We start from the raw sequence: 123463 nt of genomic DNA, 5'->3' as shown, positions 1-123463 counted from the left end.
AAAACCCTAAAATTCCAAGACAGCCAGTCTCTTAGTTGTGATTATTTTAATACTTTTTAGAGCGGCATAACATTTAACTGCCTTGGAAAAGTGTTTGTTCAGTTTTATGGCACTGTGTATCATTCTGAACAATGACAAATACATAAACTAGATAATTTATTTATTTTAGAGCAATAAGATTTTCAGAGCCTTCTCACAGGATTAAGTACTTGGAACAGAATTAATTGCATGTCATGGATGGGTACCTGTTTTGTTTTGTTTAGTTTAGAGGCTTTTTTTTTCTTTCCAAACCTCCATAAATTCTTTCTGTTTCCAAACCTTTTACTTACAGCTTTTTTTAGAGAAATGGCAGAGCAGAAGCCAAGGTTGTTTGGATCCTCTAGTAATCCCATTTATCTCAACATGGAGAGTTGCCATTTCTATTCTGGCATTCAAAAAATCTTAGTAATGCAGTAGTAGAGTAACTAAATGAGATACAAGGTTTTGAATAAATCTGAGTCTTTTTAGTGGAGTTGATTAGATGTAACATTACAATCAAAACATCCTACAAAAATCATCCAGGGTTGCATTGAGTTCAACACTATATATATATGCTTGTATTTGTGTATATTAACCTAAAATCTGTAATGAGAAAAAGGTTTTTTGTTACTCCTTGGTCATTTATGTAAATGCCTCTCAAATATACTCAGAGGGAATTTCAAGCTGGATAAATGTTGAGCTCAAATTGCTTTTCTCAGTTTATTTGTTACACAACTATTTTGCATCCTTAGAAGATGGGATCTTGTGATCTGTGTGCTGGCACTCCCTTGAGTCCCAGCAGGGAGCAAAGCAATGTGTCTAATATTTAAACATGGTGAAGTGAGGCTTCTGAGAAGCTTATTGTCTCACTCCTGTGAGACTTGACAATTACTCTGTTGAGTCAGTCTAATGCAACAATTCCAAATGTCATTTAATAATGATCAAAGGAGTAAAGTGGAAGTCAGCTTCATCCAACATGAATGTCAAACATTTACACAGTACAACCACAGCTCTTTCAGTAAAACAAACTTCATTTGTTACAGAGTAATACTTCCCTCTCTATGGTGTCTATATTAAACCATGTGTAGGCACATTCTTGTATGGCTTGGAGTTTGGCCAGTGGTCTCAGGTTTTCCTAACAGGCCATTTTATGTAGTCCTTGTGCCTTGCTACAAAGGGAGAAAACATACAAGTTAGGGTTTATTCTTATATTGATATATTTTGAAAAATATCATTATAGATGATTTTCCAAGGAAACCTACGGAACTGAATTAAGAATTTCTTCCTTCCAGTCTTATTCAAGAAGGTTTTGTGACAGAGTTTGTGCCTGTAAGTGCATTTTATGTGAAAGGGCTCATAAGGACAGCTTCAGTGTGATGTTAGGTTCATCTGCTTTATGGGGAATATACATTTGCCAGAAGATCAGAAGAACAGCTTCTGCAGAGTTTTACATGTCCTTTTTAAAGTGTATACAGACAGAAAGATTTGCAACCAATCCATGGCTAGGATCTGCATGAAACACATAAAATAATTAACTTCCTTTTCCTGCTTACCGCTGTCTCCTCAAAATTTGTACATTTTAAGATACATTTAGCTTTAGACAGTGAAAGGAACTTAGGGGTGAAAATAGTTTTCTCTCCTGTCCTCTCTGTTTTTTGAAGTGACATGCTTCCAATTCAGGAATTTCCTGTTGCTTTCCTCTCCTTCTTGCCTGCAGATCCTCTGTGTGCATTGTCTGCCCTCTCCCTCTCTGTGTGGGAAAAGCACTTTTCCTTGTGCCTGGCTGAGGTCACCTAAAAGTTGACAAAAGCAGGTTCTCTATGCTGCCAGCCCTAATTTCTCCTCCTCCTGCCTGAAAGTGCCTCTGCTTTTCCACAGATGCTAGCCGAGATAAAATTATCTGTTTGGAAAAGGCAACATGGGTATCTACGTGACTCCTCAGCATCTGACTTTATACAGCAGTTCAGCAAATTTAATTTGCAGAGGAAAGAGCAGTTAGACCAATGTTTAATGTTTAAATTTATACAGGGTGATTTTTTTCACAGTGTGTTTAGAGGTTGAGTTCTGGGTCTTGCTGATGTACTGGCCTGCCTAGTCTGGCTTCCTGAAGTTTGGGTCTATGCTTGCATGCTGAGTGGGTGCATGATCACCATCCCACCCCCTGGTAAGTGCTCTCATCATGGCCTAGTGTGGGACTGGGCATGTTCTTGTGTGTAAGTCATAGAACATGCTGAGTTGGAAAGGACCCAGCATGATCACTGGGTCTACCTCCTGGCCCTGTGCAGGACATCCCAAGAGTCACACCATGGGCCCAATAGCATTGTTCAAGTGCTGTTTGAACTCAGACAGGCTTTGTGCTGTGACCACTTGCGTGGGGAACCTGTTCCAGTGCTCAAACAACTTCTGTGTGAAAAACTTTTTCCTGATATTTAACCTAATGATTGGAGAGGGTGAGTGGGGAAGCCAGTGAAGCGACCTGAGAAAAGACTTATCCTTGTACTTAACTGATAATGTAGATGTTACTGAGCTGGCTGGCTTGAGAGCTTTTGGCTTTGTTCCCAACTGAGCAGTAGGATTTGTCCTCCATCTCTGAATCAGCCAAACTGGCTTTAAAACATGTGATCTTTTATGCTCTTTTCTCCCTGCATGAATCCAGTGAAATGCAGCTGCTCTGGTTTAAGTCCCTGTCAGCCACAGAGAAGTGTCAAATCTGACAAGTGTGTAGCAATGCTGGTGCAAATTTAAACACTATCAGGAAGTGAGAACAAACATATTTTTGGATGCTGCTATTAAGTGTGACATTGAGGCATCCAATCAGTTCATTTTCATGCATGCTCTATGATTTCTGTGAAGTGTTTTCCACGTAACTGTCTTCTTGACCTTTTAGAGAAAAGGTGAAATGGCAAATAACCTGGAGAACTGTCTGGTCAGCTATTTAGAGACTTGCATTTGGTGTTGCATCATGGTCACAACCTATGCTCTTTAAACAGCAGTGACTCACCCCACCACAAACCAGCACACTAAGGTGTCAGTCAGGAGGTTCCCTGAAACACTGAACAGGGTGCATAATCCAGACATGCATCCTCTTTTGTCCCAAAGCTGGTTAAAGGGATCTGATGGGGCAGCTCAGGAGCTGAGAGAGAGACTTGCTATGGGCCTTCTTGTCTCTTTTGTTTCTAAAAGACAGAAATTTACACACAGGCAACCTTGGTCCTTAATAGAGCTGCACAGGTGTGGCGCCTTGAGACAGCAAGCTTTAAGGAAACATGTCACCTGCAGTACCTGCTCTGCAGCTCTTACCATCCCTTGATACTATTTAAAGCCTGGGTGACCATTACCTGTATAGCAGGAGCTGAATATAGAGTGTTCAGGAAGACTTTGAAGTTTGAATCTGAGTCTCTTGCCCACAATCTACTTTTTTGGGGGAGGAAAAAATACAGGAACCTCCATTTGAAAATCTCATTTGACACAAAATCCCTGCAAGAGCATGGTTAGGATTATATCTTGAGAGATGAATTTATTTAACCTAAGGGCAGCAAGAGAGGATTAGGTATTTTAATACCCTCCTTTCCCCTAATGACTGTACAGAGTGCTGACACTTCTTTGGCTTGGGGAAGATGACCTGTATACAGAAGTGATGAGACTGTGAGGTGAATTTTTTTTCAACATCTTCTACTGAAAACATAGTGTTATTTCACTAAACAAAGAATATTTTTCGGAGGTATAATGGCATTCCTATGAAATCAGGAATGAAATTCCTACTCAAGTAGGACATGCAGGCTTATGAAGTGGTTTCACAGATAGGTCGCAAATTTTGCAATCTTGTCAAGGCAGCGGGGTGATGATTTTCAATGCTCTCACAAGTGAGATGACCTAACTACATGGAAAACACATATCAGTAAGAATTGCTGTGGTTTAACATTTCAGAGTAGCTAGGTACTGTGAGGGGACAGTATGTAAGAAAATATAGTGCAGGAGGTAGTCTCACCCCTGAGGAGTTGCAGCTGTACTAATCACCAAAGATTAGGAACAGGCCTGCCCTTAACAGGCCACAGCTGTGTCCAATAAGAAGACAAATGCTACAAAACAGTGGGTTAGGTGGTTGAAGAGAGTTGGAGTTTGTTGGTTTTGCTGTGAAGAAGGAGTCAGTGCTGTGAGAATCTGCACATGAGAAATCACTGAGAAGGTATGGGAGCTGTGCAATAAGGTGACAACAAGATATTTTGTTACTGCTCTTGAGATGCTAACTAGTTATCTAATTTTTAAAATATCCTTGTCAGTTGAGTTTTCCCTGGGAAATCTTGCATGACAGACAAATAAATGCACAGATAATGAGGCAAAAAAATGCTGTAATTTAATAAGTGCTTATTTCTGAGAGGCCAATACATTTTGGTATATTTCCAAATTAAATGTGCAATTTTATTTTTCTTATTTTTTTCATTGTCATAATCCTTTCATTTTTGTGCAAAAGGTTAATTTTCATTAAAAACATAAGGCCTGAACAGGAATACCCTCTTGGGCTCAGTCCTGTTCTCTCAACAAGCATATTTCCTATACAGAAAATTGCTATTGAAAATTTGCTTTTCTATCTGTCATCATTTGCTTGAGTTGTGAGTCAGTAAGAAAATAAATTTTGATTCATTTATTTGGTATTTAATCCTGAATTATTCACTTGGCAGTTAGATTATACAGATGACCCCTAATTTTTTTAAACCACAGCCTTACTTATTTTCCATGGATAAGAGAAAATGTTGAAAAAAACCATTAGTGATTACTAATGTCCCTTTTAGTTATCCCAGTATAATTTAATCTTTACTCTCTTTATGACTGTAGTCATGTGAATGTGAAAAATTACCAATTTCTTTAAAGCTAGCTGTACTTTGACTTTGGTATTAGACTATGTTTTGTTATTTTCATTACACCAACAGAACGGGAATGTGCCACAGCATGGCTGCAGCCACGGCTTCCATATATTATTGTAAGGAGAGAGCTGTTGTGGGACTGGAGTCAGAGTCTTGAGATGCTCTTCCACAGCTCCTCTCATTCTCCTCACCACAGTGTCAAACAAGGGCTCAGTGTCAGCTGAAAGAGGATTTGCCTCAGACGGATCTTGTGAGAGATTGAACAGCAGTGGAGGGTCATGATGGATTACCCCATCCCCGAAACATGGACAAATTCCTCTTCTAAAACAGGCCCCAGAGGCTTCTGGCTGAAATACTGGAGTGGCATAATGAGCTTTCCATACGGTGCCACCTGTCACAGGAGAAGCACATTTGAACAACTTAATGTCATTAGGAGCTGGGGGGTGGTCCCTGAAAGGCTGGTTCATGTTTAAGTGATCTGTTGTTCCAAGGGGAGTTTTATGTCATGGTTATTGCATACAGGGAAAAGGTGTTTGGAAGCTGGCAGGGATTCAAGTGGTTTTTTTGGTTCTCAGTTACACCTTGGCTCTGGGTACTGTGTGCAGTATACCGGTGGTTAGCCCAACAGCTTCAGTAGAGATGAAGTCTGCCACTTTCTTGTTCCCCTTTAAAACTTTTCATGCCTCTTGGAGGTGGGAAAATGGAGAATGTAGGCCCCAGTTTCTGGGTGTATCTATTGATAGATTGTTCTTCTTCTGGCTCTGTACATCTGAGTGAAGAAGTACATTTAGGCAGAAACTAACCACAGTTTATTTCTCTCCTCATGTACCAGCACACTTCCAAAAACGGTAGTAAGTGCAGGTCTTTAAAACAGAAAAATCTGGTGTCTAGTTTTTAAGTTAACATGAAGAAGTCAAATAGCTTGCAGCTTTAGAGCTTGTACTTCATCAAGCTCTTGTACTGACCATGGGATAAGCACAGGTTTGCAACTTGTGGTGAAAAAGTGGTAAATTACTAGGACTACAGCTGAATGTAGTCCTAGTACATTACTAGGACTTACTTTACATCAGGATATTTTACTTCTCCCTCCCTTCTCCTTTTTCTCCTATTCCTTACCTCACATTTAGAAAGCACTACACTGAACTCAGAGGTAAGGATGTGCCCAGCTAGAAGACAGCAATTAGACACTATGTCTGAAAAAGGAGATGAGAAGAAAGGGGACATTCACCACTTGGAGTCACTTCTGTGCTCAAAGCATTAAAGAGCTGACAACTACATTGTCCCTGCATGGAATTTTCTTTTTGATTCAATGGACTCAACTGAACTTTTCTTGCTTTTTTCTCTTGTGTCCAAAGCTGTTCTTTATCTCTGGAGCCTGCAGCTTTATTCTTCAGTCTCTCTCTTGTCACTACCCTAGAACAATTATCTTGTGAATAAATAGAATTTTAAAACTTCTTAAAAAGTGAAAGGGAACAAATAAGACATATTAAGGTTTAGGTAATATCTTAGATTAAAATATCCAGTTGCTGGCTAGCTGGCAGGTACTGTATTTCTTTATATTCACCACACAGTTTCCACATCCTGCTTCTGCACTTTTATGGAGGGATGCTGTCTCAATGGTTCTGAAATGTTTACTTGTAAGAAAATGAAAATAAATTTTAGGTATCCCCATTTCTGAAATTGTGAAAGGAAAAAAAAAATGTTTTCTGAAACAAAAAGGGTTAGAATGTCGTGGTGATATTGCTAAGGTTGTGGGTTCAGTCCCCAGATGGGTCATTTCCTTAAGGGTTGGACTTGATGATCCTTATGGGCCCTTTCTAGCTCAGACTATTATAGATCTGGAAATAAGGATGACAGCTTATGAGGGCAGACAGATACCCCTTATGTCTGTTTGAGTATTTGCTTTGTTGCTGGCTGGATGTCTGCTGCATCCTCAAGCGTATCCCTGTCTTGTTACCAAAATAATGTTTGTTTTGTGACGGAAGTGCAAGCATCCTCTGTGATATCAAGGTGCCTAGGGCATGGGATTTGCTGCTTCTGTCTGTTGGTCAGGGAGCATAGATATTTCTTCCAAGGAGTTAGACAAGCACTCCCTGGGACATGCTTTTTTTTCTGAGTATCTAGCTCTAGTTAGAATGCTGTTGTGATATTACTAAAATAACCCTTTATTACATGAGATGGACACATGGACTTCCCTAGATGTACATAGAATTAATGATCAGTGCTCAGAAAAACTGAACTAAGTATTCATTCTTTTCCATAAATAATTAAGCTGAATTCTTTATAATCTATACACTATATGGCAATTTGGAATAGTGAGTGTAGGGTGTCTGGAGAGAACTGTTCTGATTCTGCTAAATTTTAACATTCAATTTTCACAGCTGCAAATTACTGGAGTTGCAGAGTGGGAGACAGACAAGTACTTGTTAGTTCACTTAGAAGGATAGAGAGAGGCTGATTCTAATTAACCTGTTTTGGTGAGCTGAGTAGACAGCTGGGTTACGGAAGGATAAAAGAAAAGAAAAAAGATAGTAGAAATCAGTGCTGATAAAAGCAGTGGGGGTTTCACACATCTCCAAGAGGGATATAAAATTTTCCACTGACAGAATCTGAAGGGTGCATGTGCATGTTGGGGCAGTGTGTTAATTTAATATATCCAAGGGAAAGGAAACCTGCTGCTTCAATCCAAACGTATCTCAAACCCATCTCGTAACAATCAATCAGTTTAATGAGCAGAAAGAAATGGACTGTCACTAATAAGACTTATGGTGCAGAAGTAAAAGAAAGGACTCTTTTTAACATAGACACAAAGGATTCTTCTGGCTTCAGGGAAGGCCTTAAATGGTGGGTCCTGCCTGGGTGACATCAAGACACAATGGCTTGATATCTAGGTATCTAGGCTGCTCAAGAGACAGATGTTAATAAATAAGTGATGATAATAAAAGATGGTAATAAATAAGTAATGTGAGTGTGACATACTTGTAAAATGAACTGAAACAGCCTGGTCTGTCAGCCCAATCAGAAGAAACTGCAGTTGCAGCAAAAAACCAAAATTTTTGGCCTGGCTGAAAGCTGAGCTACATATTTGATTAGCTGGTGTTTTATATGCAGAACATGGTACTGTTTTTAGGCCCCTTGCCATAAACTGTTCAATGAGAAAAAATGTAGAAAGGCATACATAAGAAATCTAAATGTGCACATGGTTTCATTGGAATATGAAATGCCACAAAATTCACCTTGCATCTGCATGTTGTATGCATAGCTACTTAAGTAGAACTCATATAGTTTAGAAGAACAAGAAATGTAATTTAGGCAAGGAAAACATCAGGAGAACCTGAAAAGCAATTCTTCAAACGCCCCATCTGATTTGAGTATGAATTTAGCCTCTCCCTAAGGAAGTGTGGCATGACTCTTCCAGCAGGAATATTATCCAGGAATTAGGGCAGTCAGACAGATTTCTCTGCCGAGAAACATTCTGTGTTTTAAAAAAATGGTGTGCAATACAGAGAAATAAAGAGAGATCTCTAAGAGTAATAAGAGATTCTTGAAGCTCTATATAGGAAGCAAATCCCTTCATCTCAGGTGAGGCAAGACAACAAACAATGAGGCCTTGCAGAAGAACTGAGAGTTTGAGACAATTAGTGAATTCTATACATATATATGTGTATATGCATATTTTTACATTATATTCTATGGGAAGCTAGAGGATGTTGCATCATTTCTGGCCTGCAGGAGGGGGATGTTGTCACAGACATATTTAATGAAAAATCCTTTTGCCAGGATTTTTCTCCTGAGAAGCTGAGAGGCCTCAGAAACAAAATGTAAACAATGATTATTTACTGCCGTGGAATGCAACAGGTGCATCTTTGATTGGTCTCATGTGGTTATTTTTAATTAATGGCCAATCACAGTCCAGCTCTCTCGGACTCTCTGGTCAGTCTCAAGATTTTATTATTCATTCTATTCCTTTCCTTGCTAGCCTTCTGAAATATTTTCTTCTATTCTTTAGTGTAGTTTTAGTATATAATTTTCTTTTAATATAATATAGATAATAAGATAATAAACCAGCCTTCTGAGACATGGAGTCAAGATTTTCATCTCTTCCCTGGTCCTGGGCCCCCTGCGAGCACCACCACGGGACGTTTGTACTCACTGTGCTTCTGGTGCCAGCGCGCTGCGTGCAGGAACACCCCGCAGTAGTGGAACAGGAACTCGTGCCTGGAGTGCTGCTCTGTCCCCTGCAGCAGGGGCAGCAAGGTGTGCCCGTCCATGGCCCTGATGGAGAGCACCAGAGTCACCAGACAGATTCAGAATTTTAACTCTGCAGCTGAAGCATGAGCTGTGCTCCCTCTCTGTGTGCAGCATTAGGATTTCAAATGTCATCACTAAACCAAGGTGCTGTTCAGCTAATGAGCCCTGAGATTTTTAATTGGATGAATGTGTGGAGCCCAGTAATTAGCAGCTACTAGAAGTTTTTGCATTTACAGCTGGTTCACATATCCTGCCTGGGGAGATCAGACACCATTACTGTAATTTTCCTGGAAGTGATAACAATAGTGAGGGCATGGTTCACAGGTTTTAATTTTGCCACCTGAAATAGAAAGCGCTGACAGCTCTGTGAGCTCCAGGCTTTGTAAAAGTAATTTTAAAAAAAGAAGCCACTTACTGAACTACGTAGCAATTCAGTTACAATCTGGGTTGTCACTGGGTTTAGTTGCAGTTTACCAGTACTTCTGTGCTTTTTGCTGAATTGGCTTAGCCACCCACACTTTCACGTGTCCTTTAGAGAAGCCTGTTTTTTTCAGTCATCCTTGTGTCCCAAACCAACCAAGTTGCTTTTCAGTGATAGGAGAACTGAGTTATCTAAATGACCCTTGATCAAAAATATGTTGTTTTTTTCTTTGCCTTTTTCACATAAGCAGACAAGATGGGGAAAGCTGTGCAGAAAAAAAAAAACTAGATAATTGCCTGGTTTAGAAACAAAGAAAATTTAAGGTGTGGCTGTTAGATACATGACACAGTCAGCTTCTGTCTGAATAAAGAAAGAGAAGCAATATGATTTATGAAGCCCCCTCTGTACCTGTCCTCAGGCACTGTCCCTCCAGCCAGTTGAACTACTGTAGGATAAATGTCCATAAGGCTCGTGGGTTCATCGGTGACTGTCCCCGCAGGCAACACTCCTGGCCACCTAACTATGCCTGGAACACGGATTCCTCCTTCCCAGCCTCCCATTCCTTTTCCGCCTGTTACAGAAGAGGGAGAGGTATCAAAAAGATAAAAGTATAGAAGATAACAGATGTTTATTGTGCATGTATAGGAAAATGTTTTAAAACTTTTAGGGTATTTCATGCACCTTTAATGAAAACACACTAAATCCTGGAAACCAGTAGGCTGTCGTTCCGCAGTGCCTCTTCTCATTATTTGTATCTGTGTCTTATTTATCTGCTTGTTTTTAATATGCAGTTACCAATAGCAAGAGTGAGTTTTACAGATATTTATTAGTTAAGCTGTATTTTTAAATTTTGTCAGTTTGTCTCTCTGGGATATCCCCTGTTCTGCTGTATGTGGACATAAATAGTAATGTCTTTCTATTGTTGATATCTAAATTGATATTGTATCCCCTCTCACCTTCTCTCTAAGCAGGCATGATTTCAGCGTTGTCCTCTCATCCTGAACTCCCCAGTCACATTTCTCTTTCCCTCTGGACTCTCTTGTTACTAATACACTTATGTTCAGCTAGTGGAAGTGAATTCCTTAGATTAGTTTGTAAGCTATTCAAGTGAGCCTCTTTTGCATCTTTTACTGGCATGGAATCTTCAAATCAAGAACTGAAGGCTAATTTTACATTTAGGACTGTGTGTGGGAGGATCCCAGCTGTATCAAACATTGCTTGTGTGGCTCATCAAGTAACTTAGTACTAGACAATGTTCATTGTGATGCTGAGCAAGGTCAACAAGCATATGACCCTTCTTCTGTAGGGAAACTTGTGATGGATGCAGCTTTCAGTCTTCATTATACAGTAAGTGCCAAGCTGCCCAAAATGTCACAGTGGCTTTTCAAGGTTTAGTAAATCTGGAGGAAGCACATACAAGAGATTCCAGAGAGCTTTTGTCACTGTGTTGCAAGCCAGTCATAGAGAGTGTAGAAGAAACTTATATAGGATGGATGGGAAACTGGAGAACTACAGTAAGAAAAATAGGCATCATGATATCTGCCAGTGTTGACACAGATAATCAGTAGAGAGGAGCCTTTTGAAATTCAACACAGGTAAATGCAGGGACCTCCATCTTGGGAAGGACAACCCCATGCCCCATTACAGGCTGGGGCTGACCTGCTGGAAAGCAGCTCTGCAGAGAAGGATCTGGGTGTGCTGGTGTAGAGCAAGTGCTCCCTGAGCCAGCAGTGTGCCCTTGGGGCCAAAAAGAGCAAAGGGTGTCCTGGTGTGCATGAGGAAGAGCATTGCCAGCAGATTGAGGGAAGTGGTCCTGCCCCTCTACTCAGCCCCAGCCCTATGAATAGCAGATGTTATTCTTTTTTTCAGCTCTACAATCCTAGATTATAATCCCATCATGTAGTTTATTAAATGTAGTCTGTTTGGGTATATTTTTTCTTTAAGAGGAAGTCTTATGCATGTACAAACTACTACAATTTTACCTTTATATATTCCATTCCATCCACCCAACTGAGAATTTCCTCTGTGAGCCTCTAAGAATCCTCCATGATCAGATGCAAAATAAATGAAGGTGGTATTCTTCAAGTTCTCTTTGTCAATAACATCCAGAAGCCTGCCTATAAACAAAGCAAAACATCAGCAGATGCAGTCAGATTTTTTAGGTCTTGACTCTACATTCAGTGAAGACTGCATCTTTCCATTTGCCAAGACAAAGCTGATGAATGTTTATAACATTTGTGTCTGGTGTCTATAAAAACAGGAAAATAAAAAAAAATTGGAAAATAAATGAGTGATACTTTTATTCCAGCTACTCAAAATACTCTGTCAGCTTTGTTCTGTAGATTCTGCACCAATAATTGTCTTCACTATGTAGCCTCAAACATCTTGAAAATCTTAAATAATAGTGCTGCTCTGATTACTAACCATAGAAAACTGCTGCGTCTCACCAGGAACTGAACAAGGACTCTGAGACCAGGCTGCATACTGTCAACCAAAATAATTTCCTGATGTCAACAATAAAAACTTTATAGACTGCAATTCAAACCTAACTTCATAAGGAATGTTTTCTGCGCTGATCCCATCAAATGTTTATACAGAATGTGATTTATCTTCAATTAATTGTTTTCATCATCTTTTTCATCAAATATATTTGCCAAGGACAGCTTCCATACCTACAGGAGCAGCAGCAAAAGCTGAACTGCACAAGAAAAAAGCACAAGCCAGTGATCACCAATTTTGCTCAATCTCTTTTCCTTTCCTGTCTGTCCTTGGTGAAACTAGTTGTTGACCTTAACAAACACAAAAAAATGTTTCGATTGAGTCTAGGCATATTGGTTCTGAATTAGATCCTAAATCAAGAGCTATCCAGCTCTGGAAAGTTTTGTCGTCATTAGCTGCTGTCCTGTTTCAATTATATGTTATTTATATCTTGACTTCTGCTATCCATCTCTGCTTACAGAGCCTATGTTTGAAGGTGGCTGGTGCCAAAAGATGAAAGAGGAGCATGGCTGAGTCCTCTGGTTCAACTGGATCTTGTAGGAGTTTTCAGCCTGTCCATTGAAAGCAATCAGGTTCCTCTCAAATTACGATTTTGTAGACATGGTTTTGGGGGAAAAAGGTTCAGGAATTGAATTGTGGCCTTGGCAGGAGGCAATTACTTTGCTAATAGAGCCTTCATTTTTGACAAAATAGAAATAGCAGCTATCTCTCTCTCTCATTGAAAAGAAAAAAAACTAAGTAAAGGTTAGGTTTTTAAACCAAATTACACAGATAAAAATTTAACCTGATTGGTACTTAAGAGCCCAGATTATGAGCTGAGTTAATACAATTTATTAAGTGAAACTGCATATCTTTCTAACTTTTGGCTAGGAGAGGGTTCATACATTTTGATTAACAACATGATCAGGGACACATTTGGTTATTTGACTGCATTTAACACTTCAATGTAAAAGAATGTCATTAAAAAAAAGATACTGAACAAATCCTTACAAGAAAAGTTTAAACTTTCATCTTAATAAAATAAGAAAGATGTATTGTATGGTTGTGGTATGGCAATCTCTGAAATCAACTAAGTAACCAAGCTGAGTTCACTGATTTTTACATATGCCAAAAGGGAATTTGGTGATGACCCCTTTAATGCCTTTTCCACATCCAAGTGAATGAAGAATTTTCTTCAAGACCAGCACTTACCCACCATCCAGTCCATCTCCTCTACATTATCTCCATACAGGCCATGCCTGCTTCTTCCCTGAAACTTCTCTGTGGTAACGAGAGGGGTGTGAACATGTAAAAGGGAAATAAAGAGAAGAAATGGTCTATGCTTGTTTCTGAAATAAAAGAAAACAACAGTCATTTCTCTTCAAACTGTCGCTCAACCCAAAATATAACAGTGGTATTGCAGTTACTCTCTCAATTTATATTACATTGTTGAGATCTAAACAATTTTGACATCTTTTTGACTTTGAAATTTTGAGAAGCAGAGGGGATTAAAACATACTCCTCAAAGATGTTTTTTCTATATTAAGACCAAAACAGTAATGGGTCATTTCTTTTTTCCAGTTCCAAATTAGACATGCAGAATATTAAATAAAAAGCTGGAAGAGGTCATAGCCAAAAGACTAACACATTCCTGGATGTAAGGAGAACAGGACTCACTTGCCTAAACTTAAACATGGATGAGCATTGTGAGCACCTGAGGTGCCCTCATGGAAGAGGCAGATATCACCCACAGTGAAACTGTATTGCTTCAACATCAAGCCAGGTAGGATATCCTAGGAACCTGAGATTACCTATGCTCAAAGTTTTAGAGAAGGAATTTTTATTATCTCACATTTCCTTTAAAAAACAAACACACAACCCCTAAATCCTGAAAGAAATATGGATATGCTCAGATTTAACACACAAATACTTTTAAAGACTTAGCATTTCTTTTCCATTCCAGTTGAGGTTACTGACAATAAATGAAGGACACCTTTGAGGTTATAAACCACCCAACCGAAACCACAAAACTCACTATCACTCTCCTGTTTGTAAAACATTAACTTCCTATGACGCTTTGTATGACAGCCCATTCATCACCCTAGGATAATTTTTCTGTTCCTCCTGGCAGAAGGAACAGTATTTGGCCAGGACCCCTTTGTATTGCTTGTTCCCCCCATGTCTGCTCCTCACCTCTGCTGATTACCTTTCAACGAATGCAATTGCCTCCTTCAGCATATTAGAAGTAGTTTTTTGTAGGTTCATTGGTTGTTCAGTGATATCATGGTTTCTCATCAGGATACAGTTCCAGTGCTTGGTGAAACCATAGCTGGAGAACCAGGAGATGAAATGAAGGAGACCACAGATGGCCAAACAGATGATTATTTTCCATTTAACTGGGAATAAATTGGCGAGTTTTCCAATCACAAGAGTAAATACTGCAAGGATGATCATCTGAGTGTAAAACCAATATGTATCTTGCAAAGACTTGGCCAATTCAGGGTCATCTGAGCCTTGACACTCATTGAGAAGGGTAAAAGGCATGCCATAAAAATAATCAAAACCATGATTTAAAGGATGGTGGCAGTGATCATGGCGGGTTTTGCAGTTCACACCCATATGCCACTTCCCTGGAAATAAAAAGCAAAGATCTTAAATCCAGTATTAGGGTGTGTCTGCCTGTATTTCTCTGTTAAGGCGCAGCTAAGGAGGAGCTGGTGTGGAATGGGACAGACTCAGGGAGCAGCAGTGCAGTGACAGACATTGATGAGGTCCCCTCTCAGCCATCTCTTCTCAAGGCTGAACAGGCCCATCTCCCTCAGCCTTTCGTCATAAGAGAGATACTCCAGTCCCCTAATTATCTTCATTATTGATGAATAAGTTAAACAATACTGGGCTCAGTGCTTAGGGACACCGCTGGTGACAACTTTTCCCTGTGCCACTGATTGCAACACTCTGGGATCAGCTGTTCAGCCAGCTCTCAACCCACTTCCCCGTCCACTCATCCAGCCCACACTTCCAGAGTTTGCCTATTAGGATGTTGTGAGAGACAGTTTTAAAAACCTTGCTGAAGTTAGTATCATTAAGACCACTGTGCTGAAATTGATAAAATTAAGACCACTGCGGTGTCTGGGTGCCAACTGGCAGATGACATTTTTCTGCTCTTATACATCAGTAAATATCTCTGCTGGTTCATCCTAAAGCAATCTGTACTGGGCAAACAAGATTCTTTCCTTTGAATTTACTTCCCTTTGCAGTGTGTATTTATGTATTACACACACCTCATTTTGGATTTACCAGATATGCTGTATTCACATTTGACTTGTGGAAATGTTCTAAAAACCCTGCTGATTTTGAAAGTTGTGCATACAATAAAAATGTATTTACAGAAGCAACCTAATTAGAATAGCAAAAAATGAAAAGGCAACAACTTTGTTTCATACCTACAAGTGCTGTAGAATAACCTTGCTGGTGGAGTATTCTGGCAAAAGTGGTTTCATTCGGTGGGAGCCCCCCTGAACCACCGTTCCAGAAGAGAACCTGACGCTCAGTGCTGGATGCCATGCCTAGAGAGGAATAATGGCCTTTGAATGAAACAAGACAGACTTCAGATCTCCAGTCTTCTGAGATTGTGCTTTCTAATGAATGGGACTCAGTTGCCTAAGCCTAGTGCTTTTTTATAAGCTATTTCCTCTGCCCCAGGATATCTTGCTTGACCTCCAAAATTATGTCTTCTCCAAGTTCCATGTCATCACATGCTAGTCCAATACAGATGCCTCAGCCATGCTGGAGTGTCTACAAAGGACAGGAAGACACCTACATCTGGACATTATTTCTTACAATCAAAATTCTGTCAAAATATGATGTTGACAACAACAACAAAAAAAAGGCAGATCAGTTTTATTCAGAACAAAGCTTTACAGGGTTAGGGGAACACACTTCTGAAATGTACAGTTCATAATTAAATTTCCTTTTCAGCGAATCAGAGTCACATCAGAAACTCAGAAACTACACTGATTATTACTGCCATATGCAGTGGCTGAAGTCTTCTGTCATAAATTAACATGGCTGAAGTAAATCTGTTTTAAGACAAAATTGCTGAAAACTATTCTGCAGCCTGACACATTTCACTGGGAAAACGTTTGCCAGGATATCAAAAATACTACATTTAATATTATCCTAGTGCCACTGAACATAACATCATACAATTTTCTTCCTTCTTTTTCTGCCTCTGGGTGCTATACAGTGTTTGGATTTTTGCCTATTTCTGTGTTGTCATTTAGCCACACATAATGTGTTTTATATGGGGATTTTGCCATAGAAATCAATCATTCGTCATCTCTAACTTTTGCCCATTTTACTGAGACTCCAAATCCCAAGATTAATGGTTCTTTAACATGGTTTGTTTAAGGGGGATTTTTAATATCAACACTGACTAGACTAACTGCAGCAAACCATTGGAGAGAGGCCCAACCTGATCTGATGGGGTATCTGCCAGTCAGGAAGGCAGCTCTGCTGGGAGTACAGACAGCTGCTGCAGCAATGTGCTGAGTGAGTCTCACTCCATCCTTTGCCAGGCCATCAATGTTAGGGGTCCTAAAGAGAAAAGTCCCATCTTTTTATTACACAGAAATTCATGGCATGCTGCTCGTCCTAATTTTGTTGAGCATATCATCATCAAATTTACAAAAATGTCAGCTAGAAAGGTTCTGTGTTTTATGTATATTTTTGAGATGTCTTGACTCCTTAGAAATGAGACTTGCATGGGCATATGTGGTTTTATTAATAACTAAAAAAATATATATAGAGGAGAAACAAGGTATCTCAGGTATGTCCCACACCAAAATCCCATGCAGCAGAGGGAACAAGAGTTTGTTCACAACACAACATCCAAGAAAATAATAGGCCAGAACAAGGACACATCATTCTCTCAATAAATCTATATACAGATTGAAAACTGCACTAGGGATAAATAAATTGCATAGACTGACGTGTCATTTCATAAAAAGTCTACTAGAGTTGTTAACTGATAATAAACTCTAATCTCATTCCTCCATATTTCAACCCTGGAATTATGGGAATTTATGTATTATACTCATGCCTGACAAGTACAGTACACAGACACATTTGCAAAGTTCTAAGTCCCAGAAAGTTTCTCAAGCATGCCTGGATAATTATGACTCCAGTAGGAATTACTGTAGAACATGCATTTTGAACATAGTTTGAAAAGAAGTGTATCTAGATAAATGAATAACTTAATCATGAATTTAAATGCTAAGTATCATCAGTAGGTTTTTTTACATAAAGTTCACCAGGAAGGGAGAATTTAGTTCATACCTTATTGTATCATTGCCATAGCAACCCACATCTCCAATACCAAGGTCATCAGCCAGTATCAGCAAAAAGTTAGGTTTGGAAGGATTTGATACACAGGTTCTTGGAAACAGGCACAAAATTAGCCAAATGTTTAAGCATCTCCTAAAAGCAAAAGTAAAGAGGTAACATTACAAAAAAAAGCAGTTGTAAGTTTTACAATAGACTTTAAACTACTATTCTTAAAGTTTTACGGAGACTCAGTATAGACGCAAACAGGAACCAAAGAATGCCAGCAGATGGAGCTCCTGAATATGCACAGAAGTCCCTGAGTTTTATAATATTAGTATAATTTTCTGGGGTTATTATCATTATTACTATTATTGTTTCACACAAAAATTTTGTGTCTGACTTCTTTTTATTGACATTTGCACTGATCTCTGCAGATGATCCCAGCAGAATGAGTGGTTGGATAATTACAAGTCTCCCGAGGCACTCCTGTATGGAGCTGTAGGATGCTCCTGTTAAGGCTCCTGGAATGAGTTGGGACAGGAACACAAAGGTGATTGGACTGCTCATTATGGCAATGGCTTGATTGTGGCATTTACTGCATCCCCTGCTACACACAGTGTCTGGAAAGTGCTCCTTAAGCCTTGGGGCCACCTGCAAAATCAAGGTGCAGCAACAGGCTTTAACTTGATTATCTTCGTGAGAGACCCTGAGAACATCTCTGCACATTTTAGTTTCCAAAGTGTTTGCCATTGGAAGCTTACAGATCCTCACCTGAGGTAAAACACATGTGCCAGAACACATCTTCTGACTGCTACTTCATCAGCAGATACTACATTAGTTCATTAGCAGATATTACAATATGATCAATTATAGTGAGTGTACTGTACCATACACTATATACTCCTAAACCTCCATGTCTTATAAAAAGTAGGCTAATGGGCTTTGGAACACCAATAGAGCCAAACCTGTATTAGCTGCTATTGGGGTGGTGGTAGCAGGGAAAGTGTAAGATTATCTGCTTATATTTTCTTGAGCACAATACCTAAAATCCAGAGAAGGGCCTCAGTGAATGTATTTCTTACCGTTGTTTTTCCCAGTAATCTTTGTTTTCCGTTTTATGAAACAGGTACATAGTCAGTCATATAAATTCTGGTGAAAAAGGAAAAGAAAGAAATCCAAACTCAGAAGTTCTGTTGATTTCGCATGCAAAGTCTCGTCTGTTTACAGCAGCTTCTAACTCCAGGGGAACTTGTGAGAATTTGGAAAGCAGGCAAAATGTTAATGGCTTTTAAAAAGTGCTAGACATGCCTATTACTCTATACATGCACAGAACTGTTGGTGTTCACTGAAAGGAAGGTTTTCACCATTTTACAAATGAGGCAAACCTATTATCTTACTTTTTACTTAAGCTCAGATCAACTTTAAGAAAAAGAATCTAACCTTTACTGTGAGCTTATGAACTTCAAAAAATATGTCAAATTAAAGTAATCCTGGAAACTAATGTTGTCACTGTCATTCTTAGGAAAGGGGCTGTATTGGTCTTTGGTTTAGATCTAGTACACTCAAGAAGGGGTTTATATCTGAATTGTTACTAAAAACTTCTAGAAACTAGAAGTTACTAGAAACATAAATACCTTTATGATTATTTCCTTAAAGGACTCCAAACCTTAATGTAAATTTAACAGGCCAGTTTTTCTACCTGCCAATTCTATGAAGTCACCCTGGACTTTAAAAATCTAGAAATAATCTTTTTGTTTGTTAAATATTTATTTTTGTCTGGTGAAGCAAATCTTATGAGTGGAAGTGATTTTCTCTGCTTGCTGAAAAAAAGTCACTTTGGAAAAAAGAATGACTTGGGAAAATACTTCTTTTCCTTGTGAATGACCTAAATGATCTACAGATAATGTTGCACTGGAATTGTGCAAGCAGTCCTGCAGAAGTACATGGTAAACTGGCTCCAGTGGGGACTGGCACATGCTCAGCTTTGGGGCGCACACTGAGCTAAATTAGAGATGCCATTCATTCCATCACTGAGAAGAGAAAAAAGAATTGGAGCTATCTCACCCATGCAATATCCTTACTTTTCCAGACTTCTTGCTATTTGAAAAAAGCACAAGAACAAAGATGTTGTTGGCTGTACCAAGGAACAGATTGAAAGTAATAGGAACATTTCCTTTCTATAACAACTCATGACATTTGTAAACACAGTGAATTCTAAACACAGAGAACTGAAAAGTTCTATCTTGCCTAATGAAAGACTTGGGTTATTTCCTCCAAAAATAAAATACAGCATTTTCTGAGAGCTTTTTTCCTGCTTTTTGGTACAAAAGAGTTCACCTGGAATGTCTGAGAAATACTCAACTGCTCAGAGCAGAGTAAATCCTGCCTTATGCATTTCAGATGATGAGCCATATGACAAAAAAATGCATATATTGTTATTCTGATCAGGAAAACAGTATTTAAAGAGTCAGAACTTGAGGTCCCTTGATGATTTTTCCAAGCAATATCTATATTCTTTGTCTGTGGCTGAGACAATAAGGGAAATAAAAACCTGCAAAAATCCCAAAACCCACCACCACCAAAACAAATAAGCAAATCCCCCAGCAAAACAAAAATAAGCCCCTCAATCAAACAACAAACCCCCCAAGAACAACAACAAAGCAACAACAAACCCAACAAACTTGATCACTGCTAGGTATGGAATTTTCTACAGTGTTGATTTTTCCCTTTGCTCTTGGCAGGATCCCACAAGGCAGGACTGGAAGCTCATCCTCCCTGCCCAGTGCATGGGTCAGAGATTAATGGGAAGGCAGCAAAGCCTCTCTGACTCAGTGCAGGGGCTGTTGGAAGCAAGACCTTACTGTGAATGCAGATGCCAGGACCCCACTATCCAAAAAGGCAGGCTGTACTAATATGAAGCAAAGGAGTTGCTGCTGGGATCTCAAATCTTTTTGAGGTGGCAGTGTAGTGGTGCTTCACTGCCACAGCCTGCATGCAGCTCCCCTGGGGCCCCAGTGGGCTGGGGCAAGGATGAGGCAAGTGCTGAAGCCACTAATCTGTGACAGCAAAGGACGACTGATGGCTCTGGTCATCCCCTGTAATGGCAATATCTTCATGGTGCACCAACAACAGGCAGAGCTCTGCCCTCCCAGACACTGTTAGGTAGCATTACATTTAAGGAGCTTGTGGTTCAGGATTAAGCCAAAACTGTTACAGTGAAAATCTTCAGTCTACACCAAACAGCTGAGGATCAGCCCCTGTGAGCTCCTTTTAGTGGAGAAAAAGAACCAGAAAGATCTGAACATCTAAGAAACCCCTTGACTTCACTAAGGGTGTCGTTCAGCTTTCCCTTACAACAAGCTCTTACAACAGCTCTGCTATCTTCCACTTTCTCCCCAGAGGTTCTTGCACCACAGCCAGCTGGTCACAGCAGGCACATCGGTGTTTGGACAGAAACTTATGAAGAGTCCCTCAGAAAAACCATAAACTTGAACTGAGTACTGCTAGTATTATAAAGATCTAAGTACCATTGGATGTGGCACCATCTGATTTATTGCAAAGCCATTTTAGGAGCACTTCTCTTACTGAAGGACTACAAGAATGACCACACTTACTAAAAAAACACCACAATTTAAATATGCATATTCACATTTCTTTTAGGGTTTGATTTCTTCTGAAAGCAGAACTCTCTCTGTGATGAACCCACTACTGGACCCTAGGGCTTGTCCAGTTTCCTTAGCTATTAAATGAGAAAACCCAACCTAACAGCAGCCTCTAAAAATCAGCAATCTCTTACAGAAATCCAAGAATACATCAGACAGCAATTCCCTCTGTAAGCCAGTAAGCCACAATAAAATGATCATCAGGACTAATAAAAAAGGCCAGCCCCTTTTAATAACATGGAAAACAAACCCTCTTCTGAGTTATTCTTGTTCCGAAATCCCTCTTGCTCCTGGATGTGCTGAGCAGTCCTGATTCTCTAAAAGGTGTGGGGGTGAAAGTGGGCAGGAATTGGCTCCTGATCTTCCTGCTCTCCCTTCCCCTCTCTCCAGCATGGAGACACTGGGATCCCTGCCAGCCACAGCCAGTAACCCAGAACAGCCATCAGATGGGAACAGCTATGCAGGTTTTCATGAATTCCAGGCAAAGTACAAAGTCCTTACTGTTCAAATATTAGCACAGCATGGCTACTGCCTCTTCTCCATTTCCTATCTGGTTAATTCTGAGAAATTCTGTATGAAGTCTGTTGCTGCTCTATTTCAGTGCTTCAGAACAGATGATATAGTAACAAAATACACTACAAATGACTTTGTTTCTCCCACACAGCTTTTCCAGCATTCCAGATGAGATAAAAGGACTAGCTTGTCCTCCTTTTCTTCTGGGATGTTGTTTTTTTCTGTTTTCATTGAGTTTTCTAGAAAGGTAGGCATACCTGTGCTGAAGATGTGTTTATTTCTAGTGTTTACTATCCATCCCCTTCTTTCAGATCTTAGCTCTGCTGTAATACATTTTACAATTCAGAAGGTCTTGAGCAAATACTTGGAGTAGCCTTATATATTTGCTGACATTTTGGTTCTCTGTGCTACTTGAATACAGCAATTGCTAAATTTAAGACTGTGTTCTAGAGAAATCAGTAGGAATTGGTGAGATGGAAAGATGAAGCAGTTAAAACTATCAGATTCATATAATCTACTGGCAGGGATAACCAGGGATGGAGACAGTTTTTTATTTTTTTACCTACTTGCACTTATGACTATGCACAGTTATTTTTATGTTGTGACATTGGGCTACTGTTATTCACATCTATTTGACTGTAATACTTATTTTGTATGACTGCTTAACAGCTTGTGATGCTTCTGGGGCAGACTTGAAAAAGTAGTATTTCTCAAAAATTACATCATGCCTTAGGAATGGCAGATCTTTGAAAACTGCCAATAGTACAAGTATTAACTTTCACTGGCTTTCATCCAAATTATGACTAAACTTTTCTTTGACTATTTACATCTTTCACACCATGTGTTCACTACTGAAGATGGGCCCATACTGCTGCTGACATGACTTAAAAAGTCAAACTGAAACAAACTGCACTGCCCCTGCTACCTCCACCCCCCCCCCCCAAAAAAAAAAAACTGTATATATATATATATCACACACTTTCACATTTTTCCCTACTAGCAAAACTCTATCTGGAAGCAAAGACCTCACTTTCTGTTTCTTACCACTAGGTTACTGACCTAACACAGAGTTACCAGCCCTGATTACTTATTGTATTCCACAGAATTAAATGTTAATCAAACACTTTTTCTAACAAAAGAAAGTAAAGTAAATAAGTAACACCAAAGGAGAAAGGGGGGTGATTTTCATCTCTGCAGCTTGAGCCAAGCAGTATTTCCTTCGCTTCAGCTAACCAATTTTTCACTGCACCTGAGCACAGAATGCTGCTATTTACTCCCTGCTGTAAACAGGCAACAAATTATCTGCCAGGAAAAACTTTTTTTTTGAGTCACTGTGTGTTTTACATTGCTGCTTCTTTTCTGGCTTTTTACACATGTCTGAGCATTAAAATCAAACACTAGCATTCATTCAGCTCCTTCTCCCTTTGACAAGCTTTCTGAGTGAATGTAGAGTGGTGAACATAAATACTGATACGACACACACAAAATTTCATAAGATCATTTCTATCCCAGATGCTGGGGAAAAAATATCTGTTTGCCAGTCTTGTATCTCTTCAGAGTAGCAGGGAATTACAGTGGCACAATGAATCCTTTCAGAGCACTAATACATATAGGTAGAGTTGCAGGGGGAAGGTCTCTAAAAGGACCTTGGAAATAAGCAGTCCCTGAAAGCCCCTTTGAGTCACTCGGGCATTCTTCCCTCCAAGATGGGGACAAGAGGAATGCTCTCCAGCCCTGCCTGTCTCATATTTAAAAGAAAAAAGGTGCCAATTATGAAATCTTTTTTACATCTGTCTTCAGCCCCATCCCAGCCCCACTTTATTTTCTCATGGTATTAAATGCTGTGTATTTGCTGATCCCTGGGGTGATCCTGCTTGAGGATTAAGATAGGGTCAAGGACAAATTCCACCTGAGGTAACATACTGCTTACTGTTCCAAGTCCTTATTCTAAGCTGTTATGTAGCAGTATTGTGCACTATAAAATGGCCAGGCTTAGAGCTCCAACTGATTATTTTTCAGCAATGGAGAAAGACTATGTTGTTTTACTAAACATCAATAAACTTTGAAAGCAACAGGGAAAGAAAGAGTATAAAACATACATATGATACATACACATGTAAACATTTTCAAAATTCCCTAGAATTATATTTCTGGAAATTATGATAGAGGCATAGCCAGAGACTTCCACTCAAGAAACAGATGTCATTGCTTAAAAACAGGAAAACATTTAAAGAAAAAAAAAACCTGGCAGATAGTATTACTGAGGGATTGTACAACATCTGCTTAATGAATCAGATAAGTGCAAAACATCAGAAAAATACAGGCAACTATTATGTAACTTCGGTTTACAAGACTCAATATGGACTTACACAGTAACTGAGCTCACAGAGCCTTATTAACAATGATCTGGAGCTCAGATCAGAAGCCATTGGCACAGGCAATCAGACATTGAAGAAACCCTACTAAACTATAAAAATTGATGCTTATGCTTTCCTTATAAATACATTCTAAGTTGACACTGCTGTGTTTAATGTGCATCTAGAGAGTGACAGCATTATAAATTATAGCGTCTTTCTAGTCAAGAAATCTGTTCCTTCAAGATTTCACAGGGAAGCTGTACCTGTGCAAGAGCCTTACACCTCAGACTACCTCTGTGAGGGCTTGTACAAAGGAAAAGACAATTTTAGTTCTGTGGTGCTCACAGTCAGGGTATGATCAAAAAAAAGGAAGTGGGGGGGAATAATGACATAATTTTTAATACAGTTTAATTTCCTAAATGATGATAAAGAAAGGAGCAACAAAAACTTAAAGCAAATGAAGCATCCGGAAAACTGATTCATTTGAGTCCAGAGTTCTTGGGAAAGAAACCCCAGGTGGGCCAATTCAAACAACACAATTTTAATTTGTCTAAGTACAAACAAATGCATTCAGGAAGGAGCCAGAAACTTGCCAACGTGAAGAGAATGGCAGCAATGGCTTTGCAATGTAGCAATGCAATCCTGAAAATAAATTAAACTTATAGAAAGCAACAGATTGGGCACAGTCACCATCATGATGTCAGAGGTAAAAAAGAAATTTAATCAATCCTTCTAACTTTTTACAAGGGAGACCTTATTGCTTTCTACAGCTACACGAAAGGAGGTTGGAGTGAAGGAGTAGTCAGTCTCTTTTCCCAAATAAAAAGTGACAGAACAAGGGGAAATGACTTCAAGTTGTGCCAGTGGAGGTTTAGACAGGATATTAGGAAAAATTTCTTCAGAGAAAGGGTTCTGCAGCACTGAAACAGGCTGTCCACGAAAGTATTTTAAAGGTACAGCCAGAAGTGCAGAGCATCAGTTATTAAATCTGGCACCTCCATATAAGAGATCAGAGGACTCTAACAATCCAGCCTAAACATTTCTGCAAAATGAGACCAAATCCCACAGAGGCCCAAACAGCAGAAATTGGCCGGCAAATTTTGCATGGACACACTGGCTTTAAATAATTTTGATTATCTGCAAACCTTATCCAAAACTCATCCTTTTCAGCAGCTGTTACTACTTATGACTGCTCTACCATTTCTTTCTCCAAACTTATGAACCATGAATGAATCAACTTCCAACAACATTCATTCTGCTTGCCAGTAATGCCACAAAGTCTGCAGCTGCCCCAACAGCCACTTGAAGAGATTTAGCCAAAAAAGTTTTGCTTAGTTTATTAGAGGGCTGAAGCAAGGGGACCTAACTCAACATGGATTGGTGACAACTTTCTCCAGCCAGCAGCCTCATCTAGGCTCTGGTTTGGGCTTCTTTTTCAGCTTTGCTTTACAGAAAGCAAGCTTCAAGCCTGAAACTGCTAGAAAAATAGTCCCTTCTTCCTCAAAAGTAGCTTAGTGTTTCCCCCATCCTCTATTTCACTTCTTGAATGTATTCCTTGATTATAATTAATCATTCTTGATGTGTTGAATTGAAGAAAAAAATAGAGATAAACTTACAGAGAATAAAAAACCCCAAACCTCTACTTTAAAAATATCTCCTCATTAGCAAAGTAGTTATTGAAACCAGGCACATCCCATGTTTCACCATCATCCCCAAAAGCCTGGCAATGCCACCACTCACTGAGAATCCACCAGAGTGAAAGGAACTTCTCATTCTTAAAAATGCTGAGAGAAATCCAACTCCGGCAGAAAAATTAGGAATAAATCCTTGTTGATTAAGCGAAAAGACTGCATTTACACACAGCAAAATGATTTGCCTTCTAGTTTTCTTTGTCTAACTTCAGATGGTGGAAGAAATAATTAGCACACTGCTGCAAAACCAGAGCAAACTCCAAATTGTTTAACACTTAGTTAAATATTTAAAAAGTGAATTAAAATTATTACATATATAGAAATCTTTACTGGTGATGCACAAAAGTCTCTCTCTGCTTAGCTGTTGGCTGAAAATAGATGCTTGCTTTGCACCTTGTACAAAAGCATGCTACAGAACAGCTTCAGCTCAGTAAACAGTATATTAAAATGTAACTACAACTGTTAATTTCATATTACATTATGGCTCTGTAGGAAGCACATTCAGCCTACCATGTGCCACATACTGTTCTATCCTGGTGACCCCTTTATTTCCATAGCTTCTAAGTATACAGATGTTCAGAAGAGGAGAGGCAACAAGTGGGGAAAGACAGAGAGAAGAAATTAAGAGCTCCCAGCTGGTGTGAGCACAGCCGGTTTCTCAGCAATTGCAGCTGGTGAGCCAGAAACAGGTGCTGCTCATCAACCAAAATACAAGGGATGCCCTTGCAAGGATGCCAAAAGCAGGAAATCATCAGTAGCCTCTCTTTTTTTTTTTTCCACTTTCTATTTTGCACTCTCAGGGAACCTGCTTCAATAATGCTGACTAGGAGGATACCGTTTTTAGTGGCCTGGAAAATATTAATCCTTGCTCTCTTGTATTGATTTTATTACCACTTAGCTTTGTACATTTTCAGTTAGCAATACTCTTGCGGTAAGTTACCCAATTTTTTTAATTTATTATGGCAGCACCCTGCCTTCAGAGCAACAGCAGTAAGGGATGGTCTGGCCTTAGGCTGCAAATTACCTCAAGAATTTTCACATTATGATTAGCAGTCCCTGGTCTAAATTATTTAATTGGGCCTATTGGCTTCAAGCTACTCACCCAGGAACGCAGAACTTTCCTCCCATCCAGGACAAGAGCAGGGCACAGCTGGAAAATCAGAGAAGGAAAGAGGGCAGAGGAATGAGATTGAAAGAGCAGCAACTAGGAGCAGGGCTGCTAGAGGAAGAGCGAAGAACAACAGGGAAGCAAACCAGAGGTAAATCATGCTTTGTGTCTATCCCTATGATATAATAATAATAATAATAATAATAGCCTCCAAAAACTGGAGTTTGGTTTGAAACACTTAGAAGGGAAAGAAAGCACAGCTTGTTAATTATTATACGAGGCTGATTCTCCCTATCACTCACTGCTGCAACCCTGGTCGCACATTTTTTTCACATTTTTCGACCTTCTGGACCACTTCCACCGGCAGGTGGAGGCTGAGAGCTTTGCAGAGGAGGGTGGCACTAAGAGGCTGAGGCCATCCCCCAAAAGAGCACAGCTCTGCAGGGCAGAGTTCGCTGTTCCAGCTCAGTTTCCCAGCACTGTCCCATGGGAAGTGCAATGGAATTTGCCTCGGGAAGCTTTGGTGGCCACTCCCACCCTGAGCCCCAGGGGCCCAGGGCTCGGCAGCGACTGATGGCAAATTCCCCTTTTGCCAAAGATGGCTCAGCTCTGTTGAAAGAAGGAAAAAAAGAAGTTGTCTCCAAAAACATAGGCGAGGGTGGGGTTTTTTGGGGGAGGGTGTATTTTTTGGTTTGGGATTTTTTTAACGCAACAAAACAACACAACCAAAAAGAGAAAAAAAAATCAAAAATAAAAAAAGAAACACAAACATCCCAAAATTCAAAGAACCCTCCAATCTTTTACTTACTCCCTGCTCACTCACTGCAGGAGCTTTGTTCTCACTTCTCTCCTCACCTCAGGCTTTCTGATCTTTGCTTCCAAGGAGGGATTATCAAAACCACGATATCGTTGTATCAGAATAACTGGCAGATGTCAGTCTCGTTTAAAAAAGTGGGCAAAGGCATTTGCTTCATCCTGCCTGCTGCAGGGGGGGCTTCCCTGCCTTCCCCTGGTGACACGTGTTGAGTAGGGAAGAATTGTTCTGAAGCAGATGCTGGACATCCAGCTGCTGTTACTGCCAAGGCAAACAAGAGCTGGAGCAGCAGCTGAGGGAAAGCTCTTGTATCTCAGGCAGGGAGACTGTCAGCCACAGCACACCGTGGGGAGAACCACCCTGGGGATGGAAGAGCCCAGCCCGATGCAGAATGAGCCAACCAGCTCCCTTAGGATCAAGGAAAATCCATCACTGTATTGTCACGTTGGTGTGCACCCACCAGTCCTAGCAGCCGGGCCAATTCCCTCTGATGTTATCGCAGCTCCTCTCTTTGTGAGCTCTCTCCTGCGCCAGCACTAACGCACATGTGGCTGCACAGGCTGCCTTGCCATGCATCTTCTCAGTCCCATGGGGGTGCTGGACCCCTCTTTTTCCTGGCTGTGTGTGCTTATACTGGTTTAAGAAGAGGGTATAAAGGTGTTATGCTGTAATACACTGAATAAGGGCTTTATTCAAAGAAAGGCAGAAAACAGGAGAAAGATTCTTGGTGCAGACATATTCTTGCTCAAAGGCCAAAATTACTATTAATAAAAACTACTATGGCAGGAAGGCGAAAACAGACTTTACTAACTAGCCCTTGATATTTACAATGATGTTCACAGCATCATTGGTGGGTGTGGTGTACAGAAATCAAGGGGAGCATTAGGGTCCTAAATAGTATCAGCATATAGCAGTAGTTACTGCAATTTTTTCACTAAAAACTTCTGCCCAAAAATGTAATTGGTAGCTGGGAAAAGGGGCAAAAAAATGAGAATGCAAGGAATGAGGTTCAAGCTCCACTGTTGAGAGTAGGATGCTTGCATGCATTAAGGAGAAGATATTAAAGGAAAGCTTCAGATATATGAAGACAATTTTTGGTTTTTTTGAGGGACTTGGAAAAACTAGGTAGAAATGGTACAATTCAGGAGGCAGCAGAAAATTCCTGGATTACAAACCAAGACTCAAAGGAAGGATCCACTGTGCAATGACTTGGTGAAGAAAGTAGGGGTTTGGGTTTGCCCTCTTACTACAGGGCAGATCTGATCACACCATTTCCAACTCTCACATCTGTGGAAATTCACCTTGTCCTGCTAGAAAGGCTCCAGAAGCATAGTAAGGTGATGTGATGCTTATAAAGCACTCTTTGTTATCTGCATCTTTAGTTTGGCCTCCAGAGAAAGAATGAAAAAGGGTGAAATAAATCACTTCATGTATCATCTCCTGATTATTAACAGTTTTTCTTGATTTCTGAACTTCTTTCATATAGATTGAACATCTATTTTAAAAACTACTTGCAAATTTGTGTTACAAATAATTCACTAATTGTAGCAGTAAGAAATAAATGAACTGCCTAATAGTAGAAAGTCAACTCTATAACTGGCTCATGTTTGAATTTTGCAAGTACCCCAGTCTTCTGCTGAGATTAGTAAATTCCCTTATAACAAAAATTATCAACAAACTCTGAAGGATGCTAAAGTGTGCAAGAACAAACTAGTAAAGCTCCAGTGACAAGACAATGCAAACTGAAGTGAAATCCTGAAAAACAGGACAAGTAAGAGCTTGTTCTTTATAAATTACTAGTAATTTACAATCATAACTTTAATTGCTTCTTTGTAAAACACATGTGATGTTATGACACGCTGTGGAAATTATGAGGCAACGTTTTGTCCCTTCAGTTTTATGGTACTGACAGATGCTGTGTGAGTTTTGAAATTTATAATCCTGATTTTGACATTTCCAGGTACTGCCATTGATTACTGATATTTTGGTTTGCCCTTGCAATGCTATTTAACAGCACAGACAGTCTTGTTTGAGACAGTGTTCAAGTGTAGACATCACTGATATCAACCTGCATGTCCAGGGACAAAACTATTAATTAAGCCTGACAAATTATCAGAATATTCTATCATGGTGTCCACAGAGGCTTAGCTTGAAATACTGAAAACTGTGATCTTTTTGATGATTAAGTGCTGAAGTCAAGCTGAAGCACTTGACCAGTGTGGCTCCAGGAAAGTTCAAAACCAGCTTAAAAATATTGTTCTTATGAAAAAACAAACAAACCATAAAAGATCAAATACGACAATACTACTTACAGAATGAATTCTTTTTTTTTCTTTTTCTTCAGAGATCTCCTTTCAGTAAAACAGACAAATATTTCATGTCCAATTTTCAAATGAAAGGAGATAATTATGTTTTTAACAGCTTGATTTTCATGCTCAAATATTGCTTTCTACTGTGTTTGAAAACATTTTCAGTATCCAAATTTAGATCTTACATGTTTTGTAAGATGGTCTTGAAGTCCTGTCTTGAACACTATCTACGTCATGTTAGGCTATTATCAGCATAAATCAATGAGATGAAAACCCTGATGTGACTAAGCAGAAAAAGTCAGTCTTACCGAATTATTTGCACTGAAATAGTAGCCCATGAGTCTTGTAGGAAAAAGAAAAAGAAATGTGAGCAAATATATGAGCAAGCTGATTAGTATTTGCCAGAGTGTTTCCAAGTATGTTGTTGTCAAGGGAGCCTTTATCATTGCCTGACATCATTCCAAGTGTAATGTCCTTTCTCCCCTGAATGGTTGTATCATGTTGGTCCCGTGGCACTCTGGAGACAGCAGGGGATGATCACTGTGCTTTCAAGTGCTGGCACCTGTGTCCGGGACAAATCCTAGCTCAGACATTTTCCAGTACTCCCTGATCCTAATGGATATACGTATCCTACAGTACTGTGAATTATTTCAGCAGAAAAAAACCTAGTTTGCTCATAGTCACAGATATTACACCTGTACATTCCTAAAGATGTTGAAGAATTGAGAGGATATAAAATCTCACACACTGAACTGGTTTGAGAATGGAAGTGATATCCTGGAAAATGACTGAGAAAATTGAAAAATTCCAGTCTGATTGCAGTAATTTCAGCTAAAGAAAACAATTCATTTTGAATATGAAAAGACCATTAAATCTCTCCAAGAAAGAACCAGTTAAACAGAGTACACTCAAATGAGGAAAAAACCCAGACATTTCTAACAATGGAGGAAATAGCAGCAATCAGAACATGTGAAAGTGATGGATTTAGCAAATGTCTTGAATTTTTCACAGTAAGACTAAGCAAGTTTCTCATCAATAGCACTGATGGAGCATCTGATTGAATTATAACATGTGAAATGCATGAAGTCACAGCATAAAATAAAATTTTGCTTTTAAGCTGCAGGGCTTTGTTTACCTTCAGATTTCCTGGTGACTGAATTGTGGGAAGCATGAGAGGAAATCAAAACAAAATAAACCAAATGTTTGCCAAGTAAGAAGAATAAGATAAATTGGTCCTAGCACAGAAGTTAAAGAATAATTTAAAACTGTGAAGTAAAACAAATGGGCAAATTATGTTCTCAGATGTGTAACTATTCTGATATAGCAGTGTAAACATGTCTATGTGAGCAGATGTATTTACAGCCCTACAAAAAAAAGCATTACCTGTGAGGCCGCTTAATTAGAAACAACTATTTTAGCATAAAGAAGAAAAGAACTGCAGCAAAAAAAAAGCACAAAAGCAAAGAGATTGACCCAAGTAATTCTAGCTCTTTGGAGTGAAAATGTAACTTGTGAGGCAAAAAAATACCTTAATTCTCCATTTTTTTTTCCATAGCAAATTATTGCTCGTTTTCATAATTACTGTTTGCCATCTTTCAAAGGATCTTTTCTAAACATATTACTTGTCAGCAGGTAACACTTATGACTGAGATCAAAGGTATCTTGTGCAATCCTGTCACTGAACTGGTGGTTATCAGTGTGGCACTGCTGTGGCCATTAATGTCAAAAGGCCCTTGCCACTACTGTTTAGGGAGCTGGAGACAAAGGGAAAAGGACAATCCTTTCCTTTGTTTCCTCTCCATGAAAAGAGGCTGACTCCAACCAGAAGAGTCCCACCCTTCTCACAGAGCTCAGACAGCCATTGCCCACATTGTCACATTGCCAAGCTCTACGCCTTGCCCAGGACAATCAGCTGTCACCATCACTGCTGCTGGAGTCACTAGCTACCAGAGAAGAAGAAAGCCTCTCCTAAGAAAGATTTTCTGAGGAACTGCAGGCAAGACTATTTTCTACTGATTTTGGAAGCAGTAATCTGCAAAAAATTATTATAGGGTCACCTTATGCATTGCCAGGTATAACAAAAGGGAGATAAGGATAACAAAATTAAGGGAGACCTCAGTCCAGGAATCACTTAGAAATTCATTGCAAACACCCAAAGGAAAGCTTCTGAATATACATTCAGAATCATTACTTGTACAGCTCTAATCCTGGCCTGCTTCAGTGCATTTGAACTATTCATTCACTTGTCAGCAGATGCTCATAAAAACATGGTCTTTGGATCATCTGTCTTGAGCCCTCCCTGAGAGTGTCCAGCTTAAAGCTACCTCCTCTAAATACTGTGCCATTGACTGGAACAACTATTTTATAAAGGCTCAATTTAGGGAAGAAAATGACCCATGGGCTCAACACCCCCAAAGGAAACACTCTTAATCTAAATACATTTTTGAGAAAGTATCAGGTTCTCTCCTTTATAGGTCAGCAAGTTTATTGTCACCTTCCTTATCACACCAACAGAACGGGAACGTCCCACAGCATGGCTGCAGCCACGGTTTCCACACCACGTTGGACACAGAGAGCTGCTCTGGCACTGGAGTCAGGGTCCTGCGATGCTCCTCTACGGCTCTGCCAATCTTCCTTATGACAGTGTCAAAGAGGGGCTCCGTGTCAGCCGAGAGAGGTTTGGCTTCAGAAGGGTCTTGTGAGAGCTCGAACAGCAGTGGAGGCTCATGATGGGCCACTCTTTCCCCAAAGCATTGGCAAAATCCTCTGTCATAACAAGCCCCAGCTCCAGGAGGACTGAAAATGGGAGTCATGTAATGAGCCTTCCAAACAGCTCCAGCTGGCAGGAAAGAAAGGATCACAGAAGGCTGGTTATAACAATGTCAGTTACAACAAGGAAGAGTGAATGCTTTTCTAGAGTTCATTTCTGGATGCACTTCAGCTCTACACTTACTAGCTAATGCAGTAATTTCTCCTGTTGCTGCACAATACTGGCAATGCCAGTAAGTTCTTTGCCAAGTTACACCCAAAGTACTTGGGAAGACAGAATCCCGGAACAATAATGTGTTAGAAGAATGTGCCCTCCTGGAGAGTGAACATCATTCTTTGAGAGAAGCTGTGTGGTGGTGTTTGCAGGGGTCCCAGGACGAGGGAAGAGAGGAGAATCTTGACTCCATGTTTCAGAAGGCTGATTTATTGTTTTATGATATATATTATATTAAAAGAAAATTATATATTAAACCTATTCTAAAAGAATAGAAGAAAAGATTTCATCAGAAGGCTAGCAAGGAAAGGAATGGAATGATAATAAAATCTTGTGACTGACCAGCGAGTCTGAGCCAGTTGGACTGTGGTTGGCCATTAATTAAAAACAATCACATGAGACCAATCAAAGATGCACCTGTTGCATTGCACAGCAGCAGATAATCATTGTTTACATTTTGTTTCTGAGGTCTCTCAGCTTTTCAGGAGAAAAAGACCCTATCGAAAGGATTTTTCATAAAAGATGTCTGTGACGAAGCAGTGTACTCACTGTCCTTCTGGTGCCAGCGCACGGCGTGCAAGTGCACGCCGCAGTAATGGAACAGGAACTCGTGCTCCGAGTGCGCCGCCGCTCCGCGCAGCAAGGGCAGCAGGTCCCGGCCGTCCATCACCCTGGCACGAGAAACACACCACAGGGCTCAGGTGAGCTGCACAGGGCTCTGCTCCCTCTGCACACCTCTCCCTGCAGCTGGCAGCTCCAGACAGGAAAGGGGGTTGCAGGTGATGGCAGGTAGGGGCTGAATCTCTGAGGTAGAGAAGAGGTGACTGAACTCGTAGATATTGATCTGTCTGAAAAATGAACAGGACTGAAAAAGAAAGCATCAAGCAAGCTCTTAGAATGTGTTCCCAAGCTAGATTTTCCATAGTTTTGGGAAAGCAGGAGGAATAAAGACACATTTGTTTGTACCTGTCCTGAGGAACTTCCCCTCCAGCCAAATGAACTACTGTAGGATAAATATCCATAAGGCTTGTAGGTTCATCAATAACTGTGCCTGCAGGTAACACTCCTGGCCATCTAAATATCCCTGGGACACGGATTCCTCCTTCCCAGCCTCCCATAGCTTTTCCACCTTTCATTAAATAAAAAGAAAAATCAAAAGGTAAGTTTGATGTAAAATAATTTTTGCACAAATTTTATTGTATTATCATGTTACCTTGATGAGCCTTCTTTACTCTCTTGTTTTTGCTGCTAAGCTCCTACTGAGCAGTGGTGAAAATATGTTCAGTAGACTAGAACCCAGCAAGCAATCTGAGAATTCATACCTACAGAGGACATCTGCCCAGGTTAGAATTTACTCCATTCTTACATGCCTGATTAGAATGACACATATTTGCTTCTTGGTAATAAACCAGTGTTACCCCTTGAGTGTATAATCTTACTTAAGCCTTAGGGGTGCCTTAGTTTCTTTACTAGTTGTTGCTGGGTTGTCACTGTCCCTAACAGCTCTTACCTTTGTATATTCCATTCCAGCCACCCAGCTGCCTTCCACCTTCTTGTCTTTCCAGCCATCCACCATGATCAGAGGCAAAATAAACTAGTGTAGTTTCTCTCAAGCCCTCCTTGTCAATAGCATTGAGAACTTGGCCTGTAAATACAAGAATATATGTATATTAAAAAGCAAAAATATCCCTCATACTACTTAAATTTTAACCTCTGACTTGCAAACATTTACCAGTGTAATTTCTTGCCTACATAAGGTTGCTTATTGTTAAAGATTTTTAAGATTGATATTTTTTGTTATGATTTCATTGTCACTAAAACCACAGAAAATTTGTGCTGCATTGTCACCACTACTTTATTATTGGTGTTTTAACAAGGAGTGCAAGAACCACAGTCACAGACAAAAAGCCTGTATTGTCAAGGGCAAAAAAAATACCATGTACTGTAAAAATATGGAAAGAAATGATGATCTAAAAGTTAGTGTCTGCATCAGTGGTGTCCATCATGAAAAATATGGAAAAACATAATGTTACCCTTATTTTATGTTTCTAGACCACAGTTAAGATTTGCATTACATTACTGCATGGATATAATATGCATTAATAATGAGGTGCCTTTAAATTTAAAATTCTTGAGCTATTTTTGACATCCTTAATTATATTTGCAGTATCTAAATGTTTGACAGGTTTGAAACCACATTCTTCCTGAATGTGCACCTGACTTCTCTCTCTTTTGCAAATGTGGGAACCTTTTGTCTATCATGACTGAATGATAAATAATTCTCCTACCCCTCCAGAAAAACAGCCTGAAAAATAACATTAATCCTATTGTGGGGAGCATACTGGAGAACACTTATGAACATTTCTAGATTTATGACTATGGCTGAAAAATATTCAGTATTCTGCTTAATGCAGCAGTCACAAATAAATAACCTGCTGTTTTCAATCTGAAATTAATTTGCTGATCAATTTTATCACCTTCTCATGTGTCCTGCTTAGAAATGATTACAAGAGGTTGAAATGACCTGGTCTTTACTAATCATAGAAAATGAAATAATTATCACATATTTAGTCAGAAGAGCAGGAGAGCTCCTTGACAGGAGCTAAGGGAACATGGTTGAAACTGGTAAACACTTGACCAAAAAAAAAAAGAGAGTGAACATTTTGCCCAAGACTAAAGAAAGTAAAAAACCAACTCTATAAGTCAACAGCACTCACACAAGATTGCCAGATGTTCATTAAATGCTTATGATTTTTTTGTACATGCTTTTAATAATCTTCCTCGCTTTTTCAATAAAAACTTTTTGTTTAGACCTATGTATTTGATAGTTGGAGACATTGTTATATGTCTTGTTGACTTACCCACCATCCAGTCCATCTCCTCTACATTGTCTCCATATAAACCGTGTCTGCTCCTCCCAAGAAACTTCTCTGTGGTGAGGAGAGGGGTGTGGGAATGCAAAAAGGAAAGAAAGAGGAGGAATGGCTTGTGCTTATTTCTACAAAACAGAAATCAACACTGTGTTATTAGGGAGGAAGGCCCTTAATGCAGATCAGTTGTAGTGAAAATTGTATTATTTTTTCTATAGATATTTCAACAGTCCCTTCAGAAACACCTTACTTTGTAAGATACTCTAACCCAGTGATTAGGATCCCTTAGAATAATTTTGGGTCTGTATAAAATATCCTTTTTCTACCCTGAATCATAGATAGAAAATGTCCAGATTGAAGATCCACTTCCTGCTATTGCAAAGCACCACTGTGCTACTGAAATGAAGACAGCAGGTTCATCTCCTGACACTTATCAGTCCAAATGATAAGGCTACATCACAGCTCTACTTCTCCTTCCCTGGCCCACACACACATTTCTGACATCACCTGCTAATCCTTAAAGCTGCAATGCTGCTCTCATTGATAGGTATACATATTTCTTAGATGTAGCCTAGAAATATTCAATACAACCCATGGAAATTGGGAAGTATTAATCAGCTTTAGTGAAGTTAGGAATAAGGGGCATCCTTAAGCAGCAGCTTTTTTTTTTTTTTTAATTACATGATATAACTATTGATATTATTTAAAATGAATAAAAATAACAGTACTTAAAATACTATATAATACTGTAAAAATTATATAAACTTATAAAGACATGAAAGAGGAAAGTGCTGTTTACAGGTTGCAAAATGTGCAAGAACCAGAAAATTTGTGGGCAAAGGAAGTCTTCACCTTTCAATAAATGAAATGGACTCTCTCAAGATAAGGGATGTAGTTCTGTCTGTCACCATTGGCTGCTCAGTAATTCCATGGTTTCTCATCATAATGCAGTTCCAGTAGCGCACAAATCCATAGCATGAGAACCAGGATATGAAGAACAGGAGACTGAACGCAGCAAGGCAGGTCAGTGTTCTCCAGGGGACTGAAATCAGGCCAGTCAGTCTCCCAAGGACAGCAGTGAGTGTAATGAGCCCAATCATCTGAGTGGAAAGCCAGAGTTTCATCCTGAAGCCTCTGTCCATCTCTGGTGTTTCTGTTGGCTGACAGTCACTTATTAGTGTAAAAGGCATCCCATAGAAGTAGTCAAATCCATGTTTTAGAGGGTGATGGCAGTGGTCATTGCGGGATTCACAGTTAACACCTTGATGCCACTTCCCTGAAAACAGAGGTTATTAAAATATAAAAAGATGGTATTTTAATAGAATGGACTTTTCCTTACACAAAACATTTCGCAAAATGTGGTTGGTTGCTTTCTGCTTGTGATAACTGCTTTATCCTACACAGAAATATACCAAGTATGCAGTTATATAATGGGATTGACTAAAGTAAACCTCTACAATTTATAAATTTTCAACATATTTTTTTATGCTCTGTATATATATTCATGCCCTGTAGCTTCAATCAAGCATTAAAAAAAAACCCCAAGCATATAAAGACAACTAGGAATTGAGAAAAATTTCAAACTGAGCAAAAATGTATGGCCTTCCTGGAGACCTGTCAAGTATCAAACAGAAGGAAACTGTCCTTTTGTAAGCATAGGGGGAAAAAACCTTCTTTTATTGTCCCTTTACCTTCCAGGTGCTATGAAGACTTGTTCCTGGGAGGTTTTGAAGTGCTTGGTGTCAGGACTATGGCAAGACTCTGTGTTGGTGCCAGATTGATAAGGGGAGATATGCATAGAGTAGTTAACTAGCAGCTCATCTAACTGCTTGCCAGACAAACCACTGGATCCAGAAAAACTTGAGCTCAGGAGATCAGGACTTCTCATGAAGCTGTATATTTGTAAGTAACTTTGATGATCATTGTATCTCCACATAATGACTGAGAATAACAGACTTTGTTTTATAAATATTTTGCCATTTATTTGGATTTAATCAAAATTTAAAGAGTGAAAGCCTACTTCTTTTAAATACTGAACTCCTCATTCATTAGAAGGAACATCTCTTGTCCTTTCACAACACATTTTGTTCTTCATTATGAACATACCAACTACTTTCATGAATGGCACATCAAAACCTTGCTTTTGCTTCCCCTCCAGCTTATTCAAACAGCCTGGTTAGGCACTTACGTTGTGACATAGTAAATTGGCTCTTTTTGTGCAAACACTGAGGTTTGAGAATGCCTGAATTGAATGAACAAAATCTACCACTCATCAGAGGCTTAATGGCATTTTTTGCAGATCTTGGATGTCAGAGCATAATGGACATTAAGAACTTTACTCAAGAACTATTTCTTATTGTAGAGAGAGGAACTGTGCACTTCCAGGATGAAGTTATCCTCAATAAAAGGTTCAGTATGTTATCAGTACATGCAATAGCAGCCAGTTCTGAGTGAGTTTCAATAGAATTGCAATGTATTACAATAGGAGCAGAAAAACTGCCCCTGGGGAGAAAAATTACTGTTTCTTGGCTGTAAATATAAAGAAAGAATGAAAGTTCTAGAGTAGGTGGATGAATTGCTGTGAGCTAAAATCTCTACTCAGTTTACCTCCTGACATATTTAGAGCCAGCTGTAGAATGAAACAGGTTTGTAATCAGTACCTAAATGCACAGGTCATAAATACAGGTGCAGCTAAAGTATTGTTGGAATTCAGATGCACTTCAACACCTAAATCTCCAGCTGAGGTCAATAAAGGTTTCTGACATGCTAGAAAAGAATCAAATCTGCAGCAGCTAAACTAAGTGTATAATTAAGATAAATTAATCTCTGAGGGCATTACTTATACAGCATTAGTTTTCTGACTGTAAAGAACCTTCAAAGCATTTCCCAACAAAAAATCTCATTATCACCTCAGGCTGCAGGTTATTAATAGGATTTAACTTTGCAATTAAACTGGTTGTGCTCAGGGCAAAACAATCACAAACAATTCAGGTGAGACTACTTAGTGCTTATTCAGCTGTGGTGACATGAGTAGATGTTGTGTTAAGATTTTTTTGCTTCCTGACTTGAATGTAAAATTCTTGTGGTATTCTGTGTGTCACCTACCACTGGTGCTTTCCATCATCCCCCATGGTGCAATTAATCAGGATCTGTCAATCTGGTTAATGTAAGTGATGCTTTTGGCACCTGTGGTGTGATTTTTAGCTGAGATGCCCACAGGGAAAATGCCTCCCTGTTTTGCTTCTGGGAGGTGAGCAGCAGGACTCCTGCCGCAGGGCAATTCCCTGGGGAGAGTGGAGACAAATCTGATTGTTTTGCTAGTGATAGCATGCTGAAACCAAGATGAAGCATGCACAGTCTGTTCTGTCAGCTGATTTAAACAACTAAAGTAATATCACTACAAAACTAACAGGAGATGGAACTTCAGTAATGCAGAATTTTAATTGCTCAGAGGGCTTATTTTAGTTTTGTCTGGCGTGGTTGAGATTTATTCTGTTGAATTAATAGAAATCTATTTCTGCAGGAAGTTTCATTAATAAATTCATTTGGTTTGTGCTGCTAATATTTTTATGTGCCAGATACAGATTTGGGATTTTCACATTTCCATGCTTGGTTGAAGTAGGGCAAATAGCTGATAAATCAGCCAGGAATGTTTGTACTTTATCAGTCTGTGGAACTAGGCGACACATCTAAGATATATAATTATTTGGAACCAGATCATGACTAAAAGTTACAACTGTACTAAAAAAAAATAGAGCTATAAAGTATAAAGTAAAATGAAATTCACATTGATACTGAAGAAGGCAGTGGTTTTGGGCTGTACTGAAATCTTGGTGAGCTACAGTGACATGCTGTGACTGAAGAAAAAAAATAATTGCTTTGTTTCTGTTTCTGAAAGGCCCAATCTTGTGACACTATTAACTGTCTCTGATGTTTTAAGTAGCAACTGTTCCCTTTTGTGTGAATCTGCTCTGAAGTGTATAAAACATCATCATGCATATTTAAATGACACTCATATTTTTACTTTTAAAAAATGAAAGAGTATTGGAATAAGTATTTTATACCTGACATAATAATATTCATGAATTAATACAATTTTCTGTTATATATTTTAACAACCACAGTTGTACTTGAAAGTAGGTCAAGGGTAAAATTGCCCTCTTTATCATATGCTTGTTCTTTTAAGAGAGGTACTTTTTGGTCAGAGTTTCTATTTATGTATTATTCTTAATCAGAAAATAAAAATATTACGACTGAAGTATGAGCATTTACTAATTAAAACAAATGGTTTGAGTGAGATGTGCAGGTGAAACACATGCAAGAGGATCTTTAGGAGAGGAGTGCCCCCATACCTATCAGTCCTGTGCTGTAGCCTTGGTGCTGCAGTATTTTGGCAAAAGTGGTTTCGTTTGGAGGAAGCCCTCCTGAGCCGGCATTCCAAAAAATAACACGGTAATCATTTACAGCATCCATCCCTAAAAATGCAATAAAAACAATCTGAGTCAGTATAAAGGGTTGACTACTTTTATCCAACATACTTTTCTGTTTCCTGATTTCATTGAAATGGTAGTGTTAAACATTTTTCCTAATGCTGTTTGTTTGGGAAAATAAATCTAAGACCCTAGACGAGATTAAGGAAGAACTAAGGACTAACTTCTTTCATCTTTGTATCTCATATTGAGACTTTTTTTCTCTAATTTCATTTCATTTGGAATTACATGGTTGTGTAGGAGATTTTCTATGTCACAGTGGCACCTGGGCTGTATGCAATGCCCTTCCTTAGTGTGAATGTGAGGGCAGGGAGGAGCACAAGGAGACTTCAGCCCCCTGTCAGCCTCAGACTCCAGCCCACTGAGGGCTGCCAGGGAGCTCAGGCTTTCCTTGCACAATGGCATGGCTGGTATCTGAGCCCCACAGAGTGGCTATTTCCTCTTCACCTGCAGGTTTACACCCTACCATTTAGTATTTTATCCTGGCATAACCCCACCATACAGCGCTATGTAAAGTTCAGTCTGTCATTGTAGCACTGAACATCTCTGGCCCTGCTGTTACAGAGGGGTCTGTACAAGCCCTTTCTAACTACTACTGTTTTCAAACTACCAGTCTCAGTGGGAGCTGTCATGATAAAAGTAGGATGACATATCAGCTTCAAAACGCCTCAGGAATAAAGGCTCCAAAGATAATTTGCAATAGAACAAGCATTTGAGGGTTGCTGTTAGAAACATGTAGAGCTATTTGTTTTTCATACCTCTTCATCTCAGGGATGCAGTTTGACAGGGTAGTGTTTTTTCTTCAAAAACACAATTGGGAAAAATAATATTGCTGTCAAGCTGTTATCTCCTAGGACAGATTAATTTTGACAGATACGTGAAGAAGCTTTCCCATGAATGACTCATTCTGCTCCTTGACTGGAGGGAATGGGCACACATCTGCACAGGTCTACTCTGCTCCCTGCAGGGCTGAGCTGCTTCTGACATCTGGTGATGAGTCACCTCTGACAGAAATTAATTTAACTAGTGCTTTCTAAGTGTGTTGTTACTATTCTTCCTGTTTCACATAATGACTTTTTTGAATGTAACAGTTTGCTCTAACTCCATTCTCACTGCAATCTGTACCACAGAGCATCAAAAGGTAGCCAAAATTGTGCTTTGGGGGAGACCAAGATGCTCTGCAGAGCTTCTCTGCTCTGCTTCCCCCCAGACCAGTTCACAAATACCCTACAAATAGAGAAGCCACGTCAAAGCCTGTCTGACACCTCGTGTGTCTCAGTGAGGATGGAGCAAAACCTCTGTTTGCACACCCTCATTTCTTCTGTGCCCCTTGTTTGACACTGTTCTCTCCGTCAATGGAGCAATGTTTGCAGGGTGTGAGGCTTTGCAAGGCAAACCTGATCGGAGGGGGTATCTGCCCGTGAGGAAAGCTGCTCTGCTGGGCGTACAGAGCGGGGCTGCAGCGATGTGCTGGGTCAGCTTCACTCCTTCCTTGGCCAGGCCATCGATGTTCGGGGTCCTGAAAATGCAACCAGTGCCACCAGATATCAACCAGAGAGTCTTTCAAGGGAATAAGAAATTATATACTTATCTTTATTTTCAGAAGTTTGTTCTATTTGAAGATGACCAGGAAATATTTTTGTAATTTATTTAAATTTTCTCAAGTGATGGGAAAATATTTTTCTTTTTCTTTCTTCATTAAAAATCAGTATCTGGATTAATTTCACGATAACTTCTTTTTTTTTTTTTCCCCTTGTCCTATGAAGAGTCTTGCAGAAGTCATAGAATTGTAGAATGGTTTGGGCTGGAAGAGACCTTAAAAATCACAAAATTTCAATCCCCCTGCCATGGGCAGGAACACTTTCCACTAGATGGGGTTGCTCAGAGCCCCATCCAAGCTGGCTTGGAACAATTCCAAGGATGGGGTATCCACAGATCTTCTCCAGACAGCATGTTCCAGTGCCTCACCACCCTCACAGCAAAGACCTTTCATTCCCCCAGAGCTACCTTTCCTACACTGTTTTCTCAAAGAGCTGTGTATCAGCCTCAGTGTATCAGTGTAATGGTAATTGGGGTGCCACAGGGTGACAGTGCTTGACTAGACAAGATGCTCCATGACTTACAGTACTGATAAGGAAGCTAACAAGGTGCTTCTCATGACATTCTTATCGAGGGAGAAGGAGAAAAAGGGAAAGGAATCCTGCATGTTTTCACACTGTGTGGCAATCTCTCAGGGCAGCATGAATTAAGCCACACATCAGTAAGTAGGTGTGAAGAGGGTATTTTGCAAACAACTGGCAACCAAGAAAAGCAAGCTGCCTAGCATACTAGTTACAGACAAGGCAATATCTTACATTTCAGAATACAATATCCCCCTCTTCCAAGTCAAGGTGCGCTCACTTATATTTTAAATTAGATTGAGCTTCAGTCTTACAGTTTTGTTTTTGCGATTATCAGTTCAATGGTGTTCATAAGAAGGCAAAACCTTCATTAGAATTTTGAAAGATCCTGGATGTTTTGTTGCTTTGTACTTGTTATGGATTTCTCCCTCAAAGACAGCTGCCAGGAAACAACATCTGCAGCATTTCTTATTCTCTACAGCCTTTCACCAGAGGTGCAGTCCAGGGTAACTGGGCAGAGCAGTTGGTGAAGTTCCACCCTTCAGCACAATTGCCATCCCAGTTAGCTGATAAATATTCTTCCTCAAAGGAGCACTGGGTGCTCCCAAACTGCTGTTTCAAAATGCTGCCATTTTCTGCATTTCAGAGAACCTGTTGCTAAGAGAGCCCAGATGCTTGTCACCCGGCTAGTACACCCAGAATGTAAAAAGAAAATCCATGCCTTGGGGATGATGCTGTGGAGGCCTGCCTTTGCTCCCTGTGATCACCAGCTGCCTGTCAGGAACTTGCTGACTGAAGCCTTTCAGGGTAAGACTCCAAAAACGTTGCTGGATGAGGGGAGTGATTGTGGCAAATTTAATTTTGTTCATACATGTTACAAGCCATCAGGCAATACTGTGGCACAATTTTCAAAGAGAAGGCAAATTCTATGTCCTTGAAGCTGAAAAGAGAAATATTTCCTGATAACATTGCTCATTGCAGTCATTTAACTAATTTTGAGGTGAGACTGGAAAAAAAAATGGTAACAGAATTAAAATGAGGTAATGAGGCCTGTGTGTTGGAAGAGGGGACAATGTTTCTACCTTTGGGTGTAGCTGTTTCTAAAGTGTTAGGCAGTCAAGGAATACGCAAGAATGATTGTCATATTCCCACAGTAAAGCAGCACCACACAGCAGAGCTGGCCCTGGGAATGCCCTCCAGGCTGTGAGACAATGGTAGACAGAGGGTTTCATGTTTACAATAAATATCACACCAGCTCTGTTCACCCTTAGGGTCAGTTTCCTTACCTGATAGTGTCATTCCCATAGCAGCCTACATCCCCTATGCCGAGATCATCAGCCAGCAGCAGGACAAAGTTTGGCTGTGTGATGGTGGAAGGATGGGTGAATGGTGCTTGCAGAAGCAGAGCAAAAATCAGGGGTGCAACCAGGGGTGACCTGAAACACAGAAGAGTGAAAGAAGCCAGTGACCTGGCCATTCATCACTCCCCTGCACGTGGCCAGAGACCCTCTGTCGCGAGCTTGGCTGCAGACCAGACCCCTCTGTCCAGACATCAAGTGTTCATCATTTACCCAAATTGAGGTAATGAAGAGGAAAATGTCAGAACTATAACTTCAAAAAATCTCCTTTCCTGATTGTGTCCAAGTTTCCTGTGAGCAGTCTCACATGGGAATTTACATGCAGCAGATGGAATACAAGTGATTTTGCTTCATGGCTTTGGGTGTTTATAAAGGGCTGTTCTGGGAAGCTGAGAATGGGATCAACTTCCTCTGACATGGTTTTTGCCTGGACTGGGATCTTTGGGTAGTGAAAAAGTAAATAACAAGAAAAAAAATTAAAAATCACATTGTGAGAGAAACAATGCTACTCTTTTATAACACAGTATTGCATCATTATTAAGCTTCACTCACTTTAGATCTAAGTATGATACAACAGTAACTCAACTCAACTTTCTTACCAATGAGATGTTAGTTGCCAAATCATTTCTGCATTTGGAGTGTTCAAATCCTGCAAAACCAAGAGTACTCTGTCATAGTTACATCTTCCTAGTAGCAATAGCTTGCCTACCTTTCATATTCTGCAATAAAAATATATTAAAAACTTACTCAAAGCCTGTTAACATTCAGTTTTATTTACTCCAGTGCACCTCAGATCAGACCCCAAATGAAGAAGAGTAAAGGCATTAATGTTATTTTTATTGCTAGCCCAATAGCAAAATATTTCAAAATAGCAAAATAATTAAATTTTCTTACATGAATCATCTATATAAAAATATTTAGTGTTCAGAAAGGAAAAAAATAGTGCTTTAAAATCCAGTCTTCAATATAATTTACATTTCTATAACCACAGACAGTTGCAGCATTGTGCTTTTTCACATAATATGCTAAGTTTCTTTTCAGGCTTGTAAGAGGAATTTTTAGTTGTAGAAATTCTAGTCATCTTTTTCCAACAATTATAACTTCTTGGAAGAATTCATGACCTCTTGTTACTTAACTCTGAAATGAAGAGGTTTCTCTGGGGATTTCCTTCACTGTCAGGACAGTGAGATTAAACTATTTGAAGACTTTGAAGTAGGGGTTGAGTGAGCTTCATTCAAAGCTTTGAAATAGACTGCTTTGAAATTTATCCCACTCCTGGCTCAATTGTCCCAAGCACCTCAGTTTTATGAATTGTGTTTGTTTCATATTTATTTTTGTTTTCCAGAAATGATGTATTAAGCAGTTTAGTCAATATTCATAGTTCTTGCATTTTATCCATCAATACTACAAGCTTCAGTGGGAAAAATTATATTTCTGTGCTTAGAAAACTGGCATCCAAACTCTTATAAGCAGCAGAGCTGAGGCAGCATTGCTATCTAGAGACACTCAGTTTCCTTCATGTGAGTTTGTGCCTTTGCTGCATCCTAAGCAGTTATAGGAAAAGTGCAAGCGAACACCTCAGCCATCTCTAACATTTATATCCAATAAGCCTCCAAAACAGTTGAAGTAAAAGGGAGTTGGACATAATCAGATTTAATTGTGCAGTTGGTTGCCACACAGTAGAGAGGCTCAGATTTAAAGCACAGCTGGAGCTCAAGGCTGAACCTCCCCAGAAGCTCCTGTAAAACAGCAGGCAGTATACAGAAAACAGCTATTGATTTGTTTTACTGACTGGTGTTATCCCTGTCAAGTCATTTCCTCAATGAAAGGTGATGGGGGCCCAGGCAGAGAAATCACAAGCAAACATTCCCCTCTGCTCTCTGAAATGAATTTGGCTTAAAGCGAAACTCCTTCCTCCCTCTCCCGTTGTTAATCCCTCCCCTAAAGTAATTTAGTTTTTGCCCCTTTCTTCATCTGTTTTAATAATCCTGGGAGGAATAGCTTGCATATCTTTCATATTTTATCAATTGTTTTCCTTTATTGATTCAAAGTTTATAATCAGTCTTTACCTTTCTAACAAAATACTTACAAGATACTAAAAATCTCATAAGAGGAAATACTTGTTTTAGACATACTCATATGCAGTTTTCTTGAAAACAGTACATATTTGTGACATCAGCTTGGCAACACTCAGTGAAAAGTCACACAGTTAATACCACTTAATTCAGTGCTATTCAGTCTGTGAAAATTTCTTTTAAAGATTCCTATTTTGTAGACTTGATACAGATAAAAGCAAACCCAGACTTGTAAACACATACCCTGCAGCTCTCATTTTGTACATAGCCTTGTATGAGAAGAATGTTGTTCTAAAGGGAAAAGTATTTTAAAAACTCCCTTGAGATATTTTTATCTACAGAAGGAAAAAAAATTCCAAATAGCCATTAACATTTTGCTGTGTGTTTCCCAACATAGTAAGGGATGAATACAGTACCTGGTCGAGTTGTGTTCAAAGCAGGCAGCTGATGGACTGGTGGTGACTTAAAATGATCCCGAATTTTTCCAGCCCGAGGAGAGCTGCTACTGCGCGGCGTTTCTGAAGGCAGTCCCGAAATGTGCCCTGGCTGCACGTCCCACAGCTCACCACAGGAAAAGCACGCTGTGCCAGAACTTCCAAGCAGCTGCATGCTCTGGCTTCTCATGGAGTCTCCAAGCTGCACTTCCCCCTGCTGTTTGCACAACTCTGACATTCACACAGGGCGTGAGGGTCGGGCTGGGGAACGCCACAGAGGCAGCTGAAATCCTTTCTGCCTAACCACCAGTCTCTCAGGGAATGCGAATAATCTCCTTCGAGTCTGAGACATTCCTGTGAAAGGTACTATAAATAGTAGCTCCCAATAAACATTTCCTCACTTCCACCAAGGAAAAGAGAAAATCGCTGTACTTACGGAGCAGCACTTCTTTGTTGTAGAAATAGAATTTGAGCTAATTTCTTCACTTTATGGCCACTCTGAGTGCATGCTGCAGTGTGGTGGTTGTCTCTGCACATGCTGGGACAAATAGTTCTAGGGTGGGGAGGAAATGTTGTTAAGAGGCTTGAATTTTCTTTTTCAGAAAATGAGTCATTCAGCTTCACTTGTGAGTGCTGCCTGTTTCCTAGCCATCGCTCAAAGGGACAAATTAAGGTTACATGCTGGCTAGTGCTTACTTTCTTGGTTTTTCTTACGTGAGTCCTCTTGTACTGAGTGTTTTGGGACAGCATGAGGCATTACCCAAGAGCAATCCTGCTTTTCTAATAGTTTCCTGCATTTTTGTGTCTTCTGAGAGAAGGGAGATGCTGTGGTGAGTTGGTGGTGTAAATTGCAGTGCTCAGGCTGGATTGCTAGTGGAGCACCTCTGAGGCAAGTTTGAGTACCAAAGGTGATCCCTTCCCTTTTCCTTCCCACCACAGCATTAACATGCTGGAGTGGTTACAGCCAACATGCACAGAAGTGGTGATGTGTCTGGTTTGACTTCTCCCAGTGTTTGCTTTCTGATCCTCACCTGCATTACAGAATCCCAATCTGCACACCTCTCTAGTTCCCTTTCCCCTCTCTGGGCCTTTAGCACTTCAAGGATACATTAAGGTCTACAGGATTTCTTGTTGTCTGATGCCCTCTACTGCTGCATGTTTTCTAAAAAGAAACACCTTCTGAGCTGTTCTGGGTTTTTCTGCCCAGGTTACAATCAATCCCTGCTGACTGAGAGAGCTTCTTTTTGCAGCTGGGGCCATCTCCACAGCTCTCATATCCTTGTGTTTTTTCCAGGACTTCTTTCAAATTCTATAGAGTTCATAACAGAGAACCACAAACTTTAACTGCTATGTTATTTACTAAATATAGAATACAGCAGAAAATTGAATGGATGCCTGCAGTTACACAACAGGAACATGCTGTCTTTTACACAGTCCTCTTCAAGCACAGAGAGAGCCAGACCAGTTTGCTGCTCTAAGCAGCACTTGTTGAAGTCTGGTGCTGAGAATGGCCACTGGGCACACCTATGGTGTTCTGAAGTTAAAGGAAGGTGGGCTGTGCTTGTGGTCTAAAGATTTTCAGAGTGACCACTTGTGCCCATTTTGGTGTTTGATCTTTGAAGGAGGGAAAGGTGAATGCACTCTCACTGGCACTACTTGAAGATGACATTTTTAAAAGGTCTAGGCAAAGCTAATTCTGTTCCCAACCAATGCACTGAATTTGCACTAGCTGGTTTTCTGTGGGGAGATCTTTAAAAAGCCTGTATTTTTTCAGAAGGTGGAATGAATTTTGAATTTTGCAGAAGCCTTGCGTACTCCTGTCTTTTTCCCTAGTTTTCTTTTCTGAGTACTGGAGGCAGTAGCACTGTGTGACGCTATTAAAGCGCTTGAACATCCTGGAGCTGAAGTGGGGTTTGCTGTAGGATAAGATGATTTAGGGGCTCCCTCTAGCGACTACTGCCTTCTGTTTGTTTCAGAGCTCAGCGGATCCACACTCGCCTTTCTAAAAGCCATTGCACAACGATGATGTGATGCTATTTCTTGGAACTCTGATTTACACTAGGTCTTCAAGGCCTGGGTGCCCAGGAACAATTGCAGAGCAATTACCTGTCCTGGAACACACAATATGGGTTTGTAACCTTGGGAAAAGCCTGGCTCATGTATTCCAGGACTGCTCTGACACATGGGTCAAACTGCAGGAGGTAGAGGTGAGTGGGACAGATGCTTCAAAAGTGCTCTCCTGGGCTGGGGTAAAGCAGTAATTCAGATACCCCAACTCCTGTCCAAGGGTTGACTTATCTCATAGCTGGTGAGAAATGCAACTAATATACTTAGAAGGCTGTATGGCAATTAATTGTCCACATAGTTTCTAACAGGAGATAAATACAGTACTGTTTCTCCTGCACCACAGAATGGGTTCAGATCACCTGGGTTTCACTACAAAAAATTAACTGTTCACATCCAAGCCTGCCCTCCAGACTCTGTGATCAATGGTGAAAGACAGTCTCATTGAGGGCAGCCCAGCTGTCCTACAATGCTATTCTGGGATTAGATGAAACGTCCTTTGAAGGTTCCAGTCTATCTTTAATGCCTGTACAGAGAGAATTTGTATGGCTCTATATTCAAGCTAGATTGGAATTGGTTAAAGTGATACCAAACCATACTTTAGTCATTCTAGTAAGCGATCAAACAAATGAATGCTACGATATAAAAAAAAATGATGAAAGCTATTTTTATTACAACATTTTCAATAATGTTCTGAAAGGTGAGTTTTTATTTTTTAAGTTTAAGGAAAAACATCTCATATGAATTAAACAGTCCTACTATTTGAACAATGGAGATGCCTTTAATTTAATTTCTAAAACCTATATACTTCTTATTGTCTTGGGATTGAAGCTGTTAAAAGTGAAGTATTTAGTTATATTTTGAACTGTAATGGAAAAAAGCATAACTTAAAATTCCAGAAGACTAGAAAGTTAATATTTGGAGTAAGATATATTTTTTATTGCATTCTTGGTGTGTATTTCTCAAAACATCCAACTTCAAGGCATAAAAAGGCAGTGACACAAACATGTGAGCATACATGAGATCAAGGAAGCCCCGTGTGAGTACTCTGAGAACCCTCACTGTTTTTTTCTGCAGCACTGATGAGGCCTCATCTCGAGTCCTGTCTTCAGATTTGGGCCCCTCATGACAAGAAAGACGCTGAGGTGTTGGACCATGACCAGAGGAGGGCAACAATGCTGGTGGTGGATCTGGAGCAAAGCCTGATCAGGAGCAGCTCAGGAGCTCAGGGTGTTTATCGAGTCTGAAGAAAAGGAGGCTCAGGGAAGACCTCATTGCTCTTTACCACTACCTGACAGGAGGCTGTAGCAAGGCAAGAGGACTTGGTCTTCTCCCAGGTAGCAAGCTAAATAATCAGAGAAGATGTTGAAAATGCTTCAAGTTACACCAGGGAAGGTTTAAATTAAATATTAGGAAAAATTTCTTCTTTGCAAGAGTTGTCAAGCATTGGAGCAGGCTGCCCAAGGAAATGGTTGGGTCACCACCCCTGGAGGTATTTAAAAGGCATGTAGATGTGATACTTGGGGACATGGATTAGTGGTGGACTTGGCAGGCTGGGTCAATGGTAAGACTTAGATGGTCTTAGAGGTCTTTTCCAGCCTAAACAATCATGTGATTCTCTGTCTGAGTGAGAATGTGTGGGTTCCAATATAAACAAAATAATGAACATAGTTACAGTGAAAAGGGTTTATGGAATCTATGTGAGACAGATTTTGCTGGGAAACTTTCTTCCTCTGATGTTTTACTATCTAAGGACAAGAAGATCAGTTTTGGGAGAAACAAAGCCCAACACAAATGCAACCTACTTAAGAAATCATGATTCCCAATGAGAAAAAAAAATGTCTCTACTACTAGATATGAGTTGTTTCTCATCTATATAGTGTAAACATTCTCTCCTAATTTCCTTCTCTTAGCCACTAGTATCTGATTGAGAGATCTGTGAATTTCCTTGAAATAAACATTTTTTTTTTATTTTACTTTGGTTGAATGAATAAATTGTAGGAAAAGTTTTTATTATAATATTTAAAGATAAAACAACTCATACCAAAAGCATCTTAACCCCTCACCATCTGCTGCTGAGAGAGGCTCAGAATCACCACAGCAAAGGGCTAGGACAGACGCAGGTAGGCAGAGCAGAGTGAGGCTCACAGCACTCAGCAGTAAACACTCAGCTTTCTCATTGCCATTACCATAAATTTGTGAACTATCAGACAGGATTTTGACACTTAGCTGTATCATTGCTTTTGGAATTCAAAGAAGGCCAAGTTTCACCATTGCAACCTCTGTCCTCACATGCACAGCTAAGTCTTTCCTTCAGCTGTGAGGGACTGTCTTGGGCTTGCTCTGCAGAGCTGCGGTGAAGAGAGAGGAGACCTGAGGCTCACATTTGATTCCCCTCCCAGGCTCAGGACAGTGCCCTACTTGTTCAGCAAGTGCACTAACCACCAGCTATTATCTGAAATCAGGTCAGGACACCACTTCCTCCTCTTGTGGGCCAGGTTTTGGAATGAAACTGTGTCATGCTCTGGGCTTTCATCAGCAGGGGTGACTAGGCTGTGAATGTCAAAGAGGTGTCAGCTTGAGATAAGCACTGACTCCCTTCTGAGGGGAACTGAGGGCCCCACATGTGGACTGGTTCCGTCCCACAGTGATGGGTCAAGTCCAGCCTCTCACCCACCAGCACTCCCAAATCCATTTCAGCCAGGCTGTTCTTGATCTGTTTATCCCCTTAAATGCCAAGTTACAAAGTATGCCATGAAGACTGTCCTCTTTCATTTGTTTTTGTATGCCATTATCTGCTTATTCTAAATTTGGGAAGCTACATTGTGTGAGGTGTTAACTTGAGTGTCTTTTAGTCACAGTGAAAAAAAAAAAGGTAATTTTCAGTATGATTCACCTCAGCCATGAATCATTTACATAAGTAAAAGCCAAACTGACACAGAAGTGCCTGTTTCTCCCTATGGGCTAAGGTCAGGTATTAGAGAGTTACCTCAAAACATGGAGGCCTCCTCGTGGCAGATGCTGATGTCTTCATGAAGTCAGAAGCACCTTTTCCTGAGTGTTTAAAGAAAGTCAATCTGATCTCCTATATTCATAATTATTAGGGTAAGAAAATTGAGCAATGAGGCACTGTTTAGCCACAATGGTGTGTAATGTTGCCATTCTACCTGGCTCTTCTCCACAGACCAGGAGTTTGTGCATCCCAAGGGATCAGTTTTAGTACAATTCCTTTGTGAAGAGAACTAATGAATATATATAAGCAATCACCATCTCCAAAGAAGCAAGTATTTGAGCAGATTAAAACAACATATAAGCTCTAAAGTTGTGAATTAGAGAGTAGGATCAGAGAGATGGGGTTTGCATTATTCTCAGTTTACCAGAAAAGAGGTTTTCAGCTAAAATGAAAGGTGTATTAGAAACTAATGAAAATGTGAAGATAGCTACAGGCACTCAAGTAATGCCTCCAAAGAGGTAGGATACTTATGGCAATACAAGGACTCCTTTTTCTTTTTGCCTCTATGATATTAAATCAAGGTGAGGGAAAAGATTTATAGAAAATTTCTCAAAGCATTAGCTTCTAAATTACAGAAGAAATATTCTTCTTTCCACCCTTGTTTTTCAACCTGGTTAGCAGGAAAAAACAAAACAAAGCATTTGGCTGCTCAGTGGTTGGAGAAGGATCCATTCATGGTGGGAAATTGTGGATGAATAAATTATAATTTCTCATACCAGGCTGATCTTACATATACATTGAGAGTGTGTAGATTCAGGTATGTCAATAGAAGGAAGAGAGAATTAATAACAAGGTGGGCCTAATCCAATTAGAAGAGTGACCAAAATTCTTAAAATGTTTTTGTGTGTTGGTGTAATTCTTGGGGCTGTTCTGAGCAGGATCAGGAGCTGGATTTTGATGATCCTTGTAAGTCCCTTCAAACTCAGGATATTCTATGATTATTAATAGAACTAACTCATAGAATCTGGCAGAAAGCTCACTTCACTGGCACAGGTGCTCCAGAAGCTTTTTTGTTTCTTTTTCTCTTTTCCTTTCTGCTTTTCTCGTTTTGCTTTTCTCGTTTCCCAGCTGCAGTGTCAGCAGCGATGCACCGTGTTTAAAAGGCAGGGGAGTTTTCCTGAGCGGTTTGTTCTGTGCCGGGATGGGAAGCGCGGTGGCCGCGGCGCTGCTGCCAGCCGGTGGAGATGGAGCGGCCGCGCCGACCGCCCGCACACCTACACATCACCCCAGCTCCCTCCTGTGCTGATGGGGATGGCTGGGCGAGGTTATCCAGCAAAAACCAACGATGGACACAGTGAAATTACCTGCTCCCCACCCCCCTTTTTTTTTTTTTTTTTTTGGCGTGTTCTAAATATAGTAGTGATGAATGCAAGAGAGTACAGAGATAAATAAAGCTGGACAAATGGACTCTGGAAAGAACAAGTCAAGAAAGAAAGAAAATAAGTGATGGAAAAAGTAGCAGAATACATGCTTCTCCTGCTCCCACTGCTCATTGCACACACTGATGGTGGAAGGTGTATTTCTGGCAGCCTAAAAGGCAGGGAAGTGTACCATCATCCTTTTAAAGACAAAGATTGTCAGACTCAGCCTCATTTCTCATCAGCCTGCTCTGCTTGTTTGCATCAGCCCTGGCTCACTTCCAGCATAGCAGCCCAACAAAGCATCACCAGTATTATTTTGCAGGTTGAACACTGGTAAATTTGGTTGGTATTTGCAACTGATAATTGGATAGAGATGTAAGTGTGACCCATCATGAACTTCCTCTCAAAAAAATTATCACTTGTGATTAAATGCCAGACTAACACAGGACTGAAAGTTTGCAGGGAGCAATGGAGTCACTGGGGGAAGGTGGCAGCCGCAGCAGCAGCATGACAGTTTTCGTGCTGTTGTCTCATCTTCACTCACTCCTTCCACACAACTACATCTCTGTTACCTCTCCCACTTACCATCTCATCAGATGTGCACTTCACCCCATCCACTCACTTTGCTCTTATTGTCCCCTTCTTGGGCTGATGGGGAGATGGAAAATCTACTCTTTGAATGAAAGAAAAAAATCAAGAGTATCTATTGCAAAAGAGACTCATTTAGCTTTTCAAACCCCTGCCATGCTCGTGACTTTCCTGATCTGAAGACAAAGCTAGGTAAGAAATCCTGAGAGAGCAGTTTGCCACCAAACAGTGCTTATCTGCTGTCCTCTGGCAAATCTTTCCTCTTTACTCTTCTCCCTTTAAAAATGCTTTAAAAATGTCTGCTCTCCAGTGGTGCCAGGAATTATGAAGTGGTTGTTTCCAAGTTCCCTTAATGTCAAGGCAAACACTTTCTCAGCACAGGTAGAACTGTCACTAACTCTTCCGCAGCTACATGAAGTAGTTTCTATTAGGTTTGTGGGGAGTGGAGCTTCCCTTTTTAGTGGAGTAAATAGAAACAGACCCCTGGATATTCTGTCTCCAACTTCCACCAAATGTTCCAATGCAAAGTTAAATGCTCATAGTGAAGATGGGACAAAGTTTTTGTAGTAGCAGAAGTTACTTGCAATGCTCTCACATTTCCCTTCCCATTGAGATCCCCATCACATTCAAAGCACACAATGTCCAGTACCCAAGCAATAATTTAAGAACTGTTCCTCACACTTTTCCCAAAACATGCCTCTTGGCTGACTGCACACTTCTAACTATGTTTGTCTCCAGATCAGAATTTATTTCCCCTGGGGCTTTTTCACAATATTTGTTGCTGTAGTACTTCCACAGGAGGATTCTAGAGAGATATACAGCCCCCCATGTATTCAAAGCATGCTCCTGCTAATTTCAGTTGCAGCTGTGTGTTTCAACACTTCTGCAAATGAGACCACAAGGGCATCAGTCAGTCAGACAGAGAATGAGGAACATTCACTCAGTGACCACCTGTGAAAAATCTTATTTAAGGAACTCTACAGCAAAGGCTAGGGCAGTCTGGACATTTTCAGACCAAACAGAGCTTTGTCAAAACCACAGTTTGTAGAGCCCAGCATGTTCTCCTTAAAATATTTCAGACTGGACAAACTGTTATGAAACTGAAAATTATGCCCAGGGGGAACTGAGCTTAGACTTCCAAAAGGGCTGTTGGCTTCTGAGCCAGGGAAATTGAAAGTGGGAGTCTCTAGATTAAAAGGAGCTCATCAAGACTCCTCCCTAGGCTGAGCAGCTTTGGGAAGCAAACAGCCTAAGCACAGTCGGGGGAATTCACATACATGTTGTGATACAGGACTTCTCACAGCCATTGGAATGACTGACATTCATCAGGACTAGAGATAGGATCTGTAGATTGGCCAAAATGTTTTAGTAGAAGTGGTTTGAAGTCAAAACTGAAACAACTCTTGCCTTAAAAGAAGAAAAAAAAATCAGCATCTGTGGAAAGTAAACATGACTTTTCAGCCAGCTCTCACTGACAGAAAGAGAATGCAATTCTGATTTAAACAGGACACTGTAATGTCTCTTCTTGCATGTTCTACCTCATTTACTACTTCCTTTCAACATTTCTGAGATATATTTCTGGCCTTCAGCTTAAAACACTTTCCATCAATATCCTATTTTCCACAGGATGAAGTATCTTCCTTCCATCCACTTAGTGAACTGGGGAGAGAGGCAGGAAAAAAAGTCAAAGCAAACTTGCAAGAGAGCGAATGAAGATTATTACTTGGCCACATGGTTTGATTCAATTTACACTCTTAGGTTTGAGGTCATGCAGTACCTGATGACTACTAGCAGCTTGCTGTGCTGAACTGGAACCTGCCCTGCTCAGCACATAAATGTTTGCTGATCCTGTTGAAGCACACACTGAGGACCCTGTGTTTCATTAGCACTCAGGAAATGAACACCCTTCCTTCCCCAGCAGGACCTTTTCTGACCCACCACTCAGTCCTTTCTCTGCCTCTCACATCTCCTGCTTTCTTATCAGAGAATCAGGCAGGGAAAAGGGATCATTTAGGAGGCCTGGACTTCATCCTGCTCAAAGTAGGATCAACACTGAATTCAGATGATGTTGCTCAGGGATTTATCCAAAAAAGTGCTGGAAATCTGTGAACAACTTGCATCAGTGGCTGACTGCACTCCCCATGGTGTGGCTCTTCACTCACTTCCTGCTCAGATTTTGGCTAACATCATGCTCTGAGTTATTCCCTGTTGTGTGCTGGGGTCATTGCTGTTCAGCCAAAGCAAAGGCAACACTTGTGCTGGACACAGTGGCCAGAAAGGGCTAAAGGTCCTTTTGCAGCCATTGCCACCTGCAGCCTGCTGTCTCCTGCAGCCATCATCTCTGCCTGCAGCCATCATCTCTGCCTGTTGCTATCTGGCAAAACCTGCTGGCTCCTGGAGATGGTGTTGACCAAATGTCCAAGCTGGCAGGTGTCAGCTTACCCAAACAGTTTTTGAAGTGGCTGCAGCAGCAGCTGGATTGCTGAGGCTTTCATGCCTCACAGTGTGGCCCCTGTGCCATGGCAGAGCAGGAAGAACCAGAGCTCTTCCCTATGTTTTGCTCATAGGTGCATGAGTTATGAGTTGTGAGCTGGGAATAAGAGAGCTTGTGAATCAGAAATCAATAAATTAAATCCTAGCTAAGGTCTCTCCTGTTCCTGCCATCCAGCTCCAATTCTATTTTGTTTCCCCCATCACTGCTGGGATCTATGTAACCTGCAAACTCCATGAGAGTCTTTTTACATCAAATATTTAGCTTCCCTCTTCCCTGTATTTGCACGAGGTTCCTTCTCACTCCTGTTTGGACTGACCTTGAAAAAAAACCTCAGACCTTACTGATGTAATCCAGACACAAAACTGCTGGGAACATTTTCCTCTTCTTTTTGAAAGTTCCATAGAGATAGAATATGCTTAACATGAGAGAGCATAAAATATTGTTCAAAAGCATATACCCTGTGAGAGTCCAGAAGAAAGGGAGGAAGGAAGAAAGAAAACTCTTTTGAAAACAAAGAAAAACCCACATTATACACATTTCTTCTTTCAAAGCAAAATCTCTAGTCCTTTTCAAAGAAAACGTAGCCAAAGTTTTAAAATAAATTCCAAAGAATGCATTTTTCCTAACCTCATCTCTAGAAGAGTAGAACTGTGAGGGCTAAAGACAACCCAAGATAATTCAACCTAAGACACAAACCAGAGATACAGAAACTGTCAGCTCTAGCACTATAAGCTTGGCAAAATTGTGGGACCTCTGAAATGAGTCTTAAATTGGCAAATGCTGAGCAATTTGAAAAACAGTCAGGTATAGAAAGGTCACATAATGAATATACTCTGTATGTTGGCAGGGTGTGTGACTGCACATCATATAAAAGAGATGAGATGCACATTACATTAAATACATTACATTCAAAGCAGCTATACATCTGTCAACTTCACATTATTAAAAAGGAAAGAATGATACAACTTCACACTTTCTGTTAAAATATACTGGAAAGAAAAAATCCCTTGTTGTGCTACTTAACACCATGTGAAAAAGAACCAGAATATGCACAAAGTTTGTTGCATTTGCAGAAACCTCTCTTAAATGCAAGATATCCTTGATAAAAATGTAGAATATTGTATGAACCAGCTAGATACTAATTATTGCCTATCACACTTATTTAAATATCTCCCAAATGCAGGATGCTTCACTAACTCCCACTCACTGAAGCATATGTGTGATGGGGGTCTGGATGCACTTTGCTACCTTTTGCATCACCAGCTTGTTAGCAGAACGATCAGGGATGAACTATTCTCCTTTTCTTTCTTTATGCTTTGATCATAAAATGCTGATCTGTTAAAACTCAACTTTGTGCGGAAGCAGGTTAATTTTGAAAACACAAGTTTTCTCATGAAGCCAGTGAAAAGCTAATTTGACAGCAACAAAATTGCTGGATTTGTCAGTCGAAATATTTGAACAGTCTGTCAGCTTGCACTCTGCACACGTGGGAGTTCTCATGGCTCACAGAAACATGCTTCTTGCTTTTTGTGAAGAAATTGAAGTTCAGTTTCAACCTTCTAAGAAAGGGAACACCTTTGAAAGCTTTTCTTTCAGAAGACAGACGTTTACCTCCAAGCCAAATCATGCGCCAGACCCTTTCCAAATGTCTGCACTTTGCACATTTGTCAGCAGCAGAAGGAAGAAATACAGCCTGGGAAATGGCTTAAGCCAAGCACACACAAGCCCACCAAAACCACTGGGGAAGCTTACACAATAAAATAAAAGTTAGATTTGCAAGTTTAGCTACCAAGTCTCTGGGAAAGCAACAGTAACAACATAATTTTTCCTGTAATCAGACAATGCTAAAATCAACAAACTTCTGATGAGAGATTCTGGGCATAATTAATGCACTTCAGTAATGACAAACAACTTGCTGCATGCTAACAGTTGTTTTACCTATATGCAGCATTATACAACCTTGGTTAAATGGAGGGCTCCTGTACAGGATTTAAAAGGCCTTTTTGGCAAATTCAGCACATCAAAGTTTAATAATAATAATAATAATAATAATAATAATAATATAGACAAAAAAAAGAGAAAAAAGCAGCTGCAGCTGCACAACACATAAACACATTTTAAAAAAAGGAGGACTTGCAGATATTTTGAAACTGTGGTTAAGCCTCATTGAAAACCCAGTGTAAAAATCCAATACACATATGCTTATTGCTGAAATGTCTTCCCAAAGCCCAGAGAAGATGAAATAATTGCTTCATTAGTTTACCATGTTTTATAATTCTGAGCTTCAAGTCACTTTTATTTATTGTCTATCACCATGACAAATCAATCAGATCACAATTCATAAAAACACACAAGGAAACTGCAATATGCAGAGCATCTTTTCTTTACTAAGTGAGCTTATATAACACAATTCTGAGGTCCTAAAAATATTTTTCAAATAAAGTACAATTCATTACTTAGGGTTTTACTTTTTATCTATTCCTATAGCTCTTCAATGCTTCTTTAAGAGCACAGCAAAAAGTAGAATAGCTCCTTTGACCATAAAATATTTGGGACTAAAAAAAGGTATAAATACTACCTACTGAACAAATCAACCAGACAAAAGAAAAGGAAAAAGGACATCTGTTTATTCTTTCTACAGATCTGAATTTTTTTGTAAAACAGAGTTAAGCATTATATTCAAAACCCCAGAAAAAGCCTCTGAGATACAAGTTTATTTTCTTAGTTGAATGGCTGTTTCCAGATCTATTGGATTTTTCTTTTTACTGTATTCCATAGAATGGATCATGGCAAGAAGCAAGGGAAATATAAAAAATATATATGAAGTAGTATTTCCATTGGATAAACTGCTCAAAAGAAGATAAAATTCTATTCCTAAATGCCCAAGACCAATGCGTGTATACACACTCTCAGATATATACAGATATGTCTACATACTGTATATATCTACACACATATCTATATGTGACTGCAGAAATTATGGAGCCAGAAATCCAATTCCAGCCATGGTGTTGTGTCTAATCTCACTGTGTTTCTTCCTGTGCCAGCCTTGTTTACATAGAAGTGTACACAAATTCCTTGGCAAGTAGCAATGCTTTGAAGATTGAGCTGATGAAGTGTTTTACATGTCCTTTTTCCAGTAAAATAATTCTAATTAGTAAATGCTAATAGATTGTAGTAATTTATTCACTTTTTGTTCACAGGGAAGAAGCAAGACAGTGGCTGCAATTCTGTATATTTTTTTAATTATCCCAGACATTTAGAATTTTTCCTTCCCCAGTATCTCTGGGGAAAGAAAAAAAAAAACCCCAAAACTCAGAACACAACAACTAGCAATTTCATTTTGTGGTGAGGAATCTACTGTTCAATGTTTTTTCTCCACACTTTATATATTAAATACTTTACTTATGAAATAATGCAAATCTAGGATACACTTTAATTTTAGATTTCCTTTTCAATTGATAACACTTTGATAGTCTGGGGTCCTGGTCATGCTGTTATTTTTGGGCAACTCCTCCTTTGGTTTGCCATAGGGATAACAAATTGTTTCAAAGCCAAAACCTCATTGTTTTATAGTTGTTATCTAGAGTGTCCCATTGTCTAAAATAAATTGGCTTTCTGGTAATCACATGGTGGTTATTTCACAAGTATGTCTGGTATGTTTCCTGTTTTGGGTTTGCATATCAAAGTGAAGAAAATTCTTAGAAGCCTGTGGTGGATTGGGAGAGGTTGAATTGGCAGCTTTATTACAATTCAATATTTTTTTCTGACAAAGGCATAGGTAGAGAAGAAAATGGCATTAAGCATAAAAACAGAAATGAAGGGCTTCAGAGGAGTCTTACTGCACCAAAAAAAGTACCATCTCCATCCAAGGATATTTTTGCCCTTCTCCGTGGTATTGTAAGTTGAAGTTCATCTCCTTCTTCTAATTTTGCAATGCCTGGAAAAAGATTTGGAATATTTTTAAGTTAATATCTCAAATACATTCCTTTATAATGGTACTCAAAAGTCTTTATGTGTCATCTTCCAAATATAAGCAAGGCTTGTTACTTGTGATGAATGTTTTTATCTTTAGGTACAATCTTAGAGTTTACAGCCTACCCAAAGCTGACACTTTACATCCTCTGTGAAGATGGACGATTTCAACCCTGCACTCGGCATAGCAGAGTTCACTTCAGCAAACACAGCAAAAACTTCTACCAGTGGTGTAGCCAGGTTCCTCATGTTATGGTGATGAGACAGTCACAGTCAGCATTGAGTACTACTGGCCCCAGACTACTCTGTTCCCACACTTCTGGAGGAGGTCTTATGAGCTTTACCAACCTAATGAAGTGACCACACATCAGCTGATCCCCTGCAACAGTTTGCCTCCAGCCAGACACACATCAGCTGATATGATCGATACCCAAGAGCATGCTGCCTTCGAGCTGCAGCTGCTGAGCTGAGAACAAACACATCTAATGCCTGCTGTGACACAGCCCAACAGCATGAGAGAGAGCAGTCAGAACTTTTTTTTCCAGGTGAAAACAGAACAGTAGGAATTTTGGAAGCAGGAATCATGAAGTGGCAAGACAGAGATTCTAGTTAGGAAAAGGGAGCAGTAATACAGGGGTAAAATCATAATATAGATTAATGTGTGACTAGCAACATAACCACCTTCAAAAAAGGAGCAAAAAATCCAAGGAAGTGTTTGGACATCCTCAATTGCCAAGACAAAGTATCTAGCTAGTGAGTTAGTTGCTGACAGTCAACTCCATCCTTCAGTGTCACCCACTTTTTCATAAGACCTTGAAAAAAAAACTCTTGATGGAAAATAACCAAAGAGAAAACCCTCAAATTTTTCCACCATTAATGTGGAAAGACAGACAGATAAGAGGTGGTATATGGGGTCTTATAGGCCTTGACACTAACTCCTTAAATGCTAGTGCAGGAATATACACATATATTGACCATTGAGCCTGCATTAAATATTTTAATTTGTCTTTCTTGTGGTGTTTCTAATTTGTGCAGTCATAAAGACCACCTTATAGGAATTAACTGTTTTTCATCAAACCAGACTAAAAATCCAGCATGATTTATAAGGAGTAGAAATGTCACAGTAAGGTATGAAGGTATTGAGTGGCTAACATCCATACATGACATTTCAAAGGAGAATATAGCACTTTAATATTTTATTGGGATGACTACATGTGGAATTCAACCCCTAAGTTAAACTGAGTTCTTCAGTGGGGACAGTAGGAATTCCTCTTGCCTGCCTCAGGCATCTAACTGAAAGCACCAAAATGTCTAACCAGATTACAGAGGCAATGGAAAGAGCAAAATTGTTCAGATCACCGAGCTAGGTGCATAATCTCCAGTTGCTGATATTTCATATAAAACTGTATTTTCTGAAAGTGTTCTGTAATTTTTCAGTTAGCCAGATCCATGAATGCAGACCCTGTTCTTTATGACTGCTACAACACAATTGCCCCTCACTACAGATTCTATTTGATGTAGCTTATTATTTGCAAACAAAGAAAAGGAAAATGCAGATATTTACCAGCAGTATAGCAAGAATTATTTGGATAAGACTGTGGCATATTTTGGATGCAGCGAAACAATGTCACCAGGCTGAGATCATCACCAAACACATGAGCCTTCTTCCTCTGTATCAGGTGTCCCATAGCAAATGTTGTATCTGTATATAAAACCTACAGAAAGAAGAGGTGGAAACTTTAAACTTATTGTATGGAGGCATTAAAAAATCCTGACAAAAGTCAGGTGCTGAAGTGAATTGAGTTTTCTCACCTGGCCATATATGAAAAAATAACCTGTTTCTTTGATCACTATTTTATTTCCTTGTTCTTCCAGAGCTGTTCCACGTTTAAAGCTCAGGAGCCAAGGGACAATGCTTGAATCATCTAAAAGACAAAATAATTTTGGGTGATTGGAAATGTTATTTTCTTAATTTTCACCTGCCAAAAAATGAAAAAGGCTGACTTCTAGAAAGAAATTCCAGTCTCCCTAGGTGGATTTCTCCAATGGAACTATGATATTTGCAAGAGCCATCCAGATACAGGGACCTTCCAGATGCAGGGACCTTCTTGCTGTTGTTTGAGGGTTTTTTTGTTTGTTGTTGTTGGGTTTAAAAAAAAAAATATTTTATTTTTAAGTTTGCTATTAAAACTCAGTTACTTCATTGAAGTTAGGTAAAATTTGTTGAAACAGTTATCCCATGGAATAGTTAACTATAAATCATGGCACCCATTCTTACCTTTCTGTTGGATATCACTTTTGCTGTCAGCAATCAGTTGCAAGCAGGCCTGCAGCACTGCAAAGTGAAAGCATTTTGAAATCAAAGAAACATAAGTCAGTAATAGAAAAAACTTATGAAACTACTTTAAGAAAAGAAAAAAAAAGGTCATGGAAGAAATCCCTCAGTCTCACCACTTATTTTAAACCAGAACATATTAGTTTTAACACAGATTTTACTCATAAGTACAAAATGAAAATTCCTGTCCCAACATATTCTAGATGACTTTCAGAGAGTCAAGTGAGAGGCCTCAGGCAGCAACACAAGTAACACTTGTTTGTTTCCATATGAGGTCCTTATATAACTATGTACAGTAAGTCAAATGAGCTAGAAATCATTAGGTCAGTTAGGCTTATTAATTTTCTAAACAAAAGCTTGAAAAAAGCCCCAACCCCACCAATAGACAGCAGATTTTCTAACTATGTTTGACATATTATTTAGAGAAATTACATTCTATTTATAGTTGCTGTAAAATATTAGTCATACATACTTTCATAATAAATTCTCAAAGTCCATATATACATACTTTCAATATGTCATCAGATACCTACACTAGATCAACCTACTAAGAGGGAAATTAGAGAGTTGGCAAATTAATGCACCCTTAGCAAATTATTGCACACATAACAAATAACTTGGTATCTGTCAAAATGTGTTGCTCAAAACTGTAAAGATTTGTGACATCAATGAGAAATTAGGTATTTGTTCAGAAAAAAATACTGCAGAATGTTAAAATATAAATTTGTAAGTGAAACAAAGACCTTGTTAAAAAAACCTGCTAAGCATAAGTGTCAGGCAAGAGGATAAAAGCAAAAAAAATAGCTGCATTTGCTTGGAGCAGATTTTAATTGAAACATCTGGTTGTTATGTTACTTTGAAGGATGGAAAACTGAGTACTAATACTTGCTGCACTTGACAGAGATCAAATACATTTATTAAGAGTCAAGAGAAGAAAATTCTGCCATGGATTGCTCTGTTTTGTTGCCACTTTTCAGACAAGAAGGCTGTGGGTTAGATTTGGCCACACAGATTTGGCTATAACGGGGAATGCCATGGATATGTGGGATCCTGTTTCTGCATCTGTCAGTGGCACCCACATGGGCAGCCAAGTGTCCAGTGGCACAAACCTCTTTGTGCACAGCAGCTAGCCAGAGCATTTGGGTGGAAAGAAGTCTCTTTATGTTTCTGCATCTCCTTTTTAAGGAGTTCTTCTTGAAAACAGCAGAGGAGGGCTGGATGCTCACCAGCACTCAGCAGTGCCAACTGGCAGCACAGAAGGATTCAAGTGCACATCTAGGAATGCATCAATTCCAGAACGATCACACAACCTGCAAGCCCTCATGGTAATAGGAATTCTATCATCCAAACTCCTGTCTCCTACACTGAAATATGTCCTTGAGTCTTATCAATACACATCAATAATGTGCTACAATTTATAGATTTTTCAAACCAAGAATTTAAGGGCATTTGAATTATCTACTTTCAGGTAGGAAATAAAAAACCGCAAGCCAACACAAAATCAATAAAGGTATTATACTTCATACATTTTTCTATCACACTTGTGAGTAAAATAATTATCTGAAAAATAAACTTCTAAATAAAATGAAAATGCAGTTTTATGGAAACACACAACATAACACATCAGGCAAATAGTTTCACAAGTTATTAATTCATTTTGGAACAAAATGTCTCCCTAGTGAATGGAATTTGGTGGTCACCTAGTATTTCAGTAAGCTAAAACAAAATTTTAATTCATGCTTTTGAAAGAACTCACTAATGTGGGCACCAAATTTTTCACTAACCAAACAAGAAGAGTTGTGATGATTCCCACTAACCAGCTGCTATCCAGCTGCATGCCAGTGAGCAGTGTCTACAAGCAGTGAAAGCTATGGCTGCTTTAGCAACTCTTGTTAAACTTGCCTGCAAACTTGGCGGGCACTCTTCAAACTGTCCTAATTCTCAGTTTGCAAGTGTGGATTTCTATTTCAGCTGGTTGCAGCACTGAAATTCTAGTCAGCATTGCTGAGAACTGCTCTTAGTAATTAAAATCTGCAAGACCAGTACAGTTTGAGATCATCTGCATCTTTAAAAAAAAACATACCAACTCTACTTCATTCTAAAGACATCAGATCTGCACTTAATCTCTAAAAAAATCTTTCTCTTTTCTTTTAATATATGCAGATAGGAACAAGCCTCCACAGAATATAGTAAGCTTGTTTTTGGAGAAAATGCATGCAATTGTGTCCTTCATGACAAGAGGAACTAGCACAGTGGCCATTTTCCCTAAAGCTACAAGAGACAATATCTAAAAAAGTGCTTGAAGGATTGACCAACAACGTGCTTCAAAAATACGTTCAGAAGCCAAATTGACACATAACTATTTCCCGTATATACAAGTACTTTGACTTCAGTGGAACTATTTACATGCCTAAAATTGAGTAATTTATTGAAAAAAATCCAAGTAAACACTACTACTAAGAAGGAGAAGATATGGAAATACAAAGTACATTTTCTGGGTAAATTATCAGAAATTTTCAGTAAAAGGTAAATGTTGCTAAAAAACACCAGCAATTGTACTCCAAGAAGTACCCTCATCTCAAGTACAATATGAAGAATACATGTATTACAAAATACACATTGAATAGTTGCTACTTAATGTCTTTTAGCCCAATGTAAGTCAAACCTGAGCAACATCTTTGTAGTCTAGAGGATTTCTGATTAATAATGAAAGCAAAATGCAGGATTAATGCAATACAACTTGAAAATGTGTAAAAATACCTAGACTGAATGTTACCATGAGATCTATCTGTATAAAGTGTCTTGAAGATGTTAGACAGTCCAGATGCCTTTATAAACCACAGCCAGCACATGCAATGATGTGTTCTCTACTGGTTGAGCAATGCTGTCACAACTTAAAAAAAAATCTCTACTATCTTTTGCTGAAGGACAGCATATCTCCATGATTTAAGAACTTACATTGATAAAATAAAATTTCCCCTTGCATGTAAACTTTGTTATTTTTAAAATTGCATAATAATTTAAGTATTTTTGCAATCGCACTTCTCACTTGAAACAAAATTTCAAGTTTAATATTTGTAAGCTCATGCATAAAATGTTAAGTTTTGATATCTGAGGTCTGAGACATTTGTGCTCATTTTTGCTGAAATAAAACCTAGGAAAAACCCTAATGTTGAAAAAATAAAGAAGCAAACCCAGACCTCCTTATATAGGTTCCTTTTTTGTCTAGGTCTGTTCTCTGTAGGCTTCCCAAAGCACATTTAAAGACCAGAAAATTTAATTTATAATGACAAGCATTTTCTTGAAGCATTTGCAGTTTTTCTTCCCTTAACTTCTTGATTTCTCATCACAAGAAGTCTTCTAGTTTTTGCATGTGCATTTTTATAAACTGGTTTTCATGAACTCTATCACAGTAGAAACCTGGACAACTGGCTAATCTGATATTATTTAACAGAGACGTCTTTATATGGCATTAATTATGGATTCAGTCCATCCCTGTATTAAAATGCCCTGATCATAGTTGCATGCATGACTAAGAGCTAACAAACATCTTCGAAGAATTAATAGCATTATTTTGGCCTTCACAGAATTTGCCAATAACATGTTACCTTTAGAAAAATAAGGGAAGTGTTTACTATGGATTAAGACTTCTATTATACAGTATATAACAGAATGTTGGGTTTAAAACTTAGAGCCTATTTGGTGTATTTTTGACTATGCATAATACACAGCACTGATTTATTCACTCATTCATTCAGTGAAATTCTTCATGTAAAATTGCAGGAATTGCATAGAGTAATTTTCTCTCCCTTTTCATAGAAGGGTCTATTTCCTTTTGAGTTAGACTTTTGCCAGCAGAAACAAATAAGGATAACATATATTTTCAAGAAGTAGGCCTTTCTCCGTTTTACTTTGATTTTAATTTTTATTTCATAGTTGACCTCTTCAAATTGAGATGTAAGCTTTTTTTACTAGCTTAAACAAATGCCACATATAAAATTCCCTTATTCATATTGTGAATATTTGGTAAGGGAATTCAATATGTGGCATTTGTTTAAGCTAGTAAAAAAAGCTTACATCTCAATTCAAAGATCACTAAAGTCAAGTACCACTTGTAAAACCTCTTGCCATCCCTCTGTCACAGATATCTAAAGTAACAACATACACAGTCAAAACACTTCCAACCAACAAATGTGCCAATATTCCAGTACAGCAATTTTATCAAGAGCAATGGCGAAATTCTAACACAATGCTTGGAAGGTGAGAGTTACTTCCCACAGACACGACTGCTGTTGGAGTAGAACCCGAAAATTGCTAGTAAAAAAATGAATTGCCAAATCACATGCCAGGTGACGCAGCCCCATTGATTTGTGGAATTACATAGAATAGCTCCTCAGCTCCTTCATGCATGCAAGGAGTTGGGCAACCTCCGCACACCAAAGTAAATGCAGTCCATGGGGGCTCCACTCTGATCCCAGCATTTGTGCTTACAGAAGGCCTGATTCTCACCTCCCTCAGCCATGGGGATCAGAATCCCACAATAATGATCAGATTGAGGCACTGAAGGAGTGTGAAAATGAAACCTGATGTTCGTACTTTGGCTTAGGCAATGGGACCTAAATCTTGTTCCTAGGCTCAAGTGCACATGCAGCTTTTAGGAACGCACAGGCACTGCAATCAATAACTGTGAATGAAATATAAAATTCAGGAGAGGTCTTTTCTTGTGCACCAATTTTCCTCCAGGGATGAAATTTGCAAAGAGAAAGACAAAAAGAAAAAGTTACATCTGTTGAAACATGTCCTGATATGACATTTGCCAGGAGTGTACGTTTCAAAATCACCCATTACCTCCTACTCATTGCATCAAGAACTCTGGTTCTGACTGCTGACTGTGCAGCTTTATTTGGAATTGATGCTTGAAAAACTTCTCTTCAACCTACCCGAGCTGGAAATTTTTTCAAGACACAAAATGTGCAACTACTGATGACTAATAGTTTTATGCATTAGCACAGACAAATGTAAACTCCATAAAAAAAGCAACAACATTGTGTTAAAGGCACTTTCATTAATTTATCCTTTTAATTAAAATGCTTCACTTGTGTGCATTAAAATGAAAATTCAGTATGCTTAAGAAAGGCTGTAGTAGGTCTAAAAAAAGAATGATGGGGCATCCATTCCTGGAATTTGATGAGTAAAGTCTAAAAATCCCAGAACTGAACAATAACTGTATTTATAAACCAGATATTAGTTTATATTTTACTTCTGCTCTCTGTTGAAGCACAAGAGAAGCAATTATTTACCAGTGACGTTTCCAAATATTAACTTTCTAAGGAATTCATCCATATAAAAGTAAAATGATGAGTCAACAATTAATTATGAAATCAGACTCTACTTTGAGACCTTGCTGAAGCAAAGAGAAGTAGAGCAAGAACAAGCACCTCACTCAATAGCCTGATTTATTTGTCATTAATACAGAACGAGTGCCACAAATCTGCAGGACAATTTGGAGACTGATGGGATTCTGGAACCCAGATATGAATGTCAAAAGGTCAAAATGAAGGGCCTGTAATTCTGTGTACATGACCAAGTAGTAGACTGGATTCAGCACCATGAACAACACCATGTTCTTCTATTTAACTCACTCTGCTAAAACAAAATTTAACATTGACTAGTAGGTTCATGGTCATCAGTGAAATCTGATCTGAGAAAATACAATGTTACTGAACTTTAAAAAGCTAAATTGTTTGTAATTAGAGTGGGTAGAAAGCTAATGCTAACAGACAACCTTTGATATAAATGCAAGATTTGCAATTTAATTTTTTCTTTTTTATATACAAAATATGAGGTTCATGTTCGAAAACATTTTTGTAATAGGTCAACTTATGTAGTTTTTCCCTTTAAAATGAATGCTCATATTTTGTGTTTTCTTTTATCCATCCTAAACGGCTTTAAAGCCAGCTGTACCTTAATAAAAGTTTACCAAAATAAGTAGCCTAATTGAAATTTTATGTGCTACAGGTATGATCAGAGGTGGCTACATGATGAGAAGAATCAAAAGTCTACTCAGAAGCACAGCTGAGGAGCCCCAAACCTGCTCATCTCAAACTGCAATAAGACAAAAGATGAAAGTTATTGTGAAGGAAACTGGATTACTTGCAGAGTATTGATGCTCTAACATTCATTTTAAAAAGTCATCTCCTTATTTTTTATGATATTTTTACTTCAGATCACTTTTTTTTTATTTGGGAGTTCCTAGGGTGGGGAGGGCAGGGGAGTTCTGTGGTTCCTGTGGTAGGAAACAGGCTACAAGAAATACAATTTAAGCAATCATGACCTCAGTCCTGTTTGCGAAATCTTTCTTAGCCAAGATCTTGAATCAAAGACTGAAATAGAAATAGAATAAATCTCATATAAACCTATGGATTTTAAGTTATGTCCTAAAATAATGGAGTTTTTTTGAATATTGGAAGTAAGTGGAGTGATTATACTCTAGAACTTAAATTTCATTTAGCTTACTGAAACTCAAGTGAAATACATTTCATGTTAGTTGCTCACTAAGAAACATTTTTACACAAAGCTTCATTTACTCTATCATTTACTCCATTTCAACTTCTCTAAATAGCTTAAGGTATTAGTTAAAATAATATAAAAGTATACATAAGAAGAGTGAACTGATTTAGCAACTCAGGAATATTTTAGTTACTCAGTGCAATTAGTGTATGTGTGCAAACTGGTATAATAAAATTCTTTATTTCATCTTATAAGACCTCATTGTGTTTGGAAAAGTAATGAAATATTTTATACCCAGAGGAAAAAAATATATCCCATTAATATGTCAACTTTATAATATACATCAGAGGTCTTTTATGGAACACAGTCTTCAGTGTTCTTTGCAGAACCTTTTGAAAAAGAGAACCATGACCAAAATAATCTTACTGGGTAGGCATTCCTTTATTAATTTTACTATTTATTGATAGGTTGTTTTAATGTAGAAATGATGCTAAATCTCTGAATTCCTTGTAGTCTGCCTATTTTGTCAGGTATGAGCCAGCCTTTCTTCTTAAAAGCTCCTATTTCCTTAAAATTCTCATTACTTCTCTCTTTTTTTTTTTTTTTTGATGAGTATGCTTCCCAGAAAAGTGAATTGGCATTTTTATTAATAGATTTCCCTCCCTAATTTGATCAGAGAGAATTGAACAGTTAAAAATCTGAATGATTTGAAGTTGCCTTTCTCAACTCTAACACATCATGCAGATTTGGGATCTAACATTCAAAGTTTAACCTGCAGATAGCATAAATATCTGGTACCTTTAACAGCATGTCCCTACTCATGGCAGGGTGGTGGCACTACATGCCTTTAAAGATCCCTTCAAAACCAAAGCATTCTGTGATTTAATATTCTGTCCTTTAAGAGAAATGCCTATGGTTAACATCATTCATCCACCATGAATTTTGAAAACCAGAATGGGCTCCGGGAGCACAGATCAACTGACAGGAGAAAGAAAACACAAATCAAACACTCCTGCTTTTTTCTAGACGGTATCCAACAGCAGCACCCCAACCCAATTCATCATCTGGTATTTACCTTTTTCCTCTGTGTTGTCAGCAGACCGCCTGCCCCTGTTTCTACTCCCGTTCCAGATTTCCTTTTGGAAGCTCTCAGCTGCGCCAGCACCAGCAAGCCTGCTCTCCTAGCAAGGAGAAGCAGCAGTCAGTGAGAGCAGCCCCACACTGGTCCATGCCCTGCAAGCCCAAACCCAGCCCTCCAGCTTACCTGCCTGGAGCCAGCTGCAGACACTTGCAGGAAGGAAGAAACAGGGCTACCTGCTTTGTTTGCATCGGGGGACATGAGTGGTTGGTCTAGCGGAGACCTGGCCTGGATGCTGTAGATCAGCTCGCTGCGCAGAGCTTCTAGTTCTGTTTTCAGGATGATAACATGGTAAAGAGACACTGCTGCAAGACAAGAGGACAGGAGCATTGCAAGCCACAGGAATGTGACAGGAAAAAGTCCCGTGGTGCCTGAAACAGCACCAGGGGGGGCAGAGGGAGAGGAGGCGGTATCCTTCTGTTGGATGACGTGCACACAGTCCACGGATTTCATCGCTGCTCTTTCCTTACTAAAGCCAGAGGGAGAGTTCAGCTGTCCCCTTCCGAGGTGCAATCCATGTTAGCAGTTGCTCTCTGAAACTAAGGGCATCCAGAATAAGTGAACAAAACGCCCAGATCATTTCCTGTCATATGAAGCTCTTGATAGCACCATTAGACTTAATGTTCACAGTGAACATCTAAGATTCTGTCTTCCCTCTGTTTCCACCTCTCTGTGCTGCATTTTGGAAACGAATACTTTCTCACAAGCTACCTTCCTCCTTTCACTTTCCACCAGTTATTTACGTGGCAGCTTGCTATAGCCATTTCCCATAATCTTTAAATTCAGGCACAGCCAGTACCACTGGTGATTTTAAGCCTTATCTAAAAGTGCAGAAACCATGTAAAGTTTCCTGGCAGAAGCAATGTGAAGTTTCCTGGCAGAATTTCATCCAGTGGTACTTAAAAGACAGGCACATATGACAGGCATGTACCTCTGTGTATGTGAAGGCATATAGATGTACTCTGTATATATAGTATATCCATGTTTATATTCATATCTAAAGTGCCAATATGCCTACAGAGGAGACAAATTACTAAAAATATTTTTTTTTTCCTTTTCTTAAAAACAATAATGAAATATATTCCCAGGTATGAGTCACAAATTACAGGTTTCTCAGTTGTATGAAGATGCTAATTCTGCAGATCAGTTCATCAAACTAACTTTAAAAGGGATGACATTTTATTAAACTTTTCTAATAAATACAGCCTCTCTAAAGAACTCAAGAATCTGCATTAATGCAAAAGGGAACGTGAAGAAGCACAGAGAGGAAATTTGGTGGGGTGGAACTAGAAGTGGTGAAAACTAGGGGATGGAAAAGAATGAGAGAGGGGGAAATAAGAACAAGGTAAAAGGGCAAATAAATATTTAGAGAATTTAAAATTAAACACAACCCCATACTTTAAACATGCATGCTGGCAACACTCAGGTGAATCCTGAGTTTCAGGTATAAGTTAGTCTTTCAAAATTTTATAAGGCTTTTCATCTTAAAACTCTATATTAGGAATTTCTTTCTTCTCTGTAACAGCAAGGATACCTAGACATCTCACATATGTTCATGTGATTTTTTGCTGTCTTCTCATACAAAAATTCAACTTTTACCCCTTTGTTAAAAGTTCCTGTGGTCTGGGGCAGAAGAAAAATGATAAACAGTATCACAATTATGGCCAAAATCAATGGGTCAACCCCTCTTACCATGTAAGTAAACTTTATCTTCGCAAAAGAGAAAACTTTTACCGGTCAGTCCAAACACTGTGTAATAAATCCTTATGACAACACCTACCAGAGTAGCTCAGATCAAATTAATTCTGTTGAGAAGGAGAAGGAAGAAGGAACAATAATAGAGTGACAGCTTCTGTAGCCTCTCCCTCTTCTGTTTCCTAAGGCCACGAGAAATTTAGTGTGATTATAAGCTTTATCATCTTCCGTTGTGATGCAAGGCACTCTTTTCTTTATTTTGCCACCTCCAGCAACCACACACATCCTGCACAGATAAGTAAATCTGTCCCTAAATGCAAAGGAAAAAATATATATCCTGTATCTTGCACCTAGAAGCCACATAAATACAGTGAGAAATTATATAGAAATCAGTGTGGGGTGGAAAAAATAGAATAACATACCATTTCTGTTCTCATTTTAAAGAGTAAGTTAGGCTGTAAATGGGGCTGCATTTTGAAGTAAATTTAATATGAAGTAATGTCGGGGTTTTTTAACAGAATAAGCAATTATTGGTACAAAGCAGACATGCCTTCAAGTATCCCTAGACATCAGAACATTACCAGCCTAGTACTGACTGTTCCAAAAATAAAAAATAATGTGACAGTTGGAAAAGAAGGGCTACTTTAGAAAATGAAACCCAGTGAGAACATGAAAGTTATAACTAGCTATCCAGGAATACCAAGAAGCTATTGGCCAGTGAGGTCTCTGCAGTCATTAATGTATCAGAAAATATCAGACTGGTATATAAATAGCAGTGCTCTACCCACTTCTACAAAAAATAGGCTGTTCCCAGCCTCCACAGCCTTTTTAAATGGGGTCACTTTTTGGGCTGACAAAGTAATTGTGGTGACATAGAGGACTTCTGTAAGACATCTGGCTCCATCTTGCTTATAATTCTGATCAATGACAATTTCAAAGGGGAGATGAGGAAAATCTCAACAGCCCACACATAGGAAATTGTTAAATTCAATAGGCATTTGGAGCTAAGCATCAAAAGGATTCCTCTGTTGGCCACCTTGTGTTCTGTAGATTTATAAGCAGTTAAGTGGTTTGAAAGAAAATGTAAGATCAGACAACTTCGGTGATGACAAAAACAGTGGAACAATAGCTAATGACAATAAGAGGTCAATCATGAAAACCAGTATGAATTACCTAGAAATATACTTAGATAAGCAAACTTCTAATATAATCAAATGGAGCTTTAGTTAATTTCAGATTGCTAATTGCATCAAAGTGAATCACAAAAATTACTGTAAAAAAAAAATCCCAAAAATCACCAAACCCAGAAAAGCCCCCAGCCAAATAACAACCCCATGCCAGCTGCAGAGCCTGGAACCTGAAGTCAGTGTCTCAATGTTTGCCACAATGTCTTGTCATAACATACTCTCCTTATGATTCCGCTCGCTGGCAGAGCTGCAAAGCAAAGGCAGTAAGATCAGCACATGCTGCTTCTGCTGTGTTTAGAACTAAGGTGTGACTAAAGAGGACTAAGGGGTGCTCAGATCAGCCTCCCACCAGCAGGCATGGGAAGGTGATGATCTCAGCTGAGCACAAGCTCCAGTGGAATATTCCCGTTGAAATAGAGTATCCTATTTGGATATACATGCTGCAGGGAAAGAGCACCGTACTTTTATATTGGCAAAACCTATTTGCATATAGCTAAGACTGACAAAACTGGACTGTGAAAAAGGTCAAAAATACAGAATTAGTATAATAGACTAAAGAACTAATCTCAGAAATGGTGCTCAGGATTTGGCTAGCAGCTTGCTTCTACTGGACAGCTTTCCTGAAAATCCTTTTGCAAACTTTTGTACCACATCAACAGTTTTGGGCCCAAGAAATACATGCAGCCAGCAAACCTTAGGGGCTGCCTCAAACCAGTTCAAAGCAGTATTTTCAAAACTATCGCTACAAAAGAAAATTTCATTGCATTAAACTGCAGAAAAGTAGCCCTGGCCATCTAACTCTGCAAACAAATAAGAATAAACCCTTATAATAAAGGTACTCTGAAAATATGGTCTCAATTTGCATACACAGTACATGATCTGTGCATATACCAGTATCTCCTTAACCCAAAGTATGAGCTATGTTGAACACTCAGATTAACTGAGTAAAAAAACCTCTGTAGTTTAGGAAAACTATTAAGGAACTATTAAGAAATGCCTTGGCTAATCTAACAATTTTAGTTAACCGAGTCCTTTACTTCCAGGAAAAAGATTAAAAATTTAGGTAAAATTCAAAATAATAAATAAATGAAAACCAAACCCCAACACATTACCACTGAAGATGCTTAAAGATGAGAGTGTTTCACTACAAGACAGGAAAATGGCATCCTGAACCCATTATTAAGGATTCCTGAACCCAAATTTAAGGCTGTTTAAAACTTCCAAGATGTTACAGCAGAAACAAACCCTGTAATTTTATGCAGGTAAATAACTTTTTCAATTTTTTTCATTTCCATCATGCAGAGGTTCAGATTAAATTACAAAAATGGGTCCTGCCAATCTGAAAATTTATAAAAGATCAACATTACATCTGGTGGGGAACCAAGGCAGAGATAGCAACCAATCACACAGGAAATTTGTGGTTTAACCAGAAACTGAATTCTTGATTTCCTGAAATCCAGTTATGTACTTTAACCACAAAAGCATCTTTTTTGTCGGAGAGGAAAAACCCATAATGAAGTTCAATACACAAAAGAGAAGCAGTTGATATGACTGTGAAGTCTTGCGTAAAAATCCAATTCACTGAAGAAACATCAAAGTTTACTTCAAAACAAATATTCTGTTTTTAAAAAGGAGTTTGTGCAGATGCTGCAGCCCAGAGATCCAGGCAAGTGTGTTGAAGGCTGCACTAAAAGTACGCCTCGAGTGGCAAGGGTCCAGCTTCACATACTTGTGAAGCAGCCGCAAAATGGTCCCTGCGGTTGTTCCAAGAAAGAGACCACGATATCTCGCCTTACCACACAAGGCAGTGCACAGCACAGAAAAGGCTAAGGCTCCATTCTGAAATTTTCCATTTAATTTCGAGTCCTTTCTGAAGATGGACAAAACAGGAGGGCTATTTTGAGGGAGATCAGAATAAATCCTGTATTATAGTTTTCTGCTAATAAAGAGATCTGTATGTAAGTATTCACAGATACCCCTCTGAAATAGTACAAATTCCCTTCAAGAACACTTAATTAGTTCTTTCAGCCATTAACTACAGCTAACACAGTAGCAAATCCAGGCAGGTTCTGCCTCACAAATGGATCCCAAAAGCACTCTATTTCTGCATACGCCACTCCTGTGGCTGTATATCTTACATCTTATTTTTTTAACTTCTAAGAAGCTGTTGAATACCTTTCAAGCAAAGGATGTGTTATACAAACAGTTTAAGCCTTATTTGATAAATTATCTTGTTAAAAGGAAAACAAAAAATTCCATGAGATTTTTCTGAGGCGAAAAGGGTAATATTTTCTCTTTTCGTCAACATTTCAAAATTGCCGAGGATAACACAAATGTGTCGGCATATTTTAGGTATGCCATCTTTGTTTCATTCCTTGCTATATATTACTTCTGTAGATATCCAGACAATTTGGGTCCAAATGCATACTACACAAAGAAAACCTACATCTGACTTGCAGCCACTGTCACTTTTTACATCGTTATTACAGTGCTTTCAAAGAGAAGAGGAACTGACACAGAAAGGAAAAACAATTATTATAGGTGTCTTTCAAAGCATGCAGCAGAACCAGCTAGAAAATAATTTTCAAAACATGAAAAATATAAAAAGACAACCCAGGATTTATATACTACAGCAGCTTAATGCCAGCCTCCTCCCCTTCATCCCCTCTTCCCCCCTCCATGATGTTACAGCAATTGCTTCTTACTGCCCAGGGAAAAAGGAGCTCTCTCATCCAGCTGAAGCCCACTCCTCTTACAGTCTCACCGGCTTTGCTATCCAGCAACATGGAGAACTGCATTTCTCCACCTCTTTGACACTATGCAACTTAACAGATTTTGCACAGATGGGCTGAAAATGCTTTTGTATGATAACAAGATACACACGGAGTTATGGCCCTTCATGTGGGAGTGGCCGCTCAGTTGCTGCTACAGCCTGGAGACCTTCAATGGGGGCACAAGACAAGGACTCAAGTATTTTCAAAATTTCCTCATAACTGTATTTGTTACACTGTCCCTGAGTCCTAGAGGACAGACAGGAAAGGGTTCTCTGCCTGACCTTTCCCTTTGAATTTTTGTAAATAGTTAGCCTACACTAGACATTAAGTGTAATTCAAACCAGCTGTAGAACTTCCTTTCTTTCTGCCTTCAAGCAGCACAATCAGTTCCTTAGCTACTCGTCAAATAACAGCAACATCTCTCTGAACTTGGTATATGAACATACATTTCTGTCAGCCACCTTGCAGCTTTGCATTATTCAGCTCATTGCTTCACATTATTAAATATGCATCTCCAGCTGGGAGTGAAACCATGTTCTTTAATACAGGGAAACCAAGTCTGCTCTTAAGCTGCATTGCCTTTCAGAGAAAGAAAAATTGTTGTTTTTCCCAGACATACAAAAGTTATTCTGCCCCCATCCAAGCTGAAGCATAACAAATTAATCACATCAAGGTTTTCAAAACAAATCCAGAAAATAATCAGTGTATCTTCCTATCTACTTACAGAAGCAGAACTCGGTACAAAATCTAAAAGACCCTGAATTGGGTCCAACAAGAGATTAAAAGCTCAGGCATGTTCAGTATCTTTGGAGCAAATAATTTTTGCTAAGCCAATGGTTCAGCATTTTCTTAAAACCTTATCTGTCTGTACTTGATCTTTTTAACAGACAGCAAGCCTTTGGTCTGGATTTCATTTCCTAGAGTCAGGTTGGAAGGGACCTTGAAGATTGTCTTGTTCCAAAACAAAAACTCTGTCATGGCCAAGGACATCCTCCACTAGATCAAGTTGCTGAGACCTTCATCCAGCCCGGCCTGGAATACTTCCAGGGATGGAGCATCCACAACTTCTCTGGGCAACCTGTTACAGTGCCTCACCACCTTCACAGCAAAGAATTCCCTCCAAATATCTAATCTATACCTACTCTCTTTCAATTGTAAGCCTTTTCCTCTTGTCCTGTCACTTCATGACCTTGTAAAAACCTCTCCATCTATCTTGTAGCCCCCTTAAGGTACTGTAAAACTCCAATTAGGTCACCCCAAAACTTTTCTTTTCCAGGCTGGACAGGCCCAATTCTCTTAGCTTTTTCTCATAGAAGAGGTGCTCTATCCCTCTAATGAGGTTGGTGGCCCTCCTCTAAACTCCCTCCAACAGCTCCATGTCCTTCCTGTGCTGAAGGATCAAGAGCTGGATGCAGCAATGCAAGTGGGCTCTCACCAGAGCAGAGGAGCAGAATCCCCTCCCTCACCTGCTGCCCACGCTGCTTTGGATGCAGCCCAGGACACGTTTGGCTTTCTGGGCTATGAGTGCTCATTGCTGGGTCATGTCCAGCCTCTCACCCACCAACACCCCCGAGTCCTTCTTGGCAGGGCTGCTCCAGTTTTAGTTTAGATTTTTCATGTGCCCTCATGAATGTTTGCTATGATTTAAACAGTACTCGCAAATTCAGAGAAAAATTAAAATATGGTGTTTTGCCTGATATGAAGGCCTATACCCATCTACTAAGCAAATTAATATAACATCATGAGACATTCAAAGACACAATTTGTACTGCACTTGGTAGCCTAGCTGCTTATCAGTTTTCAAGTAAGAGATAGGAAATGCAAGACCTTGTGTTCTCCAGAACACTACCGAGCAAGAAAGTTTTAGTGACATAGTTCACAAGACAGAAACCTGCTTCTCATTCAGGGCAGTATTCACATGAAGTACCCAAATCTGGAGTTGTTCCTGTACTTTCATTTCTTCCTTTACATGATTAGAATTTTTTTTTTCATTCCACATTAATAGGTATCATGAACGGAGTGTCCAAATGTACCACACCTACACCCTCCACCCACAGCCCTGTTTCCTAGGTACTGTGTTAAAATTTAACGATAAGCCTTGCAGTAATTTGGGAGAGGACATAAATTTTGCAGCTTCATAAAAGACAGCAGTAGGCCTTTATTTTCTGGGCTTATTTTCATGGTTAATTGATATTAACCATGCCGAATGGGAGTAGAGGTGATATAAGCTTAGTAATTCATTTCTCTGTAAGAAAGTAGAAATTGCTTCAGACTGGGTATCCCACTCAAACTGTATGAATTAACTATAAATCTGAGTAGCATTATAGGATTTAAAATTGATATTTAAAATATTGCCAGCATAGGTGGCAAAACAAGTCAGAAACACTTCAAAATGCTTTCTAATGGACATAATACTTAGACCATCTCTCAGATCCCCAGACAGAGAAATTTTGAAATGCAAAATGTGTTAGAAAGTGATGGAGAGCCACCACATACCAATTTAACTTACTAAAACTTCCAAAAAGTGAGGATACATGGCAAAGCTTAGAAACATATTAACATGCTTAAAAAGCATGGTAATATGCTTTTTCCCCTGATGTAATAGCTTTCCACAAAGGCCACATCTAACAATGCAGATGCCTAGTCCATGTGCTCTGGCTTTAGTAAGTGACTGAAAATGATACCTTGGGATTGGTCTGTTACCATGCAAACACACTGAACACAGGCCACAAACTAGAATAAGACATTACCAGCACTTTTAATGTATCAATTTATTGCATATGTCAGTACATAAAAATAGAAAAGTGTTTTTTGTAAAATTAACTTTATTGTAAAAACCAACTAGAATGGTAATGTAAAACTTTGCCACAATTAGCACATATACAATAACATTTATGCTTTGTCTACAAAACTTAAGAATACTTCATAAGATAGTTTTGGCTTAACTATATATTAAAGAAAAATCAAATAAAAAGCTTGCATCCCATAATCAGTGACTGTTTCTGAATTCAAAACATAAGTGCTATTTAGAACTTCAATATGCTATCTCTATTTACACTTTTGTGGGGTTCTACTCTAAATTATACAAGCAGGATGGCATTGCAAATTATACCTCATGGGGTACATTAGGCTGATCCCACTACATGCAAGAGGCACTGGTTTTATATTTGGCAGAAGTGCCCCTAGCAAAATTGCCTGTCATTAACAAAAATAAAAATGTATTTTTCAAGAATTGATGAAATACAAATGGAGGTACATCTGCATCTTTTTGCTAAGAGAAAAGACCATACCTTGGACTCTCAATTCTGCCTTGCATTCTTCACTGTGAACATCCAACATGACCCAATTATTAGCTTAGAGATGCTGATATGCATATTTTGTATAAATAATCCTTCTGCCCTTCAGCTGACAGATTGTCCACAGCCTACCAAATGCATTTGTGCTCTATTTCTAATTTTACCTGAGAAATGGACATGAGGGCAGCTAAACCAGTTAATGTTTCTCCAGAAGAAAGCACAGCTTATCTCTCTGCATTTCACAGTTCTGAAACAAATTCTGGGAATGTAAACTTGGGTTAGTAGGAAGCCTCAAGTATTTCCACGAATTAAAATCTGTGCACCCACAAGGTTTTATGCTTTCTTACAAGGAACTCTACTGCTACAGCTGTTGAACTCCTGACCCCTCCCTGGGAACTTTGTTTTCACATTAATTTTTTTTTAACTTAAATTTCTTCCTATAAAACAGAAAATTCCTTTAATGAACATATTTAAACTAAGGCTTTCTTACAAACCTCTGAAAAGAACTCAACTTCTTCCCAAACTAGAAATTTATATCTACAGGACAAATATTTGGGAAACATCTATACACAAATGGATAACTGTTATGGGAAAACATATAATGGCATTAAATAAAATAAATTTTAATAGTATCATAACACACCATTTGGCAATTTAAAGTTATTACTATGTTGCTTGTAGTTCAGTTTTTAGCAGCAGATAACTGTGGTTTCCATCACACAGTCCATGAAACAAGTTTCCTCCCCTTTCTTTTCTCCCTCCCTCCCTTAAAGAATTGTATGCAGAGCAGTGGAATACTTGCATAAAAACATCACTTCCCTCCTATTTTCCTTCAGTGGACTTCACAATCAATGCAATGAAAAATAGCATAATAACATTCATTCACAAGTGTTTGTGGCTAACCCATTAAGTGAGAAGCAAAACTGTGCATATATGGAAGGTGGAAGAAACCACACAAGTGTAAAGGATGTATATATGACAATTGTGTCAACTCACACACAATACCTGCAAAATTAAAGTTTCATACTTATGTCCTGCAGACAATATAGTGAAAACATATATGGCTTGATAATAAAAAGTAATGTTTAGATACAGCCCACTTTGAAGAGTTTCAGATTGCCATAATCTAACACTACACATTTGACTTTGTCTTAGCAACTGTGTGCTCAAACAGGAATACTTCATTTGCATACCACATAATACTAGGGGTATTCTGGGGTTGAGAGTTTTGTTTTGATTGGTGCCAAGTGGCTTAAATGCCATGTTACTTTAGAAATTGATGCTTTGTGAACACCTCCTCCCCCAGCCCCAATGGTATTTAATGTCAAGGTATGACAACTTCTGAAACAATTACTTTCTCTTCATTCTGTCTCCAACAATTAATCTACTCTTTTGGCTTCATCAACTGAATTTTAGAAAAGCAGTATTTGACTGCTAATTTTCCTTCTCTCCCTCCACCTCTATTCTAAAGCAATGTGAAGTAGGTGAAACAATCTATGCAAGCAGCTTACATCTCACTATAGAATACATCAGGAAGTTGACATCTATCAACTCCTTTCTACCATACAAATACAGCCTCATCTCCCAGCCTCCAGTCAAACTTCTCCAATATACCGTGCCCAAGCACCCCTCTCTCCAAAAGGAAAAAAAATGTCACCACTGTAAGGCTGAAAAGATAGTTTTGGTTTCACTCAGATTGAAAAGTATGCTCTATGTTTTTATGTCTATAGATCCACAAAGATGTATAGTTTTTCAATCAACTCCACAAAAACCTTAATAATAGTATCACAAAAGATACTTACCAGAGAAAGCAGCAACTTCTGCTATGTGAATGTTTATTAAAAAAAAAAACCATGTTTATGAAAAGACATATCACCCTGTCTACAAACTGCTGACAACTATTACCCACATGTACATAAGAACTATAATTCCATTAGGAGGCATAACCATTAAGGCACCAGTTCAGGAAAGCAGTTTTATTCAACCAAAGAACTTAAGCACAAGCTTAAAATGTGACTATTCCTCAGGAAACAGATTTTAAGTGTGTGCTGAGATGCTTTTCTGAATCAGGACAACATGGCAGAAAAGTTTACTTAAAATTTTTAATCCAAAGGGCAACTTTAAAGATTGTGTGGAAGATTTTCCAATTTGTTCTTTCTATTAAAAAAATATTTTGAAGAGGCAAACTCAGCTGCAGCAGATGAGTAATTAAACCTGCAGAAGAGATCTAAACAGTTCCCACATTCCATTAGAGACTAAGTTAACAGCATGTCTTTGATCACAGAATTATTAAGGTTGGAAGAGACCTTCAAGGTCATCTAGTACAATCATCAACCTAACACAACCATAATCACCCCTAAACCATATCCCCAAATGCCACATCCAGATTACTTGAATGATTCCAGAGCAGCTGGTGATTCCACTACCTGCCTAGGCAACTTAGTCCAATGGCTAACCACTCTTTCAGTGAAATTTGTTTTATAATATCTAATTTGAACCTTCTTTGATGCAAGGCCATTTCCTCTCACCTTTGTACTTGAAACATGGCAGAAGAGGCTGACCCTGCTGTCCTACAGCCTCCTTTCAAGTATTATAGAGCAATGACATCTCCCCTGAGCCACCTTTTCATTCAACCACACACCACCATATCCCTCAGCTGCTCCTCACAGAATTTGTGCTCCAGACCCTTCCCAGCTCTGTTACCCATCTCAGGGCTTGCTCCAGCCCCCTAAAGTCTTTCTTGTAGTGAAAGGCCTAGAACTGAGCACAGGACTTGAGGTGCGGCCTCACCAGTGGCAAGTACGGGGATCACTGCCCTGATCCTTCTGGCCATGCTATTGTTGATACAGGCCAAGATGCCATTGGCCTTTTTACCCACTTGGACACACTGCAGGCTTACATCCAGGCAGCTGTTGACCAGCATCTCCAAGTCTCTCTTCTGCTGAGCAGCTCTCAAGCCACTATTTCCCTAGCCTGTAGTGCCACCTGGGATTGTGACTCAAGTGCAGGACCCAACTTTTCATCTTGCTGAAGCTCATGCCCTTGGCCTTGGCTTGTTGCTCCAGTCAATCAGTGTCTGCAGAGCCTTCCTTCCCTCAATGACAGGACCATCTAGGACTATCTGCTCATTTATATTATCCTTACTGTAGCAACTGTACACATTTATCTCTAATCATGTGATCACTGGTAATTATTTGAATTTGTTTCTTTAGGAGGTATAAATAAAGGGCACCAACATTTAACTACACCAGTGTAGAAGTCTGAACACAAAAACCTACTTTTACCTTGTATGACCACCTATTTTGCCTTAAGAATTATCACTTCAAATGGACAAGCAGACTAGTACTACCAAATAGTTTGCCTGTGCATTAGTGAGGAGAGCTTGAGGCAGAAAGGAGCTTAAATTGCATTGATCTCTTTCAGAAAAAGTTACTTCTATTTCCTATACAGAAATTGCCTGGGTAAAATCCTGAAGTCACAATGTCAGGCACATACAACTTTCTGTGCACTATTATAATACAAACAGCAAATGAAAATAAGGAAAGTATCTTTTCATCTTCAACTGCAGTTTGACATATATAAGTTTGCATAACCAGAGAAACCAGTAATAACCCAGGATAGTATACCTGCAAGTATACTCTACCATTTATGTTATTTTATATTATTTAGCGCAATAAAGTCTTCCCACTTTGCATAATATAAAATTTCAAGAAATAAAACACTAATCTCATGCATGGCACACTTTAAATAAACTCTAAGAGAAGCAAGTAATCATTGTGCTAACCATGGCTGTCCAAAAAGCTCACACATACAGCAGTGAATACCAAAGAGCCTCCCATTTTTCTAAATACATTCTGTACTACTTTTGTAGCAATTTTCTTTAATAGCATCTGTTGTACATATCAAACAAGTGGTATATATGGACAGAGATACCAAAAAAGTATGAGAAAGACATAAAATGGTTCATTTACAATGCTGCAAATGTAAAAGTTATCTGGAACACCTTAATAAAATATCAGACCTTTCCAAGTTTAATTTCACTCTTTAGGCAAGTACAGACATGACATACATTTAAAAACAAACATTCTTTTACCACTTTTCACAAATCAAGGTACAGTGCAGGTACTTGCCCCACTTCACCCCAAAGAAGAATATCAATTATATTATTGTTACGTTAGATGATGTTTTTGCCATTTCTTCAGGGGAGTGACTCTTTATTACTTCTTTGATGAACTGTTCAAGTGCAGTGAAATAACCCTGGCACTGCCAAGTGTCATTGTGAGTTCCATCAGGAAATATCGCCAATCTCTTAGTCCGAGCTGGGGATAATTCGTAAAGTTGCTTCATCATAACTGGTGGAATTAACTGGTCAGACAACCCAGAGATGAAGAGAGAAGGCATTCTGCACTGAGAGATTTTTCTGTAGGACAGAAATTTATTTTTGTAGCACCACAGCGGAAGATACCTCATCGGAAAGAAAGAGAACAAAGTGCTGGCCATGTATGGGATGCTAAGAAAGGTGTTCTCCACCACGATGGCAGAAATCCTATGGGAATTTTCAGAAGCTAAGTGAATAGCTACTGCTCCCCCCAAGGAACGGCCAAAAAGAAAAATTTTTGTTTTATCAAGATCAGACCGAGTCATCACATAGTCTAAGACAGCCTCAGAATCTAAGTACAAGCCTTCTTCGCTTGCTTCTCCTTCGCTTTTGCCATACCCTCTATAATCAACCAGAATTAAGTTTACTTTCAGGTTTACCAGCATCAACAAAGCATTTGGCAACCTGTGGCCAATGTTGCCTGCGTTCCCATGAAAGTAAATGATGGTTGGAGAATACGCTGCATTGTCCCCTGTGTATCTCAGCAGAATAAGATTGAGAAGAACTCCATCTTTGGTCTTGATGAAGATGTTTTCGTGTGGTATACCAGTAGGCATAGGAACATAAAGGCGAGATGAAGAGGGCTGTTCAGGAAAGTAAAGCAGGACATCCTGGAATTTATATAATATACCTGCTATTGATACAAATATTAATATAAGGAGTATAATGCCTCCGTACAAGTGAAAAGTCACTATCAAGGGCAAAAGACAAATACGGCAGAGACTCCACGACCAGGAAGCCAAAGCTAGTAGCCATCTTTTAACAAAGGTCCAAAGCATCCATGATTTTTCCATTGTAGAAGTCAGTGATCTTTTACTCCAAGAAAATCCTGCAAAAGAACCCAAATGTATACACATAAATATAGGAAAAAGAAAAAGGTAGTAATTTAAGCATTTGTACTTGCAGAAGATTAATGGCAATTCAATGTATTGGAGCATTAACAAAAAATTCAGTGGCAAACTCCCTTTGAACTTTTGGAAACCATCTGACTCTGTAAAACAAGCAGAAATGCAATCATAAGGAAAGGCTTTAGAACTCTTCAAAATCCCATTTACAGTATTCCTGCAGGCAGTCTGTTAACAGCACTAGCAGATTGGTTGAGTGAGACCACAGTAACTTCTGCTTACCCTCAGACTTTTCTACTACGCAAGAGAACAACGACACAGACTGTATCACCAGTTTGTCAAAGCTGCTGATGTAACTCTAGAATTCAGAGAACACAAACAAAAATAGCCTTTATTTCTAAGTTGCTAAGTAGCATGCAGTAAGCCTGTGCATGTCACTCTGCAGCCAGTGGAGGCTCACCACACATGCCAGCACTGCTGTGGGTTAGTGGCTGTCTTTCAACATCTCAATCAACTCTGGCTACAGAGCAACTCCTGAACTGCTCAGAAGAGAGACACTCCTCGATACTCAGATACCCCATTGTAGTTACATTTATAATAGCTTTTTTTTTTTTGCTATATTTATTTTGATTGCTTCTGATTTCTAACAATCATTTTCCACTATCAGACCAGTAATCTGCATTAAGTCTTTAGCTGAAAATTTTATCATCATGCAAGACCACTGAAAACAGTCCATTAACTACATTATTCTCTGGTCAATGAAAAGCACTGCTGAAAATACCAAAGAAGAAAACAGACTCATGACAAAAACACATACACAGCATAAAATGAGGAGAGTTATATTAACGACAGTGGATTAAACCTTCTTTCCAAGCAAAAGTTATGTCTCCCATCATCCATACAAGCTCTCGCAGTGTTCACTCCTGGTTCTTATGGAAACATATGCCAAACCTACACAAAAACTACAGTGACTTTTTAGTCACCACTGAACTGAATAATCACACTACCTGGAAGGGACAACACAAACTCACTTGTTTGAGGACACTAAGATCACTACTCTCAGTGTGAACACTAAGAGCATTATATGCTCTAAGCTATAAAGCATATAATAGGTACACTTTTGACACTAAGTTATAATCTCCTAAAATGATATAGCACAGCAATAATCGGAATTCAAACTCCAAAGGAGTCTGACATGCAGAGATGCATCCAAGCATTTTATACCAGCCATTTTGTTAGGCTTGAGTGGTAAAAGGTGACCTCTGCAGCTACAGCCTTGGCATTCCACAGATATAAGCACCCAATCTGACCAGGAAAACCTGCCATCTCTATTTAATGCAAAAATTAGAAATAAATCAGAAATAAAAATAAATATGTCACATCTTAAAATTCACATATTAACCAAACCCAATGTGATATTAAGCTTTTATTTAGCATATCTACTCCCAGTACATAAAACTGGTGAAATATAAAGTAGTCTAAAAGAGCAGTTACCTCAACTTTGTTCGCTTATATTATTTAGAAGTTTACTATCCATATGCAAGTATGCACAAATACTGTCTATAGGAAAATTAAATTCTTGTGATCCATTTTCCTTGAAAAAACCTCACAACTATTAGAAGACATATAAAGTAGCTACTTCAATTTCTAAGATAACTTCCTAAAGAAGTTAACAAACATTTCCTGCATTACATTTCAAGACTATAAGAATATTGATAATGAGATAGTAAAACCATTTCCTTACCTACACTATTCAACATTTTGCTGACTTTCTTACAAAATGAAAGAAACTCCAAAAATGTTTTCTCAACAAGATATTCACACTGTTAAACAAAACTACTAAGAGACAAAGAATTAATAAAAGTGATGAAGTTTTGCATTGGCTATCCCATGCACCACTTCTAATTTTATTTCAGCAGGATAATATTACCAATATATGATACTGAGATAGTGCTGCTGTGTTATTACTTCTGATATGTATAGGTATATATATATGTAGGTATACACAAATATTTAGCTACTGGAATTGCAAAAAGCATCTTACAACTAAAGCTTAACATTCGCTAAGTACTTAAGAAGAAGAGCAAAATACATAGCCACAAATGTTTCATGGTCACTACATATTTAAATAAAGCTGACCACTCTGCCTTATTGAACAATTGACATTACTACTGAAGTTTTTTTCCCAGCTGTGTGAAACTTCACTGGTTCCATTCATTTCCAGGCCTTCACACCTTGTCGCAAGATTTGGTAGTTAGGAAACTAAGATAAAAATTTTTCCTAGGTTCCCTCCCACCTTTCAATACCAATTAAAAGATCACTAGAGCAGAAAAGGATGGTTTCTCAAACAAGCCTAGAAGAGACTCTAAGCCAAATCAATATAACCTCATTTTCAATAAAGCTACAACCCACAGAGCTCAAAGCAACAGACCTTCCAAACACTATCTTGGAAAGCAGAAGATGAAACAAATAGAACAAAATTTCCACTTCAAGGACAGAAATAAAATGGGCAAGCTAATATAGTAATATTCAGTGAGCAGTAAGGTCAAGACTTTTTGAAGTGCTGAGATTTGAGACCGTTCAACATACTGCAAGACAACACACACAAAATTCTCTCCTTGGTCTTTATTTCCCACTCCTGGTGTGCTGGATGGGAAGTTATAAACCTTCCAAGCAGTTTACAATATAACATCTTGTGATGTAAATGCTCTGTCATGAATTACCAAGAGCATGTGTTGCATTTCTCTTGCATCTCTAATTTTATGACTAATAGGAGGCCAGAATAATCTGGAAAAGGTGTGAGAGTGGGAGAACAGTGTATTAGACTGATGTAAAAGTGTATTGATGTCTGATGTGGTCAATTTGAGAAACAGAGCAGACCCACCAACCCACCCAACCTGGACAAACCTGATCCCCCCTGTAGACAAGACTGCTTCTGCTCCTAGACTACAGCAACGAGTCATGGACTTGCCCCATAACTGTCTGATGTCCCAGTTATTGGAGGGCACTCTTGCTTCACTAAAAAAAAAAAATATTGGTTTTGGAAGAAATATTGTATTACAGCACTGTATTTCATGTAATTGCTGCAACTTAGAAAACAAGATTTTGCTATAACAAGGAGTCACATTCCATTTTACAGCATTCACAGTATTTCATAATCATTGATTATTTACACTAAGTAAAAGGCTAGGTAAGTAAGCGTAAGGTCATTTAAAATAATTTTTTTTTCTCTTGTCCCTCTGATAAGGTGCATTGGAAAGGCGAGCCTTTGGGAATCCTGATAATTCCTACAACTATTTATTTGGTGATGCTTGTAAGCTTACAAGACAAGCAGAAGACAGTACTGAAATACAAAGCTTTCCTGAGGAAACCATGGCCACACAGGAACAGCATTGCCATGGAACTGTTTTGTCTCTCAAAACAGAATGGAAATTTGGAAGTGGTGAGCTTCAGCTTTGACTTGGGATATACACACGTTAATATACAGACACACACACCCCTGTATCTGTACATCTCCACAGCTGAATCCACAGCCTAGGAACTACGGCAGACCTCTATTCTATCAGATGAGCTACAAGTCCCAAAATTAGGTAGCTACTGAAAATACAAATCACTCAAACTAAAAAGTTTAGAGAAAAAAACCCTCTTAAAGATAAAGGCATTTTAACAATATTCTATTTTGCCCTAATACTACTTTTAAATGGTTAACACCATTATCAACTGAAAAAAACCCACAAAAATTCAAGAATATGTTTAAAATACTTAAAGGGATAATACTTTATATTTAAAGTATTTAAAGGGAACAATTTTTCATTCATTTTGAATGGCAGCTGAAATTACTCTTGTATCTGCCACAGGATCTGTTGTTTTACCTTTGTCTATATTTTTAATAGTAAACAACATTATTTTCGTACACTAATCATATCATAAAACATTTACCTTTAGATGTGAGGATTTCCCAGGCTTCATCTCTGCCTGAAAGACAATTCCATTTATGAATTTTGAGTAAAATTGTTTTGACTTACACATGTAATTACTGTTTATCTTGTTATTTGAAAGAAGATTAAGAAGTGATAAGAGCCAAACCCCCTAAAAATTACAACTGCTTCACTAATGAAAACTGTGTCTCTCATGCTCCTCCTATCAAGCTGAATGCTTGTTTGAAATATTTGATGAATTTGAAAACATCTTATAATGAAGTTCAAGAATCACAATGAAAAGTCCTGGACTATATACACAACACACAGTATATGACAATACTGTAATATTATAATAATATACATATATAATTATAACAATAACATAGCATCTATACATAGTCCTTAAAAACAAACATTACAGTCTCTCCTTAAAACTAACTTTTAGTGCATAAGTAGCTTTAAACTTAGTGCTAAGAAGCACAATCAGGTGTTTAATGGCTGCTTCCTCATTGAAGAGCTTTAAAAAAAAAGTTAAGTCTTAACACTCACTGCAATCCTTTGGATTTCAACACAAAAACAAAATCAAATGTATTTCTTAAGAAACAGCTAACAACATCTATTTGTCTCCACTTCATTTTCCTAGACTCTGCCTCCTCCAGATACAGACAACGTTTGCACAAGTGTTACATTTACTCATATTTATTCAGAAGAACTCTAGAAGTAGAAATATTAGGTCCTCGACTATAAGATGTTAGTTTCAACTGATCTGGAAGAAAACCTACAAGCTTACTAAGGACCAGAAAAATGCACTTTCTTAGTACTAAAATCCTACAGAAACACTCATTGAAAAAGTAAGGAAAAAAAAAAGAGGAAAACAACAGCAAAGTAGCGACTATTAACAAAGGAAAAAGTACAGTAAGAATAACTTAAGCATCACACATTTCATGGCTCTGGATTTAAAATCAACGAGTCACTCGTCTTGCTTATTTCAAACAGCCGACATCCACAGCTCTGCATCAAGCTGCACGTATTGATAACTGATAAAGTTTTCCCCGTAACTCGCGTGATACTTCTCCCAAATGACAAATGGTACAAAGTATCTTCATGGTGCAATGCCCCGAATTTCGATGATACTGTGTAAAAAAAAAAAAACCAAAAAAACCCCAAAAAGCCAAACGGCAACAAACCAAGATTGGCTATGCCTTAACTTGGAACTTTAACTTCCTAGAGACTTAGGCTGCTAAAATATAGCAATTTCGAAGCTTGTTGAATTGCTTCTTTTTTGACAGACGACAAACACCCAGTTCAGCCTTTTCAAAAACAATCCCTTGGCCCATTTAGAACACTACTGTCACCATCAGCCACACCTTCAACAAGCACCCATTTGCAGGAATTGTTCCACCTGGCAGTGGAGACAAACCAAACACTGGAGCGAGACCTTGCTGCCAAGAAGCTGAAGGTCTGCGGGGCTTCACAAGGAGGCACCTGAAGGAACTTTGATCGGCACGGTCACGGGAGCAGCTCCTCGGCAGCCACGTCCCGCCGTGCGGGCACAGGAGCCGCACACTGTCCGAGGCAATGTCCCGCCTGCCGCCCCCTCAGGGAAGAGTCGCGTTTAGCCCCGGCCAGACCCCAAACCGGACCCCAAACCCTCGGCCGCCCCCGCCGCCCCCGGCCCGGCGCGGCCTCAGGGGCCGGGACCGCCCTGCTCCCGTGCCGCGGCCCGCAGACCCACCCGCCGCATCCTCCCGGGCGGCTGCCGCCGGTGCCTCGGGCCAGCGCAGACCCCGACGCGCAACTTCAACCACCGCTCCTTCCTCTCGAGGCAGGAAGTCACCGCAGCCGCGGTTCCGCTTCCAGGGCACAGCTCGGCCCTTCTCCGTCGTCTCCCCGCCTTTCCCCGCCCCGGGCTCCGCCGCCGTTCCCCGCCCCGGCCCGGCCCTGGGGAGGAGCGCGACGTCACCGGGCTGGCCCTCCTCTTCCGGGCGCTGGGCAGCCGGTTGTTAGCCTGGCTTCGCAGGTAGCCGTGGCTCCCCGTGAGTCTGCCCGGGGTGGCCGTTCCTCCATGCCCCGGCTGTGTGGTCCCGTGCAGAGCGGGCGGTGCCCGTTCCCCCCGCGCTGTGGCCGTAGCAGCGCCGTGCCGGGCCGTGTGGGGCCTGTCCGGACACCGCTCCCTGCGCCCGCACGGAGCGGCCGGGGCACAGAGGCCGAGGCGGGTGGTGTCGGGGGCAGGCTGCGTTCTCGGGGAAGGTGGAGGAGGAAATCACCGAGCACTGAAAGGGCCCGCCTGGGCAGCGGCGGGAGGGGAGCGCGGTGCCTTCTCCTGCCGTGCAGACCAAAGTCTTGGTGATGCCGGTGTTTCAGTGTCGCAGCCTCGCCGCTGAGTTTGACCCTTAAATGAGGAATCAGCTGGCGACCTTTAAGAGAGTGGTTAGATCTTAGGTAGAAAAATTAGAAAAAACATAAATCCTAATTAGATATGGGGGTTTTTTTTAGACAGAATAACCTGCTGTTTTGTTATAAATACATAATTTTGTTTCGTTCCCAGAAAAACAGACTGATGGCTTCTGCACCTGTTTCACAGCCTCCTCCTAAAAAAACGGTGGCCTCTCACGTGCCTTTTGCAGATCTCTGTTCTACTCTGGAGCGAATACAGAAGTCCAAAACTCGTCCAGAGAAAACCAAGTATTTCAAGGATTTTCTGGATTCCTGGAGGAAATTCCATGATGCACTCCATCAAAAAGAGAAAGATGTCACAGATTCCTTTTACCCAGCCATGCGGCTTATTCTCCCACAGTTGGAAAGAGAAAGGATGGCATATGGAATTAAAGAAACTATGCTTGCAAAGCTCTATATTGAACTGCTTAGTTTACCAAAAGATGGAAAAGATGCTGCAAAGCTTTTAAATTACAGAACGCCTACGGGCTCACGTGGAGATGCTGGAGACTTCGCAATGATCGCCTACTTTGTGCTAAAACCTAGGAGCCCAAAACAAGGCAGACTGACAATAGAACAAGTCAATGAACATTTAGATGCAATTGCTAATAATAATGTTGCTAAAAACAAGGGTCAGTTAAAGAAAAGTCTTCTGCAGTTAATTACCCAGAGCACAGCACTAGAACAAAAATGGCTTATCCGAATGATTATAAAGGATCTAAAGCTTGGTGTTAGTCAACAAACTATATTTTCAATTTTTCATCCTGATGCTGCTGAATTGCACAATGTTACTACTGATTTGGAAAAAGTTTGCAGACAATTGCATGATCCCTCTGTCTCACTTAGTGATGTTTCTATCATGTTGTTTTCTGCCTTTAAACCAATGCTTGCTGCTATTGCAGATGTCCAACAAATTGAGAAACAAATGAGTAACCAGACATTCTACATAGAAACTAAGCTGGATGGTGAACGTATGCAGATGCACAAAGATGGGGATGTGTACAAGTATTTTTCCCGAAATGGGTTTGACTATACCCAGCAGTTTGGTGCTTCACCCCTTGAAGGTTCATTAACACCATTTATTCATAATGTATTTAAGAGCAATATACAAAATTGCATTCTTGATGGTGAAATGATGGCTTACAATCCCGAGGCACAAACTTTTATGCAAAAAGGAAACAAATTTGACATAAAAAGAATGGTGGAGGACTCTGATCTGCAGACCTGCTTCTGTGTATTTGATGTATTGATGGTTAATGATCAGAAGTTGGGGCATGAAGTACTCAGCAAAAGATATGAAATCTTAAGTAGTGTATTTACCCCGGTGAAGGGCAGGATACATGTTGTCCCTAAGAGAAGTGCCAGAACAAGAAAAGAAGTAATTGATGCTTTAAATGAAGCCATAGATAACAGAGAGGAAGGAATTATGGTGAAAGATCCCATGTCCACCTACAAGCCTGACAAACGTGGGGAAGGCTGGTTAAAAATCAAGCCAGAATATGTCAATGGACTGATGGATGAGCTGGACCTTTTAATTGTTGGTGGTTACTGGGGGACGGGGTCTCGTGGTGGAATGATGTCTCATTTCCTATGTGCTGTTGCAGAGACACCCCCTCCGAATGAAAAGCCGACCATTTTCCACTCCATTTGTCGTGTTGGCTCTGGCTATACCATGAAAGAGTTGTATGATCTAGGCTTGAAACTGGCTAAACACTGGAAGCCCTACCATAGGAAGGACCCTCCTGGTAACATTTTGTGTGGAGCTGAAAAACCTGAAATGTACATTGAACCTTGCAACTCTGTCATAGTTCAGATCAAGGCAGCTGAGATTGTTGACAGTGATATGTATAAAACCGACTGCACTTTGAGATTCCCCCGAATTGAGAAGATAAGGGAAGACAAAGAATGGTATGAGTGCATGACTTCAGACATGCTAGAAGACCTCAGAAGCAAAGCACAAGGAAAGCTGGCATCTAAGCACCTTCATATAGATGAGTATGATGAGCCACATGAGAAAAAAAGGAAAACTGTTTCAAAGGTGAGGAAGGTAATTGGAATAGCTGAGCAGTTTAAAGCTCCTGATCTTTCTAGTGTAAGCAAGGTTTCAAATGTATTTGAAGATGTTGAGTTTTGTGTTATGACAGGAATGGGAAAATACTCAAAGTCTGAGCTGGAAAGCAGAATAGCCCAGTGTGGTGGCAGTGTGGTACAGAACCCGGGGCCGGAGACTTACTGTGTCATTGTAGGAGCTGAGAATGTCAGGGTGAAAAACATCATTGCTTCCAACAAATACGATGTGGTGAGGGCAGAGTGGCTCCTTCAGTGTTTTCAAACCAAAATGCTGGTGCCTTGGCAACCAGCCTTTATGATTCACATGTCTCCTGACACAAAAGAACATTTTGCTCGTGAGTATGATTGTTATGGAGACAGCTACACAGCAAACACAGATGTTGTGCAGCTCAAGGAAGTGTTCTCAAGAATGAAAGACAATAAGGCAATGCCTCTGGACTTGATTGCAGAGCTAGAAGAACGTTATTGGTGTAGCAGTTGTCAGCTTGGTATATTCAGAGGAAGCACTATTTATGTGGACTGTTATGCTGTTGTTAATGAGCCCCAAAGCAAAATCCCTGGAACTACACTTTCAATTAGAGCTTTGGAGCTCCGTTTTTATGGTGCAGAAGTAGTTTCTCACCTTGAAGAGGGTGTGTCCCATGTTGTTGTGGGAGAAGATTGTTCACGGGTAGAAGAGATGAAAGCACTCAGGAGAACATTTGGGAAAAAATTTAAAATTGTATCTGAGCTGTGGGTAACACACTCAGTGGAGGAAGGAGTCGCAAAGAATGAAAATCAGTACGTAATTTAAAGCAGTTTTTAAGATTGGAGCAAAGGCACAATTAGACTCAGATTGTGTGAGGTTGTCCTAAATTTTTTGTGTGTTTTTGTGTATATTTAAAGCTGGCTCTGGCTAAAGAATAACACTGAATTGCTGAAATCAGAGGAAGGCTTTTAATTTTACTGTTGCGGAAGCAAGAGGATGCTAAACTACGTTGGAGGGAAAAAAAACACCACAAGATAAATAATTTAAGCCTTTTAATCCACAAACAGGTCTCAGGAGAGATCTAAAATTTTACATAAATAAAATATGTTTGAAACTGGCTAGTTTGTTTTAGCTTTAATAATGCTTGCCTTCATTGTTCAAAATGGAGACAATAATTTATAATAATTTATAATTATTATTTAAGGGAGATTCTGCTGTTTATTGTTTGCTGTCAATTTGCAATCACATTCATGTTTTCTGGACTGGTTTTGTATGTATTCCCTATGCTAGAGAATTCAGTAATTTATAAACTTCATCTGGACTATTTTAATTTGCTTACATTGGTTTTAGCATTAAGCGCCACACAGCCTCAGAAGCACTTTGATTGTAGGATATTGTGTAGATTCCATGTTTCTTTGTGTAAATAGCCTTTGTACAAAAGAACTGAAACTTTTCATTGAGCTGATAATGAATTAATAATGACCTATATATGTATGAAGTGCAAATCAATTACTTAAGAATTGTAATAACCTCCTGTGCTTGTTACAGTTTAAGTGTGAATTGTGACAGGACTAGGCTTTTACAATTAACCATCAGATTATCTTTTAAAAATGCTTCTTAAGTTATTGTAGGATTAATTTCCAAATATCCAGTTCAATGTATATTTTTCCAATTACTAAATAAAATCTATTTTCAAAGTCTGCCTGGTATTTATTTTTAGTAAGCAGTCACTTTTGAAAAGCACAAAACTTGATTTCTTATTTTACTGTTAGATAATTAATGCATTATGTTTGAGGGGAGAAAGGTTGAGGCCTTGTTTCTTGTTATGTCAGCATTGGTATCAAACAGAAATTAAGTTAGGCAGACCATGCAGTCAGTTTTTAGCTGACCTCTTTCTTCTATGCTTTCCGTGGTCATGTTCATGCAAAAGTTCCTGTAAAAAGAATTGGGAATTGTTATATAAAAGGTTTAACGGAAGTATTGAAATTTTGGTTAATTGGAATTGTAGTGATGTCCCTTTAGTGTATTAGCAGCTCCCTTATTATCTGACATACACTCAATAGGTAAAATGTATTAATCACTGTCCACAAATTTCCCATCACCAGGCTTGCTTTGCTCTTTTTCTGAGTGGGGCTGGTGTGGTGGGACATGGTTTTTGTTGGTAAGGATCCTGCCTTGTGCCTGCCTTGCTGTTCCCTCAGCACACTTTCCCTTGTGGAGCAGCCCAGTTGCACCCCTTGACCCAACAGGGATTTGAATGAATGAAGGAAAGCCTGGCCTCTCTCTGTTACAGAAATCCTCACCTTTCTTTTGTTCCCCTGTGTTCATCTGGGCCTGAAGTTTGGATGTGACCTCCCTTCCAGAAGCAAATTAAAAAATTGTGGAAAGCTTGTCACCTTTCTTCTGTAGTACATCTGTATGGTGAAACACTTAAAAACTGTGTGGTTCCTGTTGCTCAATTTCCAGTTACTCATTTCTGAAAGAGTTCATCTGTATGTTTTAAGAGTCTGTATTAATATCCTTGAAAAGCAGAAAACCTCTTTACAGGTGAAATCAGTCAAAATCTGTCAGCTCTAGTAAATAACAGGTAAGATGTACTATTCTGTTTATGGCATCGCAGTGATCTGGTGAGAGATTTTAAAAAGCTCTGTAGCTTGCTTGGGTTTTTGCAATATTTTGTGTCACTCTTTCTGTTAAAATACAATCAAAGGCCATTTAATCTTTTCAATCTATATATAATTGCAACTTGAATTCCTTCAAAAGAAGGACTTGGAGTTATAAAACGTCATGAAAAGATTAAAAAAGGTTTGTTTGAAGGTGACTAGGGAAATGCCTTTTAACATAGTTCAACTGAGCATAAAGCATCTCCAGCTGGTAACAGCTGTTGGACCACAAAGCAGTAGATGGGCCTGTAAAATTTTATGGAACTATTTTTTTGCTGTAAGGGGATAGGAATGAGAGAACTCTGTATATTTGACTTATACAAATGTAACAGTGAAGGAGCTTGTAGGTATAATGTTTCTCCATGTTCCTTTCTGGAAGCAAGGAAATTAAAAGGCATCAACCTTAAAATTATTTTCTTTTAGGAAAAATATATTTAGCATTGTATTTGGATGTTTTTAACAGATGTAGATTTTCTTTCTATGTAATTTTGGGGACGATTATCTTGAGAGAACATATAAGGGAGTTGAATTTAAGCTCAAACTGCAGGCATTAATGTTCACAGCATATGTGATTATATTTGAAAACTGATGTAATAAGAATGTTTCAACATATATAATTGTCACTAGATTAGTGACAAAATATATTTAGATCTATTATTCTGTTAATATTACAGGTAGAGGAACTATGTAAAGCTATGAAACCACAGTTCATTTTCTCCCTGTTGTACATAAAGTAAAATACATTTTCCAAGACTAAAGTTGCCATAAATAAAATATCAGGGATAAAAAAAAAAAAGGATTGTTACACACAAAATGAGCGGGGATGGTGTGAGGGGTTGCGTATTCCATTATTTTATCCTCAATCTTTCCCAGAATAGAATGAATTCACATAGTCTGGTTCTGTATAGGGTTGTACTTGTTAAAATAACTTAACTATGGTATTTCTAAAGCTTTTATGAAGTTCAAATTTACCTTTTGAAATAGATTCAGGTAGAAGGTTGTTTTGTTTCATTTTTTATAGAAGTCCTTGTGGTTCTAATTGAAATTTTTATAATTTCTCTGGTGTTTTGTGTTTTGTTATAGTACAAGACCAGCTTGATGGAGAAAAGTAGAGCTCTAGAAGTTTTTTCAGCCTTTGGAAGCCTTCTGACACTTTTCTGTAGTATTCCCATAGACAGCTAATATGGGGTAGATGAATGGACAGGGAAGTGGACTGAAAGCTGGTTGAAATGCTTGAAGAGTTGTTATCAGCAGCTGAGGTACAAGACAAGAATCAATGAGCACAAAATGGAACAGGAACTTTTGCTTAAAACTAGGAAAATTCTTACTGTAAGGGTGGTGAAACACAGGAACAGGTTACTCAGAGGGGTTGTGGAATCTCCGTTCTTGGTGATATTCAATGTACAATCAACTACAAGTTGCTCTACCTGACCCTTCAGCTGGACAGTGTTTGACTAGATGATCTCAAGAGGTGCCATCCAGCCTCAATTGTTCTGTGAATCAGCTCTGAACTAAGTTTCTCATTCTGAGTTTAGATGTCTTGTGGATGGTCAAAGTGTCAAGTGCAGTATACATTGCAAATTTAATGTTGTTTTTTTTTTTAAATTTGCAGGACAACAGATATTAGTATAGCTAACTCTCTTTATCAGCATGACTTTTAAAGCTGCACATTAAACTGGAGGAAAAAACAAAGCAAACCAAGAAAACCCAAAGCATAAACCAAACTGAGTTACAATGAACATCAAGGTTGTTCAGTCTCCTGAGCAGTGGAAAGAACTCTCTAAGTGCTGTGTGTAAATGTTTAAATACTAGCCGTATCTTAAAAAACAGAAAAGCTGGTGTTCAATTTGAGATTATATATAACTCTACCAATTGTGAAAGTGAAAACAGGCTCCAGTAATTTAACCACTTTAATCTGATTGCCCAGTCTTGATTTGGGGGTGCTAAAGTAACAGCTACTTTCTTGTGATGGTAGACTTTACAAACATAAACACTACAAATCCAAGGAGGGGGGAGGATTTCTCCATGTTCTTGCAGATGGAAGCTTCCTCCTGCAGCTAATGTGCTTCAGCCTCAGCTGACTTTGCTTTGGCAGCAACAGCAGCAAGCAGAGGCAACATGTTCTCTGAAATCTCTGTTTTTAGCCTGCACATGTTACACCTGCAGCTAATGCAATAACTGTCTGGTCAAAGGCAGTTGGATAGGAGTTCCTGTCAGTGCATAAATATGTGTATTCAAGTAAAAGACAGCAAATAGATGAGTAACACAGCTAGTCTCACTAAGTTTTTGTGGTTGCATTTTTCCTTCTTGGTTTCCCACAGCTTCTCTCTTGAGTTTGCCTCTTTTGACTAGTGTATTATAGATTTTATATGTCAGACCTGTGTGCCGCCAAAGTGGAATGAATTTGTACATACAGTTTAAAGTTAGTTCTCATACCTCTCTGTTATGCTACACTCTGCCCTGTAAACATGTTCATATATAATTATAGCAAACATAGTTACATATATCTGGATTTGGGTTTTTGTTGGGTTGGTTTTTGTTTGTTTGGGTTTTTGTTTTGTTGTTGTTTTTGTTTGTTTGTTTGTTGGTTGGTTTTTATGGTTACTTTGTTTGTTTTGGGGTTTAAAAAAATATTTTACTTAAGATCTTTGAGTGCTGTTACAGTAATAAAAAAAGATTATTCAAGGCAGAAGTAAATATGAACATGATAGGTGTCACATTGTTCAGGTGTCTGAACATGGTTGTATGAAGAAAAGAGAAATAAACAGGATAGCCAGTTTTGCTGATTACATCTCTCTGTAACTGAAACACAGCAGGTGCTGGGAGTAGACTGCCTGACACTGCTGTAGCAGCAACCAATGCAGAGCTGTGAGGTCACACGCATTAACAACATTAACAAAGTTAATAAATAAAAGACAGTAAACCCCCCACAATTTTACTCTTTTTCCCCCTCTGAATTATGTGGTAACTTGAGAATAATTTTTTCTATATCAATTATTTAAATTCTTATACTTGGTGATGAAGAGCTGTATGAACAGAACAACTGCTGCATACAGATCTTGTACAGATTCCTGGCAGACACTCAGTAAAGGCATCTAAGGTGGAGCACAGATAATATTTAAATTTTTAAGACTGAAATATTTAACTTTTTTCAGTGACTGGGAGATATAAAGAAACATTTTACCACTAGGAAGAGACGTGGGCCTTAATATGTAATGGTACAGGATAAATATTCTGCTGTATTTGTTTTGGATAACCTGCCTTCCTGACCTGTGTTTTTGGAAGACATGGCTGATTCAACCTTTCCAAAATGCTTTCCAATTTGGTCTCAGTGCAAAATGCTTTTAGAATTACATGCTTTGCCCTGGATTGTCTTTGTTTATGAATTCTGGTCAGACTTACACAATTCTGTGGTTTATTCGGGGTGCTGAACCTTTGGCCCATGTTTTGGCTGCTGCCCAGGCATGGACTGTGGCTCAGTCGTGACCCTACTCTGGACTTCTGCAACTGCATGTTTGTCTGTCCAGCATGTGAGCTCCAGGAATTGCATGGAGGGAAGGGGGATTTCTAAATCAGAGTAGCCAAAACCTGCCAGAACATGTGTAAATGTGCACACATATATATATATATACACTCTATATGCGTGCAATTTTTATTATGCCTTCATCTTTAGCAATGCTGAGGAATATTTTTAGAGATTCCAGAAGTGGTTGGGAAGGCTAGACAACAAGAGTTTGTGATGGTGTTGCAGAATTCATACCTATAGACCGCCCAAGGCTTACACATCTGCATAGAGTTGCTGGCATGACTGCTCCTTACACACAGACCTCTTCCTCCCCATCCAGAAAATGGACTGTGGAAGTTTTTCTTGGTCAGTAGAAACAAGAAATTCCCAGGATTCAGCACAGACCATTTCTTGCATTCTGCTACCTCCACTAAACAGAAATGGTTCCCAGTTCCAGTTCTTCAAACTCTACTGTCAATGACCACCAGCTATTTCTCATTCATACACCAAAATTCTCATTTCTTAAAATAGTCTGGCCATAAAAAGCTGTGCCCTTAGCACTGGTCAGACCATCCTGTCTGGTGCTTCATCACTGTTTGGGAGAATATTATTTGGCCCAGACCAAGCTGGACAACGTTATGGACAGGGCAGGGCTGTGCCAGTGATCTGTCTAGTCAGGATGAGGGATTGAGTCTGAGTTGAGCATCTGGCATGAAGGAGTGCCTTGAGACCATGGAAAATACATTATATACCCTGGATTATGTTCAGGAGCAGACAAGAAACATGGAGAGGTGGCTGAGTTTTGTGGTCCCTGAGCACGAGCACAGCTCTGCTGTGGGAATTTGAGCTTGTGGGAAGACAAGTGTTCACGATTGGCCAAGAAGTTACAGGTAACTTCAAAACAGAATGAGTGCACAGAGGCCAAGAGAACAGACCACAGCTGCCTGTTACACAGGCTGAGGAGAGATAAAGAGTGCTATGTTCATGTAACCAAAGTGTTCTGTCTCCTGCAAGGGCAGTGGCAAGACTTTGCTGCTGTTTACTTAAGCCTTCACCCACACTTATCTGCCCTTTGGCTATATTCCAGAATTTCCATAGGGATTTTCAATATTCATTAATTATTGCACAAAGGTTTTAGCAATCAGACAACACATAAATCACATATTATCTTTTACAATTATATTAAAAGCTTACAGGAATTGAAATAAAGATTAAAATCATTTAGCAGCATTCACACAATAACAGTTCCCCAAAGATCAGCACAGGCAATCAAACATTGGCAGGAAATAAATAGTTAGGCAGGTGGCCAGCATAGATAACTTGGCTCATCAGTATTGAAGCAGGAACAGCCTTTGCATTATTAGTCAGCCTAATTTCCCCCTCCACACCAAACCACCTCTAATCCCAGCCTCTCTTCTATCCTTTACTTCTTTTATGTGGGGTTACACCCTGCAGAATCCTGTGCTAAGTCTTGTTTTAAAAGCTGTTGAAAGAGAGAGAAAAGCTATATCAATTAATACATTTATCAGGATGACTTGAAACTTAGTTAAATGCAAATAAAGAAGTTTGTGCACCAGCATTAAGTAGTATGTGCTGTGCTGAAAATGGTGTGAAATAATTTCTCTGTACAAGACAAATAGGCTGGACTGGCTGTTTTACAGACATCAATATACTGTGAGCAGGTTCAAGATGATCAAAGAGAAGAAATAAGTTTTGCAAATATATCCTTCTAACTTAAATGTTGACCCATCAACACATCTAGCTTCAAAGCAGAACTGCTTGGATTTGCTAAACAGCCTCTGGAGATCTGCAGAGAGAAATCAGGTCTGCCTGTCTCCAGTTAGTTGTACAAAAACTTCCATCACTTCCATGGTATCATGCAGATCAATGATTTTTGTGTCCCAGCCTGCTCACTGCAGCTGCAAGCCTGGTGTCCTGTGAAGATTTTCTAAGATAAAGTGGGTCCTCTTCTCAGGAGTTCTTCTTTGTAAAATGGTCAACATATACCCCAGAAATTCAAAGGTAGAAATCCTGTCTTGATCTGTCCCACAGACATCTGTAAAAGTGAAATCTGATTCCCTTTGACTCTTCATACCTCTTTTTCCTCTTGATGTTATTAATCACGCATGATCCATGTTTTGGGAGAACAGTTAAAAGAGCTTTCACCCTTCTGTATATTCCACCTACTTTATTTACAGCCTGTGATTTGAGTGTGTTCCAGAAATGGGAGGAGCATGCTACTGCTGCATTGTGCAGAAACATCTGGCTGCCTGATTCTCTGACTAATGGACCATTATACAAAGGGACCTCTAGAAGCCCCACAAACTAGGTGAAACACTGTGTGAGAGACTGGGTTGGTTAATGACTCAAAAATCGACCTCTTGACTTCCCAGGAGCAGAGGGCAGTGCACACTCATCATAGGAGGCTAAAGCTGGGCCTTGAACAAGATGAAGAGAAGGCTGCTAAGAGGCAAATCCCATGAGGCAGGACGGTGCTTTGTGTCATGCCAGTGTCCTCCTTTACATAATGGCTCTGGTGTGAAAACTCCCCTCTGGGAAAGTATCTGGAGATTCATGAGTACTCTGAAGGTATTTTCCCCTTCTGATGGTTTATTGTTGACACAGCTGTGATGACCTGAGAGGCAGCTGTAAGGTCTTAAACCACTAAAAACTCCTGAAGTGTGCCATGATCCCTTCTGTGCATTACACCCTTCAGTGTGAAACTGCAGAAATCCTACCTTCATGCCCCAGGGAAGGTACCTGGGCATTCCCACCTGAATGGAGCACATTTAAACCCAGTGGATGCTATTTTGTGGATTTCCCCCACCCCTGATGGATCTTGACAGTGACCATTGATTTGACTTACAGACTTTGAAGTTGCAACAATCAAGTCTTGTGGCAGGACTCAACACGGTGTGACTATACACCTTTCTACTCTTATTCTTTCTCTTTCTTTTTCCTATTTCTTTCTATCTATATGTCTATCTATCTATCTACCGCACAATTACTGTTAAATAAAAATCTGTATTATTGACTTCAGCATATGGTCTCATTTGCACCTTACTTCAGGCAGTGGCATCTCTCTAATAATTTTAATAATTAGATCTTAACACAATGTTAAGGGCAAAGAAAAATCTTATTAACAGAAATAAACTTACTTCATTCTTTTTTTTTTTTTTCCTACAAATTTAGATATCTAAAGCCAGGCTGGCGCAGAGCCCGAATTCTTCCTAAAGCTGGGTGAACATAAACTATTCTTTGAAAAGAACTGATAAACATTCAGATTTTTGAATGGCTTTTTAACCTGGATTGACGAATGAAGTATTTGTCATGGGAAGTTTCAGCCCCTGCTCTCAAAGCTGTTTATTTGTTTGACATGATAGAGAAATCATGTAATACAGTAATCCATATAAATGCCCCAGCCATTGGCCCACAGGATGCAATGAGAAGTCTTGGGCTGATGTGAATACTGTATTTCCAATAAAGTCTCCAATTAAAAGAGAGAGAGACTTCATATACCACAGTTCTTCTGCTGATTAAAAACACATATAGATTTCCAAAGTGTCAGGTCACAGTTTCCATTTTGGGGAAATAGCTTACCGATCAGCTACCATATTGCTCCTGAGTGATTAGGAAATGTTAAAAGGTACGGGGTTGCAGTCTGAAAATGGGATATGTACGGTGTTGAGGAAATTTGATGGTACCTCTAAAGTTCAATTAAACACATAGGTGTGCTTAAATATAAAAGAGTTAATGAATAATGCATTGGCCAGAGTTCCACCAGTATAGGCAGTTCTACATGGAGTCTCCATAGATGTGTCATAAGCAGATTCCTTATGAAATCTTTCATCAGCACTAGTCCTGATAGTGGTTGCCTGTAGCACCTCAGCCCAGCTGTGGGTCTGTCCCCAGCCCAGCTCTGCTGTCCTAAGGTTGTCCCTAAGCTTGCGCCCCTGAATATTCCCATTCCAGGATGGTTTATAAGGCAATGCTGAGGTTGTTTCTCAACTCATCACTCAGAGAACCTTTATTCCCTTGCAAGAATTCCCTGGCATTCCTGCCTCCAGATGGGTTAACCCTTTCTTGCAGTTACGCCTTCTAGCCCTGCATTCCAGGTCATTAATAAGCCACATATTACCATATGGAGCAATTACAATTAGACCTTCCCCTTCAATAGCCAGATTTCAAAGTCCGAACCATGCAGTGAAGAGCGCAGATCATTTAACTCCTTTCCTCTTAGAAGTTATACCTCAAAATTCTCTCCCTGTCCAAGCTCTGCCACCAATTGCTTTTGGTCTGTTTGGGTTTTGGTGGCATCCAGAGATACTACATTTGTGAGATCCCTCGTGGCAGGAAGGAATGATGAATCTGACTCCATGTTCTCAGAAGGCTAATTTATTATTTTAAGATAGTATATTATATTAAAGAATACAGAAAGGATACAGACAGAAGGCTGAAAAGATAATAATGAAAACTTGTGACTCTTTCCAGAGCCTTGACACAGCTTGACCCTGATTGGCCAATAAGTCAAAACAATTCACATGAAACCAATGAAACTACCTCTTGTTGGATAAACAATCTCCAAACACATTCCACATGTGAGCACCACACAGGAGAAGCAAATGAGATAAGAATTTGTTTTCCTTTTTCTCTGAGGCTTCCAGCTTCCCAGTAGAAAATCCTGGGCGAAGGGTTTTTTCAGAAAGTATGACAGTGACACAGAGAAACTCAGCATGGCTGGGTTTGATATACCCAGTTGATGTAACTGTAACACTTTGGACACCTTTACCTATTTGCAAAGAGACTATGACGGCATAATACATACAGCTATAAAGTACATAGCAATTATTCATTGCTTGGCACATGCAGATGTTAGCTACCTAATAAAGAGCTAGGCTAAGTGTCAGTGTGCTCAGTCTTCACCGCTTCCTATTTGACACTCAGAGACTCCAGGGAAAGATAGCCAGGGATCAATAATGAGGTCAGGTCAGGAAGACCCTGAGTCAGGTAAAGGCACCAAGGTTGGCCCTTGATGCTCTCTTGCTTTCCTCTCTTTGTGAGCTCTCTTTCACCTCCTTCTTCCTTCAGAGTTCTTTCTTTTCCACCTTGGCATTTTTTCCTTTAGAATCTTTGAACCACTCACAGACCCAGTTTCAATAATTCTACCTCCACTGTCAACTTTACCTTTCTTATCTCACATGGTTCCACTCTGTAGATATTGTCATAGTTATTTCTTTCCTCAGAAGTCTGAGCCAGGTTTCTCTACCAGAGGTAAGCCTTGGATTCTTGAAACACAGTCAGCTGAAATCCTGTGTGTGAGGGAGAAAAAGTTGTATAAAGGAGATACATTCATAAAACATATATATATGTGTGTGTGTGTATATATATATATATATATATATGTATGTATGTATGTAATGGAACTTGCAAGGCACTTATTTTGAATTCAGAGAGAAGCTGCATGCATTTAGTGCTGTGTTTAGTAAAATTGTCTTTCCAGAGATTTGCTTTTTTTCTTTTCTTTCCTCCCCGTGAGAATTTTGTTAACCATAAAGTGAGAAATCAGAGACAAAATGAAGGGAATTGCAGCTTGTTAGGAGTCAGACCTCTTTACATAGAAAGCAGATTATTTTCTTGTTCTCTCTTCCCCCCTTCACATTTTCAATCAAGGTGCCTGAAAAGAACGTACACTGAGCAATCAAAGTGTGAATGCCTGTGTCTGTGTCTATTCACATATAGTAACTTCTGAGCCAATGGGCCAGTTCTATCCAAATTTCACAAAGAAATAGCATTATCCCTCTCTCTGCCCACTCCTCAGCCCAAGCTCCAGTATGGGAGATGCCTGAGAAGAGAGGGTGGTAATGGCCTCTATGAGGGAAAGAGTCCGTGTACCTATCTGGGAAAGAAAATATTTCAGGTGCCAAAAGAACTTGTCCCAGTTTTCTCTTTTTCTTATGAAGTCAATCCACCCAATGCACAGAAACAGGAACACAAGCTTCTTTGGTGGTGACACTGCCTCTCCTGCTCCAGTCTGCTGCTTAGTGCTCACCTGAAGAGGGAACAGGGAATGCTCAATTCCATGAAAATCTCATACTTCATTAGGCATCAAAGTATCTAATCACTGGTCTGCAAAACGCTTTGAAACCACTCTCACCTGGTTCTGTTGCTCAGAGAACTCTGTATGTTCAGCACTGCTGCAGAGTGTGGTGCATATCCTGATGCACACCACTCTTGCAAATGCCATGTTTTTTATTTGCATTGTTTATTCAGACTCTTAGAACCTAGCACACTCCTATGTTACTGTCTGTTGTAATATGATGCTGATTGTAATTTTTATTTAGTGAGAAAGATACTAAAAATGCAATGCTATCACATCATTTTTATGAATATTCACTGCATCTAAATCAAATGGATATAAAATGACAGTACTCAATAGAAGAAGGCAATTTCTACCTGAACAGAAGAGCCAAATACAAGGAAAAGAGACCGATAGAGAAAACATTCCACAGATTGTTCCTTTTAGTTCCATAAGCTACATTATTGCCAAGCTCACAGCATAGGGATAGTGATTTTATAACCAATAGACAATCCCAACAAAACCATGTGATTAGTTTATTGTTTGGTTTAGGTGGTATCCCAGTGCTTCACTAGAGTTACTGGATAGCATGTGGGATGAATGGTTGCTGCACAGTCCAACCCTACAGGAAAACTATTAATTTTATAATTAATTGTTGGTAATGCAGTTTCAGAGTATTCATTTTTCTCAGGACGCTGAACTTTCTTCCTTAGAAATCTTAAAGCTATGGTTCAGAACAAGTCTATGGCAGTCTGTGCTTTTCCTGAAATGGCCACAATAATATGACATCAAAAAGTATTTTTTAAAGAAAGCTTTGTTCTTCAGGATACAAAATATAAGATCCAAATATAAAAAGCAGGTATGATGATACAATTTCTTCTTTAACTCATTCCCATATTATTTGATAATGTCAATGTGCAATATAGTCAGTTTTAATAGTTCTGTGCTCAAGAGGTATATCTGTTTCCTTCATGGTTCATAGTGAAAGTTATTGACACTAAAGTAATATCAGCTTTCATTTAGGGAATAGTTAACAGAGCTGTAAGTTATAGATTTAAGAATTAAAAAAAAAATTAAATAAAATTGTGTATTTCTATAGAAGGGCAGGGGGTGGGTCTAAAAATTCTTCTCCTGAATAAAAAATTCTACCTTCACAGTGAAAAACTTAGTGTTGTAATACAAAGAATAAACTAAAATTAATGGATGGCATTGGAAACAGATGTAGTAGCTAATATAAAAATTAATTGTCCCAGGAAAAGCAAACTCAAGAGGGAAAGAAACACCCTTGTGCTGTGAATGATTTAGACATTAATGAGTCTGTGTTCATTAGCAGTGATGATTGTTAGCACTTAAGACAGCATAAAACATCAACGTCTCCTTTTAAAGACACTCATAAAGCAGACAAATTCTACAGCAATCAGAGTTGAATGAAAATACTTAAAAGTGAATAACAATCAAATCAAGCAATGACTTTGGATTTCTTCATTTTTCTTTTCTTTTTGGCTGGCTGTTCTGGTGCTCTGTAACCCAATATCGCTGACAGCAGCTGGCTCTTAATGCAGACAAAAGATTCTCATGAATACTGAGTTGACATTTAAAGTCTCACAATCACTCAACTTAGGGAATGCATTTGTACATGAAAATTTAGCTGACATATAACTGAAAAAATCTGCTGAAGTAACATAATTTTAACTTCCTGAGCACAAAAACAAAGAAAAGGTATTACTCTATGTTTTCGAAATTACCTAGGCTCTGTAAAGGTTAAATAAATGAAGTATGCAATCCAGAGTTCTTGAATCATCAGTCGGCATTCCCAAGTGCAGAAATGAACAAGACCAGAGTATGAACTATGGCACCACTGGAGTGAAGCAATTAATGAGAAAATGCATGTTTGAAAGATACCAATCAGCTTGCACAGGCTGGCCTTTACCTCCTAATTTGTAGTAACTTCAATTATGTGAGAATTTTCACCTTGTATCATTCTTTTCTAAGTCCTTTGTCATAAAACCCTTTGTTATCTTCATTTTGCAAAAATAGGATTTAGCTGTTACAAACACACCTTAGGCAGGGTTTAGACTTCTAATTAGCATCTACGAGGCCTCTCTAATTACTACCAAAAGCTACTAAAGCTTTATAAGTTATCCCTGGCAACATTCAAGGTCAGGTTGGGCTGTGCTCTGAGCAACCCGATCTATTTGAAAACATCCATGTTCATTGCAGGGGGGTTGGACTAGATAGCTTCCAACCAAAACCGTTTTGTGATTCTATGATTCTAAGCTCCTTGGTATCTTATCTTAAAAAAATATTTTGTCTCCCACTTCTGAATATGAAGAGCAGCATGTCTGTTTTCACAGCACTGAGCATTGCTATGATGAAGGCTGATAATATTCCATCCAGAGCTCCACAAGGACTCAGCTCAGTTATCACTTCCCAGCAAACCTGCTACTGTGGTTCATCCTGGTATGCAATGAAATTTGCCATTTCTTTAAACTGATGCTGGTTGTTGTTATAACAAATGTTAACATGCAGGACGTGGGTGCCCTGTTTTAAATATCCTGTGGCTGAGAGGCTGCAGGGTCACTTGTGCCTGCTCTCCAGAGGTGAGCAGGCTGGAGGCCCTGGCATACTATGGGCATTCTTTAACTTATGTGTGGAAGCTGTGCAGGAGCACTGCATTGCCAGCTCTGCTTCAAGAGCTGGTTATATACCTCATCCAGTGACAGGTTAATGCAGAATTCAAAAACCATGCTTCACAAGTAGATTCAAGTTTAGAGCTTCTGCATCCTAAAACAACACAAAGCTAATGGATTAATTTGTCACTGTATATATGTATTTATATATGCACTCACACATATATACCTTGTATATACATATTAGCTCCGTACATATATATATATATATACACACACACATATAGGTACACATGTGTTAAACTGGTGTCCTTCTCCAGAAGACATTCCCCCTGTGCATTTTAACTAGATGGAAATGCCTCTGGGTAGCCTAGAGCTCTCTGTCTAAGCCCTGGAGGTAGGTGACCTCTCAGGCACACCCACATCCTTGCTTACTGTGCGTGTCATGCCTCCTTCATAGGCAAAATAGAAAAAAGCAATCCTTTTTCTACATGTACCTGTGTATAGTTTTGTTTCCTTATGCCTGTATGAGTGCTAAGAGAGGGATTACAGACAGTCAGAGCTTTCAAGACGCATTCAGTGAGAAGCCTCATCTGATTATTACCAATGTGTCGAAAGAGTTGCAGAATATTTGAAATATAAATAAAGAGTTAAAAATTTGCCTTTACCTACAGAAAGAAACATTACTGTGTTTATAGAAATGACATTTTAAGAAAAGGAAAATCACAAGATAAGAGAAATATATCATGTTCTTTATAGTTTTGTATGTTTGTATAAATGCATCTTTGAAATGAGAAAGATGTTGGTTTGTATCAAAGTGCTGACATGACAAGAGCATCGCTTTTATTCTGGTGATATCATCAGTGAAGAAGCAGTGCGTCTGCAGTAGTAACTGACCTTTTCTGTTTTCCCCTTTTTAGAAAACTGAAGATACATTGTTCTTTTATTGCTGAAAATGCATTTGCTCTTTGTGCTAAGTCAAGTCAACACAGGCAAAAAAACCCTGTATCAGTTAGAGCATCAAGAGCAAACAATTTTGTTCGTGTGTCATCCTCATAGTAGATGAAAGATCAAAGGCCATCAAAAATGCCAAAGTTCAGTGCTTTGGCTTGTGGCATTTTTGGGGCTCTTATCCTGCCAACTGCTTAAAAATATGGTTAAGCGTGGAAGTGGTTTTACTGACTCATGTGTTTTTGAATTCATTTTTAGAAGGCTTGTATTTAAGCATGTGTAGGTCTGGATTAAAATTTAAATTTTATTTTTCACATCTGATATGCACAGATTATTCTGGACATCTTTAAACACAAGTGACATTTTGAGCCAACCCTTTAACTTACAAAAGTCAACCTGGTACACTTTGACTTTGATCGAATGGTACTATTTTACACTAGCTGTGATCAAACTGTTTTGTTTAGTTTACAGAAGATTCAATTTTTGGCGGATTTGGTTGAGAGATTCTGTGGGAGAAAGCACAAAACAGAGTGGAAACAATTTCCTTGTCAGACAGTATTTTAGGAGACAACCCGCAGAGTTCAGCAGAACAGAGAAAGCAGCAATAAAACTGAAATGCAGTCTATTTGTCACTCTGTTTTGACTAAACCAAAGCAAAATACAAGGTAAAATAAAAATATTTCGATGGAAAGAATGTCATTAAGAGAGATTCTCTTGACTAATCTTCAATATGTATTTGTCTGAAAATGGAAGAAGGGATCCTTGCTTTAGAAGTATGTACACTGCCACTGACATGTTATCAAACACATGTACCCATAAATATGAAAATGTAGAATTTATGAGGCACCTACATAAACATGCCTCTAAATTATAAGACACATGTAAAAAGAGCAGAAAGAGGTGGAAAATACTTCAAGGCATGTCTCCACAAAAATCATAGTTCTAAGTGACACCGAGATGACAAGAAATGGCCTATATTGTTAAAGAGGTATGGCATCTCTTCAGAGCGGTGGGGATTCTTTTAGAGAAAGACAGAGACAATCACTAAAGAAGAAAGAAGTGCGATTTTCTTATTTTCATCTCCCAAATTACATGCTGGGATTTCTAGGACACTGTTTTACAGTAACTCTTTTAAAATTCTTTTTTTAAATTTAAAAGAATCTTACACTAAAATTTTTCAATCTTTATTTTTCATGCTCAAAACCCCTGAATAATTAATTGTTGCATCTGTTACTAGTACAGCGCAGTTTGTAGCATTAGCTGTTTCCTGGAACAATATTTGGTTTATTCCCAGATTAAGTTTGTAAAAATATAGGACAGGTCTTAAGGGAGCAAATAGTTTTAGGCTTCATGTTTAAGATAAGAAAAAACATTGGAAAATGTGTTTCAAAGATGGAAGGAAGAATGGAAAAAATGAAGGAAATTAATTTAAGGACAGAATCATCCAGAATCAATTAGGTTGGAAAAGACCTCTGAGACCATTGAGTCCAATTTACGACCCAACACCACCCTGTCAACTAGACCATGGCATTGAGTGCCACGTCCAGTTTTTCCAGAAATATCTCCAGGGAGGATGACTCCCCACCTCCCAGGGCAGCCCATTCCAGTATCTAATTGCCTGGTCTTGAACTTCATGCTATTGGTCTCAGCCAATCTATCCAGCCTGCCCAGAGGGACAGGTCAGTAATGAAATGGGAAAAACTACATCAAAAAGAGATCAGAAAGTTAAGAATTACTGTTATTAATGGCTAGGAAAGGGAGGCATGGCCAGCAACTCCATTACATCTTATGCTACAAAGGAAGTCCCTTAGCTAAATTTGCTATCCTAAAATTTTCAGCCATAATTTCTTCTCTCACAAAAGTCTTATTGACAGAACTGTCTCAGAGTGTAACAAGAAGCACAAATCACCAGAAGTCCCCCAGGAGACCCTTAGCTTGTAGTCTTTCTTGGATCTTTCTTTACTTAAAATTATTAAGCTAATTCTGACTGAAGGATGGCTCACAGCATGACACTGAAGGAAGGAAATATGCAAGTAAAGCAAACCAAAGTAGCCTTGCCTCTCCCCATTCTCCCACAGATGGAAGGAGACACTTTTATATTTCCTGGCACAGTAGATCCCAGGCAGCATGTACGGTTTTCCACAATGTTCAGGATAGATAAGTCCCCGGTGAGCTGTGTTGCAATGTTGTTCCAGGGCTGACATATGCTGGCACTGCTGCTGGAAGTGGTATTCATACAAAGAGGCTCTGCTCTAAGGAGGAAGGCAATGCGGCTTTTGAAAGCGATGCAAGAACATATGGCAAAATGTTTTGACATTGTAACAGTTAGAAAAAGGGAGCTTTGAGAGTTACTAAACCGAGAGGAAATCAATCAAGTCTAGCAAGATAATGGTTTTGACTGAAAGATTTGAAGTCTATAAATATAATGGGGGGAAAAAAAGAAGAAAAACAGAACAGTTTTATATTAGGGGAGAAAAAGAAGACATTCCATTTTGGAGAGACTGTGCCTGAAGTGGTGCCTGAAATTGCCAAGAAAATGTATCCAGGGGCTGCCCAACCTGGACAAAGGGAGAAAAGAGCAAGAGAAGCAATTTTGGTGGGGTTAATGGGTAAAAGAGTGGCAAGGAAAAGTAAAGTGAAAAAGCAGTGATCATAAAACCAAAATAAATAAAAGGAAAAGGAATAATTGATTACTTTAATTGTTGTTATTAATATCAGCACTTAGAATTAAACAAATTGTTCCTGTCATTGGCATGGTTATGCAGTGAAAAAGCACACAGTGGCCTAAGCAGCAGGTTGCACTGGGGTGGGAAATCCTTTCCATGTTTTTGGCCAGATGCTGGTTGTGCTTTGGTTACGTTCTAACCACTGTAAAACCTCAGAGAATACAGGTGCAGGTGCATGGGCTGGTGAGGGAAGTGGTGCTCTAGCCCTGCGGTGTGGGGCTGCTGAGGTCATGAGACTAGCGGGTAGAAAAGTACCCAGCTCTAGAACTACTCTTAACCCTAAATTTCCCTCTGTGTGTGCTCATGCTACACTTGGAGCAGGAGAACCATTTCCCATGGCCTGACCTACACCAGCCTCAGTGCAAGACGTGCTGCAAGTGCAGTAACTGGGTGTACATTGCACAGACTCCTGTTCCCTCCAGACTGCTGGTGGGGCTGTGTCACCAGATGTGCCAGCTGTTAGGGAAGTGTTTTCATTGCTGGGCTTCACTGTTGGAAAGTGGCTGCTGCCATGGACAGGAGGGGAAGGGAATATAAAGGGAGCTGCCATTGCCCCCTGCTGTCCTTAAGGCTCTGGTGGCTCCAGCTGCATTCCAGGCAAAACCTTCCTACACCATGGGAGCACCAGAACGGGGTTCCTCAGCTCCGCTCCAGAGAGCAGCGCAGCACAAGTGTCCAGCCAAGGTCATCTCAGCATGGGGCTGACTGCTCTGCATCACCACCTGGCAGCCCACAGCTGGTGTGGATTTGGGCTCCCTGTGTGGACTGAGAAGAGAGAAAATCCTACAGGCTGCAAGACAGCCCCGTGCTGGAATGACTGGCAGCAGGGACAAGATGATTAGGATTTTTTTTTACAAAAAGCAAGCTGTAGAATCCAGAACAAAAACTGAATTTGCTGCCGTGTGTGGCTTCTCGTATTATCCCCTTATTATCCCCTTCTGCACTTGTAATTTCTAATGTAGCATAAGCACTACACATAGACATGCAAATTATTGCTACAACATAAACCTCTTTTTGCCTTCTTTCTCCTCTACCCTAGACTCAATCTTTTTTTGTTCCTCCTCCAAAATCTTGAGTGCACATAATAAACCTTTTTCCAGATTGGGAAAGCAGCCTAAGCCAATGCCTTGATAGTACTTACATGGATTTATACCTGCTGAGGATTTGGCAAAAGAGCTGTTTACTCATAATTAGCTTTTTGTTTTGTGTTGGACAAATATGGCAGGGAAAAAAATCCAGAGAAATACATATTAAAAGAGCCATATAGAATGCATCACTTTTCCCTAAAATTTTCTTATTCTAACAAGTAATAAAGAGACATCTGGATTTCCTGCACATTTCTTAGCCTTTTTTTGAGTAAAATGAGCAATTGGGTAAAAAAGGTAAATATTTTAATAATTAATATTCTGAATGTGTGATCCCTTATGGCTTGATTTATTAAAAAAAGATCTGCTCACCTTGAATCAATTGCTAATTTCTGAACTAATCTTCCTGTATTTGGAAATGGTTAATCATCATAATCATTACTCAAATAATTTATTATCAGTTTAATACCTACAAGTGAACTGTTTCCTAAATTTCCATGCTTCTTAGAGACTGCTGAACCCCAGATATTACAAATCATATATTACTAAGAAACTTTCAGGGTTAGAAAATATTTGGATGAATAGCTAATTAAATTAGCATCAGAAAGAGATGCCAACTATCTAGCCGTATTTTAAATCTAAGGCTGGCTGCCTAATGCAGCTTTGAAAGCTCTGAAATGGCAAAGGCAATTTCAGTTGCTTACAGCAGGTGGTAGCATGTGCTATTAAAATAAAATATTTACTTCCAAGAAGGACTGCAGCTTAGTTAATAAGAACATGAGTGGAATGGGCAAGAAATCGACTGCTGTAAATGTGTTAAAAGCTTGCAGATTAGAAAACTGAGTATTTATTGCTTCTTTTTCTTCAATGCTTCCTCTTTCTATGCTACAAGACTACAGTACTGACTTCTTGTGGGACGTTTATGGACAAGTTAAAGACATTTAACCAAAAATAAATCAAATCACATAACTCTTACAGGGTCATCTTCATCCATGAATCCCAGTGTCTTTTTAATTCCACAGCCTTTTATATGAAGTACTTTAAAACAAGATGTAAATGGAATTTAAGTAGGTAAAAACAAACTGGTAATTCTGATAATCCATCTAAGACTGGGGTGAGTGGAAGTTCAGAGTCTCTATTGCAGAGTCCACTGGGGCCCAAACTGCTCCTTCTGTACGTGTGCCCTAAGATCATTTGGGTCTAATCCCAAAATCACTGGGACTAGAGTTTGATGTTCCTACAGCAGTACCCCTGACCCAATATGTATATATACATGATGCATACAGCCAATAAGATGAGGTGATTTACAAAGGCAACTGCACAGATGCCATGTAGAAAAACACCTTTTTGTGGTGTTTCAGGATCAACTGCTCACTCATCTTCATTTTCCCTTTGCACCCAGAATGTACCAACTTCAGACAGATTTGCAGATTTCTGTCCTTGTGTCCTCGGGAGAGAACCTCCACAAGGCCATGAATTCCTTTCATGGGGGCAACCTATGAAAAACAGGGGGTGAGATGCCTCTTTCTGTTGTCAGAGGTGGTTTTTTATGAGTGTGAGCATGGGCTTCCCACATAGGGTGTGAGATGCTGCGATCAGCTGCAGCTCCCCCTGCGCAGCTACTTTCTATTTTCCTTTGGGCAGGTGAATTTTGAAGTCATTGTTCAGACTGGATTCTAGAGGTAAAATGAGAGGCAATGTAATTAATGGGTCATAAGAATCAGCAAGATGTCTTGCTTCTGGGCTGCAGTTGAGTCTGGGTGAATTCTAGCAGCAGATATTTAGGGCAAGTTTATCCATAAAATTATAGTTACCATGGCATTTCAAATGCCTACAAGAGTGATAAAGCAGTAAACATATTGTCAAGCTGCTCATAGGCACAGCTGCAAACCTGAGTTCTTTTGTGGATTTTTATAGGTTATTTTTCAGTCTCTAAAGGCCCTTTTGCCCTCATTTACTGCATTAATACAATATGTCTAAAGGTTGTTCCCCTTGTGATATTAGTTTAGCACAGCATGGTCTTTAACTGAGCCATCTTCTTGGAGTCTGTGCAGCTATTTGCAAGTACATAAAACCAGCAGTTACTTTAGAAAAGTAATTTTTCTTCTTACAGAAACTTTTAAGTAAGGTTTTGATATTTGTCAAAATAATTTGTTGGCTATCAGTTCTGTTCAAACATTGCAGAGAGGACCCATAGGATGTTTGTTTGAGTTAACATCAGGGGACGAAATAATAAAAAGCTGCAAGGATATCTGAGACCCCAGGTTCTTTATAAGCCATGTCCATCCTTTTGTGCCATTGATTTTGCACAACTGAAATATTTTTCAGACAATATGTTTCCATTGCAAAATGGAGATTTTTTTTTTGTCTTTTACCACCTTGGAGACTCATTTTTAAAATCAAACAAGTCCACACCTCTGCAAATTGCAATCTCCAAAAGAGCAAGATTTCCCTTCAATGAACAGGTTCTTTAAAATTTCAGTGTTGGATTTGGCTGAAGCTAGGCTGTTACTCTGACATCCTTTCATTTTATACTGACCTACGATAACCTCATCATTTCCATACTCCCTTGAGCAAAAGTTGGCATTTATACCAAGCTGTGTTAACGGATCTTGATTGCAAATATCCTCTATGAATTTAGCAGAAACACTCTTGGATTGTGCATTACATAAAATTTCAATCCAGGAGCAGAGGCAGATAAAAGAAACTATAATCAACTGTGAATTATCTGCGGGTCGTTTATCCGGTTCCTGATTACTCACTCCATTAATCCTTGCAAAGACAGTGAGCTAACTCAGTGCAGAGCCAATTTCTGTGAGCTGGGCGTCTAAACTCAAGTGCAGTGTCATATGAATCTGGCTGTGTGTGTTTGGAAGTATTCACTTTGCACAGTTTGGAACTCAAGTCAGTAACTGTGCTGTTCAGACACTCCTGAACTGCAGAATGCAAACCAGGCCCTGGTCTCCCTACACTCATTCCCATTACTGAGAGCTCTGAGTGACACAGAGTGATGCTGCATAATGCTACTGCAGATCCAGCATGGGCTGGCACAGACGGAAGGTGAATGAGGTCATGGATATCTGAGGGAAATTCTGCAGAAACACTTTGCATCAGTCTTGCTAACAGAAATTTCAATTTCTGATGCAGAATGAGGAAAATTAAACCAACACACAAGCAGTGCTGTATCAGAAGTAGTAAACCCATGTGAGGCCAGAAGCTTGATGCAAGGAAGCCACCGTGAGAGTAGGTTCAAGTCCAGCCAGTAATTCAGTGATTATTGTGAACTGGAGTCTGCACAGAGGTGTTTGGAAGCCTGTACAGTTTTGCCAAGGATCCTTATGATCTAGGTGGTTCACCTGCTTGCTTACCCCTCTGTCCTAATCCAGTCCATTATTCTGGATAGAAGAGAGCTAGTGGTTCTCAGATACATCATGTATTTGTCCAAATGCACTGTGAGTTTCAGCTACAGCTGATAAAAACTCTGCTAAAGAGCTGCAAAGACCGCAAATTAAAACTAGGGAACTGAAGCAAAAGTATTAAAAAAACTAAACAGTAAAACTTATACTTCAGTTATACTCTGGCTTTCTAAGCTTTTTTAAGCTTTGGATTACTGAAAGATGTGTCTGGGTCTAGCTGAAGGCACAAGCCTGCAGTAAATAGTAAAAGATTAAGGCTAAGCTAGATGACTATATTTGTTGTTTTCAGTTTTAAAAAGTCAACATTGTGAAGCCTGCAATAGAGATAAAGCATGAGGTAGGTTCTGCAATAAAATCTATTGATTTACAGGACTGATGAGTCTCAGGTTTAAACTTCTGATTTTTTGTGTCTAGCTTCCACACAGATATTTTTATGAAGAAATAATTGTAAGGAAGATGAAAGGCTTTCCAATCTCTCCCTTCCCAGTGGAAACACTAGAGAGAGGCAGGTAGGTGGCAGTAACAAGTGACTAATACACTGCTGGATAATTACATCTGCCACAGGCTTATCTCTTAGCATAAGTGCCTCAAAATTAAAAGTAGAGAGTATAAGACAAATGTGAGAGATATTGAATTAAACAGAAGGGAGAAAATAGCCTTTAGAGAGTCAAAGAAACTGTTGGAGTTCAGTTGGGAAATGAAGATTTTAATGTAGCAGAGAGAGAAGCTGGAAGCTGTCTTAGGGAAAAACTTCCAGGACCAGAATCTGCATAGAGACAGATATATTTTGGGCCTGTGACACAGATGTGGCAATGTTGTGAATGCAAGGCCCTTTGCCATAATTTGCTAAGTCAAGGTGAGGTACCTCGGCTCTCAAAGCAGGAGGAGAGAAGTGCTTTCAGATGTCTGAGCAAGGCACACTTGTTCTTCTCTGTAAATGAAGATGAGGATTTCTGTAAAAGGGTTCAGTACTTCTTCTACAAAAGCCTATGTCCCTCATTCAGAACTTCACAGAAGCTTTCCCCATTTCATAAACCCGAACCTTTGTTTAATGTAGACAGAAGGAAAGGAAGTCTCCTTTTTAGTACAATTTCTGTAGCTGCATGTGAATTCACAAGTGAGTAACTTGAACTACAGGCTCTCCATAGCGTGACACATATTAAAATACTTGCTGTCATGTTTTTAAACTGTTAGAACTGCAAGACTGTAGTGATGCAGGAGGAAGGTCACAGCACATATGTGCTCTTGAAGGAAGACCATTTTGCTGTGCTGAATGTAAAATTTAGGGCCTTTTTTGTAACCATGGCTATTCTCTTAAAATAGATACCCACTTTCAAAAGGGCATTCCCCACAGCAGATATCAAGTGGGTGAAGATATAGCACTGTAACCCAAGAAAAACATGCTGGGGGTGGGCTTGATCTCCAAAAGTTTTAGCACATTTTTTGATCTTTAGTCTTCTAAACATGAATAACAAATGCATCTCATTAGAAATGTAAAACAGCTTCTCCTCATCTTGGGTAGAAAAAAAAAAGATGGAAGGGTATACCAAATTTCCTGTTAAATTCCCAAATGCCTGTTCTTATCAGTTCTTTCTGTCCCAATAAGAAGTGCCAAGTACAGCCTGTTCTGGCCACCACTGATCTAAACATGTTTCTAAATAAAAATATCCTGGAAAGTTCTAAAACTGAAGGAAAGTAACTTGCTGGAATCTGAGTATTACTTTTTATTCATCAGAATGCTTTCATATTAAGATATGTTGTGTAAAAATGAAAATTAAAAAAAAAACCCCAAAACCAACACAAAACAACAAAAACCCACAACCACTGATAATTAAAAAAATGTTAAGGTTGGCACTACTTGATACAATTAATTAGGACAGAGTGGCTGATGAACCATGGCTGGGTGAGTGCAGTCTGGAACCCACTGTGGAACATAGTTGAACTGTAGCAAGCAGCTTTACAAAAAATAAGCCACAGAAATACCACAATTCTGAGAGGAATTTCAGCTATGGATTTAAACTGAGAAGCTTTTCAGGGTCAGAAGTAGATGGAGAATGAGGGCAAACTTGAGTGATGGCAATGGTGATTATACAGATACCTTGGAGGCTTCTCTCCTCTACCAGAGCAGCATACAAATGTTGTCCCTGAGGAAATGATGTTTGTGCATGCTTACTTCCATACTCTGGCTAAACTCCTTGAGATTCTGTACTGGAGTAGCCTTGGCCCTTCATGTAATACTGTATTGGGCTTGCATGGCTTGGCTTTTGGTAGTGGGGGCACTACAGGGGTGGCATCTGGGAGAAGTTGCTGGAAGCTTCCATCATGTTTGGCAGAGCCAATCCCTGATGGCTCCAAAGATGGATGTGCTGCTGGCCAATATGGTTCAATATTAGAAATGGTGGCAACACCTCTGTGATGACATGTTTAAGAAGAAAGAAAAACAAAAAGATGTTGCCCAGTATTAATTGTGTCCAGAGAGGAGCCCGGTGAGAACATGTGAGGAGAGCAACTCTGCAGACACCAAGGTCAGTGAAGGACGAGGAGGAGGTGCTCCAGGCACTGGAGCCATGATTCCTCTGCAGGCTGTGGTGAAGACCATGGTGCAGACTATGGTGCAGCAGCTGTGCCCCTGCAGCCCATGGAGGTCCATGGGGATGCAGAGATCCATCCGCAGTCCATGGAGGTCCATGGGGATGCAGAGATCCATCTGCAGCCCATGGAGGAGCCCCACAGTGGAGAAGGTGGATGCCTGAGGGGAGCCTGTAAACCCATGGGAGACCCAAGGCGAGGGGCCCTGCTGCCATGCTGGAGCAGCCTGTCCCTGGAGGACTGCACCCTGTGGAAGGGGACCCACGTGCAGCAGTTTTGGGGCCCTGTTTGCCCGTGGGATGGACTCACACTGCAGCAGTTCACAGGGAGCTGCTGCTCGTGAGGCTGGAGCCACGTTGGAGAGGTCACAGGGAACTGTGTCCTGTGGGAGGGACCCCACGGTGCAGCAGGGGAACAACTCCTCTCCCTGAGCAGAGGGAGAAGCCGCAGGTGATGAACTGACCATAACCCCCTTCCCTCCCTCACTGCTGGTGTAGAGCTGGAAGGAGGGAAGGGTAGGGGGAATGTCTTTTTAAGGGCTTATTTTACTTCTCATTATCCTGCTCTGATTTTGTTAGTAATAAATTCAATGCATATTTCTAAGCTGAGCCTGTTTTGCCTGTGATGGTGTTTGATGAGTGATCTCTTCTGGTCCTTGACTCATGCACCTTTGTTAAATTTTCTCTCCTCTGTCCAGTTTATGGAGGCGAGTGAGTGAGGGGCCTTGCTGGATGCCAGCATTAACCTACTACAAATTCACATATCAGTGATGCTGTTCATCTACATTTGACAGGTTGTGGACAGTTTACATAGGTCAAAGGGCAAGGCACGGATGGAATTTAAAAAAAAATAAATACAGGGAATCAGTACAGCTGTTGTAAAGAAAACTGCATTTATCTCAACACAAAGGAGATGGAGAATGACCTTTGTTTTGGATGAACATCAATGTCAATCAAATGGATCAACTGGCTGTGTAAATTACCTTCCCTGAAGGTAATCAAAAGGTGTGAATTTCTTCCCAAGCCACCCAGACCAGTAGTGCCTGCACTTTGATTCAAACACATGAAATAGTGTAAAGAAACATAGTTTTCACCAGGGTATTATGTTCATGCTTGCATGCAATAATTTTCTTTCAGGTTCATCTTGAAATTCTCAAAAGTTGTAATTTAATGCTCAGCCATCAGTGTATTTTTTTTTTACTTCTCTCCAGCTTGGTACTAGTTTTTTTATATGTATACTATGATGTGGGAGGTAGATTAGACACTAACCATATCTAGTAAAAATGTATTCTTCCAGGAAATAAAAGTATATTGATCACAACTTAACTGTGCATTGTTGTACTTATATTGAAATGTCTGCAGTTGTTATTCTGTCAGCCTTGTCCTGCTGCAGTCACAGAACTATCCATCTCATAAAATTCAACACAAGAAGTCGCTTTGAATCAGCCAATCTCTCAATCATTCCCAATCAAGTGAAGGATGTTCATAACATCATCTCAAAAAGTCTTCCTACCATTCTTGCCCTGGTAGAAATAATAATTTATCTTTCACCTCTGGGTGCAATGACAATTGTGAAGAAAAATTGTTTATGGGTTATTAAGGATGCTTGAAAGACTGATCTGGCTCTAATCCTATGTGACAGGGAAGGAGGCTGAGTTGTTGTCCTTGTACCATTAATGCTTATGTAATATTAGTTAGTAGTATTCAAGGTAAAAATGTCAAATTTAGTTTAACTTGTACAGGTCTATGCTGGTTTGCTAGCTATATTTCAGAGGTAGTTAATCAAGCATATCAATTCAACATGATTTAAAGGAGTGCCTTATCTTAGTGGGTATCTTATTTACTAGAATAATAATTAATAATTTTCAACACAATTAAAGAACAGGAGCCAGAAAGACACACACACACACACACACACACATTTTCACAAGTTTCTGAACCTGTTTCCTCTCCTTTAAAGCAGCTGTTTTTCAACTTAATGAAATAAACTGCTTTCAAGATTAACATGTCCTTCAGATGAATGCTGAAGATAAAGGAAATGTTTCAATTATCAACCAGATGAGATATAGATGATGCAATTACTTGCACATCTAGCTATTATAATATATAGTGTTTTAGTATTAGTAATATCTCTATTTATGTAAATATAAGTGAAAATAATGAGAACACTTATTATTAAATCAAATCCACATTTAGCTTAGGTTAGTATTATGTGGCTACTAATCATCATTAAAATTTGCCCTAACTGTGAGAAAAAATATTAAGCTATATTAAAACAAATAAAAAAAGAATTTAAAAATACTAAATTAAAATTTAGAGAGATATTTAATTGTGTAATGTCATAGCATTTAAGATAACAACACAGACATACCATGCATGTTCAGCACTGTAAATTTTATTCCTTGCCCTTTATTATTATTATTATTGTTACTATTATTATTATTATTATTATTAGTAGTAGTAGTAGTGGTAGTAGTAGTAGTAGTAGTAGTAGTACTGCTACAGTTGTAGTGAATAATCTGATACTTTCTCTTTCCTTTCAATCCACTTTTAAAGGTAATTTTTATAATTTGTTTTTCAATTTCTGTCTTGAGAGGGTCAAGTTTTGCTTTATGGGTTTTGGAGGGGGATTTTTTCGGTGGTTTTTCATTTGTTTGTGGGTTTTTCGATGCTGTCCCTTTAGTTCTGTAGATGATATTTCTGAAGGACATGAGCATGTTTTTGTTTATTCTATTAATTCAATGGAATTTATTTGATCCCAGCTTCATCTACATAGGGTTATTCTACCCAAAAGAAATAGAAATGCCTTAAATATTCTACATTTAATATTTCTCTTATATGTTTAGTTCAAGATGTCACTCCAAATGGATGAGTTAAAACAACAAGTTAAAGTTTGTGTTTAACTATATTTTTTCTAAGATTTGGGAACCTTCCTCTTGGGTTCCAATATGATCTTAATGTCCTCACAATATTTTTTTTCTCGTATACCTGCCTGCAATTTCTGAGTTTTAGGGCTGCAGGAGGGTAGCCAACCATCCTTTTCACTTTAGTCTTTTGCTTTATTAAAAAGGGTGACAGAAAGTGGACTCTTCTCTCAGGGTTTAGAGTTTTTCAGGAGACATTTATGATGCTTTCTAGAGCTTTTGCAGTTTCTTATAGTCATTCTGAAATCTCACTATTGAAGAGGTTCCTCCTTCATTAGGTGCTCACTACCATGAATAAAAACCTTGGCAAGGAGAAGTGGAAGGAGAGAGACCCCACCTCAGCAAAATAATCTGAAGTGCCAGCCTAAGGTCCCTTCATATTTTAAACTGAGATAGATCTTTGAGTTCCTTTTGTACCTGCCTCTGGCAGACAAACAGCTGAATGCTCAGACACTTTTTCAATTCAAAATCAAGGTAATAATCCTAAATTCTAAATGGTAATTAGATGAAAATGCACATTTTTCACATGTTTAATAGGAAATGCAGATGACAGCAACATTTGCCTAGATGGTTATGTCCTGATTTTCCAAAATACTACTGCAGTGCACAAGTTTTACTGTGGCTGAAAATTGTGGTGAACTGCAATTCACTTTCTATTTGGATTTTGCTCTGAAGAGCTCTTTTTTTGTGATCTTGTCATAACTTTATTTTCAAAAGGATTTTTATGTCATAAAATGAATATACCTCAAAACCAAAGCAAGTTTTCCTGGAATATTTTATTTTTTTCACAAGATAAAAATCTAATTTAGAGGCAATCTTACTAACCAGAAAGTTAAACATTTCATAGTTGTGGAGCACCTTTAGAGATCAGTCCCAAGACTGTTTTATTTGAAACTGTTGGGCCATCGGGTATTTTAAAGTCAGTCACAGGGGTTTTTTGTCTGCTTTATACTGTAAGAATTTCTCAAAATTTAGGGTTTTTGTCATTGTAGAACGGGAAAGATTTTTGGACAACTGTGTCAAAATACTTCACAGGCAAGGAAAGTAATTTTCTGCTTTATTCTCTAGTGATTCAAGAGTAAATAATTGGGATTCCCCTTGGTGTGCATCACACTTCATGTGTAAGCATGGGTTCTAGGACAAGTAACACCAGTATAAATCAAAAATGCATTTGCTGACAAAGTCTTTATTGAAATTCGTTGGTTTTTAGAGAGGTGCAAGAGGGTTTGTGATGGCCCTTCCCTTCATGACCCAAAGGTCATGTCTCCATTCACACACACAGAGGAGGCTGCAGATTTGTTGCTCAGTTTAGCTGCGTGACATATTGCCAAGAGATTTGGACCAGACACTTCTCATAAAAGGGTTATAAAGTCATTTATTTTATTCCTTCTATGAGTCAATTCCTCACATTAAATAAAAGCATGTTCTTGTTATGGAGGGCAGAATGAAAGACTGCATTTTTGGTCACTTTTTGTTATATCAAATCCTATGAGGGTCTGTGAGCAGAAAATTTATGTACATTAATAGATAAAGCTCTCAAAGGTGCCCTTCAACCTCCTGCCAGAAAGAGGAAGTGAGTGGTTATTTACATGCTGTTGTTTGGTGGCAGAACAAGCTTTGATCAACAGGCAGAACCTCTGAGGATCTGTGCTTGCAAGAGATTACTTAGGAACTGCACTGAATCAGTTCATTTGCTGCATGCCATGTGCCCTTATGCTTTCATACATTTTTTTTCCTGATAGCTAGCACTTTCCTCTTCTGGGGAATGTGCTTTGGGCTCTCTGGCTGAGCGACGAAAGCAGTAATGGAGTGGCACAGTATGGATGCAGGTCTCTGCCTGACATTTGCCAGCATTATGCAGCTGAGGAGTGGGCCACAGGTGACACAGCTCCACATCAGCCTGGCAGCTCTGCCCAGGGATGAGGGGAATGAACCTTCATGAGGAGCTCAGCCCTAGATAATGCTTTCCTTTTCTGTCAAGGTTTGATGTGAATGCATAACACATATTGTCTTTCACCTATTATTTCTCTGAGGCTGAGTGCTGCTGCTAACAGTAAAATTTCATAGGCTTACTTTAGCAGAATATTAATGGGAACTTCCTAAATCTTTGCACATATACATGCAAGGGAGAAGCTGCCTTTGGTGCTCAGAGAGATTTCAAACATTTACTTTCTGTCGAGCTTTATGCGTATACGTGCATGTGAAAGGTCAGAGATGGTCGTTCCATCATTTGGGATGAACACAGCTGAATTGAAATGTCACAGCAGTCCTACCTAGCAATTTAAAAGCTTTGGAGTGTTGCAAGCCTCCTGCCAAGCAAATAAAAATCAACTCTCTGACTGTACAAATTTACATGATTACAGATAATATATTTTACATCATGCTTGTGGAGTTTCTGAGCACCAGTAGGCACAGGCAGCTTTTGGAGTTGATTGGAGTTGAGAAGCTTGCTGTGCAGCCCTGGAGCAGAGAAGCAGGCTGCTCATAGCAGACCATGGAAGGCATCAGTCATCCTGATATGTGGCTGATAGATGTTAGCCTTTTTAGACCTCTCAGACATTACAAAGGAATTCTGTAGAGGAAGTCAAGGGATCTTACAGTGTAATAAAAGAACACGAAGAAAATTAATTTTAAATAATTGAAGAAAAGGCAGTGTCCCTGTAGGAAGGGCTATACTAAAAAGAGACATAATCCCTTTGTAAAATGTTTGTAT

The 123463-nt window shown here is 39.2% G+C and overlaps 5 protein-coding genes across 7 annotated transcripts; 1 reads left to right on the top strand and 4 right to left on the bottom strand.

The window, feature by feature from the left end:
* Positions 1–4915: 4915 nt before the first annotated feature.
* Positions 4916–18105, bottom strand: LOC128934596 (arylsulfatase D-like). The gene is given in 12 exon segments (XM_054272317.1): positions 4916–5271; positions 9034–9155; positions 9961–10123; positions 11535–11669; positions 13243–13379; positions 14237–14660; positions 15474–15596; positions 16505–16626; positions 17368–17508; positions 17778–17890; positions 17892–17913; positions 17915–18105. Coding segments are annotated over 12 exon segments (2049 nt in total).
* Positions 18106–32277: 14172 nt separating this feature from the next.
* Positions 32278–46207, bottom strand: LOC128934319 (arylsulfatase D-like). The gene is made up of 11 exons (XM_054271837.1): positions 46122–46207; positions 44230–44279; positions 43559–43708; positions 41550–41671; positions 40015–40137; positions 36515–36938; positions 35654–35790; positions 34303–34437; positions 33759–33921; positions 33342–33463; positions 32278–32648 (listed from the first exon to the last, which is right to left on the bottom strand). The coding sequence occupies exons 2-11, from the start codon at positions 44253–44255 to the stop codon at positions 32278–32280; spliced, it is 1773 nt and encodes a 590-aa protein (XP_054127812.1). The 5' UTR covers positions 44256–44279; positions 46122–46207.
* Positions 46208–58974: 12767 nt separating this feature from the next.
* TNFSF13B (TNF superfamily member 13b) lies at positions 58975–70070 on the bottom strand. The gene is made up of 6 exons (XM_054271956.1): positions 69744–70070; positions 69555–69660; positions 61913–61969; positions 61447–61559; positions 61199–61349; positions 58975–59599 (listed from the first exon to the last, which is right to left on the bottom strand). The coding sequence occupies exons 1-6, from the start codon at positions 70068–70070 to the stop codon at positions 59487–59489; spliced, it is 867 nt and encodes a 288-aa protein (XP_054127931.1). The 3' UTR covers positions 58975–59486.
* Positions 70071–78007: 7937 nt separating this feature from the next.
* On the bottom strand, positions 78008–89584 carry ABHD13 (abhydrolase domain containing 13). 2 transcript variants are annotated; one of them, XM_054271984.1, is made up of 3 exons: positions 89448–89584; positions 87732–87767; positions 78008–83776 (listed from the first exon to the last, which is right to left on the bottom strand). In XM_054271984.1, the coding sequence occupies exon 3, from the start codon at positions 83739–83741 to the stop codon at positions 82728–82730; it is 1014 nt and encodes a 337-aa protein (XP_054127959.1). In that variant the 5' UTR covers positions 83742–83776; positions 87732–87767; positions 89448–89584; the 3' UTR covers positions 78008–82727. The 2 variants fall into 2 exon arrangements, with proteins under 2 accessions (XP_054127959.1, XP_054127958.1); XM_054271983.1 differs by lacking the exon at positions 87732–87767.
* Positions 89585–89686: 102 nt separating this feature from the next.
* Positions 89687–93849, top strand: LIG4 (DNA ligase 4). Of its 2 annotated transcripts, none has more exons than XM_054271669.1 (2): positions 89687–89732; positions 90261–93849. In XM_054271669.1, exon 2 carries the CDS (start codon positions 90273–90275, stop codon positions 93009–93011), a length of 2739 nt encoding a protein of 912 aa, XP_054127644.1. In that variant the 5' UTR covers positions 89687–89732; positions 90261–90272; the 3' UTR covers positions 93012–93849. The 2 variants fall into 2 exon arrangements, with proteins under 2 accessions (XP_054127644.1, XP_054127645.1); XM_054271670.1 differs by having other exon boundaries at positions 89696–89748.
* Positions 93850–123463: the final 29614 nt, after the last annotated feature.

This window comes from Melozone crissalis, unplaced genomic scaffold (genome assembly GCF_028551555.1).
Source record: "Melozone crissalis strain CALT ecotype California unplaced genomic scaffold, PUWL_Pcris_2 ptg000013l_1, whole genome shotgun sequence".
NCBI lineage: Eukaryota > Metazoa > Chordata > Aves > Passeriformes > Passerellidae > Melozone > Melozone crissalis.
Note: the sequence above shows the minus strand (reverse complement) of the source record. Positions and strands in the feature narration are given on the sequence as shown.

Bases quoted from the DNA above. Each gene is read 5' to 3' on its own strand.
- LOC128934319 (XM_054271837.1), bottom strand. From the start codon at position 44,255: ATGATTTGGCAACTAACATCTCATTG. The intron at 41,672-43,558 runs GTAAGGAAACTG...TTGCATTTTCAG, and splicing joins TATGGGAATGACACTATCAG to GACCCCGAACATCGATGGCC. The intron at 40,138-41,549 runs GTTTGCCTTGCA...TTGCATTTTTAG, and splicing joins CAGATACCCCCTCCGATCAG to GGATGGATGCTGTAAATGAT.
- TNFSF13B (XM_054271956.1), bottom strand. From the start codon at position 70,070: ATGAAATCCGTGGACTGTGTGCACGTCATCCAACAGAAGGATACCGCC. The intron at 61,970-69,554 runs GTAAATACCAGA...TTCACTTTGCAG, and splicing joins TGACAACACAGAGGAAAAAG to TGCTGCAGGCCTGCTTGCAA. The intron at 59,600-61,198 runs GTAAATATCTGC...ATCTTTTTCCAG, and splicing joins TAATTCTTGCTATACTGCTG to GCATTGCAAAATTAGAAGAA.
- ABHD13 (XM_054271984.1), bottom strand. From the start codon at position 83,741: ATGGAAAAATCATGGATGCTTTGGACCTTTGTTAAAAGATGGCTACTA.
- LIG4 (XM_054271669.1), top strand. From the start codon at position 90,273: ATGGCTTCTGCACCTGTTTCACAGCCTCCTCCTAAAAAAACGGTGGCC.